A 144,179-nucleotide genomic window follows, 5' to 3' on the forward strand; every position below is an offset into this window, starting at 1 on the left:
CTTCTAAATCCTGACAGTTTTCGTCGTCGTTCCTTCGATTTTTCAAAAATAGCAGACCTACAAGCTCGTAGCGCGCCACTCGGTGGCGCGCTATGAGCTTGTAGATCTGCTATTTTTCAATAGCTAAAGCATAACATAATGCTAACGCCAAAAGGGGTTCCTGCCCAAAATGAGTTAAGACTTGATTCATATACACATGCACACTCATGATTTGCATAGACGTGAACACACACACACAGACACACACACACACACACACACACACACACACACACACACACACACACACACACACACACACAGTCTGAAGGCATTATCCACTTAGGGGAGATGAGCAGCAGGGCTGGAGGGGTCAGTGAATTGTGGGTAACGTAGTTATGATAATGTTTGGCGGGGAGGAGGGTAATGAATATCGGCATTCAGCAACACAAGATGGCCTGGAGGGAGGAACAGGAGGCAGAGAGAGTGGGGGGGGGGGAGACATGAGAAAGAGATAGCTAGGCTCAGGAGAGGCCCTCGAGAAGAAGAAGAGAGCCGGTTTTCTCCCTCCCCGAGGAAATTCATGCTAAACGCACGGCTTGCTAATAAGATGCTCACTTGCCGCGATGTCATTTATCTTCCCCCTCATTTAGGGAAAGCTTTTATAAGCTCTGTTGATGAGGTGAAACGCAAACAGCCGCATTCCCTCCCCCTCAGGCATTGCTGTGGCATCCTAGTGTGTGTGTGTGTGTGTGTACACGCTTATTATATACCTAGAGGGGAAAGATTGATGCATACTTACAGTACAGATGTCTTGTATATTGTATCAAATTGCCCAGGTAAATCTTCTTAACATTACACAGTCCATACAGTCCTAAGGATAATAGTGACTTTAAGCAACGACGGATACGGCTGCAGTCGGCTATACGGCAACCGGAAATGGATCAGTGCTTCGATACATAAACCTGCTCTCCGTCGCAGCCCTTTCTACTATATGGCAGAACCTACACTTCCACGTAGTGTCTACAAACGCCATGTCATAACCATGTTTATTGAAATTATAGCCGTCATACATTTACACCGATTGCTCCATCACCTCTCTTATGCTGTGTAATGTGTTGAATGAAGAAATAACACTAATACCATATGTCATATTGACCATGTTTATTAAAAAGGTTTTAGAATAACACAGATTGCTGCAGGACCTTACTCTTTCCACTGCTGATCATGTCCAGCGCATGTGAGAATTAAGCAAAAATAATAATAATATTAGTGTTTATGTTTGACACATGCTGCATGGCATCACCATGGCAACCAATGTCGCCGGAGGCTGTTTGCTTGGCGATTTTGACAGCTATACGGCGTGGGCGTCACAGCCGCCGTACTTCCGCGTAGCGCTGCCGTCCTGAAAACAGCCGTTGCTTAAAGTCCCTATTGCAATATGAAGACACCATTCATTCTCTCTCCGGTTGCCGCCAGTGTCACGTGTTTGCGCTGCTTTGCCAGCAGCACCTGACAAACGACGTGTGAGAGGGGTGAATGATGAGAGTGTGAAGGGAAAAAAAAGAAATACTAAAACACATGGACGTGTGTGTGTGTGTGTGTGTCCACGGAGCCTGTGAATGAAATATGTGACTCCGAGTGTGTGTGTGTGTGTGTGTGTCCTGGCGCGTGTGAGGTGGTGTGTGGGCGTCGAGAGGGGAGAGCTCATAAAACCCATGATCGCACTGATGAGGTCACGGGGAGAGAAACCCGAGAAAGCCTTTCATTTCCTGTCTCATTCCACCTCCCCCCCCCCCCCCCCCCCCCACACACACACACACACACACACACACACACACTCTCTCTCTCTCTCTCTCTCCCTCGATCCATCTCTTCTCTCATTCAGCCTATCCATCACTCTCTCTTGTTCACTAGTTAATTTCTTTTCCCCCAAACACCAGCAGAGTTTCTCTCCATCTTTTAACCCATCTTTTGGTGTTTTAAACATTTAAAAATGTTATAATTTAGCTATTGAAAAATAGCAGATCTACAAGCTCGTAGCGCGCCACTCGGTGGCGCGCTACGAGCTTGTAGATCTGCTATTTTTGAAAATTCGTAAAAACATGTGGCGCAAATCTTTTAATAAATATTCTTTCAAAGTGAATGTTTTTTTTTTAACTCAGGTCTAAATGGGTTAAGCCCTGATAAACAAGATACAAAATAAAGAATTCTGTCAGTTTTATACAAATAAAGACTACCTTGAAAAGTTCACTTTTCAATAACCTCGGAGAGCAGATCTCTGCAAGGCCAGGTAGCCTATACCCAGGTCTGTGTCGGTCATGGATGCAGCCATCAGGACACGAGGAAGCTGCAGGGGGGGAATAGAGACTCCATGACATCTATGTGTGTTCTTCTTGCCACCCCAGAAAGGGCTTTTGGAGGAGACTAGGGCATTAAGCAACTAGTAAACTAGTAAATCCACTAGTCGACCTTGTTGGTACTAGTTGATAAGAAAAATTTAAAGGTATATTCAGTGATTTCACTAAAAAAACCGTAGGTTTCGTTTTTGGCTGTGGGACCCAGCCTTTCGTCCAATCAGGATAGAGAGTCAAAAACGAAACCTACGTTTTTTGACCCCCAGGGGTTAACTGGGGACAGGGAGGAACTCCTTATATGGCCAGCACACTCTATAGTAGGGAGGATTATCACAACAAAACAAAAAAATAAGTGATATTTGAATTAAGTGAAATCACTGTATATACCTTTATACCATTAAAATGTTTTTATTTTTTATTATTATTTCCCCCCGATGTTGTAGGCCACACGATCAGGTAGATTATAGTTATAGTCACCAATGTACACAGTTTTTAAATGTACAAATATTTATGTAACAAATTTACATAATAGGTAGTTAAACAACTAGTCGACTAGTAAACTAGGCAACTAGTAAAAATGACTAGAAGTGAATGCCCTAATAGAGGCCCCTCAACATGTGATTACAATTTGGGGATGATTGGATGTTGCATTGAAGATATACTGTATGCCGTTTTCGTATAGGAAATACTTGAAGGGCTGCAGCCACAATTTCTATTTAATCTCACCGAAAGGGAATTGAGTAAAAAAAGATTGCCTCGTCACAAATCTAACTGAAACAGAATTTATTTGCATTAGATATTCATATACTTACTTATTGGGTGGGGATCGTATTTAATGTCATTTCAAGTAATGTGGAGTATTAGAGACTGGAATGGCAACCTGCACGGGAGAAAACGTTCAAATTAGGTCTGGCTGTAATTACAGTGATGCCAATAATCATTCATAGTGCAGAATTTACATAAACCACCTTCATATTAAAACCAAGTACAATGGCTGGAACTAAAACAAAAAAACATACTAAAAAAGCAACTTAGAGGTGTGCATAGTTGAGCCGTGCATTTGTTTTGTCAATTTTCACACCCTGTGGTAGACACATTTGTGACATACATATATATATACATATTGTATACATATTGTATACACTAACAACGTCCTAACAATAATTTCACACAATACAAAAAAAAAAGATTACAACTTTAAACCCTAATATAAACAAAGACTATGATCAAACGGTAATAGAAATAGGGAATGAAACAGAAATGCAGAAAACACTAAGCCTTGCTGCTGTTCACTTCCCCTTCATTTACAAAGGGAAAGAACAAACAGAACACTTAATGCGTTGACCACGTAATGACAAGGCCTTGGGTTGAAAGCTCCCTCAGGACCCGTGTTGTATGTCGTCCCCTTGTATCCTCTACGTGTTTATGAACTATATACTGTACCTCTCCTTCCTTTGAGGAAAATAAATCACACCCGTGTGAAGTGAGTGGTGCAACTCTGTGTGGGGGTCATTGGGGGGGGGGGGGGGGGTCCCCGGAAGTTACCACAGGAACGCGGTTAGGGTGCCAGGCCGGTTCCCGGCGAGCCACCCCGCGTCCGAAACCGTCGAAAAATGACAGAGTTAGCGCGTGGGAGTCCCTCTACTGTCATCATATAATATACAGTTGTAATGTGTGTGTGTGTGATGTGTGTGAGAGTACCGAAGTCCTGACGTAACTCGCTCATCCCTTCGATTCCCCTGGTTTGCGGAAGTCATTTCTCTATGGAGAATAACATGGGCTCATCTTAAAATCGTTTCATATAAGTGTGTCTGTATCGTTTGCAACAGTCAGTCACTCGTCTCATATACTGTATGATACAGTCTGTTTCTAGCGAAAATGTAACGAATTCAGTAGCAGTAACATTAGCGTTTTCTCTCAGTCAGTTGATTCTTAATATCCATATGAGTGAAACGGCCGGGGTGACATGTTTATTTCTCAAACACAGTTCTTATATGAGGCGATCTAATAATACTTTTATTTTTTTAAGTAACTACGATTGACACCCATACTATTTGGCTGCCCTCTCCCCACACTGGAAGAACTACACAGAGACCACTGTCATAAAAAAACTCTGAACATTATAAAAGACACTTCCCACCCCGCTCACTCACTGTTTGAACTGTTGCCATCAGGCAGACGGTACAGAGTGATCAAGTCCAAGACCAACAGATTCAGTAACAGCTTCTATCCCACAGCGGTAGTTGCACTCAATGCTGCTAAAAAATGATCTGTTGCTGCGACACTTTTTAGTTTCTATTATCTATTACCTTCTATTACTATTTATTATCTTAAGTACAATAAGGGTTTGTTGTGCGATAACAGCTGAAAATGACATGCTTGTGCATTAGGGCTGCTGGGGTTGTGCAATAAAAAGAAGTCATGTGTTTTTGTTTTATCTTGTACAGTATGTTGTTTTGTGATATGATGCTGGTTGGCACTTTTAATTTCGTTGTACACGTTGCAATGACAAATAAAGATCTATCTATCTATCTATCTATCTATTTATACATTTATCATAAAACAGACAGGATTTTTGGCTCAGTTTGCTTATACAACACTATAACTCTCATTGGAGAAATGTTCACAGACTGCATATACTGTACAAGTGTCCAAAACAATGGTTATATTTTTTGAAAAAGTAAAATAAAACAAATAACACAATAAACGTGCATGTAGACACTGTGGGCCAGCAAAGGGAAGCAACATTTTTGGGCTGCACACAAACATTATATAGTCATCGTCAATGTGTCTGGACCACACAGCTGGAGTCAAATACCTTTTCCCATCACGTCGTGGGAGAGACGTCAGTCTTCTCAGTGGCGACACACTGCTACTCCTCTAGTCGTCATGCCGCTGAAAGGAGAGGATCGGGCGCTGCTCCACCACTCGCAATCCCCACTGTGTGCGCAATCACAGGTTTCGTGGCCCGAGCTCGGCTATAGCTATAGCAAACAGGGAGCTGTGAGCTGATACTGTACAGTAGCTGCGTCGTGCGCCATGTCTCGATGGGACAGTGATGGTATACTGTCATACTTGTCTGTCGATGTACTGTACTGTTGATGGGAGAGATGGATGGATGGTCAGAGAATCCAAGAGCGGACAGCAGGGAGTATAACAAGAGCCCATAGTCTTCCGGGGGCTGACCTGAGATCAGATTCTAAAAATGTCTTCCTGGCAGTTTTCTGAAAAAGCTATATGTTTCTATGTCAGTCGTTCTTCGATTTTTCAAAAATAGCAGACCTACAAGCTCGTAGCGCGCCACTCGGTGGCGCGCTATGAGCTTGTAGATCTGCTATTTTTCAATAGCTAAATTATAACATAATGTTTAAAACACCAAAAGGGGTTCTCGCCCAAAATGGGTTAACACTTCCTCTCCATTTCATCGACCGATATCGTGCCTAAAAATAATGGAATTACAACAACACAGAACAGAACGAGCGAAACATAATATTTGACGGCATTTCAAATAATGACGTTCATATCATTTTGGTATATTCCACCACGTGTCAATTTCCATTGCTTTTTATTTGTTTTACAGACATCATTCTCAAAGTACACCTGAGCTCACCCCCCACCATGACGCTGACACGGAACGGGAGGACGAGAGACGCCCGAGCAACCGACTGCCCGCCCACGGCGGCCCCGCTCAGTTTCACGTCTACTACGGCCCCGTCGCGGCTACCGAGGACCGCTAAGCGTGGCCGATTGCCCGTCACGTCTGCGACCTCACGTTTTAGCGGGCGGGAGGGAGATTTGGTGCACGAGGCACAAGGCAGGAACGATGCTGGGGGGAAGGGGGGGGGGGGAGAGCCGTGTTTGGGCTTTTTTTTATATCAACAAAAGAAAAAGGAAACAAAACTAATACAAAATAAGAAGCAGGGAGGATATGGGGGCAACAAAATATAAGACAAGAATCGACATAACTTGCCGAATCAAAGTCAAAGCCTGCAGTGCCAATGGGGGCATTTTGATTAGGAAACCCAATATCGCTCAGAACACGACGATGGGAGTACACGTTAACCCAGCTGGGCCTGTGGCTGTGTGTGTGTGTGTAGTCTGCTCTCATCAGCACCACGCAAACTGCCACTTCTGGTTACCTCTGACGGAGCATCTCTGTGCGCTTTGTGTGCGTATAGTATATTATTCCCTTCTTCCCCCTCAGGGCATAGAGTGAGAAAACATGCCATACCAGTGATTATAGGTATTCTGTACTGGGTAAAGGTTTAGCAGCAAAAAGGAAGGGGGACCCGGGGGCTTTCTCAGAAACCATATTTCATGTATTTCTAGTATTTATCCCGCAGTCTCATAAACACAAACAAATGAGATAATGCGGAGAGGGAGTCTGGGATTAATTTTGAAGCGGCTGATTGGTGTGCGTGCGTGCGCGCATGCATGCTTAAGAGACACAGAGTATGTCCTGGGATAATTATGTCTGGGACCGCGCCTCAAAACGCCTCTGGCCTTTCCTGGAGTCTAGGAGATACACCCCCCATCCCTCTCTCTCTTTTTTATGCTCAGTGAAATCCTTGAGCGTTGATTCAAGTCAGAGTAGAAACGCACCCTAACACATGTCAATTCCACTGGTGGAAAGTACATTTACACAAGTACTGTACTTTAAGTACAATTTTGAGGGATTTGTACTTGAGTACTTACAATTTCCAATACTTTTACTTCTATACTCCACTATCTCGGATCCAAATATTAGACTTTTACTACATTACATTTATGTGAAAACTTCAGTTACTAGTTACTTTGTAGATTTTGATTATTATTAGAAAACATACATTAAGCTATTGAAAAATAGCAGATCTACAAGCTCTTTTTTTATCGTGCCATGAAATATTGAGCACCACTGATATATATATATAAAACATAGGTATTTCAGAAAACTGTCAGGATTTAATTTCATTTAATTTTGACGTTAGGCCTAAATGGCTTAAAGAATGAACACTAAGGATTTGACTGTGAATGTCTTGCTGCGTTCATTGTGGTGTCGTTTAGCCAGCCATCTTCCTCCCGTTTCTCAACTTTTCCTCTCTGTGACCCTCCATCCTGTCCTCTGAAACCATTCTCTGTCTCACCCTACTTATTATAACATTTCTCCTAAAGTACAGGAAATCCATTTGACGTAATCATCAGCAGGTACATGCAAGAGGAGAGGCTGCAGGAAGGCGGTAGAGAAATATCCTCCAAATTCAAAAAGCATAATGAGGAGAAAACAGATGTCACAGGAACCTTTTATTTTTTGATGTGCGTTATGGTCGAGCACACTTTTTTAAATCTTTAAGAGTTCTACACATTATAGAAACTACAGACTCACTTTATATAAAAAAAGGGTCTACAACAAACAAAACAACAAAAAAACATTTACAAAACAAAAGTGGTCCAAAAAAAACGAACCATTTCAAAAGCAGCATTTTTTTTGTACTTTTTTTCCCCCCCGAACTGCTGAATTCTAAATCCAACATCTGGAGGATTATTTTAAGGCTGGAATTGAATTTCTTACACTCAGCACATATTCCTCATTAGAAGCGACATGAGGTCTGTTCCACCAACAGGAAGGATCACACTATTCCTATAATGCTTCCGTCAACGGGTGGACTCCCATAAAACCATCTGTATGAAAAGCTTCGCCCATGAGCCTGATAAAATCCTCAGCGTTAACTTAATATCCATTTGCAACTCAAGAGTGTACAAACATATACATATGAACAATAACAGTATATGTATTCATCAGGTTCGATTTCTACACTCAGAACTAAACACTTAAACAGTACATACAGTACTTTGTCACACGACGTGTTGTGAGCTATAGTAGATCTGCTATTCCCATGTGTGTAATACTCAAAAAAAGTGATCTTTTCTCTCTGTGAGAAGAACCACGTGTCCCACACACACACACACACCCCACTACCAGTGTTGTTTTTGGCAGCAAATTTCTATTTTAGTTTAGTCATAGTCTTTGGACTGAAACTTCATTTTTTAGTCACATTTTAGTCACCTGGAATGTCTTAGTGTTAGTCTAGTTTTAGTCGACTAAATGTCATAAGATTTTAGTCGACTAAATCTACAGTTGATTTAGTCGACTAAAATGTATTTTGGCGGGTCTTGATGCCGTCTTAATGAGTGTTTTTACACTTGCTGAAAATATTTTATAGCATGCAACCAAGTGTAAAATTACTTATACTGGATCTCTTGTCCACTAGTCACTTCCTAACATTTTAGTCTAGTTTTTATTTGTCGACGAAATTGTCAGTATATTTAGTCTTAGTTTTAGTCATCATAGCTTAGTCTTCATTTAGTTACCATTTCATTTTCGCCAGTGAAAAAAGGTAGTCGACGAAAACAACACTGACACACCACACCACTACCTCATCGCGGGTCGGTTGCTTCTTCTTTATCGGAGCACTCTGATGAGGTCCAGGCCGATGCGGCCCCGCTGGGCGTCCACGTTGAGCACCCGCACTTCCACACGCTCGCCGGGCCCCAGGGCCAGGCTGCGGCGGCGGCTGTCGGCGGGCAGCTTGCCGGCGGTGATGTTGCTCTTGTGGATGAGGCCCGCGCGGCCCACACCGATGTCCACGAAGGCGCCGAAGAGCGTGGCGTTGTCGACGCGGCCCGTCAGCACGGCGCCCACCCTCAGGTCGCTCATGGACACCACGCCGCGCTTGAAGTCCGCCTGCTCAAAGCCTGGGGGCAGAGAGAGAGAGAGAGGGACTAGGCATGTAACGATATATCGTATATCGCGACGATATGTATCGATTTATAAAAATAAATAAAAATCGAGGCTAGTGTGTGATAAGACATGTCAGCTGTAATCATTATTCCATCATATTCACATGATTTTTGGAGAGAAATGAGACAGTAGAGGCCTGGAGAGGGGAGCTGTATATGTGTCTGTGACTGTGCCCAGGTGATGGTCGTTATTGATGCTCATTAATACATCAAGGAAGGCAATTATCTTTGCAATGTAGTTAAATACAAATTGTGAAAAAAAGCTTTGGGGGGGGGAAGATAAATTTGTCTGGAAAATCATTGTGTTGAAAATATCATGAAAATCATCATCGTGAACCTCATATCGTGATACGTATCGTATCGTGAGTTGAGTGTATCGTTACATGCCTAAGAGGGACAAATACACAGAGAGAGAGAGAGAGAGAGTGAGAGGGATAAGAGAGAGATAAGGGAGGAAACGTGAAAGATAGATAAATAAAGTGAGAGAGAGAGACAAAGAGAAAGATGGGGAGAAAAATAACCTAAGAGTATTTGACAGATGAGGAAAAAGTAGGAGCACAAAGAATGGGAATGGAGCGATGGGAAGGCTTCGGTAGAGGAGACAGGGGGAGGGGAGGTGGGAGGGGGGGGAGGCAGCAAAGGAGATGAGACTAAACGAAGGGAGGGAAGGGAAGACAGAAGACATGAGGGCATGAAATGTGTGCCGGCAGCGTGTGGTGGTGGGGAAATGATGGAGGGAGGGAGGAAGAGAAAGAGAGAGGAGAGAGAGAGAGGGGACAGAAAAGGATGATGAACCAGACATCATATTTCTCAGCGGCAACCCGATCCTTTCCACCGCATACTTCCAGCATTCCCTCGCCTTGCCTTTCTCCTCCATGCTCCGCTTTCCGTTCAGGGTGGCTGTTTTTCGAGAGATCCTTTCCTTTCCGTGGCGTTAACACAAACATAGGGAGCTCCAGGAAATAGTCGGGTCCAATTATACTCCCCGTATAGCACTGATTTCACGCGGTAGCCCCGGCCCCCGGCACCCCACCCCCCCCCCCCCCCCCATCTGTTTGCTCAGCTGAGCGTTGGCCCGGGGAGGCCGCACCGCTGTGGGTTGAAACCCAATCGGCCCCAACCCGGGGATGAACCCGGTACGACGCATCGCTTCTTTTCCGAGGAACACAAGTTGGTCAGTCCAGGCCTGCTGGCCGAAACACAAGTGTTGCCCCAGCTTTTTGCATTTTTTCTATACTTCGCATGGCGATCCGCATCGACGGCCACTGGGGCTCAGTACAACCACGGCTGGCAACAATTACACCATTAAGCCACCGCGCGTGTGTGGCCGATCGGATGTCGACGTTGGGAGGAGGAAAAAAAAGGGCATTTTAAACTAAATAGTCGAACTCATCTGCCAAAGGTTTGTTGTAGTCTTGTCTATTTGTAAATTTTGACTTTCTCTGACTTCAGGGCTATAACAGTCTGTTGCAATGGTAACTTTGAAAATAATGTGCTCATCACAAGACCCAGATGGATACAGGAACATGCACAGGTAATTAAACATGGGTCATGTAAACACGTGTGGCAAAAGTGGAAACTTGAAAAAGGGATGAGTCAGTTAAAGGAAACAATTTGTGTTTGTATAAAAGACCCATGAGAGTCTATGAGAAAAGCAGACAAACATGTTGTGTACAGCATGGGTTCCCAAAGTGGGGTCCCGGGGACCCCTATAGGGGTACTTGAGGGAGTCCCAGGGCGTACCTATAGCTCAGTTAGCCCATTTAGACCTGACATCGAAATTACAAAAAACATCTTCTGAAAGAATATATATTCAAAGATTTGTGCCGCATTTTCCCGATTTTTCAAAAATAGCAGACCTACAAGCTCGTATAGATCTGCTATTTTTCAATAGCTAAAGTATAACATAATGCTTCATTAAAACACCAAAAGGGGTTCCCGCCCAGAATGGGTTAGATATAGTTACAGTAGGAACCAAATGGACCCTTATGAGTCTGTAACTCAGAGTGTACAAATGGAACCAAAATGGTTCATTTGGTTCCATTTTTAACACTCTCAGAGTTAAATGAACAGTGGTTTTACACTATAAATTGGGGGTACCAGAGATAGACATGCCATTAAATCGGGGATCGTGTGAAACTGGGAAGGGGGGGGGGGGGGGTCCATGAAATTAATATGTTTTGGAATCACTTATCTTCTCCTTATCGGGGGTCACTGGCATATGTTTTCAAATGGGGGGGGGGGGGTCCGTGGCCTAATAAATGTTGATTTGGGAACCACTGGTGTACAGTATGTGCGTGTACAGTACGTGTGCATGTGTGTGTACTGTACTGCAATACCTGACACACGCTCACAACACATTCAGTTTGGCTATTATTTACGCCGGCGCGCGACCAAGTATAACATTGTGTTGATCTCCCATGTGTTTGACAGTAGAGACAGCCTCTATCTAACCCACCCACAGTCTGCTAGAGCCATTACACACATAGCAGGTCTGAAAGTGCACACACTGCAGGCCTTTGTCGGGGCTTCGTCGGACACTATGGGAGCGTATGATGTTACGCTGCGGGACATGGCCTATTATAATATAGACAAGGAGAAGAGACACTGAGCATTGTAACCGGCTGACCGGCTGAACGGTTACTCGACAACTCTAGCCGACCGACATGGAGGCCAGCTTTCCGTCAGCCACTAGGGACCCGTAAAGAACAGTGGGGGGGGGGTCAAGAGAGAGATCGTCCAACTTGGAAACGGGACGAAAAATACTTAAAAAACTTGCAGCATGTTTATGGAACATTTTTTTTATGTCTGATAGTTTTTCATGTTTTCTTCCAGACATCATTATAAAAACTCGACGATATTGTAAACCCAACATTTTATGTATTTTTTTTCCTTTTCTTCATTTTTCTTCTTTTTGTTTTAAACAAATCAAGCGACGACTTTGTGGTCACTTTACGCTTGGTAAAAAAAAAGAAAAAAGGAAAAGAAAAGAGAAAGAATCACAGGCTAAAATCACAGCATCGCACCAAAACCTTAAGAGGGATGCGATTCAAGTGGCCAAAGCGATGGAAACTCAGCCTCCAGTGATGCTGGGAACAATCAGGCTGGTTTGCCGTTACGTTGAAAACAGGGTGTTTTTGGGGGGGGGGGGGGGGACTCGGAACAACTCTCATACCCTGTCGTATGTCGAAGCCGGGCGGCTGCGTCAGTCCGTCGATGATGAGCTTGAGGGTCTCCGGGCTGGTGTCCAGGGTCCGGGCCAGTTCCTCCACGCCGCTGGCCTTGACCTGGCTCTCCACGCGACGCCGCAGCTCCGCGCTCCCGATGTGCTCCACGCTATCGCCCACCAGAGAGAGGAAACTGCAGACAAAGAGGAGAAGAAGAGAGAGGCCGATGGAAAAGAGAGAAGGGGGGGAAACAAAGGAGGAAACTGTCAAGCAGCAGCAGCGTGTGAGAAAAAGAGAATCTCAGAAAACAGAAAACCTCAAATGTTTATCTGCAGGCGTCTTGTGTGCATGTGCAGGCATATTCATCCGTGTTTGGGGTGTATGTATCTTGCTCTGTGTGTGTGTGTGTGTGTGTGCACGCACGCAGGCGTGTACTGCATATGCCTGACAAAGTGTTAATAAATGAGGTTTTAATAGAGGTCCCAGGTGGACTGCAGCACGTGGGCTAAGTCCCCTGTTGAGTGAGAGACCCTGGGGGCTAACTCAGAGAGAGAGAGAGGGGGGGGGGGGGTGTATACTGTAAGTATAAAACATACAAATGAGGGGAAACAAGAGAGGCAAGAAGGAGGGGAGCTGGGGGAGGAAATAAGGGAACAGAAACAGAGGTGTGTTGAGAAAAAAACATGTAAACCGAGGGGAAAGTGAGGGGGGGGGGGAAGTAAGACGAGAAAGGGAGCAGGGAAGGAAATAAGGGGGCTGGAAAAGTGTGAGAATAATTATGCCCTAAATCTACAGGTTTGGATACTCTGCCCACTGTTCATAAAAAACACGCACTCACATGCACACACGCGCACACACACACGCACACACACTTACTTCACCCCCTAGTAAATCAGGTAGGTCCGCGGGGAGCTGTTAACGCCCTAACACCCTGCCTCGTGAAACTGCCTGAGCCTCGGTGGGACTGGACAGCACGTCACGTCAGTCAGACTGGCCGGACAAGCCTTCCTCAGTCCATTGCATGCATGCTGGCATAGCAATGTCCCGCCTCCCAGGATGTCTAGACACCTATAGTCGAGTTGCACCGTTTAAAATTCACTTTGCAATTATTACACGGAAAGTTATTAACTGAGTATACCAAACTGGCACGAGGGCCAGTGTGAGTGTCGGCACAGTGCTCGTGTCTGTGTTACTTACACGTTAACGTATTGTTGTGTGCTTGTGAACAATACAGTGAGACTAAGTGGAATGTGTGTGCATGTGTGTGACTGTGTATGTGTGTGTGTGTGTGTGTGTGTGTGTGTGTGTGTGTGTGTGTGTGTGTGAGTGAGTGAGAGAGATAGTAGTGTATGGTTGTGTGTGTGTGTGTGTGTGTGTGTCATTTAGGAATCTTTCCACAGCAGCTGATGGATAGGAGTATGTGTTTGTGCGCGCGTGTGTGTGTGTGTGTGTGTGTGTGTGCGCGCGCGTACTCGTATGTGGACCAGCTGGACATCGTCAGTGATGGATGTACGTCGCCGTGGCAGCCTGACGCCAAACGGACACCGCAGCTGTCCCCCGCCCCGTGACGGAAAGGACAGGTGGGCGGGCATGCATGCACATCGCACACGCACGCACACACACACATACACACGGCACGAAGATTGGACTCAAACACACACACACACACACACACACACACACACACACACACACACACACACACACACACACACGGAACTGGAAAGTGCTCAGTTGGCAGCAGGGAGGACAGTGTGGACGTAACAGGACACTGCTTGTGTACAAACTATGTATGAGACAGCTGGGAGTGGACGGGGTCCCTGCCAACTACCTCATTCCTGCTTTCCTCTCTCCTTTATACCTCTGTCTTACTCTCCTAACTCTCTCCCCCCATAACTCTCATGGACAACATGTGAGGGACCATTTTGGAGAAACCCCGGAGGGTCCCCTGGTTGGACCTCACCCTGAGAAGTCTCTCTATCCCTATTTCTCCTTCCTCCTCAGTCAGGAGACAAGAAGCGGGGTGCCTCAGCGACCGTGCGGCGTGTCCCACATACAGCAGGGCAGAGATTCTCAACCTTTAGAATGTCACGGACCCCCAGCTTGATATGCATTAGGTTAGACATAGCAGACAAGTATGAGCTCATATGAGCTTGTAGATCTGCTATTTTTCAATAGCTAAAGCATAGCATAATGCTAACACCAAAAGGGGTTCCCGCCCAAAATGGGTTAAAGACGGGGTGCCATAGCTTTGTAATTGTTCTGTTTTGTATGTGTCTATGGAGTTAACGCTCTAATAGACCCTCCCAGGCGTGGTTATAATATGCAAATAATATATATATATACCACTTTAGTGACACAACAACAATTAGCCCCTCCCCTTATTATCATACAACAACAGTTGTGGGCACGGCTTAAGTTCAGATGGGTGGTGCTAATTAAGGTGTAAACCAGGTATACTTAATGAACTGGTGGGTGTGGCCACATAAAAACACTTTCTTGAAAAACATCTTCCTCCTAATACAATCATAATACCTGATGATCATGTTTTAGGGGCTGAAAAATCATGGCACGCCGTCTTTAAAATTGTATAACATTTGATACCAATCTCTACTGTAAAATCCTCGCAAATTTGCCTCGGCTATAAACCCCAAATACCATGCCATGTGTTTCATGTTTTTTATAACTTGATACATTGTTTATATATATATATATATATATATATATATATATATATATAGTAGGCATACTAAACTAACTATATTCAAAGGAACAGATACGATGGAAATGCTTGTATTCTACAAGGTGTGGCTAGGATGTCTGCATTTCGTTGTGGTTTACACAAAGCTGCTAGGCCGACCACAAAATGGGGCTACGCATAGCGTTTCACAATAGGCACACACACGCCATATTGTGCACGAGGCTTTGTCCCAACATTCCACGGTATACGTTTCAATCTTCATCACAACCTTTCGTTCAGCCACAGAATTCCCATTATTACACTACAGGGGCTTGGAAGAAATCACTTTACATTGTAGGTGAAATGATCTCAATTTCCTCTTCTATTGCTGGGGTGCCACGGGCAGATTCCCTCTATTCACTAAATGCAATAAATGAGTACATTTAAACTTTGGTAGAGGTTTGGGTTGTACTGTGTGCTACAGAACCTTATTTGAATTAGGAATAAGCTCAGGATCCAGAATCTCAAGATCTTTTCTAATGCAAATAGCATAATATCAACAGGAAGTTGACGTTTTCATCATTTTTGAGTGGAACAGCAATGTCCGTGTTCACCTATGTGCCTATGTGTTGGTTAATGAGCACCAGTATGGCTATTAGTACCAGTAGGGGCGCTGTTGTGCCAGAAACAGAGAGAGAGAGAGAGAGTGCTGCACTGTTGCCTGCTAATATGAGAGAGAGAGAGAGAGAGAGAGAGAGAGAGAGAGAGAGGAAGGGGGGGGGGAGTTGAATCACTCAGTTCACACGAGTGTGATTTTTTTAAAGAAGGAAAGAATAAAGAAAGGACTAAAGATATCTTACCAATATTTGTTGTTACATCATGGCAAGTATGCATAACACAGACTTCTACCAAAGTTTGATTTAGTTTTAAAATAAATTAATATTACACAAAATTATCACTTGCACTATAACAACTGTTTTTCTGTTCTTGTCATGACGTCACACATTGTTAGCTATAAAATTACTTCTTGCTGGTAATGACACTATCATACCACAGTCAGACTATAAATTAGGCTTAATCTCTCTCTCCGGATCCTCCCATGCTTACTCATGTTCCAGCAACACCTATAAATTGTAATTTATATACTTTGCGGTACGACAGCTTTGCCCACCGACAGTGATTTATTTTGCCTCGTTATCTGTAGCAACTTGAAAATGCTAAGTTACAAAGTGACATGAACAACAACGTGGGGAGACATGTAAATAGCAGATCTACAAGCACACAACGCTCAAGTTTTGAGCTTGTATACATGTACCCTGAGCTGTAATTTTCACCATTTTGGAAAGTAGGGCAGAAGTGGTTAAGGGAAGACTACAGAAATATGACCCTTTTATCAATTTATTTAAATAAAAAGGTAAAAAAACAGCACCCTCTACTGGTTGTTTCCTTTTGAATTTGCCTCTGGGGGCGCCGCCCAATAGAGTGTGGATAACAGGATGTTGGCCTGTTTGGTCCACCCTCGACCTCAACCCTATGTTTTCATTCCACTAATCCCCAATGTTCACACGTTCTGAATAGCCCCTTTTATTAAAAAACAAACAAACAAACAAGCAAAAAGTATAAAGATGATAACACGGAGAGGTGAGAAAGAGAGGACTGGAGAGGACACAAGGACACAAAGGCCAGAGAGAAATGGGAGACAAAATGTGTTGATTTATGAAGAGGCATACATGCTGTCTCTGTACCTTCTGATCGTGTGGTGGGTGGGTGGCTGCTGGGCTCCGATTTCAGGTGTGTGTGTGTGTGTGTGTGTGTGTGTGTGTGTGTGTGTGTGTGTGTGTGACCCAGCTCATTTTTCCACTGGAGTGTGTTAGTATTTAAGGGGTACCAGGAGTCTGGGGGCCTCTACTGCTGGTGGGCCCACACTCAGCACATAATCACTACCAATACTGTGTGTGTGTGTGTGTGTGTGTGTGTGTGTGTGTGTGTGTGTGTGTGTGTGTCAGCGTGTGTGTGTGTCACAGTGTGTGTGCATGCGTGCGTGTGTTTGCGCGCGCGTGTGTGTGTTCAAGAAAGGGTGTATGCATGTTTTGAGAATGTGAGTGTGTATGCATATTTTAGAAAGTGTGCGTGTGCGTGAGACTGTGTGAGAGAGAGAGAGAGAGAGAGAGAGAGGGTTTGGGTGGGCTATGTTACAGATCGTATCCAGGCATCCAGTAAAAGACACCCCTCTGTCCAATATCATAGAAATATTATCAAAATGATTACAGGTAACACAAATATAAAATGTCCATACTGGAAAATAATGTATAATTCATACTTCGTCTTTGAAATTAGTACACCAAGTTGTAGTGTCCATGAAACAGAAGCAGACAAACTCTGTGAGTGTGTGCATGTGTGTGTGTGCACGTGTTGTGATATAGTTACAGAAATGGATGATGTGTGGTGCTGAGAGCAGTAATGGAGGATCCAGTTGCTCAAATGTGATGAACTTGATATGCTTCACACACACACACACACACACACACACACACACACACACACACACACACACACACACAGAGTGTCAGGGTCAGATGTGCCATTGATTTAAATGTTCCACCACTGTCCTCCCTTCTCCTCCTCTCAGCTGTCCCTTCATTGTAGGAGGGCAGCGATACCGATGCTGGGATCAGGTCGATAGCAGACTAAAATACTCCTACTCAGCATCGGCGAGGCTCGCCGATGCCAAGAACCCCTTTTCCTTTTTCGAGGGGCCTCCAACGCATGGCTTTGTGAAGATCACGGCGGCCGAGTCTATGGGATTTTTAATGTTTGCTTAGAGCACTTATATGGCGTGAATCGTTTTGCAAGCAAAGTCCATGGACTTTGAGGATATTACAATGTTTGTCTATGGAGAACTTGTGATGTAAAACGTTTGCCAGCCAAGTCTGCAGACTTTAATGTTTGTCTGGAGCACTTATGACGTCAACCGTTTGCCAGCCAAGTCTATGGACTTTAATGTTCGTTTAGAACACTTTAGAACCAGCCAAGTCTATGGACTTTAATGTTAGTTTAGAGAACTTTAGAACCAGCCACGTCTATAGACTTTAATGTTAGTTTATAACACTTCAGAACCAGCCAAGTCTATGGACTATAATAGTTGTTTAGAGCACTTATGACATAAATTGTTGCCAAGGTTATGGACTTTAATGTTCCTTTAGGGCCCTAAAGGACGGCGCAAGACGTCATGTGGCCAATATAAATACAGTGGGCGCCCCTCACTTCACACAAGTGTGATTTGTTTTGATCGACTCACCAGAAGTTGTGGAGCTGACGGTTATGTCGGTCTTTCTGTCAGGAACATCCACGACTATGGTCGTTATTATGTTATAATTTAGCTATTGAAAAATAGCAGATCTACGAGCTTGTAGGTCTGCTATGTTTGAACATCTTCTTCCACCATGGAATTTTCTGCAGCATCATGAACCACAGAGGACGGTCTCTGTTGGTGAACCAATGGCATTTCCTTTGGCCCTGCTGCCAACTGTTTCTAATTGCATCTGCCTCCAAAACAGAACGGACCGATAAAACGTAACGTGATAAGCAAGGTCATGTGCAGCGGCTGCTCTACCTCCACCAGCCCACCACATAGTGAACCAGTGATTCTGATGACTCCATCACATAGTGAACCAGTGATTCTGAGGACTCCACCACATAGTGAACCAGTGATTCTGAGGACTCCACCACATAGTGAACCAGTGATTCTGATGACTCCACCACATAGTGAACCATAGTGATTCTGATGACTCCACCACATAGTGAACCAGTGATTCTGATGACTCCACCACATAGTGAACCATAGTGATTCTGATGACTCCACCACATAGTGAACCATAGTGATTCTGATGACTCCACCACATAGTGAACCAGTGATTCTGATGACTCCACCACACAGTGAACCATAGTGATTCTGATGACTCCACCACACAGTGAACCAGTGATTCCGATGACTCCACCACATAGTGAACCATAGTGATTCTGATGACTCCACCACATAGTGAACCATAGTGATTCTGATGACTCCACCACACAGTGAACCAGTGATTCTGATGATTCCACCACATAGTGAACCAGTGATTCTGATGACTCCACCACATAGTGAACCATAGTGATTCTGATGACTCCACCACATAATGAACCAGTGATTCTGATGATTCCACCACACAGTGAACCATAGTGATTCTGATGACTCCACCACATGGTGAACCATAGTGATTCTGATGACTACACCACATAGTGAACCATAGTGATTCTGATGACTCCACCACATAGTGAACCAGTGATTCTGATGACTCCACCACACAGTGAACCATAGTGATTCTGAGGACTCCACCACATAGTGAACCAGTGATTCTGATGACTCCACCACATAGTGAACCAGTGATTCTGATGACTCCACCACATAGTGAACCATAGTGATTCTGATGACTCCACCACATAGTGAACCAGTGATTCTGATGACTCCACCACATAGTGAACCAGTGATTCTGATGACTCCACCACATAGTGAACCATAGTGATTCTGATGACTCCACCACATATTGAACCAGTGATTCTGAGGACTCCACCACACAGTGAACCATAGTGACTCTGATGACTCCACCACATAGTGAACCAGTGATTCCGATGACTCCACCACATGGTGAACCATAGTGATTCTGATGACTCCCATGGCCTCTTTCTTCTCTCTCTGGCACCAACCCTCAGACAACATTTACACTTGTGTGCAGTGGTGGAAAAAGTAAAAAAAAAAAGGTTTTTGTTTACTTGAGTAAAAGCATCAATACTGCAATGTAGAAATACTCTGTTACGGAGTTCAAAACTTACCAGAGAAAAAAGGACAAAGGAATTGGCATCAAAATTTACTTAAAGTACCAAAAGTAAAAAGTACTTATGCAGAAATGTCACATTTAACATTGAAAACATCAGTCCATTAAGCTACATATACCATCCATAAACCATACAGTAAAATAAAATAAAAAATGATAAAATAAAATATAATAGACAATTGCTGGATTGATGATAAATACTGATGTACTGTAAGGGCGAAGAGAACAACGATTGGAATGTTCTTTTAAATCACTATCACCACACAATCACACAGACGCGCGCACACGCATACGCACACACACACACACACACAGTGTGCCAGGTGTGTAATGATGAGTGACGTTTAAGAGGGCCACATTAGAACAGCAGCATTCGGGAGACATGCTGGCCTGTGATAACACACACCAGAGAGAGAGCGCGAGAGAGAGAGAGAGAGAGAGCGCGAGAGAGAGAGAGAGAGAGAGAGAGAGCGAGAGAGAGAGAGAGAGAGAGAGAGAGAGAGAGAGAGAGAGAGAGAGAAGCGAGACAGGGGGGTTCTGCCTGGTTTAGTAGGAAACTGGGCTGAACGGAGAGAAAGGAAAACAAATGTTATGGGGACAGACAGACAGAGAGCTTTGGGTGAAGTACAGAGAGCCAGTTGGAGAGGGAGAGCCCGAGAGAAGATGGAGAGAGAGAGATAGGCACAGACAAAATAAAGGAGGCAGGATGATTATTTATGCTTTTCTGAGAGGCTTTTAAAGGCTCTGACCCTGCATGCCTCGAATGGACTTATTGATGAAAGACTGGAAAGGACTGAATACATGCAGCACACGCGCGTAGCACGCACTCACACATGTCACACGCGCGCGCACACGCACACGCACACACACACACACGCACACTTTAAGAATTGTGAGTGACAGCCAAAAATATGAAACATGACTTCATATAGAATCTATATCCATCTTTCTGCACATACGCGCACACACACACACACACATGAAGAGAGGCCATTAAAGGCGCATCAACATGCTTAAAGCCACTAGTGTCAGATGTGATGTAGACTAAACACACAGTGAGTGACTGCAGCTGCGGGGGAGAGGACTGCACTCGCGCGCACACACACACACACACACACAAATGCACACGTACACACGTGTGCGCATGCGCACACACAGGCACACACACACACAGAGAGTATCGGGCAGATGTTCAATGTGCTTTTGATATCAGCACCAGCAGTGCTAACAATCATTTCTCACACAACCGCGCGCACACACACACACACACACACACACACACACACACACACACACACACACACACACACACACACACACACACACACACACACACACACACACACACACACACACACACACACACACACACACACGCACACACACACACACACACACACACACACACACACACAATCAGTTGTACAACGGCCTACCCTTGTTGCCCAGAGCATGTTGGAGCTAAGATGGAGTTGATTTTGACACAGTCTCATATGGGGCTGGTTAGAGTAGTGTGGGTTCTGATTTGATTTACAAAGACATAGGACGCAAAAAGAGTGGGCACCGGCTGTGCGCATGTGTGTGTGTGTATGTGTGTGCGCGCCTGTGTGCAACCGTGCATGCAAGCACAAACGTGTTGATGTTTATACAATTGTGTGTGACTGCGATGTTATGCCCGAGTGTCTATGTCACTGTGCATGTCCGTGCCAATACCATTGTCCATGTGTGTGTGTGTCCATGTGTGTGTGTGTCCAGTATAAAAAAACCCCCTTCACTTTGACTTTCTGCATATTTTCTTGTAAAACAAAGAAGGAATCCAAAACACATTATTCGGGCCATTTCCTTTCCTTTTTTCTTTTTGTCAACAATCCACGATGTTCCTTGATGTGATCAAAGTGACATGAGAGATTCCCCCAACAGAAAGACTCAACATAACTCCAGAAATCGGATTTAGAAGGAGGAATGCGGCATACACGTTTCAGATGGGAACGGAATGACCGGAGGGGAGAAGACTCGTCTCTTTGTCGGTGGATGGATCTTTGGAATAAAGTGGTTTATACTTAACACACTGTAAAGTTCCCAGTATTCATATATCCATTTGTGACTTTGACAGTGCACAAATCTTAACAAATGGACCCTCACAGGTCCATGTGGTTACATTTGTACTCATGGGGATGATCACACTGAGATGCATCGCTACCAGCACTACCAGTAGCTGCGCTTGGCACTCTTGGTTAAAAGCACTGACGAGCGGTGTGACTTTGTGCCTAGTGCTGAGCAGTTGAGAATATTTGAACTTGCCTTGAAGACATTCAGTCTTTATCCAGCGCCTTTATCCAAGCGCCTTTATCCAAGGCGCTTTACATATAGATTGTGCATTACATTCACCCACACATTCAAACACCGATGGCGACGGAAACCATGCATGTGCACGGTCCAACCAGCACATCAGGAGCAATTAGGTGGTCAGTGGTCGTCTTGCTCAAGGACAATTCGACACTCACTATGGGGGAGCCCGGGTTCGAACTGGCAACCTTGCGGTTACCATCCGGCCACTCTGAGCCGTCATCTTAATTAATTAACGGAGAGACAGCACTTTGTCCGCTACATGTGTCCGTCAAAACTCTGAGACAAATCATATCAAAGCACATTGGGAGGTTGATGTAAACAAACACAACAAAGACCTGTGGTAGAATAACGAGGACTGTATGCAGTGGATGTGGGCCATTCAGAACCCAAAACCAAGAATCAAAACACTTTCATCCTTAAACTTTATTCGGTTTCGGGAAGCCCTGCCCGAGCCAACACAGGTTTGGTGTTGTTTGGAGTATGCTGCAACCTTTACTTGGATTCCATTTCTGTCCCAGTCCCAAAATATGCACACTTTACTATATCTTTGGGAAATAAGTCTCCATTACAAAAAGTATGGAAGTATCAAGTGCAGTAGGTGAAATGGGTCATATCGTTAGATATACATTTTTACCATTGTGTTAATTCTCAGTACGCAGAACAACAGTAAAAGTAGAACTTTTGCGGTGTCCTTTCACACACTCAAGACTGAAATTACTCTCCTCTTTAAGTATGCATGATTTAAATGGGCTTCGTCCTATTGTATCACTTTCGGGATCAAATCTGAAATAATAAGAGACTCGGAGTAGAACCGCTGCTCCTTCGCCTGGAAAGGAGTCAGCTGAGGTGGTTCGGGCATCTGGTTAGGATGCCTCTCGGGCGCCTCCCTAGGGAGGTCCTCGACGCACGTCCCACATGGGAGGAGACCCCCGGGGGCAGACCAAGGCGCAGTTGAAGGAAACACATCGACTCACTGGCCTTGGAACGTCTCGGAATCCCCCCAGGAAGAAGTCACTAATGTTGCTCTGGAGAGGGAAGTACTATGGAGCACTCTGGTGGAGCTGTTGCCCCCCCGCGACCCGACTACGGAAAAGCGGTTGAAGATGGATGGATGGATGGATCTTCCATGCTATCTTTGTAGAAGTGAAAATACATTAAACTAATGAATGGTATGTAAATACGTGTAGTTGTTCTGTGCATCATTGCAGTGCGTGTGCGTGCTTGTGTGCGTGCGTGCGTGCGGTACCTCTGTGCTATGTGGTAGGACTCCGGGTGGATGCAGGTCTGGTCCAAGGGGTTGGGACATGACGGGACGTTGGCGTTGGCCTTTCCTTTGGTCTTCTTAGCGGCTGGTTTCTCTGCCACCACGGCGGCTGCTGCTGCTGGCCCTGACGTCCATGTGCTGCCACTCAGACTGTAGAGAGACACAGCACCACCTCACATTTTAACCCATCCTGACCTGAGATCAGATTCTATAAATGTCTTCTACATCCTGACAGTTTTCTGAAAAAGCTATGTTTCTATGTCAGTCGTTCTTCGATTTTTCAAAAATAGCAGACCAACAAGCTCGTAGCGAGCCACTCGGTGGCGCGCTATGAGCTTGTAGATCTGCTATTTTTCAATAGCTAAAGCATAACAAAATGCTAACACCAAAAGGGGTTCCCTCCCAAAATGGGTTTACCCATTTAGGCCCAACGTCGAAATTTAAAAACATTCTTCAAACTCCTGACGGTTTTCTGAAAAATACCTATTGTTTCTGTATCAGTGGTGCTCAATATTTCATGTCAAGGACCCCAAAAGTTATATGTAATATGCCTCCGACCCCCCCATCTGAAAATATGTTGTTCCAGGGACCTCCCCAGAAGCTTTGAGTTAAAATGTTCACTCTGAAAGAATATATATTCAAAGATTTGAGGCACATTTTCACGATTTTTCTAAAATAGCAGACCTACAAGTTCATAGCGCGGCACTCGGTGCCGCGCTATGAGCTTGTAGATCTGCTATTTTGTCTAGCTAAAGTATAACATGATGGTTTAAAACACCAAAAGGGGTTCCCGGCGCCCAAAATGGATTAACCCTTGGACTACCAGTCCCAATTTCTTTGTTTGGGTAACAAATTGGCATATTTTTAATTCATCGTTTTAACATACAAGAAAGATCTGGTGGATTGAAGAGATGTTTTTTTTTCTTTCATTCATTGCAAATGTATTCTCTCGATTCGCCACCAGATGGCGGGAAAGCACCATTATGCTGATTTTGGCTAAAATAGACGGATCTTCCTAAGTCACTTCCGGTTCAACGATCAACAACAACCTGTAGTATTTTGACCCTAGTCAATAGCTTGGCTGGTCCGGATTGCTAAGCTAATGCTATATTTTTCATAACTAAGTCAAATTAACCTCAAATCAACCCCAAAAGATCGCAAAATATCACATTTTTTACAGCGACGCACATAGAGACGGCGCGCGTGCACGATAGCGCACGATCACGCGGATTTCGGCCGTTTTTTGGTAAATTACATCCAACATTAGTGATATTAGCGAAAAAATATTAATTTTTGCTCTTTTGACCCCGTGATAACTGATATTGATTGTCATTCCGTTTTTTCCGTTAACGGGAGGTTTAGATTTTTCGATTAATTCAGTTTTTTCCGTGAATTGTAGGCCAAGGGTTAACATACCATCTTTATCAAGTATCTAAACGTTCTCATTAGGACATGTTGGCGTCAGCTGTAGCTACGTTGCGCAGGCCGCACAGCTTCATTTATTCTCGATTGCTTTCCGCAAATAACTGATTTTAAGGTCATTTTATTTCTATAGCACATTTCAACAACAACAAGGCAATTCACTGTGCTTTACACAAAACATCAAGCAAAGGAAACACAATTATACAATCCCATTAGGATGCATAAAACAAAAAAGGTAAAAAAAACATAAATACAATTACAGTGCAGGAGAGAAAGAAAAGGCTAAATAAGCTAAATAAACAGAAAGGTCTTTATAGTTAACCCATTTTGGGCGTGAACCCCTTTTCGTGTTTTAAGCATTACGTTATACTTTAGCTATTGAAAAATAGCAGATCTACAAGCTCATAGCGCGCCACGAGCTTGTAGGTCTGCTATTTTTGAAAAATCGAAGAACGACTGACATGGAAACATAGCTTTTTCAGAAAACTGTCAGGATGTAGAAGACATTTTTTTAATCTGATCTCAGGTCAGAATAGGTAAGAAAAAAGAGCAGTTTGTTACAGATACAGTATTGTGGTGCATAAAAACAAAATGCTGCTTCCCCCCAAAAACAGTGAAGCAAGACCGGGTTGAACGGCGTGTGGTCGTTGTACGTACCTGTGTAGCGTCAGAGGGTTGATGCGTATGAAGCCGGCACACTGCTGGTAGCTCTTGGGCCCCATGCCCTTCACCAGCTTGAGCTGCTCCCTGTTGAGGAAGGGTCCGTTCTGTTCCCGCCACTCGGCGATGCTGCGCGCCCGCCCCGCGTTCAGACCCGACACGTGTCTACGAGAAACACCTCAGAATTATTCTACATATAAGTACACAGCACAGGTTATCATACATTCAATACAGATATATAACAAAAAGCATATGATTCATATTTTAGGTTTGTATAGCGTTGATTGATTTGATGTGTTGGTTTTGAACGCAAAAGCAACTTTTGGTTCATGATTGTCACGACAACTTTGCTTCACGTTTGTTCGTGAGCACAAAATGTTGAATGCATGAGCATTTTCTAAAAGACGCCCATTGAGCTACACTACATGTTTCTATTAATGTTGTGTGGGGAAAGGCATAATTCCTAATATTGTTTTAGTATTCGAGAACACTCTCTTGACACGTAATAACGTTTGCGAGACACTGCTGTGAGATAAATGGTGTTGCTGTATAGCTTGTCATAAAAAAGAAAGACTAAAAGTAGAAACAGGGCCTGTAGTTGCTAACATCACAACTGTGACAGGAAGTAAGAAGAGAGGCAGTATAAGAGACCAGGAGGACAGCCCAGAACGTGACCTGCCATTCAATGTGACAACTATTTTTTCTTCTTTTAATGAGCAGGAACACACTTTCACAAGAAACACGCACACGCACACGCACACACACACACCGCACACGCACACACACACCGCACACGCACACGCACACACACGTACACACCACACACACACACACACACACACACACCTAAAATGTTTAGATTAGAGTGTGTGTTTGTCCAGGTCTGGAGCTCAATTAGCTCTGCTCGCACACTTCATGTCCACAGCCCAGAGAGACTCCGGTCACTCTGAAACACACTGCTATGTCAACACTCCGCATAATACTGCAGTCATCAACACGTCTGTGTGTGTGTGTGTGTGTGTGTGTGTGTGTGTGCGTGTGTGCGTGCGCATGCATGGCCGTGTGTGTCTGGAGCCCTTGCAGGCATGGAAAAAGCTCATTTAACCATGCAGCAGACAAGTAAACAGATGACCTGATGGCTACTCTGCTGCCTGATTTCATAAAGGTTGTGCACGCGTGTGTGTGTGCACGTGTGTGTGTGCGTGCGTGCGTGCGCGCGCAAGCGTGAATGTATTGCACTGAACTTGTGCTCCTGTGTGTCTATTCACATGCATGTTTTTACAAAAAAAATACAGGCATGTGTGCTTACGTTTCTTTTTTTGTTGCAGTAGGCCAAAGATTTTTCGAAGTGTGACTGGGAACGTATTTGTGTGTTTGTGTTGCTGTATCAGTGCTGGAATGCTCTGTGTTGGACCCAGAGGGTCCAGTGAGGTAGACTGGGCGTATAGTGTTAGACTAAACAGCGAGCTGGGGTGTGTGTGTGTGTGTGTGTGTGTGTGTGTGTGTGTGTGTGTGCGCACGCACGTGAACGCCAGTCTGTGTGAAAATGACATTTTTGCCATGTTGTGACTGCTGAGGGAAAGTATGTCGGAGGTCTCTGGCCCCTACTCCATCACCACTCCAAGGTAATGTGCCGCCGTGCGCATGTGTGACTGTGAATGTGAATATATGAGAGAGAAAGTGAAATAGAGCAGAACTGTGTGCACTTGCTTGAAGTTGTGTGTGTGTGTGTGTGTGTGTGTGTGTGTGTGCACGCTCGCGCATTTCCTACCTCATCAGAATCTCGGAGCAAATGTTGATGTCCACTCCCACGAAGCTCACGCACTCCTGCACCACCCCATCCAACGCCGCCTTCAGAGCCCCTGACGACACGTCATGCTGCACGCACACACACACGCGCACACGCACACACACACACACACACACACACACACACACACACACACACACACACACACACACACACACGCACACACACACACACACACACACACACACACACACACAGGAAAATGTAAGACTGCTTACAGGATTAGCAGATAAATGACACAGAGTCACTGCATCGGTCTGTCACGCCACGCCAAAAAGCAGATAGCTTCACAGAGACACTGACAGACAAAAAGCTATTCATCGACCATATTCACACCCGTGACCATTTTGCTCTCGCATGCACGTCACAAGCAAAATGTCAGTAAGTGGACGAATGATGAAGTTGTTCGAGACGGGGAATGTTTAGGCCCTGATCTGCGGTTTATTCTTCAAAGCTATATATCTCCACCTTTCTACTATACACGCTTACTCTGTGTTGTCAATAAAAGACCCTCTGAATGAACTCTTCATGCAGTACGTATACATCCCCAGCTAAGAAGGACACAGGAAATCCCAGGACACAGATGTCACTGTAGCAGTAGACGAGCCGACACGCAGAAGATCAGCTCAGACATCCTCAGAACGGGTCAGTGGACGACACACACACAAAGTGGTAACGACATCTGCCTTCTCAACCTTAAGCTCACGTCACTAAGCTTTCCACATGGCGGAAAGCCTGGTTTCCGTTCCGAAGTGACCAGTGGTGTCTTGAATGGCTAATATTACATTCACTGCCATAACCCTGCGCGGTGTTAGGTGTCTCTAAAACATCCCCCCGATTTGTTCTGGAAAGTCTATGCCCCGAAAGCTATTAGTGCAATCCAAAATCTCAAATAATACAAGCCTTATACTTTCTGGTTATTAGCCGCTACCCTCAGAGGCCATGACATTGTCCTTTGTTCTTTTAACTGGCAACTGCGATGTGAGTAATCATCAACAATAAAAGGATATATACACATGGCTCGTATACATCGCACTAGCATACCAGAGCTAGCCAGATCTAGCCTGGTTAATAAACCAGACCGAATCAGCCGTTGGCAAAAAAAAATTGCCTACCGGCGGATTTCGGTCTGGAGAGGCTCAATTGTACGCCCATTTTCTACACACGAAAACGTGTGCGCCCAATAGGGACACGGTATGCAATATGGGCGGGCTTTGGTACAGTGACGTTCAATGCTTGAGACCTTTGACTGACAGTAGCTCTGACCAATTGCGTCAAAGAGAAAATGTTTCCCTGGAAATGAAATCCAAGCTGAGCCTCCCCAGACTAATATCCCGCGGATCCGTACGATATTAGTCTGGTTTATTAACCAGGCTAAGCCAGATCTGGTCGGGGCCTACAGTACATTAAACAAATATAAAATGCCACATCCTAGGTTTTATTTGATTAGACATCTGTGGACGTCTTTAGCATCATAAGTGTTTTACGTTCACATACATTTGAGGTTACAAAGCAAATAAATCATCTGTATCATCGCATCACAGGTGTACAGGTGTAAAAGAGTGGGTGAAAATAGTTTTTGTGCAGTACACCTACAATAGGTATCAAAAGTCTTTCTATGGTTGAGCTGGACATTGATGCCTCAAGCAGCTGGCGATACAGCTACAGTAGATGATGGCTAGTTAAGTGTGTGTGTTTTTGCGTGCGTGCGTCAGTGCATGCAGCCCAGTCTGGCCTGATTTGTCCTGTAACTCGATCAAGTCACTGAACAAACACTGGCATGTAAACGGATAACAACACCGCTGGCTAGCAAACGCACCCTTTCCTCTGTCAGCAATAACAGGACAGGGAGAGAGCTAGAGAGAAAGATGCAGCGCAAGAGAGATACCGATACAGCAGGAGGAGCCAGGGCTTGATTTTACCAGCCACATGGTGCATAGCAGATTGACTTAAATCTAATATACTGTGTGCGTGCGTGCATGCGTCGATGGATGGATAGAGCCAACCCAGAGAATTGTACCTACAGTTCAAGTGGTTATATAAGCCAACATGTGATGGGCCCTGTTACAGCGCCACCATGAGGCCAGTTTGAACAATGTGTGGCAGATGGTTCTTCCTGTTCCCGTTCTGTGCGTCATGCAAACTCAAAGGTTTCACACCAAAAGTGCTCACAGGACTGACACACACACAGACGGACACACCGACGGTCAGAGGTGAAAACATAGTCTCTCTGGCCTTCGGTTGTAGACAATGACAGAGATTGTGTAAGAAGAGAAAGAAAACAGAGGATGGAGAGAAAGAAAGTGATGGAGCATAGGTAATTGAAACCAGTCTTGTGTGACTGTGGCAGAATAGGAGGGTTCTAGTTGCTGGGGTTAGGTGAGCATGACACGCACACACAGACACAGACACAGACACAGACACACACAGTCACACACACACACACACACCAATCTTAAATTCACTTGACCTTGGCTGCATTAACAGCAAGAGACATTGAGTGAAATAGATAAGAGGGAGAGATAAGAGAGATCCTGCCTTTTCCTAATAGCCCCAGATCAGCCTATGAGGTGCACTGCCCCCACTGGCTCCACAGGTGAAGTGCGGCTGTGTGAGTGCGAGTGGGAATATTGCCCACGGCAACGTTGGAGACAGTAAGAATAAACGCTGTAAACAACAGCCAGATCGCATAACTGTGAGACTGAAAGATTTACTATTTCCGGTGTGTGTGTGTGTGTGTGTGTTGGGGTGGGGTGGCAGAGGGAGGGAGGGAGAGAGGAAATCACCTGTAATGTCACACCGGAGAAGAGTGTTTTGTTTTCACACGAGAATAGCGTAGGTGTGTTTGAGTGTGTTTTGTGTTAACCTGCCGTAAAACAAGTTCTCACGTTGCACCTGTAACCTTATAGTAGGACAAAAACATGAGGGTCGTATGAGCTATGCAGGTCGCGCACACACACACACACACACACACACACACACACACACACACACACACACACACACACACACACACACACACACACACACAAGTTTTATCTTTTAAACTGAGACGGAAGTGAAGAGATGATGTTCTCATAATCAGACACCTGCATGAAGGAATGAACCCACAGGCCATCTCATTAATGAGGGGAAACGCTACTACAGTATATTTTAATAAATAATAATCAATAACAGTATTATTATTATTATTATCTATACTATATATCAATAATAATAATAATAATAGTAGTAGTCTTAATATACAATACTGCATAATACTGTATATAAAAAAAAATTAAGACCATCACCCGAGGTTGCAAATACAGGCATCAGTTTCTTTTCATTTAATTTTTTCATTAGTGTGTCATATTTTTGTGTGTGCGTGCGCGCGCGAGAGAGAGAGCGAAGAAAAATCCTTTGTGTTAATTTAACTGTGAAGACAGTACAAATGGAGTCATTGGTTCCATCTGTACAATCTCAATTAAATTAGCACCGAGGATTTGACTGTGTACACTGTAGGTGTGGTGTAACCCTGAGGCTAGGCTTAGTAACATTAGCTATTTGGCCTAATAGGAGGGACGCAACTCACCGTCTCACTGATTTACTACTGGAAACCTCTTGCTGGGTTTCTCGCTCTCACTCTCTCTCACACACACACACACACACACACACACACACATGCGCACATGCACACACACACAGGGAGGTTGAGGCTGCTGCCTCATTAGTTATCCATCAATCAACTTCAGTCCAGGAACTACTTTTCCGAGGTGCCAGGGGAGCTTTTTACTGTCGCGCACGCTGATTTATGACTCGCACCCTCAGAAAGACAGAAAGAAAGAAAGAAAGAAAGAAAGAAAGAAAGAAAGAAAGAAAGAAAGATGGAGAGGGGTAGAGAGGTAGAGAGAAGAAGTGAGGGACTGGAGATCTTTGTCTCCACCAGGCCGAAGGCATGGGGAGAGAGTATGTTTTGAACTCCGTCCGTGTGTGCGTGTGTCCGTCCGTCCGTCCATTACCAGCTAATATCCGGCACCGTTGGCCCGAACCATGCCAAAATATTCCTCAATGGCCTGTTATAGCGCCACCATGAGGCCGATTTAGGCAAAACACATTTCTGTAGATTACTCGTACACATTTTATCCATACATCAAACAATTCGGTATACACTATCTCCATAGTCATGTGATCAACACGGATCTGCATCATTTTCCATCTTCCATCCTGATTGGCTAAGATTGGTTTCCAAAGCTCACATGACTGGTCCATTTCGAACAAAATGCCACAAATAAACAGTGTGCAATTTCCGTGAAATTATACACGCACATTTCTACTAGGCCGAAGACGACATGACACGACATTTTCCAAAATCAGCCTCACGGTGGCACTATAACAGGGCAATTCCTGTTTTACCTATAACTGCATCGATCTGTATACAACTTAAGTATCCGCACTCCCTAGAGGCCATGGAAAAACATTGTCCCTGCATCCCTCCACATCTGCCAGTTATAGCGCCACCATGAAGCCGATTTCTGCAAAACACATTGTTTATGTTAGTCGCACAGATTTCATCCAAATCTCACGCAAGTCGGTACACATGATCTCTGTAGTCATGTGATCAAGACGACTCTGTTGGATTTCTTAGATTCTACACTGATTGGCTAAGATTGCCTTCCAAAGTTTTCAGGAGTGGCCAGTTTTGTACAAAATGCTGCACATGTCCTGCTCGTCCAGAATTCTATCCTCAGAGATGCCATGAGTGATCTGGCTCTGCATTTCCTCAACAAAATGAAGAAAATTGTTGCAAAAAACAAACATGTTTATATTACGCCTAAACATTTTGCCAAACATCACACACACTCAAGTCCTATCCTCCTGGAGGAGACCTGTGCCCAGAAGGGCACTTTTTCTAGTTGTGGTCTATTATTACAATCTTAACACTTGGGATTTTGTAGTGGCAAACAGGGAGGACAAGGAAAAAATAGGTTCAGCAGCGTTCCAGAGCGCAGGGTGTCCTTGGCATTGGAGACCCTGTTAAAAATGTTTCTTTTGTGTGTGTGTGTGTGTGTGTGTGTGTGTCTCACTGTGTTTGCCTTGGAGTGGAACAGAGTTACAGTTACATCAGACAAGGCGGTTCTGCTCTATTAAGCGCGCGCACACACAGTGTGTGTGGAGAGTGTGTGTGTGTGTATGTCATCACATCCAGAGAGCCGGGGCCCTCGTAGTGTTCCACTCACTTTACTGTGGCACTGTGCACAGCAGTGGAGCATGTCTCCCTCTGTCCTCACTCCCTCTTCCCCCAACCCTTCTCTGGCCGTCTCCCTTTGCACCCTTCCGTTCCCCTCCTGTCCATCGTCTGTCTATCAGTCGTCAGTCGTCACCGTCTCTCCCTTTCTCCTCAGACGTGGTTGGTTGGTTAAGCAGGCGGGCAAGAGGGGTTGAGGAGGCCGCCGAGTGGCTGAAAGCTTCTTGGGAGCCAGTGGTGCCGGTGTGGTGTAACAATAGCCACTGTTTCCATCCGAGGGTTTACAAAAAAGGATTAACGAGAAGCTTGAACGGCAACTTAGCCACTTTGTGGCTGAACGATATACTTTGTCTTAAGCCTGTGTCGTGCCCGGAAATAAACGATCTATACGAGCTCACGTGTCGCATGGAAACGTCTGCTATTTTCTTCGGTTTTAATGACACGCCGGAAATAGGGGACGTCAAAATAGGGACGAATGTGGTGTACACGCTGAGAAGTAATGAAAACACTTTTGTCAAATATATAAGGCTTAAATAAAGGTATATTCAGTGATTTCACTTAATTCAAATATCACTTATTTTTTTGTTTTGTTGTGATAATCCTCTCTACTATAGAGTGTGCTGACCATATAAGGAGTTCCTCCCTGTCCCCAGTTAACCCCTGGGGGTCAAAAAACCGTAGGTTTAGTTTTTGGCTCTCTATCCTGATTGGATGAAAGGCTTTGGGTCACAGCCAAAAACGAAGGTTTTTTGAGAAAAATCACTGAATATACCTTTAACAATGGAACGGTTCCTGTCATCTCCATGTCCAAGAGTAGAGACCAGCTGGATCACATTAAATAAGTGACACAGGGGTGAAAAATGGGTTACAAAATCGTGGGATAAAAAAAAATATATATATATAAAACAAAAGTAAGGCCAGTTTGAATGGACAGGTATCAGTCAAAAGGGAGACATCGAAGAGGAAGGACGGGTGGGGAGGGATCAACATCAGGTCAGCTCCATATATGGAGATTCAAGGGTTAGAGGTTTGAGGTCAGACGTGGAGTTGCTGGCCCGGCTCCATATATGCAGATCTAGGTGATGCTCCAGTCTTCTCCATGTATGGCTATCCAGGGTTTGACGAGGTCAGTGTCGTGATCTTCATATATGGAGACAGCCATATATGGAGCGTGTCACGAGGCATGACTGACTGACGGCCATATTATGGTGGCATGACGTGACATGAGGCGTGACGTCTGACGCCATATATGGTGGCGTGACGGACGGACTGACTGACAAGTTTTCATAGTAATCCGCGACCTACAGTAGCAATAATAAACATAATACACTTAAAATTGGAGATGGACTATTATGTGTACACATACGTACACTATGCATGGGTGCATAGAGTTGTTGTGCCAGATGCTACTTCATGCCAGATATGTGAGATGTTACATGGGCCTCAAGAAGAAGCATAAAAACCCGACGCTCCCCATCTCTCCTCACTGTAATCGATCAAAAGGTGTTCAAGCAGTGATAATTGTTAACTGAATAAGTACTGCTGTAGAAAATCTATCACTTACACAGTACACACACGATTATGCACACAACCAAATACCCTTTGACACCATGTGTACAGAAATAGACCCAAAGCCTTTATTACGTACAGACCTTATGACATACCTTCCCTCCGGCTGCGCTAAACACACCCCCTGTGCACTTGCCCCGCCCCCAAAACATAACCTTCCTGAAACCACCAGGGCGACTGGATTCCGAAGTGTGAATGCGGCACGTTTGGATTGGACAGTATGAACTACCACAGCTGGCCAACCAGTATGTGGGAACAAAGTGCTTCTGTCTGCACCTTGAGCACTTAAACTGCTCCTTGACAAGCCACATGTCAATCACAGACCAGAGAGAGAGAGAAAGAGAGAGGGTCATTTCAGTGACAACTAGAAGAATTTCGATGGCCCCCCATTCTTCCATCAAATCCAGAAAACCCCCACGCGCAAAACCATGCATGCGCATGAAAACACAAAGAACTTCCCTCTTTTGTAAGTTGAGATTGGTACTCACTCCTATAAGCCCCCAAATCCAACAAACGAAGCAGGGAAGGGAAAGTGAGAGGTGGCCGTAGGGAAAAGGAGAGAGAGAGGCAGAGTCAACTGCTGAGGTGCTGACTGACATGGAGCCGCAATGGCAGGACAGACCAAGGGCCCCCCCCCCCCGGGGGGGTTGGGAGCGAAGGGCTGTATGAGAGCTGCCACTCACGGCCTGGCAACTGCAACACACTGCTGGAGCCAGAATGGCGGCGAGTACAGAGAGGCAGCCCGGAGGGCAAAAGCAGTGGTAGTAGTATAGCTGTGGTGGTAATATTAGTACGGTCATTAAAAACAAAGACGTCATTAAAAAGATTAAGTGGCATTAAGGCCCCCAAAGGTCTTCCGCTTTTCTCCAGCCCCCTCCAGATGAGAACTTTATTCTCCCAGCTCGTGGGAACAGGAGCTCATTGCGACAGATTTCTGTGACCAGATGTAGTGTTAAGTGGTTAAGGATCTTGTATGTTGGACCCAAGCTAGGTCCCCTACTGGCCGGAGATCCAAACAGCGCTAGAGCCTGATTCCCCTGCGTCTCTCCTGTGGGGTTGGAAGATGACCACTATTGGCCCCATACTGTTAACTCCCCAACGGTGAAAGTGAGCACAACTCGCACGCTTCTCAAGTCAAGTGGATTATATTCACGCAAGCAGTTAGCTTACCAATAATCCTCTTAACAAAATGGAAAAATACAACATACAACAAATAATTAATAATGAGTTATATTACGTTTTAATGTGTAATATTAACACACCACATTGTCAAAAAACAAGTGGGTGCAGAGAGTTAACAAATTGCATTGTATACAGTAAAAGAAGAAAATATCTCTTTAACTGGCTAAAAAGTGTCAGTAAAAAAGACAAAAGGGAGGGGGGGGGTGGGGCTGGGTTATTTGAAGGTCATTCGGTCATTGATTGACAGCTTCCATAAGCTGTGTGAGAACTCTACACATCGCACAGGGAATCACTCTAGGAACGCTTGGTTTGGGAGTGTGTGTGTGTGCTTGCATGAGTATATATGCGGTTGAATCGCAGGAAGTTGAGAAATATCCATTAGCATTTGAAGAGACCTGTTAGCAAAACATAAAGCCTTCCCCTCACTGTCATATCGCTTACAGCTGCTGATTTATGAGTTTTGCGCGCACACACACACTAGAGCCAGAGGTGTCAAGAAACCTAACGCCAATTAAAACCTGCCATTTGCGTTGTCTGTCTTCAACTTCCAATCACACCCCCTGGCACACACAAGCGTGCACGCGCGCGCGCACACACACACACACACACACACACACACACACACACACACACACACACACACACACACACACACACACACACACACACACACACACACACACACACACACACACACACACACACACACACACACACACACACACACACACACACACACACACACACACACACACACACACACACACACACACACACACAATCTGAGGGGCTCTAGAGCGTGAGAAAAACACAGTGGATTCCATAGAGTCACTGAGGGACAGAAATATTTATATGACATGAAAAGCATGAACAAAATTACATGGCTGTTAAAATAGAAGATCTACAACCTTGCAGCTTGTAGGTCTGCTATTTTTTTTTAAATGTGGTGCAAATCTTTGAATATATTGTCTTTCAGAGTGAACGTTTTTAACTCAAATCTTTGCTTCTGGGGAGGTCCCTGGAACAATTATTTTCAGATGGGGGTCGGCGGCTGATTACATATAATTTGTGGGGTCCTTGACATGAAATATTGAGCACCACTGATATAGAAACAAGACTTTTTTTGTCAGGTCGAAATGCGTTAATTATGGGTCATAAAGTAACCTGAATTGTATGTTGTGTATACAAACAGCATGATCCTATAATTGCACAACAGTATAGATCAGGTATACAGTAGCCTTGCATTGGAAGTATAATTGTTCAGCGCAGAGGTGATTAAAACAATAACAGAAACACATTATGCAGAGCTGCTGCCAGATGTAGTAGAAAGCAGGGCATATTTGGCTACTTCCTGCAGGTTGAGCAACAAGCGAGAAAGAGACATGTTTTTTCCCACACTTCAACACCTCTGGTAGGTCTGTGTACCCATCAATCACTGTCACACCTCTGTCCCTCTCTCAATCATTCACTCTGCTCTTCCTGTCATCCCCGTAGGCCACAGAGACATATACGGAGTACATGCTTGCGTGAGTGCACACACACGCACGCACGCGCATGCGCATGCCCATGCAAGCAACACACATACAGGCGAGTGCATGCATAAATGCAAGCATGCACGTCACACACAGAAAACTTTTTAGCTGGAGACCAAAAAAGGATACATTTGATGTCTGATTTATTAAATTGTGTTCATTTTTTTTATTATTGTTTTCTTTCATTTTTTTAAATCTTTTAACCCATTCTGGACCCCTTTTGGTGTTTTAACTAAGCATTATGTTATACTTTAGCTATTGAAAAATAGCAGATCTACAAGCTTGTAGGTCTGCTATTTTTGGAAAATCGTAAAAAAGCGGCACAAATCTTTGAATATATATTCTTTCAGTGCGAACCTTTTTTCTTTTTTCGACGTCGGGCCTAATTGTACTTTCAACACTGTCAATTTTAACAGTGTCCTCATGCACACCTTTCAAGTGTGCTACGTTGCATGGAGGACGGATCGTATAGGCAAAGCCAAAGTGAAACGGGGGAGAAAGAGAGAAAGTAAGAAGAGAGTAGGAAGAGAAAGAGCGGGGGTGGTGTGGGGATGGGGTGGGAGGTGGCGGGGGTAGGCGAAGAGTGACAGTTTCTTTAATATCCGGCTGGCAGGCCATGTTTTCACATGCAGCTGTGTGTGTGTGCGTGTGTGTGTGTGTGTGTGTGTGAGTGTGTGTGTGTGTGTGTAATTGATGTGTGCCTTCCAGTAGCACTTCAAATTCACAGAGTTTGAAACCCAACTCTTGGGAGATTCCCCAAACTGTCAATAGGCCGTGGCGAATAACAATGATGACTGGCAGGTGGATGAGCTGTCACCAGGACACACCCACCTACACGGAGAGCCCGAGCCAACAACAACAGCACAAACACTGCCAAAACAACAAACATGTAGTACAAGAGAGGTACTTATGAGCTATTACACAACAACCTTGATGTTAATGAAAGCGATGATAATGATTATAACGACATTTTTATTTGAATGTAGGCCTATACTGTAGTTTGAGGTGCTGTGCAAGTGTGCAGTAGTACATCGTAAAAATCCTCAGCTCCACTGTACAAAAGGAACCAAATGGACCAATTAGTGGTCCATTGGGTTACATTTGTAAATGCTTAAGACGGAAAAAACTTCACACATGCATTCAATTCTAGGAGCCGCTTTAGAGCTTTACAGCAGCTTGTATTCTCAATCCCAACTACACTGTAGTTAGCAGCACTTTGTTTGAACTCTATTCATGTTGCACTAAATATAGGCCGAGCTGTCAAACACGGGGTTTGTTTGCGTTTACATCTGTCCCCTCAAAAGTTGGACAATCCCAACTCATGCTGCTACGTGATGTCACGAAACAGAAGCATCTCCAGCCATGACAGCTTGAAGCTAAAGTTAAAATGAAACTTAACTACAGCAACAATGTTCTTGTGAAAGTAGAAAGCTCGTCGACAGGCTCTTGTGCACTTCAGAAAAGGAGGTCTACAAAAGGTCAATGCTCTTAGAAGGACAAAGGAAATGAATTATTATTTAGACAGATCATTATTTCCATTCGGCCAAGTGAGAGGTAGATAGTCACCACTAGGACATGCACACAAGCAGCCAGTCTCTGTACAAGCCGGCATCTCCACTGAACACTCCATTCCATTGTGATATGAGTGGATTCGTTCACAAACCACAGACACGGTACCTTATTCATGAAATAGTTTCAAGACGCTGTTATTAGGCTCTATTTTTCTTGTTTACTCAAGTGTAACATATCTGTTGTTTAGCCAAATGCACCAAAGACTCAAGCATTAGGAATCAAGTTAATATTATTTGGAGTTACTCAAAACCCAGAAGAACCCAGAGTACCCAAAATATTAAGTTTAAGCAACTCTGACCACTTCCATAGTTACATCAACACCTAACACTTAACCAACACTTCTAATAAACCCAAGCCACTCCGCTCATGGTTGATACAGTCGAGTGTATTTCTTCAAGGCTGTTCCACCCAGCCTGACACGCCAGTGGGTTTGCAGTGAAAACAGCGGTCCCCAGCCTACAGTTAGGGTCCAATCTGATATTAATGGACCACTCGCTTTTCCAGCTCTCCGCTCATTTCCTCTGCTCTCTCTGAGCTGTCACTCATTCAGTCAGCAGAGAGGGGGAGAGAGAGAGGGGGGGGGGGGGGGGGGGAGAGAGAGAGAGAGAGAGAGAGAGAGAGAGAGGGAGGGAGAGAGAGAGAGAGCACACTGTGCCTATGGTCTTGGGTTACATCTGCCGTCATGCTTCTCAGACCTAATGGCAATAAACGTACAGCTCACTCAGCTAAAGTTCAAGATGCCATGTAACAACACAAAAGGCGTTTGGTGCAAAAACACACACACACACACACACACACACACACACACACACACACACACACACACACAGAGAGCACAGAGTCACAGACACACATACTGGAGCATGTGACACATGGGTAAATATACACAGACACACATACTCCCAGTAGGCTTATGCTGTGGCTGATGCGCTTTCACTCTGTGTGTGTGTGTGTGTGTGTGTGTGTGTGTGTGTGTGTGTGTGCGTGTGTGTGTGTGTGTGTGTGTGTGTGTGTGTGTGTGTGTGTGTGTGTGTGTGTGTGTGTGTGTGTGTGTGTGTGTGTGTGTGTGTGTGTGTGCGTGCGCGGACATGCTTGGGTCAAAGTGACGTTCCATGTCATATCTGTCAGCGCCTGGTGTTTATTTATCTGGTCAGGCGATCGTTTGTTGACCTATAGTCACATGATCTGAGAGTGGGAGTGGCGAGACCAAAGGCCCACCGGAGAGAGCCCGGTCAGAATGTGATGAGAGACACTGGCCTGTGTGTGTGACACACACACACACACACTCACAAGTTTGATGTACTACAGCCATCCCTTCTTTACCTCCCTTTTCTCAACTCCTCCTTGATGCCCTCCATCTCTCCCCCCAATGGACGACTGGTCAACAGCAGCACTGACAACCAACAGTATCTCCCTCATTCTTTCCAACACCTTCTCTCCTTTCCCTTTCTCCTTCCATCATCCCTCCCTCTCATCTCATCGACCCACCTTTTCTCTCTCTCTCTCGCATTTTTCCATGGCCTCTGCTCAAAGCTTGAGCAGAACACGGTTGGATTGGATTAATATCCAGTGTAAATAAAAGTACAAAGCTAATGCTCTCTCTCTCACATACTATTACAAATGTGCAGTTGTGTGCAATAATGTTTGTGGGGTTCACTTATTGCACGAAAGCACACACACACACACACACACACACACACACACACACACACACACACACACACACACACGTCGACACATCCAAATATACGTCATGGCCAGTGTCCATTAATTGAATTAGTTGGAACTGTTAGCATCATCTGTTGATACAGGTCTCTGCCAAGTTAGTCTTCTCTCTCTCTCTCTCTCTCTCTCCACAAGAAATCCAAGTCAAGTCAGAGTTTAAACTGGATAAAGTGCCCCTCGGGGCACAGGTCTCCACCAGGGCAGGTCAGGTTGTGGCCTCCTGGTGGCGCTATAATAATAAGCCAATGGTGAAAAGGGTGCCATTTCTTCTGATGCCTTGGATGGCAATTGGATGATTTGAGGCATTTTGTTCCAAAAATGTGTTTTGCAAAAAATCCACCTGTTGCTGGCGCTATAACAGGCCAATGTGTAAAGGGTGGGATATATTCCTCCGCCTAGTAGGAACATCAGTGAAAGATTTCACGTAAATTGCACGCTGCATTCAATCATTTGAGGCTTTTTGTTAAAAACGGGCCAATCCTTTAAACTTAGAATATGAAATATCGGACAGATCTGTCTTGAAGAGTGATAGTGTGAAACGATTTGCAGGATTTTGGGACAAAATGTGAAGAAGTAATATAAAAAAAATTGTTTTACAAAAGTCGGCCTCCTGGTGGCGCTATAACGGGCCGTTCTGTAAAATGTGCTGCAGAGGTTCATCGTTGGCATCTAGGGAGTGTTTGGCTCGACCGGGTTTACGGTGCCAGAGATTAGCTGTACACAGACGGACATACGGACGGACGGACACACACACACACCTAGATGCCTGGTGGAGACAGTAACCACTTAAACCCTAATTTATACATCATTGTACAGTGGTGTCGAATAGTAACAAATAGCTGGTCAACACCCACAACGTGAGCTTGTACCATTTTCAAAAATGTTTTTGATTTTCTTTGCCTACAGTTAAAGGTATATTCAGTTATTTCACTCAAAAAACCTTAGGTTTCGTTTTTGCCTTGGGACCCAAAGCCTTTCATCCAATCAGGATAGAGAGCCAAAAACGAAACCTAAGGTTTTTTGACCCCCAGGGGTTAACTGGGGACAGGGAGGAACTCCTTATATGGTCAGCACACTCTATAGTAGAGAGGATTATTACAACAAAACCAAAAAATAAGTGATATTTGAATTAAGTGAAATCACTGAATATACCTTTAATGACATGCCAAAAACAGTGGATGAAAGTGGTTGAGGCACCAGCTCTGCATGTTGCCGTTACAGCAACAGCTCTGCAAGTGTCAGTGAATGTGATTGCACACACCTTTGCACACGTCAGGCACTGCAGGCAGGAAGATAGAGAAAGTGAAACAAACGTCTCTGTCCTTCTCTCTCCCCCACATAAACAGATGAGTCTGGTCTACTCAGCCTTTCCGTGCTTTAATTTAACTGAAAGCAGATGTTCCACTGACCAGGGACATGGAGCTTCCACAGAAGCAAGAGATCTTAGGGCTAGAACACACAAACTCACCTGATAAGTTCCAATGCCTAGGCTTTTGGGATCAATCTTCACCAGCTCAGCCATGGGATCTTGAACGCGTCTTCCAATGGACACTGCAAATATAAACATACATATTGAGCTCTGAAATATCAAATAATATAATATAATAATCAAGAAGTTTTATATATAAAATAAATATCGTAATTCACATCTACACCAATTACGTGCCAACTACGACATATCTCGTAGATTAAGCTTTATATCAAATATGAAACGGTTTAGCTGAAAATCTACTTTTAACATTGGCTGCATGGCCCGGTTGCTAGGCAAATTACGATCTTCTTTGGCTGTTCTCTCTGAAAACTATGGCGCATGGTTTTGATCATCCTTCCAATGTTCGGATCCGATTTGTGATTTTTCATCACATCGCAATTAACGTTTCTGGCGAAAAAAAAAAAAAAGGTGAGCTAATGCTAACATATGCCGTTTCTTACAACAGAGGTCTACGAGAGTGGAAACCGGAAAAAGTAGTAATCTCTCTCCGAGGACCCCCTCTAAAACGAGATGACACATCTCAAGGGGCGTATCCTTTAAATAAAAAATCTAAATAATATATCTTCAAATCTTGTTGGCACAAGCTACCTACCATCTGTGGCCACACGGTGGCAGCAATAATTAACTGTCTGTCTGTGTCCCTTTTGTGACCATATATGTGACCAGATTTGACTGAGGGACTGCAATTGGATTCTTTTGAATTTTCATGTCATATGAAAGCAGGGAATCATAGCTTCAAATTTGACACATTGGTTGTTCAGTTTGACCCACCAGTGTTGGAGATGTGGCTTATAGAGTAATGTCTTGCAGAAAACAGCGCGTTGAGAAAACAGGCTTGAAAGGTTCACTTCTGTGGTCTCTAACATTACACCCAGCTACATGTTTGGGCATTTATTTCATATTTACATGTCGATTTCAGCTCCGACACTTATTTCAGACAGGCTCTAGTATGTGAAGAGTGCCTGTGCTATTAACTCATTTTGGATAAAGAGTTTTTCTCCTTTGGTGAAAAGCTGGAGGTTGCACGATGGCAGGCTCTCAGTCAAATATGGTCACACATATGGATATCTTTGTATCTGTCTGCCTGCCTGTATCCCTTTTATGCCGATATGGAGCTCTCTATATCGTTATGTTCTTGTCCCTTTTATGGTCATATATGGAGATCCCTGGTGTTATCAGTATATGGGCCTAACCATATATGGGGGGGATCGGCGGTTGTGGAAAGTCCTTGTGCAGTGGTAAATGTCTGTGGAGAATGAAGAGTGCAAGCTGACTTTGAGAAGTGGGAACTGGGAATTCTACAGGTGTGGGGACTTATAGGCTCATTAGGTCCACTGGCAGACCTAATGCAGAGTACAGTATGTGGGCGGTTCTGGACAACCGTGTATCCGATCGACGCAAGGCCGGGCATAAATACAGTGAAAATAGCTGTGTTACAAGCTCACAACGTGTCACAGCTTGTATATCTGCTATTTTCACTACATAAAAAAAAAAAAATCATTGCACATTAATCGTAATCAAGGCAAAGGTTTGAAATAACCTTGATACTGATTTGAAGTCGTGAGCCCGCCCGCCATCATAAAGTTCATCTTAGGAAAATAAAAATCCATGACAAATTTACCACACAGACGAGTCACGTTGACACAACCAAACAATGGTCCGTGTCTCAGGAGAATCCATTAATTGTCGCTTTCATAAACTCGCCATCAAATTGTAGTTATTGAATATGCAAATCCATGTGACTTATAAATACAGAAAATGCTAATTGTCTGGATATTACGGCTGGCCTGAGGGCAGGCCAATTCTAATTGAGAACAAACCCCTCCTCCCCAGACTCAGCTGCCAGCTCAGCCACAGCATGTACACCTGTCACATAGATGCTGCACAAAATGAGTCTCAACTACTGTTGACGAGAACAATGGCTTCCATTGTAGCCTGCTGACTTCCCAGGAATAGAAAGCCTGCCGTTTCTATTAACTTGGAATTCCTCATCGACATCGATGATATCACTGGTAGGCAGGTTTCTGAACTGTCCACAGCCCTCCCTGAATAGCAAACGTAGAAATGGATAAAGTGGTTACAATGATATAGTCCAGCAGCCGACAGGCTTCTTTTGTTTAAAGTGGGACATTTAGTATATAGCCTTTTTTATTAAAATGTTGTCTATATACATACATTCATGTATCCACTTGCTGTCGGTACTGCGCATTTTTTTTTTAAAGGGGTTTCTCGTGACCCTACCATTAACATCCTATGGCAGGCAAAAATGTCAAACTTCCCTTATGCTTTAAGTAGCATGTGACATGTCAAACTAGGGTTTTGTCATGATCATCACATTTGTGCTGATCTCATCACATTTGTCATGACGTCTATGGCCGTTTTAAGCCCAAGGAGTGTTATTTTTGTGCAAAACTAATTATTGGAATGGATTCAGAATTAGTATAGTTTGACATGTCACACATGCTACTTAAAGCATAAGGAAACTTTCCAACATTTTCACCTGCCATAGGATGTTAACGGTAGAGTCACAAGAAACCCCTTGCCCAATACTGACAGCCGGTCAGCCAGTGGATTAACCCATTCTGAACGGGAACCCATTTTGATGTTAGCATCATGTTATGCTTTAGCTATTGAATAATAGCAGATCTACAAGCTTGTAGGTCTGCTATTTTTGAAGAATCGAAGAACGACTGACATTTTTAAAATCTGATCTCAGGTCAAAATGGGTTAATGAATTTACAGTATGTATACTATATAGACAATATTTTAGGCCAATAAAAAAAGACTATATACCAAATTTCCCACCCGCCCACCACGACTGCCTAATATGATTGTGATGCTGTATTATTTAAAACTCCCCTAGGACCCCAGACCCCACTTTGAGAACCAATGGAATAAGCAGCATAGAGATTTCCAATAGGGAGAATAATTACGTATACCTACTCTAGCATCTTTAAAGTCCGTTTTTCCAAACCGTTCGACGTGGATGGCAGTGACTGATGTTTATTCATGCTGAGATCTATTAAAGTACACACTCACTGCATACCCTTAGTGCAACAAATTGTTACAGACAGGGGGCAATCAGTGCCATCCAACTTAGACTGGCATGGTCCTTTAATGACTAAATCCGCAAGGTCTCGTTGTGCTGTAAAATGGAGCCAAATGTCTTTTCCATGAAATATGCCAGGAACCATGCAGTGACAAGGAGAAAAATGATAAACACACTATACACATGTTCGTTCATGCACAGAAAAATATATGACATCACCACACACACACACACACACACACACACACACACGCCGCTCAAATTGCCTTACAGCACATCAGTGTAAAAAGGCATTTATTTAACCACATAAAGGGCGATTACACACATTTTCAACCTGTCTTCATAAAATTGGTCCTCACTTATGCTGTTGATATTATGGTAAAATTTCTGTTACCACACCATGATGGCTGTGGACAGTTCAGAAACCTGCTTACAAGTGACATCATCGATGGGGATGGATTTCAGGCTAATAGAAACTGCAGGCTTTCGACGCCTGGAAAGTTAGCATGCTATAATAAGAAAGAGATTGTTCTCGTGTTGGAAATAAAAGCCCTGCCTGGCCGATGATGTTACTGGAAGACAGGTTTCAGACAGTGTCCAGAGATGACAGACAGAGTTGAATAAAATTGTCAATTTCTTTTCATGAGCATTCGTGAGGAGCAATTATAATATATATTTTTAATCTTTGCATACTAATGATATCCCCAAAATAGGGATGCCAAGATGATTAACCCATTCTTGGCGGGAACCCCTTTTGGTGTTTTAACTAAGCATTATGTTATACTTTAGCTATTGAAAAATAGCAGATCTACAAGCTCATAGCGCCCCACAGAGTGGCGCGCTACGAGCTTGTAGGTCTGCTATTTTGTAAACATGTAAAAATGCGGCACAAATCTTTTAATATATATTCTTTCAGAGACGTTTTTTTTATTTCGACGTCAGGCCTAAATGGGTGGTTAAAGTGAAATAACAATATCCAACTGACACCATCAGGGGGACTCTGATACCATGCAACTGGCTGTACAGTAAACAGGACTTTACCCCACGTCATCATGGGACTTCAACTATACACAGTATACAAACTATCAAACCTCTAGTAAGGATTTGCTGTATTCGTTATTGGACTTGAATTCACAAGCCCAGAGGGCCCTACCCTAATAATGTAGGATTATGGGATTCAAAACCATATAGATCATATAGGGATTATCTATCTATTCATTCCTTCTATCCATCCATCTAATCCAATGTTTTTTATGTCTTTCCTCGTGTATCACACAATAATTCCCCCTGGGTTTCATGAAACGACTGTTATATACCGTAGTTTGCTGCTACTGTACTGTACTGTACATTCTCCCGCTGCAATGCCATCAACATGCATTTCCTCCAGCTCAGGAGAAGAATAGATTCATCTCATCTCATGTCTAGATGTGTTTGGATACTACATACTCCAACGTTTGACACGGGTCACACAGCATTGCTTGAAAATTAAACATTAATTTCTATGATCAGGGCAGAGGGAGTGTATGTATTGAATCGAGGCTTGTCCTCCTCTCTTTTGGCTGTGGTGGGGAGGCTGCAGCCTGAGATAATATTTAGACAGGGATGGAGTTTCAGCCCTGGCCTTGCTCACTGCACCACCAAAACCCTGCTCTTCTCTTCTCTCCCCTGTCTCTATCACTCCCCGTTTTAACCTTCCTCTTTTCCGTTTACTATCCGGTCTTGCGCACGCCGCCTTTTAGTATGGATCTGATTTGTAAATGGAGCCCTGTGCAATTCCCCAGCAGTTATTGCACTTTTACGAGCCAAATAAAAGTTCTAAGAAGGCAGAGGAGCAGAGAGGTAGAAAATGAGCGGAGCTCTGGGAGACGAGCATATTATAGAGAAGAGCAGAACAATTCTTCTGAACAGAACAGAATAAAATGCAATAATGCATTCATGTATTAAAGGGCAAAGGCCAGGATACAAATGTTTTCCAATCAACCGGTCTGAGAGGACTCCACAGATCATTTATCAGCTTGAATTTTATAGTGTTTCTGTTTCATCACTTCATCACCGGTTTCAAGTGTCCTTATTGAAGCAGCAATAAAAATGTTGACTCAGTCCACGTTGTTCTCTCTCAAGAAACTCAGATAGCACTCTGTGTACTATCAGAGCATTCTGGCGTGTGTCTCAGTTTTATGCTGAAATCTGTTGCAGTAAAAGTATCAAAGTCAAATTAACGAGCTGCATTTAAATTAACAAACTGATTGAAAATCGAGGTCCGGAATTGTCTTGAACCTACATTTGTTAGAAGGCATCGTAACATTTAGAAGCAACAAGAGGGGCATTATTTTTAATATGACAGCCAACCTCCCCATGGTGTATTTATTTAATTTATATTTCATCTCACGATGGTGCCAATCGCTGAAAACAGCAGATCAACAACCTCTCAACTTGTTTAGATCGGCTGTTTTGGTTAAGAAACACATTTTGTACGACAAAGTATAAGTCAGGCGTTTGGCCGTTTATGCTTAAAGTCTGTGTTCCACCTAACATTTAGAAAAGTATATTGTGCCTGCAGCTGTAACTATTTTCCACGTGGCTGTATAGGAGGCAGAGATGTCTCTGTCTGTCTGTCTGTCTGTATGTATTTTGATGTCTGTGTGTGTCCAGATCTAATCTCACAATACACTGGGCCGTCAAATTGTGCTCACACAAATATATATATATTTTATAATGGAAGTCAAAGGGGATCTGATTCACACACACACACACACACACACACACACACACACACACACACACACACACACACACACACACACACACACACACACACACACACACACACACACACACACACACACACACACACACACACACACACACACACACACACACACACACACACACACACACACACACACACACACACACACACACAACTGTAGCCTCCTTGCCTATAATGACCACAGCATCTAAAGCTGCAGTGCACCAAACTCATTTTACGCCTGTCCAGAAATCATGGCTGTGAGCTTTCTCATGGCTTTCATTAGGAGTATGAGGAAAAATATGGTCCTCAGCTCTGGGTGACCACAGGAAACTAGTGAGGGATAATCCACCGTCGTCTGAGTTATGGCTTTTTATAGAGGAAGTCTGCTGGAAACATTAATTCTCCAAAAACTTCTGTTTGATTCTTTTTAACCCATTTTGGGCGGTCACCCCTTTTGGTGTTTTTAAGCATTTATGCTTTAGCTATTGAAAAATAGCAGATATATATTCTTTCAGAGCGAACATTTTTAACTCAAATCTTTGCTTCTGGGAGGTCCCTGGAACTACATATTTTCAGATGGGGGTCGGCGACCAAATGCATATAATTTTTGGGGTCCTTGAAATGAAATATTGAGAACCAGACATAGAAACATGAGGTTCTTCCAGAAAATTGTCATGATTTAGAAGACATTTCAACGTCAGGTCTAATTGGGTTAACACAGTCCCATTTCTTTGGGGATCGTGGCATTTCTGCTGGGTTTAGTTGGTGTGTACAGTGTACTGTGGAGCGAGTCAAGGAGGAAGCAAGCATGAGAGACGGCAGGAGGAAAGGGATACAAAGAAAGGAGTTCAGACAGAGTGACACATTATTTCCATCTCTGAATTTGATTAAATTGTTATCGCCTTTTCTCCCAATTTAGTCATTATTATGCCAATCTCCGATTCCTTGTGTATTCCATTCGTCTTGGCGTCTTGGCCCGGTCTCACTGGTAGATGAGGTCTCGAACCTCAAAGTGACTTTCCTAGTTAAATGCAGTTTACGTATATACATACTGTACTACAGTTAGTCCTATAGGAGAGCACATACAATCTGTGTCCGTGACATGTCTTCTCCGATACATGTGATGTCAATCGCACCGGACAGTGTTTTACGTATTTCTTCTTGATTCTAATGGTCATGTATTCTTCTGCTATTCTAGCACTTTCTCAATGAAATTATTTTAACATGTTCTTATACTATGTTTTTATACTCTGTCTTTATACGTTGTCTACTGTGAAGCACTTTGGTCAATTTCGGTTGTGTAAATGTGCTATATAAATAAAGGTTGATTGATTGATGGATTGATTGATTGATTGATTGACAGTGAGGAGGAGTTTCACTGGGAGGCCATAACACATGTTGAGGTACCTATTCGACCTTGTATAGAAATGCATAGAAATAGTCATCTATAGGATCATAATTAACCAAGAACCTATCATCAGTCTAACAGTAGAATAAACAAAGGAAATCTGTACATTAGAAACTATAAACACTATAGGATGCCAGGTCAATAACTACATGGCATCTGTCTACATAACTTGCTATCTAAATACATAAAATAAGAGTGCCTTTGCATAAGCCTGAAAGGTCGTCATGCTACGCTACGGGCTAAGTCTGAAGAGGTGAGTCTTCAGACCATGGGGGAAGATTGGCGGTGGGCAGGAATGTGTACTCCTGCACCATGCGCCCAAGCACTGTTAGATTATCTTTTTTGTTTTGGGGCACTTCCACCCTCTTTGATCACTTTCCTCTTGGACTCCTCTCTTATTCCTCACACACTTTCACAGAGACAGCGGCCATTATGTTTCCACATAATGTTTTATGTATGACATTATAAAAGTGGATACTAATAAATGAATACATAAATAATTCCTCAGTATATCAAAACGGCTTTCACTCTCGCTTGAGGCAGGAAAGTCTTTTGTCAGTGTAGGAGTCGGTGGCATAAGCAGTGATGGAATAATTAATGATGTAGCAACTATAAACAGTACCTGCTACATTCCTAAATTCAGGCAATAGTTGTTTTGAGTCCTGCTAGCAATCATGGACTCTTTCACTCACTTTCACTCATTCAGTCCATAGACCACTTTGGTCTTGCAGACAATGAGCCCTACTCATTTTGGTGAGTAGGCCCCTTCTGTGTGGTAGATTTCTTCATCAATCTAATCATTTCTTCGTCAATTTTCGGCCAATGTTAGACAAAATAATGTGTATTGTATCGTTTTGTTGATTACTTTTGATTCCATAATCTTAAATCCTTTTCACTTCACTGTAGTTTTGTGGAACACGTCATGTGGGGACCCTCATGAGGGTTTGATAACCCCTGATCTAAGAGGCACATTTCAAGATGAACCCTACTGATTCTGATGGCCAGATCACATGGCCATTCCTCAAGTGGAATACAGTATCACCCTGCAGTATAAAATACATGCCACCATGTAACTCTCACTCTGACACTGATCATTTAGACATTTCTCGGTCATATCGGCCGATGTTGGCCTTAAAATGCAATATCGGTATCGAACCGATATATCAAAATAATATATTGGTTTTAGCCGATATTTTATTGTATAATAATTGTGTTGAAAATACAAAAAGCCTTTTTTGTAAGATGATGAAGGCAGCAGATTAATTATATCAGTGTTTTCTGGGGAGGTTTTGGAAAGGTTCAACAAGTTGGATTATTTTTTAAATACAAATACTACATTCAAGCTGTTTATGTTGGGATATGGGCCAACATTTCAATAACAGTGCATCTCTAGTTTTTGGAATAAAGAGGCGTTGTTCTTTCAACTTCAGTGTTCAGAAGCTTTTTTGCAGAATTGACAAACTAGAATTATTCCGAATGAACAACACATTTTATAGTTGTAATGTCTCTCTGTGATTCCATATTGCCTATCCCCAGAATTATCTTTTTGTAGCCTCATTTTGGCCGGGAACCCCTTTTGTTGTTAGCATTATGTTATGCTTTAGCTATTGACAAATAGCAGATCTACAAGCTCGAGCTTGTAGGTCTGCTATTTTAGAAAAATCAAAGAACGACTGACATAGAAACAGAGCTTTTTCAGAAAACTGTCAGGATGTAGAAGACATTTTTAGAATCTGATCTCAGGTCAGAATGGTAAACTGTCAGAATGTAGAAGACATTTTTAGAATCTGATCTCAGGTCAGAATGAAAACTGTCAGGATGTAGAAGACATTTTTAGAATCTGATCTCAGGTCAGAATGGGGTTAGTAAGACTACTGAGGTTGGCAAGTGTCTGATCTGATCCGTCAGCGTTTGATCCGGTTAGGTGTACAAAGCAGCATAATGGCCTCTAGCCCATTCTGACCTGAGATCAGATTCATACGAGGTTTCCACTGGACACACACTGGTCTGACTAGAGGCTGCTAGCAGGGACTTCTTTTTTTGACCTTTTCCCATGGAAATTAATGCCATTCAGATATTCTTTTTATTGTTTTAACTTTTTGAATAGCTCGCGCAACCGATCAAAATGGGCAAAGTGGGGCGTTTGTTTTGTCTGACCTGCGCTCCTCAGGTTAGGGTCCAGGTCTGGCATCTCCTTCACGGCCTCGGGACTGACGCTGTAGATCGACGCTCCCGCCTCGTTGGTTATGCTGGTGGAGTGGGGGGGGGGGGGGGAGAGATTACATTTTAGTTCTGCCAACTTGAGATGATGAGACATCGTCAGTTTATCTGCCGTCTTGTGTGGCACTATACTCTGTGTGCCAGAGTCGTCTCCATGTATGGGCATGTTACATTTGTGACACCCACCGTCCCATAAAGCCATAAAGCAATTTTAATATAATAGGAGGAGTGCCCACCGGACTGGCACTGAACACAGCAGAAATGTTAGTAAGATTCCATGGGCCCTGTGCTGACAAGGTGCCCTCCAAGATGCCATGTGGGTTATATACAGTATAATTCAATATCAAGTGTGATATGCTGTCATAGAACACAGATTTCTAAGAAGGGGCTCCACTGCTGGTGACTGCGGTTCCCTTCAGCTCCAGGGTGAGAAGTTTCACTCGAAGCATAAAACATGCATGCAGCCACATTTTGGGCACCGTCGCCGAGTGGCCTAATAAAACTAACCCTGACACTATAACATTATAACAGTCTCCTGCAGCCAAGAAACATTACAAAAGTTGTTGTTTTTTCCACACTGTGGTTTACATTGCCGGGCTTGTTTTGGGAAGCATGCCCATTTACATTGCCACGAAAAACTGCCTCTTTTTACATTAAAAGCATTTACAGCTGAACCATGGACAATCTAACAACATCACACTTGTGTGTTATAAAGCACAGGCCAATCGCCCAGCAGAGCCGTCTGTGCATTTATTGCCCATACAATCCGTGTGACGCAACTGCCATCTAGAGGCATGTTGAGTGTACTGCTACATTGCTAATAGTTGTTACCAAGCAATCAGCATGATAAACTGAACAGTGTTGGTACTCATAACCTCAGGGAATTAAAAGAAAAGAAAGAAAAACATAAAGTGTGGGGAACTGAAGAACCAAATACTATGGGATACTAGTGGTACAGGAGAAGGGCAGACTTTCAGCCAACAGTCTGAAACAGTCGACACTCACAGGGTATTTTAACACATTTTGGGAGGGAACGCCTTTTTTGTTAGCTATTGAAAAATAGCTGATCTACAAGCTCATAGCGCGTCACCGAGTGCCCCGCTACAAGCTTGTAGGTCTGCTATTTTTTTAATCGTGAAAATGTTCCGCAAATCTTTGAATATATACTCTTTCAGAGCCAACGTTTTTAACTCAAATCTTTGCTTCTGCATGGGGAACAACACATTTTCAGACGGCGGTCGGCGGCCAAATACAGATAATTCTGGGGGTCCTTGACATGAAAAAGGTTGAGCACCGCACAGAAACATAGGTTTGTATGGGATTTAGAAGACATTTGTAGAATCCTTCCCAGGTCAAAATGGGTTAATTTATGGCAGCAGCAGTCTCTGACAAACGGACGCGTTTCGGCTACTCAGGCCTTTATCAGCGTCTGCCTCGCCTATAGGCAGATGAGACCTACTGCACCCCTACTGTGTTGCAGTACTTAAATATGTCAATCACATTTTCAAATGAATACACCGTAACAGTGCAAACATGCCTCAACAACAATCATATATATAAATAAAAACTCTAATTAAATCACTGTCAGCTTGGAGAGTTGCCTTCCCCCGTTCCCCTCCCAAATATTTAATATCTATAGCATTGTGTTTTATTTCATGAATGTGACCTAATTGGACATGAACGCACATTGGCATGGATACAACTCCTTATGTTAATGTATTCAGTTTTTACAGTATGGGCCGCTTATCCTTCATGGCCGTCCAGACAGGGCCGAGGCACAACAATGCTACTGATATCCCGTGTCAGTGGTCACAAACAGCACCCATCCTGTCACATTAGGCCTATTGTTGTGGCCCACAACATCTCTCAGATGGGTGGACGGGGAGAGAGAGAGAGAGAGAGAGAGAGAGAGAGAGAGAGAGAGAGAGAGAGAGAGAGAGAGAGAGAGAGAGAGAGAGAGAGAGAGAGAGGGAGGAAGGGATGTGAAGGAGACGGCATGCAGGGTGGGGGGTCAATTTCTTCAGGGCTGACAGATCTGGTGAGGGTCACCGCCTGCCTGATTTAACATGACCCCCCCCCCCCCCACAGACACACACACACACACACACACACACACACACAATTTGTGCGATGAAATCTTTGTGACAGTCACGTCCATCGCGCGCACATAAATTAACCCTCGATATACGTAATGTGTCTTGAGACGACGTGTTGCGATTTGGCACTATTATGATGCAATTGAATTGAATTGAAGTGATACAAAATTTCCGACGTGATATAAAATGTGTGGATAAGACGGCGCCATACAGTGTGTCATATTAGTATTATTACTATTATTATGATGACATTGGCATGTTCCGTTTAAACACATGGGGTTTCAACAGTATACCCCCACATATGTGTTTATGAATTAAATTATTTCCTTTACATTGTTGAAAAATACAATGAAAAGGAAAATACGTCGCATATATCAGTAATCAATTATATACAGTATGTATGTAGGCCATTTTATTGACCCATTTGGAGAGTTCCATATAGTCCTATATACACAAACGCACACATATACAATCCCAGGGGCTCAATGGGTGTGTCGTTAACAAGAAGTGGCACAGATCTTCTGACGAGAATTACATTTCAATCAGCTTGTCCCCGTGCACCTGATGGTGGTTACGCCTCTAACGAGCACTGGCAGATGACCTTCACAGAGGTCAACGCTGAACTGGTCATTAATTAACCACCGCATCCTCCCACCCCTCCCACATAACATGTACCATATACATGTGCACAAAGCGCGCGCACACACACACTCGCCTGTGCGCGCAAACTAATAACCGGAAATCTCGACACACATACAGTATAGACAGGCTCACGCACATACATACACTAAAGCAGGGGTTCTCAACACGTGGGTCGCGACCCCTCGGGGGGGGGGGGGGGGGGGTCCCCAGATGATTAAGAAAATATGTTTTTTTGCAAGTGAATGGCTGGAAAATGGAAATTGAGAGTTTACATAGTACACACACAGTGCATGCATAAACTTTCCTTAATGATTATATCTGGTTTTATTATAGGCCTATATGTATAATATATTATATATTTTCTCTAATTATTAAAGGTTATTCTAGCGGTCAATTGGTATCGGGGGTGGAGAGGGGGGGCGGGGGTCGCGAGACATTCAGGCCAAAGCATTTCCGGGGAGGTCCCCAACCAAAAACGCTGAGAACCCCCTGCACTAAAGGACACTGTCGCACGCACGCCCCTCTCACATCTTTGCCCCAGTAGACACCGTGTAGGTTCAGAGGCCACCAGTGGCCACTGCACGTGTCTGAACTAATTAGGCCTGCTGGGTAACAGCACTGTCATGGATACAGCTCAGAGCCTCTCGGATGCTGCAGCGTGGCGACAGCTCGGATCACTGCCGTCCCAGCAGAAGGTTGTCTGTGCCCTTGCTCTCTGGCCTAAGTGGTTGAATGTACACCCCCCGCGATGCCAACGACGAGGCGAGGCACAACATACTCACCGGCGGAGACAACAACACACACAAAGGGCCTGCCTTAAAGCCCCTGTCCCGTCCTGGGGCAAAGTCATGGGCAGGACGCCCCCTGTCTGTCCAGCTACAGTATACCTCTCTGAGAGACACCCTGGAGGGCCCGCCTGACACACACACACACACAGGCCCCTCTCTACCCCTCAAGACCACTGACATTGGAAGAGATGGATACACACTGATACTTCATTATAGCCCACTGACAGACAGTCAGTCAGTCACACACACACACACACGTGCGCGCGTGCACACACATACACACACACTGACACACACACACGGTCAAAATCTTATAATTAAAACAGCTCATCATATCTCCCAGAGAGCAGAAGGGGGTGATATCATCACCACAGTAACTCGATACAGAGGACAGAGAAAATGGCAGGGTGGGGAGAGAGAGACAGAGAGAGAGAGAGAGAGAGAGAGAGAGAGAGATAGAGAGAGAGAGAGAGAGAGAGAGAGAGAGAAAAGAGAGATGAATGAAACCAGGAAAGTTGTTTTGGGATAGGATGGAAGGACTCTTAAATCATCTTTAAAAGAAAACTAAAGACTTTGAAACCAAAAAGCTTAAAAAACATTGGAAATCTGAAATACCTGTATGCATATTGTTCCACCAAGCACGTGTGCTGTACTAAACTTAAGCCAAAGAAAAAGAAGAAACGTATAGGGATAATAAATCAAATTTACTATCCATCTTTCTTAGCTTGAACCTCAAATTAAACACACATTCTCCTTTTGGACATTTCTTGATCATCGCGTCCGTCCATACCCCACACACAAGGCAAGATGTGGCCTAATGCAAGATCTAATTCTGTCCAAAGCCCTCTTTTCTGGTTCCCCTCTTCAGTCACCTTCTCCACTTTCTAAGCAAATATAGAAACATTTTTTTGGAACAGACGTGAATTTTATTCCGTGCACCCCGAGTACGTACGGTAAATTGAATTTTCCCAAAGCTTTGAAGAGACGGTGCTAACTCAAGCCAACCTGAACACATGGCCAACAGGATCTGTGGAGTGGCAGTATAGAGCTGTCTTCAGGTCCGGATCTTCAAGAGACATGAGTTTTCAGAACTGAGCACACCATTTGACCTTTAGAATTTCATTAACATATTGCCGGCGTCATCAAGACTGACTTCTGTTCCGTCTTTAAATATAGATACCGTGCAGCACTACTTTGTGGACTATGTGGATTTCACAGAAAGTTAATTACTTTTTGCATTAACACTGCACCTCATCCGAATGTCTAAAATGGAAAGTCAACGGAAACCAGTTCAAAGACAAAATAAACAGTTTTATATTCTATAAATGCAATCACAAGTTTCAATCACGTTATGAAGATGAAATTCTGCATCTGTGATGGGTGCACATATGTTGCACGTCTGCGGCAGGCGCACACATTATGCATTCCCCCATGTGGATTGGACATTTCCACTAACGACCAGAGCCATTGAAGGGAGAGTTCTGCCAATGAAGGGGCAGAGAACAGCCCAGTCACATGGTTCATGCAACTCGTTTGTCAAGCCCAGGCATAGACTCCAATGCATTCCGTAAACATAGAAGTCTATGTAGAAGAGACGCCATTGGACTGGCCCCATGAAGTAGCTTTACCAGCCCAAAAATGGACATGTCTGACATCAGTGCAAATCAGTACATGCCCACATATGGAGATACCTGTGCCCAGATTATGTCCATATATGTACATCCCTGCCATCAGTACACATCGGAATAGTTTGGCTTCCGTTGTGAATGTGTGTAGGCCTTATGGAGCCTTATGGAGATCCTTATGGAGATCCTTATGGAGATCATTGATAACAGAGAAACAGAGAGGGGGGATGTGAAGAGAGAGAGACAGAGAGACAGAGAGACAGAGACAGAGACAGAGACAGAGACAGAGATAGAGACAGAGATAGAGATAGAGATAGAGAGAGAGAGAGAGAGAGAGAGGAGGGTGGGCCAGGGGAGAGAGAGGGGTAGGAAGAGAAAGAGGTCCGCGGGAAGGAGAGAGAGGGAGATAACCTACAACCTGAGCACTCTTATCAATAACCTGGCCAATGCTGAGTACCACAACCTGAACACTCTGATCAATAACCTGGCCAATGCCGAGCTCATGGCGCGCTACGAGCTTGTAGGTCTGCTATTTTTGAAAAATGGTAAAAATGTGGCGCAAATCTTTGAATATATATTCTTTCAAAGTTAATGTTTTTAACTCGGGTCCAAGTGGGTTAAGTGTTGGTGACTCATAATAACAATGTTAACTTATTGACATTATCTTGAACTTCACTGTGTCGTAGAGAGAGAATTCCAACATAATATCAAACATACATGCACAAACAACCCAGACCCATGTCCCAGCGGCTCAAACAGCTTGGGTCCATTGTTCAGTCAGCTGAAAACGCCTGTCCTCGGGGAAACTAATTGAGGGAGGGAGAGTCCCTTACGAACACAAACGCGTGCACCCACAAACACACGCAGATACACGTCGTGTCTGAAAATGATGACATTTTTCACAGGGAGAGCGTCCAAATGGCAGGTGTCAGAGGCCGTCAGTCTCTAGCGAGGCGCTAGGAGGCAGGCAGGCCTGCACACACACACATACACACACACACACACACACACACACACACACTCAACTGCCAGCGCGAGGCACGTCTGAAAAGAGCAAAGCCTCACAGACACTCACGTCAATCTGGGAAGAGGGCTGGGCAGATGTACACTTGTCTCACACCCACCCACACACACACCCACACACCTTCACATGCAGAAAAGCAGTGGAGTGAGCGCACACACACACATACACACGCGCTCACACACATCACACATGTTGGTCACGTCACACGCCGGGAAGCAGCAGAGAACAGTAGCACCCTGAGGGGAGGATGACAGCGAGGAAGAGAGACGAGGGAGCGACAGAGAGTGACCACCAGTGGGGTGGTGACCCGCCACCTGCCAGTGCCCAAAGGCACATTCATACTCCAGTTTGAGGTGATAGCTTATCACCGCAGTGTAGTTTTTTTTTCACCGCGGTGTAGTTTTTTTTGAGTGCCGTGATTTTTTTTCCACCCTTAAACATGATCATCAGTTCTTATTGTTATATAAGGAGGTATATATATTTTTTTAATGTGTTAAAATGATGGTTTTATGTGGACACACCCACCAGTTCATTAGGTATGCATGAGTTTAACCACCCACCTAATCCAGTCCCTCAGCCTCCTCCTTTAAGACTACCCACTTGTCCTAGTCCCTCCCCCTCCAGCTCTGCCCTTTTGTTTACAAAATGACAAATTGGTGTCTGTAATGTAACAAAAACAATTAGTTTAGTTAGTTAGACAGAAGACTCTCCACTCTTCTATTGCTCTGATCAAACTCAATTTACAACATGAATATGCCATTCCTCAAGTTCTGACTGCATTGAGTTTCAGCAAAAGTTGCGTTGCCAGATTTAAAGAAACAAGTGGCCAGGTCCACGAAAAACAAGTGTGGTGTGGTAATGTGTGAAATGACAGTTTGAAAATCTGTCACACAGTTAGGCACAGAGCAGCAAACTGCGCCGTTCAGTTCACACGTGTGTATGTGTCAGGCAGCTCCGCCCACATAGGTTGTCGTATTTAAATATATATATAATGAGGGTGAGGTCCGTGTGTGCGTGTGCAATAGTAATACGTCACACTATCAGTGTTTATATCATTGGCCGTTTGACTGTCAAGGGTTCAGCCTGCAGGAAGAAACTCTAAATACAAAGTTAAGACACCATTGCACATAAAAACGACTCCAGGGTGTCTAATGAAGTACTGTCACCTCATAAACTCATGAAAAACTGGGAAAAATAACAAAAATTGTGGCACTCCATCTTTAAGGGTTAGAAAACAACAACATTACCCAACAACCGACAAGTCATTTCACTCTGGAGCTAGCACCTCTTTCACTGATTGGTCTAGAAGTTGGGTGGGCTTGGTTTAAGAAAAATTTATACAAAATTGCAAAAGCACCAAACTACTGGCCTGTGGTCCACTTATGCTTTCTATGGCATAGGCAGCTCCCGGCAGGATCCGTCGGGAGAATCTAGACGCAGCTGCGACATGAGACATAATTAATTAGAGCAACAGAGAGAGAGGAGTGTGTGTGTGTGTGTGTGTGTGTGTGTGTGTGTGTGGTGTGTGTGTGTGTGTGTGTGTGTGTGTGTGTGTGTGTGTGTGTGTGTGTGTGTGTGTGTGTGTGTGTGTGTACGTGTCGTGTGTGTGTACGTGTACGTGTCGTCTGTGCATCAATTTAACAAAGGTGCAGACGATCAGAAATCAGAGAGTGATCAACGTTTGCGCTACTCTATGCCGAATTGAAGAGGACTCGGTCCCAGACTTTTTTTCTTTCTCCCCAGAAATAAAAACGTCTACCAAACTACAAGCTCCACAACACATCACGATAGGACACGTTTTTTCCCCTAACTTTACAAGCTAAAAGTTACATTTACTTACTTTTATTGTGGACCTACATAGTACTACATAGCAATGTTGTTGTATCTGATCCTCTGTAATTACGAAAACTGTATGTGACAAAAGCAAGGTAGCTCAAAGTGGTAATTCCGACGGAGCATTAGTCCGACATGCGGGAACCGCTCGAACATGCGCTGCTCCCGTGCTTGCGGCTATGGTTAGGTTAGGGTTTGCGGTAGGTTGTCGTTTGTCGGACCAATGACTATAGTCTGAACTAAGTACTGCCCATCTGCACCCGCTCAAACATGTTAACGTTGGCCTGCGATCCAGCGAGGTTCCTCTGACACCAACTGTATATAGACATCCAGTCTCTCCGGCTGACCGCCACTTTCTCCACCCATCTGTCAAGAGTAATTAAGATAGAGGTTAAACAGAGCCTGGCGTAGGGTACGACCAGATTCCTTGTTTGTCTGACGCAACGTGCAAAAGCAAGTGTTTTAGCTTATTGCAACCACAGGTCGTGCATTTCCCGTCAGTGCGACCGTCCGTTAAGTCACCCCACGCCTCCATTATGGTCACGCATTGTGACATCACGTGACATCATCAGGGATCTTCATATATGGGCATTTATGTTGTTGTGACGTAGACAACATCGCCAGGGGCCCTTCCCCATATATGTGAATGTCAATATATGGCCCTATCATTTCCCGTGGGTTCGTTGGTTTGTTCATCGCCTAGATCTGCATATATAGAGCTGACCTGTTCTGACATTCCATATGTTGATCCTTCCCCACCCGTCCTTCCTGTTCTAACATTCCATAATGTTGATGTAACACGCTCCATATATGGCCAGTACGGAATTCATTCCATATGTTGATCTGACCCCCCATGCCAAAGCGCCAGCGTCTGCTGTCCCTCAGGCGGATGCGTGTACGCTACCTCGTCGTTTAGGGCTTCTCGCCCTCAGGGCGTCTTACTGGTACTATACAGTATACATATGTTATTACAATATGGACATGGATTAGATTTGGGAATGCTGGTGAATTTACGGAGAGGCATTTTCATTCTCCAATGCAGTGGTGTCTGAACCGGATCCTTAGTTACACACACGCGAAGTTCAGAAACCAGTTGAGATGCAATGTTTAATTAGTCCATAATGTCAGTGACAGGGATAACCTTGCCTTGAGCCTCATTGTCCTCCACCGGAATTAAGACACAGCTCACACACAGGCATGTCCATGCCTCTACATCCATCTAGCCATCTATCTGTCCATCAATCCACCCCTCCGATCCTCCCCTGCCTTCGGTGAGACCAGTTCTCCTGCTCCCTGACTGTGTCATCTGTTCATACCACCCTGTCCCCCAGGCCCACGCCTGGACACAGGACATGACACACACACACACACACACACCCATCAGCAAGCCTGTGAATACAATATGATCTCATCCCAAGATTCCCAACCAGGAGCATGTTAACAGGGAGTGAAGTGAGCCCCAGTCAAGGACACTGTGTGTGTGAGTGTGTGGTTTGCTCAGTGAAATGTCCATAACAGCAGTCAACCTGATCTCTGGACGCGCGCGCGCGCACGCACGCACGCACGCACGCACGCACGCACGCACGCACGCACACGCACACACGCACACACGCACACACACACACACACACACACACACACACACACACACACACACACACACACACACACACACACACACACGTCATGGTGGACGACTTTAGTACTTTAGTACAGCTTACTACAGTTGGGGCCAGACAAATGATCAGACAAAAACTGTTACGATCAATGGGCTCGCCGCGAGAGGTTGCGTACGGAGGTCAGACTACTGCGCATGTGAGACGATGCGAAGAATGTGCTGGGAGCAACACCATGCAAGCGAATCGTGATATATAGAACTATGTTTATTGAGCAAGCACAAATCGACACTTAGCCATGGCTAGCGCTGTATAAAACAATGTTTAAAGACGTAGTGCAATGGCCTGGGCCGTGGCTCAGTGGTCCGGGCTCAGTGCCGCGGGTAATACACTGTCTGGATGTCATCTTGAATGAGACAAAAAATTGAGTACTTCTGTAATCAACATCAGCTGATATAAAACTTTTGATATAAAAATACACAAAAATATGGTCTAAAATGTAAAGTGTAAAAACAATTGGTTACTAAAAACACCTGTGATTCGTTGCTGATAAAAATCTATAAATCCTGTCATGGGGTAATTCTGACAATAATTCATACTAGTCACCGACTGCTTATGGTACCTCAAACTTGGCCCTTTCTTAATTTCACAACTCAGATGTGAATATAATCCATTTCTAATGGATGAAGCCTTGGCCTGGAAGAGAGGTCATCAGGTGGTCTCCAACCTTCTTAGAGTGTTTCAACCCTCAACCACTACAATCCCCAGTTGGCGGGGCAGTGGCCAAGTCACTGCCCCTCCCCTCCAGGCTTCCAGCTCTAGAAAAGTCCACGGAGTGGCGCCCCGGTGCAACCAGCACCGGGAGAGAGTGCCACACCCGGCCAACAGGGAAGTGAGCAAACCTGCCGGCCAGGTGCAGCAAAGCAGTGCTGGCCACACCCCAGTGACCGCCGTGCCCAGGGCATCGCCCCGCGGACCCGCCCACTGTCCTTTCTCCCCTGCCAGAACTAACAGGAAGCTCTCTCTGCCTTGTGTGTTCTTGGGGGAGATAGCAGGCACCGAGAGGTATCTAGGACTATGGTTTGCCTCCTGCCTATAGTGTCCTCCTACGTCTCACCAGACTGTTCCGTCTGTGCGGTGTGCATGTGTACGTCCTTGTCCACACTTGGCCTTACTCTGGTGTATTTGAGTCAAGGGAGCCTTCTCTGCGTCTGTGTCACTGTCGTAGTTGTTGTCGTTGGATCTGTCCTATGGAGTCTCTCTTCCTCCCCTCCTCTCTGGAGACTCTGGGGGTATTGCTCATGTGTATACGTTCTGTAGCTTGCTTGGTGCCCTCTTGCAAGTGCTGCAACAGAGGTTGTTAACCCCTTGTTGCCCTGCCAGACTTTCCTGGAGGTCAGCTGTCTCTCCAGCGTCACCGACCTTCCTCGGTTGCCATCCAGACTCTCCTGGAGGTCACTGGTTGCGCAGGGAGTTCAGTTTGTAAATACATCAAAGATGCGAATATAATCCATGTCTAATGGATGAGGCCTTGGCCTGGAAGAGAGGTCATCGGGTGGAAAAGGGTAGTGCTTCTGTGTCATATGTACGTTCAGTAGAAAACAAAAACGAGCACTCTCAGTCTTTATATATCACATTCCGTTTGCCGGGTGCAGGGCGGAGATTCATACATATACGCCAAAAGGCATCTGTGTGCCAGAAGGACTTTGCTTGTTATTATATGTTGTTACACACCAGATGAAGAAAGAAAGAAAGAAGTCCTCACAATGTCTTTTAAACTCTACTATACTTGGGGACATTTGGCCGTCACAAGTAGTAACACACACACACACACACACACACACACACACACACACACACACACACACACACACACACACACACACACACACACACACACACACACACACACACACACACACACACACACACAGTCTGACCAGTGGTCATGGGCACAGTAAGGGCTGTCATATGTGCTTTTGACCAAGCCTCCATGCTCTGCCAGTCAGTGCTAAGGGACACTGACACACAAGGTCAGCGATGCACTGCCAAACTGGCAGCAGTACGCACTGTGTGCCTATGCACGCACACACGCACGCACACACCTATACAGATTTCAAGCCCAATTGAGTGAAAAGGATCATATTTAAGCCACCGTTAATCTCAAACTTGTAAAGTGGCAGCTGTGTTTAGTAGCACTGTTGACATTACTAAGACAAAGGAGTGTGTCAACATTTTAATGACCTTTTTTCATTGACTAGTGTTAAAATATATAATTACCAGTAGCATTTTTTTTGCTTTGTTGCTATAGCCACCACTAGCATCCACGTAAGAGACAACCAATATCCACACCGTCTATATTGACATGGCTCAAAATGAGATGAAATAGGCATGATCGGAGCGTAATAAAACATTATTCAAAACACTGATCGCATCGCTAGCAGGCCTCGTTGGGCCTCCGCGGAGCCGGCGGCTCCATTTAGTGTCAGCCACAACAACAAGTCCGCCTCTTCTTCGCTCATGTTGCAAATTCGTCTGGCACCTGATACCTAAAGCATCTACCGCCCCCTTGTGTTGAAAGAGTTAAAAAACAAAACATGGGTAATCCAGTCTGTACAGTGTGCCGCGGTTTCGGCTTTTACTGCATGTCTTCCCCCCATCTCTCTCCCCATACTGTCTGTCCCTCCATAAAAAAATATAAAATAAAGGCGAAAGCCACAAAAAAAATCATAAAAAACAAACACAAAAAAACATGTCCACATAAATATAATTAGAAAAACACCTTCAATAAAGGACTTAAACAGTGTCAGCGCAGTCAGACATTAAAGGACAACTTTAGTTTTTTTCAACCAAGGTTCATGTTTTAGGTTGTTATTAGAGAAAGTAAAAGATGAGTCTTAATTATTTTTTCATTTGCTGCTTTCTTTCGTTTTAGGGATTTTAGCTATTTTTGACAGGGGGGCGGGGGCATTCGAGCATGGGGCTAAAAATGTATTTTTTTACAACATTTTATGGTGATTTATTTTTGTATTATTTACTATAGTCCTAATAAACCCCAGGAAATTACATCTGGCCACAGAAGATCACATGGCCACATCACGATAGCACATTTCAACATGCATAATGCATCACTTACATGACCAATAAAGTGGAAACCATTTGAACTTATTTTACCCACCACTGCACAAAGGTAATCAAATCATACTGCCATTTTCCCCCACTATACGTGTTGTGTGTATGGGGTCATTGGGGTGCCTACTGCCTATCCCTTCTGGGCTTTTTTGCAAGCTTAAAAAAAGGGCAAAAATGCTGTGTTTGACCCTGTGTACTGTACGTACAGTAAGTGTCTCACAATGAGGTGTAGCTTCTTCTGGAATGCCATCAATACCCTTTTTTCTGAATACACCTGGTGGCCACCCTGCTCTGGTGCTGCAGGTAAACAGAGTGTGAGTGCATATACGCGCACACGCAAAAGGATATCTCCCTGTAGGAGAGGTCACATTCCCTACAAAGCAAGAGGGGTGACTCAGTGAATGAGTCTACTCAAAAGAGGGCTACAGAGACCGCACGCATGCACGCACGCATATGCACACACAGAGTCGGAGTTAAGGAAGTCCCGTAGGCTGCCATGCCTGGTTGTCATTCTAGCTGAGCATTCAGGCAGAAGAGAGGGAGACAGACAAAACGAGAGGAAGGGTGCGTTAGAGGCAGTGATGGGGTAGGACGTGTGTGTGTGTGTGTGTGTGTGTGTGTGTGTGTGTGTGTGTGTGTGTGTGTGTGTGTGTGTGTGTCTGGGTGACATGATGAGGGCTCAGGGGGAGACACAAAGCAGACGGTGCAAATGAGGCCGAAGTCTTTAATGAAGTACAACACTGTCAAATGAGAGAAGAGAAGAGAAGAGAAGAGAAGAGAAGAGAAGAGAAGAGAAGAGAAGAGAAGAGAAGAGAAGAGAAGAGAAGAGAAGAGAAGAGAAGAGAAGAGAAGAGAAGAGAAGAGAAGAGAAGAGAAGAGAAGAGAAGAGAAGAATACAGAACAGAACAGAACAGAACAGAACAGAACAGAACAGAACAGAACAGAACAGAACAGAACAGAACAGAACAGAACAGAACAGAACAGAACAGAACAGAACAGAACAGAACAGAACAGAACAGAACAGAACAGAACAGAACAGAACAGAACAGAGGGGAAGTGTTCTAACGCTGTTCATGATGCTTTCATGTGTGGTCATTTCAGCTAGTTGGAAGGGTGGAAGACAAGGAATCCGTTCGTTTGTTTTCTCCACAATCACATACTTGATCTTACAACCTCCTTAAACTTTCTTTCCACAAGCAGTATGCTTCAGCCTTTACAGCCGTGCATGTACAGTACATACAGTCCATATAGTCATGCACACATACAGTACTGAAACGCGTCCATTGTCCATCAGAGGTAAATAATGCATGTGTGCTTGTGTGCTGGCAGTGGCTATTCCTTAATTCCCATTAAACACGATGCATGCAAACAAATACAATGTAAAGAAATGCACTGTCCGTGACACACTATAATAACAGGTTCAGCTGTAAAAGTGAAGATAAGACAATTTCTTTAACACACCACCCCACATACGACGAGGTGCATTGATGGCAGGTGTAAAGTGGGCCAAGCAGCTGTATACGGCGCTGCAGCAATTAGGTCAATCTATATGACATTAGACACAGAGCGAAGACCCCTGCCTCTGCCTCATTGTCATTATTGCCCTCTCGGCGGTGGTGATGAGGACTTCGTGTCGGTAGTGGGTCAGGGTCAGCCGTGGGTCAGGTCGGCATGGGGAGCCAGACCTCATGGGAGTCATAGTCAGCGTCAAGTCAGAGTCAGAGTCAACAACTCCCCAGGCCATTTGTATACCCATTTTGATCACAGTTTGAAGCTTGGTTATTAAAGTTAGAACATGAAATGCACAATGTTGCTTCAAGACATGATCATCTGACTTTAAAAAGATACATCTATACGTTTAAAAGATATTTTCGTTTGTATTATTTCCTTTTTTTTCAAAGTCTTGAAAACTTAATCAATATAGCACCTTTTAACCCATTTTGGGGCGGGAACCCCTTTTGGTGTTTTAAACATTATGTTATAATTTAGCTATTGAAAAATAGCAGATCTACAAGCTCATAGCTCATAGCTTGTAGGTCTGCTATTTTTGAAAAATCGTATAAGTATGTGGCGCGAATCTTTGAATATATATTCTTTCAAAGTGAATATTTTTAACTCGGGTCTAAATGGGTTAAATTAGAACCAATATAATTTTTTGAGTGGTGCAACCACTCCTACAACCAGTAATGTCCGTAATGTGCGCCTATGTGGCCATGAGCACGAGTATATGACTATAGGGTACCAGTAGGGGGCGCCAGAAACAGAGAGAGGGATAGTGCTGCAATGTTGCCTGCTAATGAGAGAGAGAGAGAGAGAGAGAGAGAGAGAGAGAGAGAGAGAGAGAGAGAGCTGCACCACTCAGTTCACACAGGTGTGATTTTTTTGTGACTAGTAACTGATGGAATACTTACACTAGTCTGGAAAAAAGTATGCTACAAGTGGCTAATGGTTAGCAGCTAGGGAGTTAGGGAATACAGTAAGTAATAAAACAACATGCCAAAAGAAGAAGCCTTTCGTTAACACAGCCCAGATGGCACATATCTAAGCCTGATGTGTAAGAGTGATTCCACATCACAGACTCTTTAGGAGTAAAGGGTGTGAAACCCAGACATCACAGTGAAGGAAATGGGGAAGCTATAAAGAGAGATAATGAGAGCCTACACCCTTAACAAAGATGTGCTCTTTCTGAAGAGTCACACGAGGTGGTTTTATGGACAATCTATGGTTCTATAGATCACTTTAAAAAATAAAGCGGGGCTAAAGAACCTTTGATCAGTTCCATACTTTTTGGAACTGGTCTGCAGTTCGGCAAAGTGAGCACAACACTCAGTGTGTCTGAGAGGACACTGTGAGGAAGGATGGGTAGTGCATGTGGGAGGTAAGATTGGAGGCAAAGAAGATATTAGACTTCCTAACATGGACAACAGGAACTCCAAATTGAAGTCCCCTTAAGTTCTCTAATGGGTAATAATGAGGATAGCCCACAGCTACAGCTACACATAGGACACACTAGCTACACTAGGACAGGAATCTTTTTTTTTCCCCCACTCCAAAGAATTCAACCGTGTGTAGGTTCATGTGTGTGACTATGAGCACCAGTACCAATGAGTACCAAAAGTGGCGCTGTTGTGCCAGAAACAGAGAGAGAGAGAGATAGTTCTGCACTGCTGCCTGCTAATGAGAGAGGGGGGGGGGGGGGGTACGATTCATAGTATGGTACAGGCATGCAATATCCACGCAGCACACACATCAATTATTATACTAGTGTATTGCCACGAGGTAACGGTTTGACCACGAAGCCCTTCGCCAGGACAAACACGCACATACCGTACAGACAATGTGTGAGTCTAAACCCAATGCCGTACAGACGCCCATCAACTTGAGTGACTCCAACATGCTCTTGTAACTATGCAGAACAGCAGCAACCATACGTACAGCTAGAATCAAGAGAATCAAGCACGTTCAAGCTTCCTCTTCCACCCCTATGGAGCTCGCACAGCAGTGATGTAAATAGGTTTTCAATGTAATGAGTAGTGGGATGCAGGGATGGTCTTTTAGATGAGTCCCAGGGACATTTCATGAGTCCCACTTCAACGACGTTAGGAGTCATATTTCTTTTTTGCAAATTGCAGCATTTAACTCATTTTATATGGTTATAATGTGGTTATATTGTGTAAAAAAAACAGAAGAAGAAATGATTATTATACCGGTAACTGAAGCTAGTAAGATAAACTAGTGGTCAGGCCTATGAAAACAAGCACAAATGAAAATAGCAGATCCACAAGCTCGCAGTGACACAAACTACTTTCCGATGGATGTCTGTGGACATTTACATATTAATATGGGGTTCCTTGACGTGAAGAAATGTGGTAACCGAAGGTTTAAACAACATTAGGAAGCGAGCCCAAATAAGCAACTACTGTACACTTTAGAAACAAGCCCAAAAAAACAGAAGCAATGATTTATTTACGGACAAAACAAGCCAAAGGTCGCTTATAATAAGCAGACATGGCAACACTGCCTGAAGGAAGTGAAGCACACACACAAGGAGCCCCAGTACCTTCCCACCGAAAGTCCGAAACATGTCGATAGTGCCTCTGACTTGGCCGAGCAGTGCACTCCTCAGACCAACACAATTGCCCGTGCTCACGGGTGGGAGGCCGACAGGGGAGAACATTCTCTGTCGCTGCACTAGTAACTCCTACGGGTCGACCGGGCCAGTGGAACTGGTCGAGATTTGCAATGATTCTCCACACTTGTTACAACCTTGTGGTGAAAGTGCTCGGACATTCGACGACGCATCGCCACATCAAATACGAGGCCAAACATTCTTACTATAGTCACATTACTAAAAAGCAAAGCCATTAGCCTCGCCACAGGAATGAAAGCCAAGGCATCAAGATGTGGAATTCTGGCACTAGCTTAGGTGCTGGAGTCCGCTTAGAGGGAGCAGGGGGTCTGTCGTCAAAATAATCAAGTGGAAGTTAACTTAATAAACGCTTGAGAGTCCTCGCTTTGACTGCTTCTGTTCTGGGAGTGTTGAAGTGGGGGACCTGGGATATAGCACAAAAGCAGTGACCTCTAAAGCTGCGTTCAGACCTGAATATATCTATATATATATATATATATATATATTCGCCTCGGTTCAGCCGTTCGGCCCGTTCGCACAATTCTCGTCTTTGCATTGACTTTGTATGTAATCGCGCCGCTCTAACCATCCAAGTCTGAACGCATCTTTAGGCTTTGCTGTGTTTGTGTTTGTGTTGTCTGGTGTGATGTGATGTGGTGTAGTGTGGTGTGGTGTAGTGCATGTGTGTGCGACTGTGTGCGTGCCTGCGCATGTGCAGCAGTGGCTCAGGATGTACAGTATAGGGGGGACCATCTTGGAATCCGAAGGTTCCAGGTTTGATCCCCGGCCCTTCCTTGAGCAAGACACTGAACCTCTCACTGCTCCTGAGGAGCAGCTTGGTGGCTTGCATGGTTTCCTCGGCCATCAGTGTGTGAATGTGTACGTGAAATGGTGAATGTGAAATACATTGTAAAACACTACATTTACCATTCATGTGTGTGTGTGTGTTGCTGTGAGCATGTTTGTGCATGTGTTTAAAGTGTTCAAGTGCATGTGAATGGTGACTGCGTGTGTATGTGGTGACTGCATGTGTGAGTTGTGCATGCGGTGAATGTGGTGTTTGTAATAAATCCAGTCACTCAGCAGCTGAAATAGATGTCTGCTGGCTTTGATACAAGTGGATCTGGTAAAATGGAGTGGAGCGACGCTATCAGACTTCAGGGGATCTCACATTTTACACTTACTGTGTGTGTGTGTGCGCACACGCACGCACACACACACACACACACACACACACACACACACACACACACACACACACACACACACACACACACATGCACGCACGCACGCACACACGCACGCACGCACGCACGCCCTCACGCACGCGCACATACGTCAGAATGGATTTGGGCTGTGGTCCCAAACTAAACCTCAAGTCAACAAACACACATGGAAGTGAGTAGATACACAGGGAGAACCTTGTTATTATGGTTTGGACCCAGATTCTGGTCTGTCATTGTCTTGTGCTGCATTGTGTCGTGCTTCTTTGTGTCGTGTTGTGTCGTGTGCTGTTCTTTTATAGATGCAACTCGCTGGAGGGACACATTCCTCTTTGCAGCCATGTCTCTCTCTCTGCTCTCTCCTTCTTTATCACTCGCTCTCTTCACCTTCCTTCTCTTGCTCTTCGTCACCTCTCTCTGTCTCGCTCTCTCTCTCTCCCCTCCTTTACTTATTCTCTCCTCTGTTCTTTAACCGATCTAATAAGGCTGGGCAATTAGCAAAAAAAATCACACCTGTGTAGAATGAGTGGTGCAACTCCGTGTAGGGGGTCCCCAGGGGTTCGGATTCCCAGGAACTTCCAGACCCACAGGAATGAGCCCAGGGTGCCGGCCCGGTTCCTGTGAGCCATCCCGCGTCCGAAACGGTCGAGAAATGACAGAGTTACCGCATGGGGGTCCGCGGGGGTCCCCGCAACATCCAGACCCCCGGGCAGGACCGGTTCCGGCGAGCCGCCCGTGTCCGAAACGGTTGAGAAATGAGAGTTACCGTGTGGGGGTCCTCTACTATACTGTACAGTCACACCCAAAATCATCATATATACAGTTAATGTGTGGGTGTGTGTGTGTGTGTGTGTGTGTGTGTGTCTGGCTGCGCAACAGTGACACTTGGTTGTGAAAAAGAAACCAAAAACTATTTTCGTGCTCGGACAGACCCAGCCAGGGACAGACCCAGCCAGGGACACACAAAGCTCCGTAACAGAGTGGTCGCACCACTCAAAAATGTATCGAAACCGAAGAGGAGCGAGAGAAAACCAGTAGAAACCAGTATGCTGCATAACGGCAATGCCAGCAGTACCTCCGAAGTTTTCAGACAACTCCCTCCCTGCACCCGGGAATCCCAGTGCCATTACCATTTCAGTCACACACAGGCAGTTTGTTTCCTAAATTCCTATTATATAGCACCTTTTTATCGAAAGCATTTTACAATAAGTTTTGTTATATCCAACAGTTCACGCAGACATTCACACACCGACGGCAGAGGAAACCATGGAAGGCACCAACATCAGGACGGAGCAGTTAACCCATTTAGACCTGATGACGATTCTACAAATGTCTTCTAAATCCTGACAGTTTTCTGAAAAACCCCATGTTTCTGTCAGTGGTTCTCAATATTTCATGTAAAGCACCCCCAGAATTATATGTAAATGTCCCGGACCCCAATCTCAAAATACGTAGTTCCAGAGACCTCCCAGAAACAACATTCGCTCTGAAGGAATATATATTCAAAGATTTGCTCCACATTTTCACGATTAAAAAAATAGTTAATAAATAGCTAATAATAAATATCTAGTGCCGCGCTATGAGCTTGTAGATCTGCTATGCATAACATAATGCTTAAAACACCAAAAGGGGTTCCCGCCCAGAATGGGTTGTTAAGCGTTCAGTATCTTGCTCAAAGACACGCAACATAGGGATCAAACAGGGAAGCTTTCTGTCCAAACAGTCGCTCTACCTCCTGAACTGCCGTCTGGTTATACAGTAGGTATGGGAAGTTATTTGTCGCTTCCCTCATGATCCAACCTGATGTCCTCAAGTCTATAATGTATTGATCAGTTGTTGTGGTAAATGGAATAGATAAATGCTGATGAATACGTCTAAATATGATGTTTTGTACATTATCATGTTAAAAATAGAAAACCATCTCTGTAAATAACCAATCGACAAGTGAGCTTGTAGATCTGCTCTCTTTTAAAAAAAATTACATTTAGAAATTTAGAGAGGCTTTAACCCATTCTGGTGTTTTAAAGCATTATGTAATACTTTAGCTATTGAAAAATACAAGCTCATAGTGCGCCACCGAGTGGCGCGCTACGAGCTTGTATAGGTCTGCTATTTTTGAAAAATCTTGAAAATGCGGCACAATTCTTTGAATATATATCCTTTCAGAAGACTTTATTTTATTTTTACGTCAGGCCTAATTGGGTTAAGGTGAATCTGCGCCCGGTGCGTTTTCATTTTTCTCTTACCAGTACGAAACATCCAAGGGCTGGAAGTGGTGTCTGCTGATGAGGTCGGCGAATAGAGACTCCGTCTCGCGGCACGCCGTCCCGTTGCCGATCACCACCTTGCTGCAGCTTTGGGATGGAGAGGATGCAGGGACACATAGGAAGTAGGGCATTAACCCTTGGACTGCCAGTCCCAATTTTTTAGTTTGGGTAACAAATTGGCATATTTTTAATTCATCGTTTTAACATACAAGAAAGATCTGGTGGCTTGAAAAGATGTTTTTTCATTTTTTTTTCATTGAAAGTGTATTCTCTCAAATCGCCACCAGATGGCGGGAAAGCACCATTACGCTGATTTTGGCCAAAATAGACGAATCTTCCTAAGTCACTTCCGGTTCAACGATCAACAACATCCTGTAGTATTTTGACCCTAGTCAATAGCTTGGCTGGTCCGGATTGCTAAGCTAATGCTATATTTTTCATAACTAAGTCAAATTAACCTCAAATCAACCCCAAAAGATCGCAAAATATCACATTTTTTACAGCGACGCACATAGAGACGGCGCACGTGCACGATAGCGCACGATCACGCGGATTTCGGCAGTTTTTTGGTAAATTACATCCAAAAATATTAATATTAGCGAAAAAATATTAATTTCTGCTCTTTTGACCCCCCGATAACTGATATTGATTGTCATTCCGTTTATTCCGTTAACGGGAGGTTTAGATTTTTAGATTAATTCAGTTTTTTCCGTTAATTGTAGGCCAAGGGTTAAGCAACTAGTCCACTTGTTTACTAGTCGATTACTAAATCCACTAGTCAACCTTGTTGGTACTAGTTGACTAGTCGATAAAAAAAACTATTAAAATATATATTTTTGTTTTAGTTTTTTTCTTCGAGGCCTCAAGATCAGGTAGATTATAGTTATAGTCACCAATGTACACCGTTTTTAAATGTACAAATATTTATTTAAAAAATATATGTTTTTTTTTTTTAGGGCCGGGACTAATTGCGATTAATTACGATTAATTAACTACAGAAAAATTTATGCATTAAAAAAAAATACGCATTTTAATCGCACTATTTTTTTCACCGCGGAACGTTGTCACTGGACAGTTTTCAGACGGACCTGCGCACCAAGTGTCCGTGTCCTCTTCAGACAATAACACCACCAGAAACCGCAGACAGTTCACCAGACTGGGGGAAGCCGCTGAGATCACTTTGCTTGTCCCCGTGGATTGGAAATAGGATTTAAAAGGCTATCCGATGGTATCGTGGATTACAGCACAGTTGTGTGCAATTATTCAAAAAGAATTATTACCCCTATTAAGCTTAAACTTATGTATTCACTATTCATTGATTCACTAGTATACCAAAATCCATTTGAAAAAATTGCTTTCTTACTGTTCTCGGGTCAAATAATGATATGCGATTAAAATGCGATTAATCTAGATTAATTAATCGCAAAGTCTCTGATTAATTAGATTTTTTTTTTTAATCGAGTCCCAGCTCTAGTTTTTTTTACATAATAGGTAGTTAAACAACTAGTCGACTATAGTAAACTAGGCAATAGTCAACTAGTAAAAATGACTAGAAGTGAATGCCCTAATAGTAGGAAGACAATGGAAAGTGCCACTGAGTGGGGTTTTCCCCCTTGTGTCTATCAGCTCCTACAGTATATCAATGAAGTAGGGGGTAGGAGGACCCTGATGAGATTGAACAAGCCAACCATGGTATGTCAACTGCACACAGAATTTGCAGTGGTAATTTAACTCCAAAGGTGTCCAATGGAATCTAGGGATTTTATCGTGCACCTCATTTTTCATGCATCACATTTAAAATGGTCAGTACTGTACATACCGGTATACAGCAAATGCATTCAGTACTATGAATAATACACCTTGCCATGAGCTGCAGTACCTGAATTTAAGCATGAGGTGGCGCAGTTTGTCTGCCACACTTTGCTGGCCTGGTCTGTGCATTGAGTCCAAGAAGACTACATCTGTATGAAGAATCTGACCTGAGAGACAAAGACAGACAGGGACGGAACCATTATGGAAATAATGAGAAGAAGGAAGACAATGAGAGAGCAGCGGTAAACAGAGTGACAATGAAAGAGAGAAACTCCTCGGAGCACAGGTCTCCACCAGGTCAGGTTATTGTGGGACAGCAAAGTTTGGAATTCAGTCAATATATACAGTAGACACGTTCAGAGACACCCTGGTCGCAGCGAACGCATTTCCTGTAGGCGGAGACGACATATCTGCGGTGGAAACAGGCAGGTCTTCTACCATATTGAATGGTAGAGTGACTGATGTTAGTCTGCTCAAACGTTACTCTGTTATCTGCTTCGGGATCGGGATGAACCTGTGTAGTTTATGGCTGCTCCAACAGTAGTGGCAACATAAAAAAATAAAATAAACGGAATGTCAAAATATCCACCGCGGTAGAGTAATGTTTGAGACGAAGCAGTGAAAGGTCCTGATGTCAATCTTACCCAATACCCAATACTTCTGTTGTATGAATGAACACAAGGCTGCTGTACTTTAAACCTCATACTTTAAATGCTTAGTATGAGCATATCGAAGTTGAATGTTGCCACTACTGTGGGAGTAGCCATAAACTACACAGGTTCATCCTGATGTTCTGGGCATCTTTGTTGGTGTTAAGCAAGCAGGTAAAAGAGTAACGTTTGAGCAGACTAACATCAGTCACTCTACCATTCAATGTAGTGGAAGACCAGCCTGTTTACACCGCAGATATGTCGTCTCCGGCTACAGGAAATACGTCGGCTGCGACCAGGGGACCCGTCTCTGAACGTGTCTATAGGCGAGTGGAATCTGTAGAAGTGTAGGGGTTTATGTTGAAGAAGTTATTGCACCAACATACAACATTTGTATGCGTGCAAAGTTTCACGACAATCACAGTCGTTCATGATTCGAGGCATTTCGTTCAGAAGAGACCACTCATGCAAACTTTGGAAGCCAATCGTAATCAGGATGGATTATGAAAAATGAGACAAATCAAAGAAATTCCATCAATTAGAGAGAAGTAGTGAAAATAGCTACAATCTCACAACGCAGTGCGAAGCGACGAATTGACAGCTTGTAGATCTGCTATTTGCACTAGTTTGGGTCCCGGGCAAACATCTGATTTCTCTTTTTGGTCATGGGCAAAAACGCCTGGGAACCACTGATCTAAAAGCACAGAGGTCTTAAAGGGGCATTCCACTCATTTTCAACATTTTACTATGTCATTAATATCTATTAAAATCTATTTTTTTAAAGTAGAAATTAATGCGGGTGTTAGAGGGTTAAGCCGATAATCGGGCATTTTTGATGCCCGGGGGGTGCCCGACTCAATCGGGAGCGATTCTCGGGCATAAATTATCGTCTAGTGCGATCTGCTCGGGGCCGCTCACAGCGCGATCGGCCCGATATTTGCTCTGCCCCCGCAACCCCCCTCTCCTCTCCTCCTCAGCTCCCCTCCCCTCTCCCCCTCTCCTCTCCACTCCTTCGGGGCCGAGAATCCTTGGGTGCGCTGCGCCCGAGTTTTAAAAGCGTGTAGTGTGTGCTGCATAAAATAATCGGATAAAATAACCGGGCCCGATTATCCTGTGGTGTGTGGTGCTATCAGATTTCAGATTGAAAAAAAATCGGCTAATGTAAGGCCACCTTTAGAGCTGTGGAAATAATTTTAAAAAACTTTTTTCAGACCTCTAGTTCTAGGAAACACAGAATGGGGAGACTTTTTTTTATTTATTATTTCCACACAACAGCTCTAAGGTATATTAATGACATCGTAAAATGTTGAAAATGAGTGGAATGACCCTTTAACTTAAGAGAGAAAAGAGATTACGAGATAATAACACCCAAACTCCCATTTCACATCTCTCCTGCTTGGACTGTTCCGCCACGCGCGGAAATCACAGCCTGACTACCTGTCATGCCCAGTGATGTGACTGGACCCACGGGGCACCATCATACCTGACAAAGCCTGGTATGGTGTGTGTATGTGGTGTGTGTGTGTGTGTGTGTGTGTGTGTGGGGGGGGGGGGGGGGCAGACAATCAGCTGCCCAGAGGGAGGGACCTACCCCTACACTGTGGGTAACCACACCCACTGAGAGCGAGAACCACACACACACACACACACACACACACACACACACACACACACACAGAGCCCCACCCACTGAGGCTGTCACGTGTCAACTGGCATCCCGTCTCTGCGGCCTTTGGCGTTCCAGGCATGCATGAATGCACACAGCACACATACTGCATTACCTATAAGCTAGGATTTATGGCTAATTACGCGACTAATTAAATGACAGATATTGCGCTGTGTATAGTTAGTAGCCCTAAATGGTGCATTCATATAGCCTTTCTCCTAACCCATTCAGGCCTGACGTCGAAATAAATAATAGGTCTTCTGAAAGAATATATATTCAAAGATTTGTGCCACATTTTCACGATTTCTTTCAAAAATAGCAGACCTATAAGCTTGTAGCTCAAGCTTGTAGATCTGCTATTTTTCAATAGCTAAATAATGCTTAGTTAAAACACCAAAACTGGTTCCCGTCCAGAATGGGCTAAGCGCTTTGCAATGTGAACGGGTGGATGTAACCACCCATTCACACGCACATTCGCACACACACACCGATTGGCAGAGGCAACCATCCAAGGCACCATCATCGGGAGCAGTTCAGCAAACCAAGGAACCTTTGATTACTACGATCCAACTGACATGACAGTATAAAAAACATTTATCATCTAGAAATGCACTCTGTCGAGATGCCAACTTGCGCTTCGCACACAAGTTGGCCATGGATGGCCTAACTTGTGCGCGAGCAGAGCGCGCAAATTATATCTCTCACCACAATCAGGGTTCAATGGGGTTACAATTGGTTACGTCTTCCACATGTGTCGGTGTTGTCCCCTGGAACCACAGTTTTCACACAGACATACATAGTTACGTGACTTACGTCACGAGCGACGCCACCAACATACGGACCAAATCCAATCGGGTTGAGGAGCCACCGGCGTACGCAGCAAGCTGACAACATGCGCTCTGATTGGCCCGAGCGACACCACCAAAAATACACAATCCCTGAATTTGTATTGGCCCGAGCGACTCCACCAAGGACAATACACAACCCCTGATTGGCCAAGCGTGTCACCGACAATTCACAACCCCCACGGATATACGCAGCCGAAAACAGTACTTGCGCGAGCAGAGCGCAAGTACTGTTTTCGGCATCGTATATCTGTGGGGGTTGTGAATACAAGTAACGAGGCAGGCGCACCCTCAGAAGCGGACTTGACTCCTGTGGGGCATGCCCAATCGAGTCGCTAGCCAAGCCGCTGCATGTATGTACTGTATACACGTGCCCGGAGCGATGCAATGTCCGCATCTACCGACCATGCAACACGACACGTCAACCATCTGACAACATCAGTTGTTGCCCAGCTCATCATCATAGTAAAATCACACCCGTGTGAACTGAGTGGTGCAACTACCCCCCCCCCCCCCCCCCCCCCCCCCCCCCCTTCCTCTCTCTCTCTCTCATTAGCAGGCAACAGTGCAGCACTCTCTCTCTCTCTGTTTCTGCACAACAGCGCCCCTACTGGTACTAATAGTCATACTCGTGCTCATTAACCAACACATGGGTACATGGGTGAACACGGACATTGCTGTTCCTTGGAGTGGTTGCACCACTCAAAAACTGGGTGTGAGAATGCATTGACTCCAAGATGGCCACTCTACCTTCTGAAGCAATGATCTAACTAATATGTAAACAATTCCAATAGTGAATTTCACGTAAAATTTTCACAAGAAGTGTCTACCCTCCCTCACTCAAGTGTACGGCCTGGACTATGAATGTGTACACTAAATACATAATAATAGTACATAACATGTACCGTATAGTAAGTCACTTCACAAACAAATAAGGGGGCTTGAATTAGGTAGGGAATGCGAGGAGGCTAAAAAGGTGGGTTTTGAAAGTGGTCTTGAGAGTGGTTTAAAACGTGGCGAGGGTGGGGGGGGGGGGGGGGGGGGGGGGGGGGGGGGAGTGTGTTCCATAGGGAGGGGGAGCCCTGTCTGTCACCCCACTTTTGTTTCTGTGTCTTGGCCCTGGATCGGGTTCTGGTGAGCACACAACTACAAGTGTGCGTGCGTGCGTGCGTGTGAGTCCTCACTAGTGGGGGAGAGGACGGCCAGCTTGCAGCCGTGTCTGAAGCCCGGGTCCACTCCCAGGATAACACAGCCACGCACTGGACACACCAGTAACCTCTGACGGAGATTCCTCACAAACATCGCTATGGACTCCTTCTCTGCTGCTGCCGTCAGCTTAGACCTGGACAGAGAGAGAGTCTAGGATTAATATTTACAGATTGGAGGTGAAATACACATGTGAGTTGTTTGTTATTATCTGGTTAACAGTTTTGGTGTTCATTGTATCGTGTGTGCAAATGCGCGCGCGCGCACGCACGCACGCACGCACACTCGCACACACACCTGTAGCTCCTGGTGAGTAGAGGCAGAATCAGTCTTTTATAAGAGTCCTCCACGGCATTTTCAATCATTTTATTCTGTTCCAATGTGGCGAAGGTCTTTGTTCTCCATCTGCAATAGAAAATAATACAAAAATAGCATATATATTTTTGTATAACTACACAAAACTACCAGTATTGTGATTTATGAAACCACACAGCTGTTATGTCACACTGTCACTATGGCACACGGGGGTCAGCACATTCAGTAGAGTTCATTCCCCAGCATGAAGGTGCATAGAAATAGATTGCACCAATCCAGTGGTTTCTCAACCAGTGGTCCTTGAGGAGGTTCCAGGTGGTCCTCAGCTAAAATATAGAGTTGAAACGGACCCTCATATGTTTAGATCTTCCATTTTTGTTTAATCTCAAGAGTACATTTATTGTTAAACATCTGCATTATTTAATTTAATTAGAATTAGAGAATGTAGAAGATTTTATTATTTTGATCAGCGTTTGCCTGTTATCTCTTCTAATGGTACCAACATCAATACAGCATGGAATTATGGACAAAATATTATCCAACGACAACAAAATATTATAAAGTCTGGTGGCCTTACACTACCCGACTTTCTTTTTTTAATATATTTTTTATCCCACGATTTTGTAACCCATTTTTCACCCCTGTGTCAATCATCTAATGTGATCCTGGGCTCTACACACCCTCCACCAACCTAGTCCCCATATATGGGGACAAGGGGAGAGCAACAGACTCATGCTTCCTTCTACCCGACTTTTTTCAATCTGAAATCTGATAGCACCACACACACACTACAGGATAATTGGGCCTGATTATTTGATCAGATTATTTTATACAGCACACACTACGCGAATGTCATTGAACGGTGATCCGTGGCTCAAATTCAACCTTTGTGATTTTATATGAATCTGTTTTGTACTTCTAATGGACTTACAGATAGTGTGTGTGTGTGTGTGTGTGTGCGTGTGTGTGTGCGTGTGTGTGTGTGTGTGCGTGTGTGTGTGTGTGTGTGTGTGTGTGTGTGTGTCTGACCTGTTGCGGATGCACCAACTGATGAAGTCAGTCCTCACCCTGTCTGGAATGTTCACCTTGACTGTCAGGATCTTTAGACTCTCACCGCGGTTAATAGCTAGGGTCTATACACACACACACACACACACACACACACACACACACACACACAAACACAAATCATTTAGTATACTCATCTGTACTTCGTCACACAATGAATAGCAAAGATAGCTGATCTACTATTTTCCATTCCTTTTTGCATTTGTGAATTTGCTTTAAAAAGGTATGACGTGTATATGCATAACTTTATTTTCTTTAATTTTCTCTGGAGTTGTTAACCCATCTAGACTTTCAAGCACCAAACTGAATGTGTCCATATTTGTATATTATCTTTGTATTTTATTTTTTGGTATGTGTGTATAACTGTGTCCTTTGTTCCACAACGTGCCTGAGCTGAGCTGTCTGTTTTTGTTTGTTTGTTTTGTTTTCCTGTCTTGATTCTGAACAGCACATCTGTGTACATGTGCCTTATTGTTTTGTACTGTATTGTTATGTATTGTATTGTTTATGTATGCTGCAGGTCCGTGTGTCCCAAGACAAATTTCTCCCCTGGGAGAAAAAAATAAAGTAACCTTGAACCTTGTACATTCAAACACTATAATGCACAACTGCATCCACAGACAAACACAGAATCCCATCTCTACACACACTTAAGTAACGTCGCTGAGGCCTATATCCGTGGCCAAGCCTGCTGTTGTGTTGCTCCTGTCCCTCCCCGTAGAAAACTGCTGCTTGCTGTTAAGCAAAACAGTACTAAGTGTCTGACCTTTTCAGTGGGGAACCTTTAGCCGCCACCCACGGAACAGGGTCAAGAAACAAGATGTCAATCTGGAGCCCAAGCGGAAGAACGGAGCTGACAAATGCCACCACCGTGCCACCGCCACCGCGAGGCCTAGCCCCTCCCCACCAGCACGCACATACACATCATGCCACAACCACTAACCACTCATCAACAACCGGCACCGATGTGCTGCTTCTGCTGCAACCATTATGCATGTACAACACACACACACACACACACCCTATGTGCACTCAAATAAAACAAGGCTAATGGCATCGCAGGGGAAAGCATTAAATGCAGCTCAGAATTATCCTGAAAATTAAGATTTCTCTTCTCTTGGCATGTCCCCCGGGTCACCGGGTGGCCCGGATTTGATTGAGAGGAGATTTCTCCTACGATCTTCATCAAAAAGGAAGCTGAAGTCTCTTTTCACCCCGTATACCATTGGGAGGGAGGAAGGAGGAACAGATTTAAGGAGTGCAATTTCATTTGCTGAATGTACTGTATAAGAAGAAGGGCTACAGAAGAAGACAAAGACAGGAATACCAAGTGGTGGAAACAAATAATGAACCATTTTAAGCCATTTTGACCTGAGATCAGATTGTAAAAATGTCTGTTTGAAAATGACACTTTTCTGAAAAAGCTATGTTTCTATGTCAGTCGTTCTTCATTTGTTTTAAAAAACGCCATTGACAATGAAGGAAACATTTTCGTCATCTTGTACCCAACAAATGCCATTAAATAACAAAAAAGAGAACTTAATGTTTGTTTTGACACGGTTTGATTCACAAACAGTGTCACCGAGTGGCGCGCTATGAGCTTGTAGGTCTGCTATTTTTGAAAATTCGTAAAAATGCGGCACAAATCTTTGAATATATATTATTTCAGAGCGAAAGTCAGGCCTAATGTTAATAGAGCTATACCGATTTCCCTCCTCGATGCTGTAAGATGATAAGAGCGCCCCTCACTTCACACGGGTGTGATTTCTTTATTTTTTTTAACCCATATGAGGTCATCTGTAAAACAGAATGTGTCTTTTCTGGAATGTTAAAAAGAAGAGACGCTTCAACTCTCCAAACCGCAGCATGTCTATATTGTGACACTGAAAGTCACACTCAAGGACAGTGAACGAAATATCTTAATTTTGTATTTACAAGGAGTATTACTGTACGCCAAAGGGCACAGGAGACACTTTGATAGAATGTATATGAAGCAAGTTTGTGAACAACCAGGGGAAAATCACATTGGTGGTTGAACACGCCGTTTCATCCACAATGATTTTGTCCCATTTGTCGACCCCATCATTTTCTACAAGCAGAATGACCCACTTCTGTTGCCTCTATATTACGCATTCCTAGGCAGTACAGATGGTCCTTTCTGCTAACATGACTGCAACCCTGTATTTTTCCAATATATTTTGTGCTTTCTTAAATCCCGCTGCAATTTAAACCCTCAATTGGTGGGTTTGCCAAACCTCATCCCTGCTGCAGGGAAAGCTATACCCATTGCCACTCAAAAAATACTCAGCAATGGGTTTGCCTTAACCGACAGTCTGTGTTCATTTGTGGCCGGCCACTGTCCTTCATGGCTGTAGTCAAATAAATGCCAATGTGTCTGTATGTCTCTCAACGTTCTGTCCGCCGCTTGGCCAGTGTTGAGGGACAGAGGATGATTTCAAAGGAAGAGAGACAGACAGAGAGGGAGGGAGGTAGGTAGGTAGAAGTGCGTGTGCATTTAGATGGGCCACAGGGACAGTGACAGGTGGTTTAGCCCTGTCCAAAGCCTGACTAGAGCAGACAAGCCCCTGCCAGCCAGCATCCCGCCATCTGCCCCCAAGTGAGGGCGTGTGGGTCTCTCTCTCTCTCTCTCTCTCTCTCTCTCTCTCTCTCTCTCTCTCTCTCTCTCTCTCTCTCTCTCTCTCTCTCTCTCTCTCTCTCTCTCTCTCTCTCTCTCTCTCTCTCATCTCTCTCTCTCTCTCTCTCTCTCTCTCTCTCTCTCTCTCTCTCTCTCTCTCTCTCTCTCTCTCTCTCTCTCTCTCTCTCTCTCTCTCTCTCTCTCTCTCTCTCTCTCTCTCTCTCTCTCTCTCTCTCTCTCTCTCTCTCTCTCTCTCTCTCTCTCTCTCTCTCTCTCTCGCCCCTTCTTTAAAGCAATCCTGTCATCGACACATCTATATCCATCTGACGGATCAGGCATGCACGTGCAGCCACGGAAGATATAGACAGCAGACACACAAGCTCACAAGTGCTTAAAATTAGCCACATGTGCTTGAATAGAACACTTAAGCAATGCATCATTCTGGTCTGCCTCAATGTGTAATTTGACTTGGACGGAAGTGGTGCACGTCAGAGATGTAACCGCAGCACGTGGATTCAAAGCAACAGCAGCGAATCACTTGCAAACCTAATCTATAGCCAAACTTCAATTAATCTCGCGGAAAATACAGACAAGATGTTTGATGAAGGCATGCCATGAAACATTGATTAAAATCGAATATCGTTATATCAAGACATTTTTTATGTGTCAATGTATTAACATTTGCTATTACTGTTAACAGTTTGACTGCGGAAAACGATTTACCAGACTTTTAATCAACCCCCCTTCACTGCCGAGATTGTTGTATTACCTTTAGAGCATACGCTGAATTATTTGGGCTTTTAATCCGCGAAAATCGAGCGAAAAAAGCTTCCCCCGTTTGTTATGAACGGCCGGACCACCCGCCATCTGGTACACCCGGAAGACGCAGCACAGGACCCTCCTCCATGAGGCGTTGAACCCCATTCGTTTGCATTGGCCTCAATTTCCCAGAAGCCCTAGCAGCCACAGCATGTGACGATTTCCGTTTCCCTCATCAAAACAGATGCACCTACTCTCTTTCTCCGCGGCGAAGACGGATTTTCTTTTTAATTATTACATTACGGCGGATTAAACACATAAAACAAAAGTTGCGTATGTCCGATATGGCAGCGACCTTAACCTGGAGTAATCCATTCAAAGCACGGAAACTGTTAATACAGTTTTTGTATTTGTTTGTATCTAGCAGAATGAATTGCATTGGGCAAACACACCCCCAACCTCGCCACCTCTCCTCTATGCTTCATTGTAACTTATCTCATATCATACTTAACACATATCACTGAGAACCGTGCGCAGACAATGTGCACCAGAGAATTTGGCCTTTTCAACTCGTACGCTGAGAACATTTGTTTTCTTTTTTTCATGAGCACTTACACTTACATTAAAGTAACATTTACAACAAACAGTGAAACAAATTGGAGAGGTTGTGCCATTTCCATCTACTTCCACGACAATTAAACCTCTCAAAAGTTGGCAGCAGACAGTGGCCTCCTATACAGTACATTGTAGAATGGTAAAGTTCTAGACCCAGTATGTGAAGGAACTGTGCAATATTTCTTTATTAGTCAGTCTGTGACCTTTTGAAACACTCAGTCCAGGCTCTGGTGTTGATGACAAGATGTACAGCTGACAAGACATGTTTATGTAAAGCCAAGAAATAGTACGCTCCAAACTTCATCTATTAAATTATGCTCATAGATAAAGACGCACTGATACGAACATATATTTCACCGGTATTTGGCAGCCAAACGCTGTCAGCTGCATATCAGATCGTTTAATTTAGACAGAGTGATGAAATGGTGATCACATTTAGGCTCGGCGTTATTAACAAGAGGAGCCATAAGAAAAATAGAAGATAAATATTAAATGTATTACGCTCTCGATAAAACATTGAGATAATTGAAAAAACATGAGGAATGTAATCTACATTTACTGAGTGTTATTCTTCGGGGGCAGAGTGAGTCCAGGTCAATATTGACTTTCTAAATATCGATGAGAAGCGCTCGCTGCAAGGGATTATGGTCCGCCCACGACAAACCCCTCTCTACGAAAATACTTGTGGCGCTCAGAGAGAGAGATCATTTTATTTCTCTCCCTCTCTCTCTCTCTCTCCCAACTCCCTGTCTCTCCCATTGCTCTTGAAAAACAAACACGCACAACATGGGGGCAGAGATAGCCCAACAGCCGTTATGCAGAAATAATAAACCTGATCTGCTTGTTTTAAAGAAAAGCACCTCGTACTGAGATAACTTAACCCATTTTGGACTGATGGCGATTAAAAAAAAAAGGCTTCTAAATCCTAATAGTTTTCTGAAAACCCCATGTTTCTATGTCAGTGTTGCTCAACCTTTTTACATCTCAAGAACCCCAGAATTATCTCCATTGGGCCACGGATCTCAAAATATGTTGTTCCAGGGACCCCCCCCCCAGAAGCAAATATTTTAGTTAAAAGTGTTCACTCTGAAATATATATTCAAAGATTTGCAACACATTTTCACGACTTTTCAAAGATAGCAGACCTACAAGCTCATAGCGTACCACTCGGTGGCGCGCTATGAGCTTGTAGCTCTGCTATTTTTCAAGAGCTAAAGTATAACGTAATGCTTAAAACACCAAAAGGGGTTCCCGCCCGGAATGGGTTAAAGTCTTATCTCCAAACTTAAGATAGGACTGACTTGGTCAGCTGTCAGTCATACAAATTCTGTATCACTGTGAGAAAGAACATTTAGTAATAGTTAGTTTTCATTCTGCAAAAAATTAAATAAATATAGCATTTTGAAAAGAACAACATTTAATTATGTCTACAAACATGACTCATTTTGTAGACACTGTTCTCACATTAAAGATAATTATAGTGCTGTAAATAAAACATGTAGAATTCAGGCTGCTGCCCACAGCCGTTTGTATGATACATGGGCTACTGTAACTGACTGAGAAAACAACCAGAAATGATATGCATTTGCGTAAATTTGTGGTAAACATTGGGTTATCTGCATTAGTGTATTTATGAAACACAATTGCACACAGTAAAATCCTCTGTAACCTTAACCCATTCTGAACGGGAACCCATTTTGGTGTTAGCATTATGTCATACTTTAGCTATTGAAAAATAGCAGATCTACAAGCTCATAGCGCGCCACCGAGCTAGAATCTGATCTCAGGTCAGAATGGGTTAATCAGACCGGTGTGTGTCCAGTGGAAACCTCGTATGAATCTGATCTCAGGTCAGAATGGGTTAAGTTATAACTAGGGATGCTCCGATCAGGTTTTTCGGGACCGATACCGATCACCGATTGTTGTTCGATACCGATATTGATCTTGTGAAATGTTGCAGATTTTAATATTTCCAAAATGATTATATAGTCAAAACCCACGTCAAAACTGTTCCTGTGTGTGGGGAGGAAGGGGAGAATGTTTAGGCCTGTCACACAAACGCTAAATGATGTTATACTATATGTCCGATTGACATTTATACCACTTAAATCGTGTATACTCCAGATAGGGTAAATGCCGATTACCGATCAGGGTGAATATCGGGCCGATCACCGATCGCTGGCCGATTATCGGAGCATCTCCACTTATAACTCTGAAAAGCCTTGGCTTGCACACAGAGTCCGAGGTGATTATTTATTTATGGCCATTCGGTACTATTTAACGTGTTTTTTTTCTTCGCGTGACAAAATCGGAATCTGTGTGCAAATGGTGTGAGTTTCACTCTTTTCTTTTTGTCCTCCTGAAATGTTACAATCCGAAGTGATATTGCCCTGTTTGTCCCTGTTTAAGTGTGGACTTGATGTCATATGAAAAAGGACTATACAGAGACATTGGAGTTGGAGCCACATGGAGGGGGGATGAGGGAGGGAAGAGGGGTGGAAAGAAAGGGGAAAAAAAGAATCTTGGGAATTGCTCGTGTGTCATATGTGAAAATGCTATCTGTAATGTACTGCTCTTTCCAAATAAAACAAATATTATTAAAAAAAAAAGCAAATGGTGTGAGTTTACAAATGTAACAAAATGGGGGGGGGGGGTGCTCGCAAGATATAAAAAATGTCTTAAAAGTGTAGGTGCTTCTAGGATCAGCGGGAAAGTAGACTTAAAAAGGAAGAGGAGATTTGAGAACTCAAAGAATGTGGAGGAGAGGAAGTGACTGCAAACGTTACTCTATTTTATTCTAACAAAATGGAACCTGATATTTGGCTACAATTTGTACAGTCTCAGAGTTAAATTAAAATGTTAACATAAAAATAGCAGTGATTGTACTCAGGGTTTTCTCCCCCACCTGCTCATCAAAAGGAGTGTTTAATTGATGAAACAGTTCCATTTATCCGGCCTCCGCTCAAGGCTTGCCTTCCAACTGCAGCACCACCGCCACCACTACAACTATACCGCTTGATCACACAAATCACATTAAAGAATCTCCCTCTGAGGAGTCAAACAAGTTGTTCCAGCAGCACACCGACCCTGTATAGCTACAAGGTAAACCTGTACCCTGCTGTCAACTGGCCCTGGGGGGCCTCAAACCAAATGTGATGGAATCATGTCTGCGCCTGACATCTCCACTACATGTCCTACTGCATTTCTGTACATTGCCTGTTCTTCATTTTTATTATTGTCAACTGTTGTTTATGGTGTGCACTGCATTTGATGTTATTTTTTTCTGTAAAGCACTTTGTAACCTCGTTTTGAAAGGTGCTATATAAATAAAGGTTTATTATTATTATGTACATCTCCACTACACACACGCGCACACACACACACACACACGCGCACGCAGCCACGCACACACACCCACACACACACACACACACACACACACACACACAGATAGACAGACATATATAGGATTTCTGAGTCAAATTCACTCGGCTTAAAAATGACTCAAGATTTTTAGGATTTCTACTGTATGTTTTGAAGCAGGGATGTCCCGATCGCGTTTCTTTGCTCCCGAACCGATCATTTGATATCGAGTGTCTGCCGATGCCGATTTTTCCCGATCCGACATTTTATATTTTTATAGAACACTTACTTACTAACTTACTTATTATTATATCACAATCAGGGCTCCAGACTAACTTTTTCACAGGTAGCACTGGTGCCACCTACCTTTTCATTTGGTAGCGCCACCAGAAATTAGGTAGCACCATTTTTTTCTTTGTATAGCGTGGTATTATTACATGATCTTATCATGCCCCCACATAGGGCGCCATTTATTTTTGTAGTGGTTTCCACCATTAAAGGTTTGAATCATAAAACCCCCTACAAAGGTCACTGTGTAAAAAACAGCAACCTACCTGGTTATACTTCAAAACACTGTAGATGGTTTGAACCCAACACAAAGTCACTCAGTCAATAAAGGCAATATTTATATTCCACACACAGAAAGTCAGTTTAAGGTTTTGTTTTGAAAATTAAATGCAGTCCAAACCTTTGGGATTAATAAAGTGACAATTTGTACAATATCCCATTACCATTATCCAAATTAATTCCTTATTATAATATTTTTGTGTGAAATGCCACCGAATTCTTAATCCTTTTCCTTGTCTTCGTGGGCCAAGTTGGCCAACTTGTGAAAGCTGTATACTTTTATTGTGAAGGCAAAAGTTTCTAAACGCTCTCAGAGCCTGCATATCTCTGTGTGCTGAAAATAGCTGATCTACAAGCTCACAACATGTCGCGGACGCGACGCATTGTGAGCTTGTAGATCAGCCATTTTCAGCACACACTTTGTACGACGAAGAATAAATCAGGCATCAGTGCTCTTCACTCACTGGGAGGGAGATTAATGTCTTTTGTTGGCCGATCATCATGTATGGATGTATGGACACAGGCTACCTCCTCGATGCAAACATAACAAGCTTTGGAAGCTATTTTTCGTGGCACATTATATGTTTAATCAAACAAGTTTACCTCCTCACTTATTGTTTGGGTCTGGAGCTTACAGTCTATGGTCGGCTGTCTGTGTAGATCATGACTGATCATCATGCAGTTTAGATATGGGCGCTGCGCTCCAGTGAAATTGTACAGCTGAGAAAGATTAGTTAATTTGTGTCGGATAAACTGCGTTCAGACCTGATTCAGGTACAAACTGGACGAACCGAGGAGAATATATATTCAGGTCACCTGAATATATATTCTCCTCGGTTCGTCCAGTTTGTACCGCGGCAGGTCGCGCTGCGCCTGTTTGTGCAATTATCGTCTTTGCATTGACTTTGCAGGCAGGCAGAGAGAGAGAGAGAGAGAGAGATAGAGATAGAGAGAGAAAGAGAGGGGATTCGATTGAGCCAAAAGAAAGTAATACTTTATTATCGCACTACTAATAGCCGCCCGGCGCCCGTGCCTCAGTGTTGAGACGGAGTAAAAATAAATAAATTAACGGATCATTTTTCTTTCTTTTTTTCGCACATTTCCAAGTATCACCGGTGCGACCTCATTACATTTTAAGTATCACCATAAGAAATTAAGTTGCTGGAGCCCTGATCACAATAGTACAATATCCAGTCTAATATCATAATGTGGATTTAACCCATTCTGGACGGGAACCCGCTTTGGTGTTGGCATTATTTAGCTATTGAAAAATAGCAGATCTACAAGCTCAGAGGCTTGTAGGTCTGCTATTTATGAAAAATCGTGAAAATGTGGCACAAATCTATTGAATATATTCTTTCAGGAAACTGTTTATTTATTTCGACGTTTTGAAAACGTGTTCGGCCACGATTTCCGCTCACGCGATCGGAATCGGGACAGCCCTAGTTTGAAGTGATGTTAGCACTGTTTTCCACACCGTGCTAGGGAAAACTACAATATTTTCAAATAATGTATTTTAAATAAGACTCACTGTCCGACCACTGAATCATCTAAAAAATCATCCAATGAATTATGACTTCTACCTTCCTATGAAGGCAAAAAAAACATTGTTTTATTATTATACGACGTGACATTGCACTGTAAAGTCCTATAACACACTTTTGCCAACCAAAGCAATTCAACATGTGCTTCTTCTCCAAATGCCTGACAATCCCACAAGGCGCTGGCAAACTGACACTTTGTGGCACCAAAGGCCACACAAAGGCTTTTAACATCTGCCGCCGCAGAGCTTTAGATGTTCATTCATTCACCGCCGCTCTAACGCCCTTCCTTACCCCTCCGTCCATATAGCCTTTAACCCATTCTGACCCGAGATCAGATTCATACGAGGTTTCCACTGGACACACACTGGTGTGATGAACCCATTCTGACTCGAGATCAGATTCTAAAAATGTCAGTCGTTCTGTCGATTTTTCAAATCGACCTACAAGCTCGTAGCTTGTATATCTACTATTTTTCAATAGCTAAAGCACGACATGATGCTAACACCAAAACGGGTTTCCCGTTCAGAATGGGTTAACAAACCGTTGGCTAGGGCGCCCTTAACAAAAAATAATGCATTTGAGGGAGCATGGGCGAGCGTATATGCTCACACACACACACGCCTCCTGTCAAAACACATCCCCCACCTGCCACCCCACCACCACCACCACCACCACCCGCTTGGCCTGACAACTCCTTGAGCTCGGGAAAAGGTTTGTTTTAGCCGCAGTCCCGCTATAGCTAAAGCCGGGGCTACAGCGGACGCCGGCGCTCGACTAATGACGCATGACAACGGGCGTGTCATCGAATTAACAGCCTCACAGTACACGCAGTGCAGCAGAAAGGAGGAGAGGAGAGGAAAGAAGGGAGAGAGAGAGAGAGAGAGAGAGATGGACCAAGAGGTACCCTTGCATCACTCATCAGTGTTCTCTCTCTCTTTCTCTCTCTCTCTGAGGGCCCGCCACATTAAGGCCTGGCAGCAGTAGCTGTCAAAGCAGGAGGGCACCTGTCAATCAAAGCCTCCTAATCCAATGGCATGTCGACAGGGGACATGTCACATATGTTAAAAGAGGGAATTGGAGGGTGTGCATGTGTGTCCCCGTGTGTCTGCGGGGCACAGTGGCAGGGCTGTGTGTGTGTGTGTGTGTGTGTGTGTGTGTGTGTGTGTGTGTGTGTGTGTGTGTGTGTGTGTGCGCGCGCAGTGGTGGTGGCAGCAGAGAAGCAGCCAGCTGCTGATGGGGAGCACTGGTGACACATGAACTCTGAGTAAAGCACCAGTCACTGCAGGGGGAGAGGACGAGAGAGAGGGAGAGGGAGAGAGAGAGAGAGAGAGAGAGAGAGAGAGAGAGAGAGAGAGAGAGAGAGAGAGAGAGAGAGAGAGAGAGAGAGAGCGGATAAACGGGACAAGGCTAACTGCAACTGACATGGCTAGCGGTTCAGAAGTGGCATGCAGTAAGGTGTCTGTGTGTAAGAGATGGAGTGAGACAAAGTGTATTACAATATACAGTAATACAAATAAATAAATAAAATGTTTGCAAATTATTGCTTATTTTTGCCCAGTAGGTGACTAGATGCGAGTGCGTCACCAACAGACTTAGACTGCAATGTCTCCAGTGCAATTGCAATGTCCATGGTGCAGTTTCAGCTGGAGACCTGTGTTGCATGCGTTTGCCCCCATTTCTGCCCTTAATGTCCTACCTCACTGCTATGATACTGTATTATAAGCAAAGAAACCCTGAACTGACAAAAAAAAAAGACAGAACATTTTGGATAGGGTAAGAGGCCATTTGGAACCCAATCAACCCACAGAAAAGTCAAAAGAAAACAGTTGTAGAACTTTGGAGGTGTGCAGCTCCGACAGTGTGTGTGTGTGTGTGTGTGTGTGTGCATCCGTCTGTCTGTCTTTCTGAACCAAAAGCAAAGGTCTCTGATAGACGTGGCCGGTGACTATGCTGCCTGGTGTATTTCATTGTTAACCCATTTTGGGCGGGAACCCCATTTGGGGTTTTAAACATTACTAGCCCTTACCCGTTGCGCCCCTTGTGGGTACTGCGCCCTGGGTGCGTTTTCGCATTTTTTATTCACTAATAAATTCATTATTAATCATTAATGTGTCAAATCGAAAAAAGGGCTTTGTGAAGACCTCCATATTATTATGGTAAATTATGTGTGAAAAGTGGGAGTGATTTGGTGCAGGCAGTGTGGAGCTATGACAGTGTTTCTGACACACACACAGACAGACTGACAGACAGACAGACACACACACAGACAGACATTGGCTGAATTATAGTATGATGATGATGATGTTATAATTTAGCTATTTTTTAAAAATCGTGAAAATATTTATTTAGAAGAATCTTTTTAAATGTCGAGGTCAGGCCAAAATGGGTTAAGCACTAGAGGGAGTTTCTGTTTTCAGCATAAATATTAAAGTATAGGTTATAATAAGCACCCTGCTGTCGAAGAACGACTGACATAGAAAGTAGAAACATAGCTTTTTCAGTATATGAACAGGGCTGGGGGCCGCGTTACCTGATGAGGCTGAATGCGCTGGATGTTGCACGTGAAGTCGTGGTACAGGTGGAACTTGTCAAAGTCTTTGGCCGCCGTGTTCTTGTTGTTGTTGTTGCTGTTGTTACGCGGGCCCCCGGCCGGCCCCGCCTGGCCCTGAGCCTGCTTCTGACTCTGCTCCTTCACCGCCGATCGGGACACGGACGACTGGATGGTCACATAACTGTTCTCACACCTGAGAGAGAGAGGGAGAGATGCATGTCACTGTGTGTGTGTGTGTGTGTGTGTGTGTGTGTGTGTGTGTGTATATATAAGATGTTTAGGGTATCAGCCTCAGGTATGGCACGTACGATGTGCCATACCCTTTTGTTGTTGTTTTTTTTTTATAACTATGTGCTAAGTAAATAAACTAAATGTACTGTGCATAAATTACAGAGGGTAATAAGAGGCAGGCTGCAGCGCACAACAGCAATTAATTAATGCAATTTCTATGTGACAAATAATAAAACATAGGTTGATAAGATAAAGAAAAGAGGGGAACGCTTACAGTCTTCGCACATAGGTGAGCGTCTCTGGGTCTTTGGCTATCATGTCGGCCAGAATCTGCTCCACACCTGTAGACACCTCCTCCACGGAGGACAAACCTAACATGCGCACACACACACGCACACGCACACACACACACACACACACACACACACACACACACACACACACACACAAAGTGAAAACTATGCTGTGTGTGGACTGTTACTGCCATCTTCTGGCAATTAAATAAACAGTCAGAAGTCACACAGATGCAACATTTAATTACAATGCCCATGTATGTAGTTACTAGTTTGTACTCGTACTCCCTCACTTGCACTATATATTGCAAGTATCTAGATTAACATGCAGGAATTGGCTTTGATTAAAACTCTTTTACTGCTGATGATGTGTTTCAGCGTGATTTTTCCCGAGGGTGCTATAGCTGCCGTTGACATGTTTCACATGTTTTGTTTTTTTTAGGTTTTTATTGATTCAGAATGGTCTCGCTGATATCCACCGTCTAGCAGCGTCCCTGTCGCTAGGTAACGCTCTGCTCCGCTGTGGTCCGTCAATGAAATGATTCCCCCCCAGTCCACCGCCACTTCAACCGCGACCTTATCCCATTTTGGACTGAGGTCGATTAAAACAAAAAGGCTTTGTCAGTGGTGCTCAACCTTTTTCATGTCAAGGACCCCCAGAATTATCTCTATTGGGTCACGGACCCCCCATCTCAAAATATGATGTTCCAGAGACCCCCCATGTAGCAAATATTTTAGTTAAAAATGTTCGCTCTGAAATATTTATTCAATTATTTGCGCCACATTTTAACGATTTTTCAAAAATAGCAGACCTACAAGCTCGTAGCGCGCCCAGGGGGGCAGTCAGACAGATATTTTGTGAAGCCACTAAGGAAATCGGGACTTCCTGAAAGTTCATATAATGGCCTGTTGTGGCACTGTCATTGGGCCCAAAAAAACCCATAGAAGTCCATGTATTTGGGCCCAACTTCACCTAGACTGTATTACCTTAATAAACATGGTCATGAATACTTTCTGCTTCCAGTCACTAGTTTAAAGTCTAATTTCTCATGTCATAATATTCTTTTTGGAAAATTATGGTCCCATTTATTAAAAAAATTACCATAAAGTTGCGTATGTTCTGAGGGGCGTGGCTACCGTTACAGTTTATGATCGCCACCCCCCGTTCAGTCAAAATAAAAACCAACGAAGAAGAAGGGGGGCAGTCCCGCCTCGTTGTCTGGGCCAGCCAATGGCCAGCTGGGCCCAAACGGAGCCAGCCAATGGCCAGCTGGGCCCAAACGGATCTAGAAAGATGGCGTCTTACAGTTCAAGGACTGGCAGGCTTAATGTTCCGTCCATATCAGACCCGGAGAACGCTTTGTCCATATTTTTTTACAGTCTATGAGAGCGCGCTATGAGCTTGTAGATCTGCTATTTTTCAACAGCTAAATTATAACATACGGTAATGTTGAAATCACCAAAAGGGGTTCCCGCCCAGAATGGGTTAAAAACCCTTTTTTCTCTGAATGGAGGCTCAGGTCGATGTTAGTGGCTCATTACAAAATCATCGCTATACCTCTGGGTTATAATTTACCATTTAGGCATTCGGTTCAGCAAACGTGAACAAAACAAATCACACCCGTGTGAAGTGAGGGGCGCTTTAATCACCGTAAATCATCATCGAGAATGGTGGTCCCTTATTGGCCAAGGATTCCCACCCAGCCGATTAGCTCAGACACATATATGACGTAAATTCTCCATTCATTGTCAATGGCATTTTTAATGTTTGTTCAGACAACACAAATATTAAACACCCATTTTAAATAGGAGCGGCTATCAAATACATAAAAATCACACCTGTGTGAAGTGAGGGGCGCTCTTATCATCGTACATTCATTGTCATTGGGAATTTACTACTTCGTGTAGGACAAAAATGGCCGATTTGCTCGTCCACATATGACGTAAATTCTCCATTCATTGTCAATTGGAATTTAATGTTTGTGTAGGACGAAAATCTACACTATAGCTGAATATAGCACCACTCAAAAATAGTCATCCTGAATTATGCGCAAGCAAAGAACCGTAGTAACAGTAGTAACAATAACATTAAGCCAAAATAAATGTGCCCTCTCGACCGTGGCCATCCGCCCGCAAACATGGGTGCCCCGCTAAGCCTGAGGCACCACGGAATCTTCAAACCCAGGGAGGTAGTGGGCAGGAATGTTACGCCTGGGCCACCCCAAAGCAACCCATCACTGAGGATGTTACTGTGCACGTGTCCCCTGTGTTTGTATACGCTTGCATGTCTTACCTTCAGTGCCCGGTTTAACCCAACCACGCAGGTCCAGTGTGTGTGGTTTGTCCAGCAGCAATAGAGTAGCATCTTCCAAACCCAGCTCCCTGGCCCTGCGTGCCTTACTTAGCTTACTGCCTTTCTTATAGGGAGAGTACTGCGCAGAGAGGAGAGGCAGAGACACACACACACACACACACACACACACACAAACAAGTCACACACTGACAAGACTATTTTTAATGCTCTTGATAAATGTTCCATTCTGTATATGCTCTGATAAATGTCAGCCTTAGGCGACTAGAGAATTAATACAATGTGTTGTTTTAACGGGAACAGGCTTTAGTTTAGACCTACTGTTGGTCTGACTGTCATTAGACCGACAACCTACCTCAAGGCTCAAACTACTAACCGAACCTTAACCGCAAGCACGGGAGCAGCGCATGTGCGACCACATGTCCGACTGTTGTTTCCGCATGGGTTGGGTTTGTCTAATCTGCGTGTGCATCTCATTTTAATAACCGTTAATTAACCAGATAATGATATCAGCTAAATGAATGCAAAACTATTCGTTAGTGACGTCCATAGACATCACAACTCATAATGGCCCTGTGGTGTCCCTTCCAGGCTTCCACAGGACCTCTGTATGACCTTAACTCATTTGCATCAAACAGCAACATAAGTCTATGGCAGCTGCTGCATTGTGAACTTCACAGACACTTTAATGTGCCTTGTGCGCGTGTGCGTCTGTGCGTGCGTGCATGCTTGCGTGCGTGCGTGCGTGCGTGCGTGCATGGTTGTGTGTCCAACCAACCACATGGTCTAGTTCATCAGCGGATCTGCAGCTCTTCAGATTGTGTTCTAGCTCAGACGTGAGAATACCGTCTTTCTTCAGGGTCTGAATCACAGACTGGGTCTTCTTCGCTAGAGCACTACAAACAAACATGCACGCACGCACACACACACACACACACGCACGCACACACACACAGTGTAGACCAGATCAGTAATTGCAACAATACATCAACAGCATGGCATTCAAGTATCAAAATCTAATACTGTTCAGTGTTCACACAGACTTGCCCCCCAGGACTCATAGCTTGACTTCTATCACCATCTAGTGGCCAGCAATACTTACCACTGGTTATGAATGGCCATATTAGGTTTTATACATTCAATCCCACTGTGCTCAGTCTACATGTGTGAGCTCAGCTGTCATTAAGACATTACCGACAAGACAGCAATTTATTGAGACATTTTAATTACATACATTAAGTGTTCCAAATAATGTGTTCAATGTACCTTAAATTGTATTTGTCCGACTAACTTTGTGTGCACTCTGCAGCTGGTTTATGTACTGTAGAATATACAGATTGGATCAAGTCTAGGTATTGGCAGATACTTCACAAAAAAAAACAAAAGGGGAAATAAAAGCCGACTCAGCGCCATTCGAGTTACACACCGATAGGTACAGAATACTTTCCATGCCCCCGACATGTCTGCACTAACCTGACTCCGCCAGATGGTGGCGGAGTCTGCACCGCTCTGCATGCGTGCAGTCCAAGTGAACACAGCCGAGCGCCATCGCTGAAATCGCTGAAGTCAGTACGGCCAATATGGCCATAAATTATTCCAACGTCCTGATAACGGTTGATAACGTGTATTTAATGCAGTGATAAGATATGAATCCGTTGGAGAATGATACCAGTACTAAACTCAGGAAATAAAATATTCCTGATTTTATTTTTGCAGCTCCTTTATTTTTTATCTGGTAATGTGTGACTCTTCTCTCAATCTCTGTACTCGGCACTAAAATGTAGTGTGGAGACATTGTCTGCCAGTAAACTGTGTTTAGTTTAGTTTTTTTCCTCCAGGGATTGTTTGCAATAACGCCACTTCTTTGTCCAATTTTGAAAAAAGATAAGATGCCTACACAGCTGTTCCATAACATTGTGGTCCAGTAATTTGAGACTACTGTTGTGTTGAACCCATTATCCCTTAGTTTTTCACTGAAACGTTTGACAGTTTTACATCTGCAATTCTATTTTTTGGGTTGGGGAAGTTGTGGAAATTGATCTTCAGACTATACAGCGTATTCATGGGGCAGGGGCATGTTTCTCCTCCATTTGACTTTGGAGCCCTACCGTGACTGATGACTGATGGCTAATGTCTGAGTACATTGTTCTGGTTATTAATCATTTTGTAATGGCAAGACAGTAGGCATTGCTCTGAAAAGGTATATAATTCAATGTTCAATTATTACCTGCTGATCCTTTATTACTGATGTCAATATCAGGTACACAAATAATGCATGAAGCAACAGCAAGATTCATGAGATGTTGTGACAGGAGAAGGGTGTCCAATGGGAATGGGATACAACCAACAGACCTTATATTAAGGACTGCTATCATACAATATTGTATTCCTGCAGTATCTGTACCGAGTTGATTCCAGACATAGAACTACTTATGAACAGAGCCAACTGCCTTTGAAAAATACATTTTGAAAACTGCTGCTTTGATTTGTGTACTATTTTAAATACTTGCTCCCATTTGTCCCAAAAAGCTTTGCATCAAGTGCCTGCCAAATCCTAGAAAGATTACTGCTATTTGTTTCTAAAACGTTGTACTGTACCAGTCTACCCTTGCCTACATGTGTAATTGTGTATTACTATAATTCCTAACAACATTTTTGTGGTTTTATAAGCTAGTTTTTGCAATGTGATATAGCTCCGTTTACAAATGCAAGAGAGAGACCGAGATATGTAAATATCCATCAATCCATCTTCAACCACTTTCCACGTTCCAAGGCCAGTGAGTCGATGTGTTTCCTCGGACTGCCCCTTGGCCTGCCCCGGGGTCTCCTCCCAGTGGGACGTGCGTCGAGGACCTCCCTAGGGAGACGCCCGAGAGGCATCCTAACCAGATGCCCGAACCACCTAAGCTGGCTCCTTTCCAGGCGAAGGAGCAGCGGTTCTACTCCGAGTCTCTCTCGTGTGACTGAACTTCTCACCCTATCTCTAAGGGAGATGCCAGCCACCCGTCGAAGAAAACTCATTTCGGCCGCTTGTATTCGCAACCTTATTCTTTCGGTCATGACCCACACTTCATGACCATAGGTGAGAGTAGGAACGAAGATTGCTCGGTAGACGGAGAGCTTTGCCTTCTGGCTCAACTCTTTTTTCGTCACAACGTCATATGTATGCGAAACATACATTTGCAATCAACTGTCTAGCCATACTGTAAACACTGCCTCAGAATGCAGGGAGCCCTACCACAACTCGTCCAGCACCAGCTGGATATCCCGGACAGCATCCGCATCCATGTGGTTGATCATTTCTTTGCGGTAACGCACCATGAACGGCACAGTGTTCTCCTCCTTCAACAGCTTCACGATGTTCACACAAACCCAGCGTTGCACACACGTTAGAGTGGAAAGGACCTGGAGGAGGAAGGCGCACAAACACAGATACATGCCATGAAGTGAATGCAAAAGTACCGTAATTTCCGGACTATAAGCCGCGGCTTTTTACCCATGATTTGAACCCTGCGGCTTATACAACGGTGCGGCTAATCTATGGATTTTTACAGCTAACGCAGAGCCATCTCAGGCTCTGAGCTAACGTAGCTGCGGCTTATAGTCCGGTGCGGCTTATAGTCCGGTGCGGCTTGTATATGGGATTTTCCCTAAATTTGGCTGGTGCAGCTTATATTCAGGTGCAGCTTATAGTCCGGAAATTACGGTATATGCTTTCAAATATTGCTATCGCAAATCGTTGTCAATTATCAGTTATGGACTACGTTACCATTACCAAGACATTGATCATCTTCTCTCTCGACAAAGGCCTTCAATGAATTTTAAAACAAATTATATTAACCCACTAACATCTTCAAGTGCATCCATGGTTGTACTTTTCTCATTTACAGTACAGATGCTTGTCATCATCTAACACTCCCCATAGTTCACTAATATTGGTCTGACTTCTGGCTGTCAGGCTCAATAGATTCCCAGTGGATGCTTGCAGACTAAGGTCGCATTCATACCAGAGAGCTTTGCTGCGATTAAAACGAATCCTGCTGCGCATTGTCAGAAAGTGCGCTTCGTTTGGCAGGTGTGAAGGCTCATTCGAATCCTAATGCGCAGCAAATAACCGCATTTTACTCCGCCCAAAAACGTGGGTTTCGCTTCGCTTCGAATCGCACTTGACTACGATTCGGTGCAGGTGTGAATGCAATCCGCAGTAAATAAAGGAAATGAAGCAAACATAATGTGCTGAACACAGTTGGAGACGGTTAAGGCATATTTTACGCAGCGCAAAGATGTCCCGTTACTGTGGATAGACGTGGTCGAATAAGGAGACTGAAGCCCTGATCGAAATGAGGACGTGTACATTAATCAATTGCTTAAGAAAACACATAAAAACACTGCAGTGTATTATAGCCTACATAATATTCTGTCTGTCTGTCTGTGCGTGCCGTAAACATGGAGTGCTGTCACTGTGTGGGACTGGGGAGTTATATCAGTGCGCTCATGCAGCGCTGTGCCTCCATGCCCAAAAGAACAGTGTGTGGCGGCTGCGTGCGTAGAGAGAGAGAGAGGGGGGGGGGGGGTCCCAGACGGCACGACACATGCACGTTATGAGTGTAATTTTATCACCATAGATTTCACTGTGTAGGCTATAGTTTATGAATGGAACACATTGATAAAGGTCCCCTCTGCTGCGTTTCCAATTGCTGCGAATGACAGTGTGAAGGCAAACCCCAGCCAATTAAAAATGCAATAATCCCAATTCCCCGCCCATACGGATCTGAGTCTACCGAAGTATTAGGTGAGAATGTGACCTAAGTTTTGTCTGGCTGTGAAAGGCTACCTTGACAATGAGTATCTCAATAAGTTAAACTAATGGAGGTTTGGTTTATACAGGTTCTCATGCAACACACCAACTGCTGTATGTGTCCTCTTAAAAACTAGGCGCCTAGTAATTCATGTTTAATGAGACCTGTACACGCAGAGAAGTCTCTCTTGAGCAGACCTGTCAGTGATCCAGGCGACAACATTAGCATTTATGAATTGTGGGCTTAATTAATGGTACTATTATTTTTACTACTGCAATTATTATTTTTTATGTTTTGTATTATATGTTTTGACATTGGACACAATACAATGTGAAATACAGTACCTCTATGAGGTCCCAGTTCATGTTGAGTTCATTTTTTAGGACTGCTGCAGTGGAAGATGGCAGTGCAGAAGATTGCCCCTGGGGGGTGCCGGAGCACTTCTGTTTTTTAGGGGAGGGCATGTCAAATGTGAAGTCCTCCTCCTCGGATGGCTCCTCTTTCTTCGTGGCCTTCAGCGCCAATCCGGACGAGCTCTCACCTGCACGGGCACCTTGCCGGGGTGCCTCTGACAGCGTGAATGACACCCTCTATGAGACAGAGAGAACAACACAGAGTCAGAAAGAAAGTAGAGGGGTTTTTGAATTGATGATGAGAGGAAGAAATACAGACAGATATGCAAACAGAGAGACAAGAGGTGGACCAGAGAGCACGGATGTGTCATCTGTATTGCCACGAGGCGGCCTACACCTGCAGTAGACGTTAGGGTTCATGAAAAATTCAATGCAAACCATTTAACTTCAAAATATGAATCTGAACATTCTGCGGATGTTGCTCACTCTTCGCTGCTGCCACAAAGTCTGTTTTGAGTTTGACCCCATTGATGGCACGCACATTGACCACACCTGCCTGGAATGGTGCACTGGTAACGCACATTAGCTACATTGAGTGAGATAAATGCTGGATCGATGTGCAGCTGGTGCATACTGAACCAGCAGTCTGGGTTGGCAAGGTCGGCATTAACATTTTATCAAAGGAACAGATCAGGAGGTTACAAATGCAATGCAAATGAGATGCAGCATCCAGTTATGAGACCTTCACCCCCTAAATTACACTTTTGTATAATTTACTCACCTCCTGATGATGGCTTGAATACAACAATATTAATTTGTGTCACATTCCTTTATCTTGAATGAAGAAAGCAAAACTTTATAAAACATTATTAAACTCTCACTGTGTAAAACCACGTGTCCTGCATCCTGTCATTAGGCTTGGTACTGTTCTTCCAAAAACATCACATTCAAGTTGAAACAAATGTGTTCCACTGTTCCATTGTAAACGGACTAAATACACGAGCGAGGAGGACCTCAGTTCACACGCATTCAACGTTCATGCATGAGATGATTTGGTATTAAAACAATAAAGTTTCAGTGAAAAGGTAATTATTATGTAAAAACTGAGGACACAAACTAGCCTGACGCGAATTTTCATTTCGTACACATTTCCGGTGTGTGGCTAGCGATTCAGGGGCTGGAGCCAGGCTAGACACGGCCTAGATACATGACACTGAGGTTTTTGACACAAACCTGTGTCAGCACTTGCCGGGTTCAAATCCAGATTAGAACAGGAAAGTTACATTAGGAAAAGGATTTCACAAAACATTCCATAAGTGACATAACAGCAACACAGAAAGTGTGATTTATCATATTCATCACTATGACAGTACATCATTTAGAACAGTTACTGTTATGAACCGGCGACTGAAGTATACAAGTGGTAAAAACGCTGTCAGTCTTACCTCTTCCTTCATTCTATTACTGTGCTGCTCCTCTCCCGCTATGTCTCCTTCTGGGGGGGCGCCTGTCTGTCTCCCTCCCTCATCGTCCTCCTCTCCTTGGACCTCTTCATCAGTCTTCTTCCTCTTTTTCCCAGTGACGGTGGCAGCTCCGGGCTCCTTGGGGACCTCAGTGACGGTGGCAGCTCCGGGCTCCTTGGGGACCTTGGTGGCACGTGGTTTACGCGGTGCTCTGGGCTTGGGTTCTTTAGGCACTGCAGGTTTGCGCGGAGCTCTGGGCTTGGGTTCTTTAGGCACTGCAGGTTTGCGCGGAGCTCTGGCCTTGGGTTCTTTAGGCACTGCAGGTTTGCGAGGAGCTCTGGGCTTCGGTTCCTTGGGTGGTTTGGGCACTTTGGGTTCCTTGGGTTTAGCGGGTCTTTTAACCTTGGCCTCTGGTGGTCTCCATTCCTCAATTTCCTCCTCTTCACCACTCCCGATCTGGGAGAAGGACCTGTTGATTGAACAGAATATTTAGCCCTGTATGTGCCACACAGAGGACATTCCAATGAAAATATCTAAAATGTATACTCTGACAAATCAGGAGTGGTCTATATTAATTCTATTAATATAGTCTATTATTTTGAATAGGACATAAAAGGACAGAAAAGAACAGAAAAGTCACCCACAGGTCTGTTTCCTCCTCCTCTGTTTCCTCCTCTGTATACTCAACTACTTTGGTTCTTGGTCTTCTGTTCATCTGTTGGGACAAAATAAAAGGTGAATTAAGTACCCCAATGGAAAGAAACCATAGGCTAGGCTTACCATACGTCCTCTTTTGCCCGGACAAGTCCTCTTTTGGGGGGCTGTCCGGGCAGTCCGGGGGGGTTTTATAAATTCCTTCAAATGTCCGGGGTTTTACACGTATCGCCTGTATATGGGCACGTTCGGAAATACCGCACCGGAGCACACTCGCCCATTAGTTATAATTGCATTGCACAGTGCGCTCAGTGCGTTATTTCCGAACGAGCCCTGTGTATCGCTACGCTCACAGACCATTCAGACCAATGTGTATTAGAATGCACGTTCAATGGTTCGTAGTGGAAAAACACTGTGAGAGGTGGACTTCCAGCCCGAACCCCGGAATGTGTATTATTCATAACTCTAGTCTGCATGTGCTGCGCGCTGACAGCACTTGTCCCGACCGCAGGCTGCAGATAGACTGTTGCGCTCTCCGTGAGGAAAGCTTGAAATGCCAAAGAACTATCTCATCATCATTGACATGCAGAAAAAGTATAGGCTACTGTTTTCTTAGCTTTGTGACTGACCAATGAGAAGCAGATTGTATTGTCTGCAAAGGAACTATGTGTCTGTCACAAATAAAAGTTATGTCCTGCAAGCCCATGTCATGTCAACAACACAGACAAGGCAGCTGTGCGCGAGGTGAGTCCTGCAAATTAAATTGACCCAATATTATTTTGTACAACCTAGCAAAGCATAAGATAATGGTTTGGAGAATAGGCTGGTCTCTCTTTTTACAAGAGATAAGCCATTGCATACAGGTTCTTAAACTTTTTAATTTCAAGGACCCCCATAATTCTGAGAGTAAAACCAAATGGACCCATAAGAGTCCCATTTTATTCCATTTGTACAGTATCGGAGTTAAAAGTTATAAAAGGGTCCATTTGGTTCCATTTGTACTAGTACACTCTCAGAGTTACATACCTGTAAGGGTCAATTTGGGTCCATGTGTTACACTCTCAGAGTTACAGACCTATAATGGGTCCATTTGGAACCCCCTCAAGGAACCTTTGAGAGCCACTGCTATAAATAAATACATAACTAATATAGAGCATATTTGATCAAATTTAGGAGCCAAACTTTTTTGACAAATGAATTTAATTCAAACAGAACCGCGCACGCACGACACATGCACATGCACGACATGCATGTGCACGCGCACATGCACGCGCGCATGTGTCCTCTTTTTGGTCATTCAGAATATGGTATGCCTACCATAGGCTTTCTTGGGTTTCAATCCTCTTAGCAGACCAATAAATCAATCCAGAAACAAAACGTTAATTATGCACCACATACTGTAAATAGTACAACTCAGCGGCGCCGACTATGTGGGTGCGTCAGTGCTTGAGCAGCCATGAAGAAAATAGGAACCTTCTTTCCCCCATGAATGTCGTTTTATCACAGTAGTGATAAACTGTATAAAAGTATATAAAGAGTATAAAAGTTGCAGTACAGTAGCCTTTCTTTCTCACTTGTCTACAAGTGTCTACAACCCAACGAAATAAAATAAAACCTGGCGGGGGTGCACCCATGACAGTTAAAACAAGTATTCGCCTCTGGTACAACTACTACAGTAGTGTTGTTAGTAGTAGCCGTTATGCCATAGAATGGCTGTGATATTACATAGGCCTACATTACAAAAGTTGTAGGTCTGCATTCAGTTCCAATGTTTCTCGTAAAGGATGTAACCTTGTACCTTGTACTGTAGATGATTTAAATAAACATAAAAACATTAGACAGGTGGAAATGGTTTGGTCAAAAGTCAATGACAAAGTGAAAGAGTATTAAATAAATATACTAGCTCGTCTAGCTGAGGTTCTGTCATTAGCTTTTCTTTCGAATGGGCGCTTCGTTTTAGCTAACTAGCTAGCCTAAGTGTGAGTTAATTTAATATCTGCTTCGGTATTGTAATAGCAGCGCATTTGTACCTTTTGTGTCGCGCTGAAGCAATCTAATTTGTTAACGTTTACTTATTAAGTGTTCTTCATCACCCTGCTGGCTCACAAGATGCTGGCTCCATACACAACCTCGGTACCCAGGCTGGCAGGCTTTTATTTTCCTTCGCATTCAAAAAGAAAATCACAACACACAAGTTTCTCCGGCTCTACTTCCTGCAACACTGGCTTCAACCAATCACCGCGCCGCTTCGTTTTAAAGGAGCATTTCACTCATCATCAGCTTCAACAGCCTGGTGATGCGAGGTTAATCCAGTATCGGTCTTCCTCAGTCACCAGGCACGTGCAGATGGGGGGGTGGCTAGGAAGCTTGGGAACCTGCCCTTTTGCAGAAAGTGCCCATAAAAAAAAAAAAAAAGGTTTTATTTTTTTCCCCTTTTTTTGGCCTCATAAGGGCATGTGGGGTGGATGTGATGTGGGTGTCCAATACGAGCTTATGTGGGGGCCAATAAGGGCTTGTGGGGGGGCAATAAGGGCTTGTGTGGGGGGTCAATAAGGGCTTGTGGGGGACCAATAAGGGCTTGTGTGGGGAGCAAATAAGGGCTTATGTGGGGGGTCAATAAGGGCTTGTGGGGGACCAATAAGGGCTTGTGTGGGGAGCAAATAAGGGCTTATGTGGGGGGGGGGGGGGGCAATACGATCTTATGTGGGGGTCAATAAGGGCTTGTGGGGGGGCCAATAAGGGCTTGTGGGGGGGGGGGGGGGAATAAGGGCTTGTGTGGGGGGCAAATAAGGACTTATGTGGGGGGCCAATAAGTGCTTGTGTGGGGGCCAATAAGGGCTTGTGTGGGGGGCCAATTAGGGCTTGTGTGGGGGGACAATAAGGGCTTGTGTGGGGAGCAAATAAGGGCTTATGTGGGGGGGGGGGGGGGGGCAATACGATCTTATGTGGGGGGCCAATAAGGGCTTGTGTGGGGGGCAAATAAGGGCTTGTGTGGGGGGGCAATAAGATCTTATGTGGGGGCAAATAAGGGCTTGTGTGGGGGGAATTAAGTGCCATTGGCCCTTCAAGACGAACATTTGACAAGTAATGATAATTCCACTATCATAATGAATTATCTTTTAATCTGCCATCAGTCAGTTTTAGTTTCAGACTAATGAGAACATATTGCTTATTTTACTGTCCAATAGAGCACCGAAGTCTGACGTCACTTTCAGTAGAGGGCGTCAGTCCCCAGGTTCATGTATTTGTTTAGTTGCATTGAAATCACCATAGGAGGAGTTTTAGATTGATTCATATAAGAACTGTGTTTGAAAAATAAACATGTCATCCCGGCCGCTTCACTCACATGGATATGAAGAATCAACTGACTGAGAGAAAACGCTAATGTTACTGCTGCTGAATTAGTTAGATTTTCGCTAGAAGCAGACTGTATCATATATGAGTGACTGACTGTTGCAAACGATACAGAGACACCTCCCTGACAATAACGCCGAGACAGCTTGTTTATTTTTGGACCACAACGCTTATAGTAGACGATATTAAGATCACCCCATGTTATTCTCCATAGAGAAACTACTTCCGTGAACCAGGGGAATCGTCGGGATGAGCGAGTTACGTCAGGACTTCGGTGCTCTATGACATGAAATGGCACAAGGGACGGACTCCACAAAAAGACCACCCCCAAAAATCGGCGCACGCTCCGCACGCCCACACATGTGCCCTTTTCTGGAGTTTGAGCCCCTGCACCCTCAGTGCTCTCTGCACGGCCCTGCACCCGTGTATATCCATATTTGGGGTTTCTACATTAGTCTGATGTCAGCGCTGGATATCAATGTTGCGGCTGTTTGATGAATATTGAACAAGGTGGACCCTCTTGTAAACAAGTATAATGCTTTATTGGGTCGTCCACTCACAGTTAACAGTCTTTGTATTGAGTTGTGCTTGAATTGTACTGTAATTCTGCAAACTGTTAATAGATATTTCAATCAATCAATCCGCTGTTGTCTCCATACATGGGGCTATCCACTCTTTTCCTGGGCTGTGTGTGCTCCAGTTCCTGTCGTTTTGATCCAATGAAAGCCAATGAAACTGGTCAGATGACCAATGATATCCAATGAAATCAACAGGAACTGGAGCACACACAGCCCAGGAAAAGTGTGGTGAATAGGATCAGTTAAACCATAGACTGTAGAAAACCCTGTGATCGAATATGCATTTGTCAAAGGAAACAAATTTGTCCAACTACTGTAATAGCGTAATAATTATTATGATTTGATTATATTAGCACTATATTATATTGGTAATGTTGCTCCCAGCTAACGCATATGTTGCAGGATCTTGGATCCTATGAAAGACTGGGTCAGTATTTGAAGCTTCAAAGTTCTTTAGTTGGTTTATTCTGAAATATCTCATGTAACAATAAATGTCCATTTGTAGTATTCAAGGTCAGAGCATTCTTCTGGTAGTCTCATGTCATTTGTTAGTTGCAACCATTGCAACCCACCACTCCACTAGGTCCAGATGTTGACAGCCCCTAATTTGTAAATTTATTTAGTTTTGATAAAAGTACAGTAGAGGTTTTTATGTAATTATGTTATAGGTGTTACTGGTGTTGGTACAGTCAGCCTGGCTGCTATCAATACCACAATCGAAACCTCTAAGATGTTAAAGGGTATCATCACTGCATGTCAGGCAGTCAGGACAGTTAGAAAATCAGAAACTATTCCTAAAAAACCCAAATTGTTTTCAGTAGCGTGTTATGTTTTGGTGCCATCTACTGGCTGAGAGCAGATAAGGATTTGCCTAAATGTTCCATTTGTACACTCAAGAGTTACATCCTCAGGAACCCGGATTCCACTTTGAGAACCACTGATCTTCTAAAACAGCATCTAAATATGACATCATGCCATCTTTTGTCCTGTCAGTTGTCTGCTGATTAGATAAACTTGGTATCCCAGCCTGGAAATGCCCTTTCCTTTTACTAAAGAGCTGAAGAGAGGTCTCCCCATTACTGAACTAACATGTGCTGACAGATCAATTAGTTTGCAACACCTGCCAGAGATGACTGGATTCATTTATATTCCTGCTCCACTACATGCTTCAGAGGAAAATATTGTACTACAATTGACGGTTACTTTGCAGATTGAGATTACTCATTAAGATTGATTTGATCACAAGCTCACAATGTGTCACTTACCTTAATTATTTAAGTCACTCTGGAAAAGAGTGACTGCAAAAATCATATTTCCGTAATGAGACCTTTGCTAGCTTTCTGCTTACATTGTCTGAGCAGTGTGAGCACCTAGCAATTATCTCTGGTTGTCTACCCCAATTCAAAAACTTTACACTAGCTTTGACCTCTGAGCAAAATGCCTTTAAACGAATGAGCAGAAACGTAGTAATAAAAAGTAAGATACAAATATTTGTATTATTTGCCCTTCAATCTCAGACGTATGCAAGTCTATGGTTTTAGATTACTTATACTTCAGACATTAAGCCATATTTAGAGAGTGCAAGAACTGCTGAAACACCTGGTCAAACATTAAAAGGCTGCAAATACAATAACAAACACTATTTTAATGGGAATATAAAACAATGATTATTTACACACACACACACACACACACACACACACACACACACATCACGTGATCTCTGCTCTGCAGCATACCATGCTACCATAAAATGCCTTTTTAAAAATGTACTTTACTAAATGTACTACCATGCACTCTCTCTCTCTGAGCATGTACAAATGCTCAGAGAGATTGAGACAAATTGGAGTTGTGCGTGCTTAGTTGATTTACATTAGTAGTTATTTTCACAAGTGATGAGGGGACTGGGCAAAACATTATATGTTCATATTTAAACTATGGTTGAAGACATTGATCATTCATTGCAGGCAAAAATGAAAACATATGAGCACACAGGAAACCTACCTTCTCTCCAGGGAAAATGATTCTGTTCTTGCCAAGCATGGCCCTGAATTTATGCGTGAAGTACTCCTTGAAACAGCCCCTAATAACATAAAATAACATTATTATAAAAAAGGGTGATGTTTAATAATACAAAGATTTCATAGAATATGGCTCCTTCATTGTGGTATCTTGTTAAATTTGTTAATATATTATTTGCCATATAGCTTGAACAATCTATGTGTCTGCATGTGTGTTTCGACAGGGCCGAATGGAAGCCCAGTCCTTCATGCCCAGTGATGGCACCTTTTCTGCAAAGTTTCTTATTGCATCCTGGACACAGGTTGGTTTCATCGGAGACGGTGCTGATTTTCTGTTGCTTTAGGTACACTATAGTGCTCTCCAGTTCGGTTTAGATGCAGAATCTATAGTAGCATAGCAAAACATGTGTTTTGAAGAAAACGTGGCGAAAACTCTAGTAAGGCTCAAAATGATTAGATTCGAAAAATAGATCAACAACTATAGGAAAGTAATGTATTAAAAAAAAGTAATGTACAGTAATGCATGTAAAAGATGAAATACTTTTAATGTGAAAGGAGAATAGCAGGGCTAGTTACTAGAAAATAACAAAATAAAATCACACTTGTGTGCAGTGAGGGGTGCTTTTACCATCATATACATCATAATATTCCGTGCTCAGCGAATCAAATCATCACATTCATCACACACAAAAAAAACAGTTTGAGGTCAAATGGTCTGATGGTGGCCGAGTTATGCCCGGGACATACAAACACACAGTTCATTCATTTCGTATATTATTTATTATATAATAAATAATAAATAATAAAAAACAAAAAATCTTTCAGATTTATTGGCAACAACATACTCCTGAGCAACACCCACCTCCATGGTGAATTTCCTCCAGTTGTCAGAAATGTAACGTATACAGTAAATGCACTGAACACCCACCATACACCTCACTATATTAATTTAAAATACAGAATATAGTACCCTTCCAACCTACAGAGAAGCCTCCTAAACTCACATCTTTGAGGGGCGCTATATCCCCTCCAACGTCTGGCATTTGAAATTACGTCTAATAATGACTAGTCATGACTCTAATTACTAATTACTTTGTTTACAGCAGTAAACGTCCTGTGGGTCAATAGAGGCGAGGCTCCCCTCACTTTACACAAGTGTGATTTATTTTAACTGCCAAACTTCTTTCCACATAATTACATTGTTTGTTTTTTACCATTTCATTTTAAACTGTTTGTTTGAGTACCCATTTTACCCGTCTGTCTGTCTGTGTCCCTTTTATGCTCATATATGGAGAACTCTGTATCTTTGTATGCGTTTGTCCCTTTAATGCCCATACCTATGGAGATATCTGTATCTGTCTGTCCATGTCCCCTTTATGCCCAATATACATATCGGTCAGGTCGGTGTTCTGTACAACCATCTTCCATACCAAGTGATAATGTGGTGGTAGTGGTGGTGGATGGTAGAAAGTGTTGCAGAGAGAGGGATGCAGTGGGGGCTCAAGGCTGGGTTCCTTATTCATAGATGTATCTGCCCACGCCACGTGTTCACCACTTGGGGCCCAAACATATGAGCGTAGCACGGCTTGTGGCAGTACGGCTGGCCATCATGCGCTGCATGGCTGCCTGGAGCCAGAGTCTTCCTGCACTTTTCACAGTGCAGACAGGGCCGATGCCAGTCCTTGCCCAGTGACGTCACCTTCTCAGCAAAATATACCTTCTTGTTGCATCTGGGACAAAGGTTGGTTTCACCAAGGAAAGTGAAAGTGGTGCTGCTCCCAGCTTTTTCAGGTCCCTTACGTACATAGGCTCTCTTCTCCTCAGACCTGGGTGCTGAGTTTACAGCAGCAGGGTTGTTCACAGGGGTATCATCCATTTGGGAGCCTGCACCTTCATCTCTTTCTGGTTCCTCAGGCACACAAGCTTTCTTGTCCGCCACCTTGGGTGCTGAGTAGTCCACAGCAGCAGGGTTGTTGTTCCCAGGACTATCATATATATAGGAGCCTGCCCCTCCAATGTTCACACCTCTTGGCCCAAAGAGGGCAGCATAGCATGGTATGTCGCAGAACGGCTTGCCATCATGCTCTGCGTGGCTGCCAGCAGTCAGGGTCTTGCGGCACCTTTCGCAGCTCAGACAGGGCCGGTGCCAGTCCTTGCCCAGTGATGTCACCTTCTCAGCAAAGAATACGTTCTTGTTGCATCTGGGACACAGGTTGCCAGATTTTGCTGGTGCCTTAGGTACTCTCTTCTCAGCCTTCATGGGTGCTATGTCCACAGCCGCAGGATTGCTGGTGTTCATCGGAGTATAAGAACTTGCCAATGCCCCTCCAATGTTCACACCACTTGGCCCAAAGAGGGCAGCATAGCATGGCATGTGGCAGTAGGGCCTTCTATCATGCTCAGCATGACCACCTGCCGTCAGAAGCTTGTTGCAACGGTCACACTTCAGGCACAACTTGTGCCAAGCCTTCCCCAATGATGACACCTCCTCAGCCCAAAACACGGTTTTCTCACAATTGGAACACTTTTTGGCCATGTTGTAAATGCTTTGGTCAAATAAAACCAAGTGAACTTTCGCTTATACTATTGCACAAGCTTCCACCAGGCTATCAGTGAATATGAGATTATGTGAAGGAAGTCAACCATGTCATGTATTTATACATTGGGTTGACATCATCAGTGACAGATGACATCATCAGTGATGTCACTGGGGTAGAGCAAGTATGGGGGCAGAGACATAGAGTAAGACAGAGTTACGACATTGAGGAGGCAGAAAACAGCCCTATGTATACACGTGGTTCATCGTCACTGTAAAGCCTATTAGTAGGGGGTATTATCGTCATAACATGGTTAAAATCGTTACGCGGTGGAATAAAGCACCACATTTGGTACACACACTCACATTAAAGGGAAAAATCCAAAATGGCCACCAGAAATGACCTATTATTCCTAAAAGTGATATAATTCTGAAATGTTGACTGATTGTGCAAAGTAAAACCTTTTCATTTATAGTAATTAGGCTAATATTAAAGGATTTGGCAAAAATAACCCAAATATTTCTTAAACTACTTTAAATGCCAAAAGTTGACTTAAAAACCACTCTGAATGAGATGACCTTCCACATAAATCCCTTTCTGAGTGATATATTGTCAATGCCAAAAATACATGATTGTTTTAAAAAACTTTTAAAAGACCCTATGAATGATTAACAATAGATAATTATATTGTAAAGATCTTCACATGACCAGAGATCAAGCCTTCTATTGGGGCACAACTTAACTTTTTTTAAATCATTGCAATCAGCAATCTATGTACTTAACGAAATGATGAACAATATAGCCAGAATGTGGTAGCAGACAGGTTCTGCATCCTTGGAGTGTGGGAGCCCCCCAAGCAACAGTTTCTCGCGCTGGAAAAGTATACAATGTTGCAACCTTGTGCGGGAAAGTCACACCCCCTCACACACTGTTAGGGGTCAGGCGAGGACACTGAGTGGAAGGGGGTGTGGCTTCTTCTTAAAAAGATTTTCTCAAAAAAGAAAAGAAAGAAAAACAATTTAATAATAATAAGATTTTCTCTGCTTCTCATTTTCTGTTCATTTGTCATTACACTTACTTGGAGTAAAGACCTAACTTGAGCAGCAGTAGCCTACTATCTTTAGTTAACAAAAACAGCCTTTTTAAAGGCTTCCAAAACAATACATTGCATTTCATTTATGTCAATTATCAGACACATATTTTAATTTAATTTAATTTGATTTTACTTTTCTTTTCTATAATTTTATTTAGGGTCAGTTTAGTTCCAGTTTAATAGGGTAAGAAAACATGGACTGGAGTGTGTGTGTTATTTGTTCAGAGGGAAGTGCATGGGAACATGAGGTGTCCAGCAGATTCTCTGCAAAAAAACAACAATTTCCTTAAGTTAGTTGAAGAATTTAGGGAATTGGATGGGATGCCTGTAAAGCTTAATTGATTTCAAAGGTTGTGGTAGAGTTCAAGCTTTTGAAGAAAATAAAGCCAAATGGCACAAGTCATGCCATCTGCAATTTTCCTTCTCAAAATTGGAGAAACTGCGTCAGCGTAAAAAAAAGAGAAAACAAGAATCTGTTGATGAAGACTTGCGGCGTTCCAAGCGTCAATCCATGTGATTGATGAGTGCCTGTTTTGCTCTCTAAAGACAGGTAAACTTCATATTGTGAAAAGATGGAGTTTGACGACAGTTTGCGAACCATATGTCCACTAAAATGCAGGACACAGATCTGTTAGCAAAACTTTCAGGGGGGGATTAAATATAAAAACAAGTACAGGAGTGTCCAAAGGTCTGAGAAAATCACTGATTCAATTGAAACTGAACAATGTGCTGAAGCAGGTCTATGCTGAATTGGTGTCATACATAGAAAGCAATCTGGAAGAGGGGACACAAATGTTCAAACTAACAGAACTACATTGTTTCTATGAAAGTCGGCTATAAGTCACCTTGGTATAAACAAAACAATCAACAAAACCAGACTTAAATCACAGATTTTGGGACATTTTCATGGATGTCAAGACCAACGTTGCATCATTAATCGTTTTTTTATGATGGAATGAAGGCCATGCTGAAAGAATGCACAAAGGATAACTATGATAAAGAGGCTCTTGCAATGACAAAATTAGTCAAATCAATTCGCAATGATATATTTGACTATACCGGGTTCAAATTTGATGGTCACTTCCCACAGAACTGTCAGAACGATTCCATCCCACCAAGCTTGAAGGTGCTGGTTTCCATGCTACTTAATGGCCCTAATGTCTCTATTCAAGATAGTGATATTTCTCAGGCATGCCTTATTATTTCACAGCGGATCCTTTTCAATATGAAGAAAATATCTCCTAATGCAGCAGGCCCATCAAGGTCTTCCCAAATTCACGAGCCACTCTTCCTCTTTATATTGGTCTTAAAGTTCATACTGAAACGAGAAGCAAGAGCACTGTCGATGATCTCAATGCATTAGGAATCAGTGTTAACTACAGACGTGTCCTTGAGGTTGAAAATCAACTTGGATCTGCTATCTGTAGAAATTACATGGCACAGGACCTGGTCTGCCCAGCTATCCTAAGGAAAGGTATTTTCACTGTTGGGGCACTTGATAACATAGACTATAATCGACCACAGCTCAGGGATCATTCCTTGGTACTGGAATAAATGTGTTCTAATTTCCAACCTTTTCAAATGCAGGTGTTTGTGGAGAACACATTACCATTGAACCAAATATGACATTATGCAATTTTCACAGAGAATACGACTCTGTTTTTTTTTACATTTTCTCCCACAACTCCTTTCCCAGTCATCCCCACCCACCCACCATCTTTCCCCACGAGGCCAGACATACAAACAACATATAAACACAGGTATAAAACCAATAGGTTGAGTACAAAACAATAAACACAACATACAGTATATACACAGGTATAAAACCAATAGGTATAGACAAGATACTAAGATACAAAGAAAGGGATCATATGGTTATGATTAATTAACTTCAATGGGGGGTAAAAAATAAGGGTAATAATAATAATACGTAAATAAAATAAAACAAAGTAATATTTAAAAAAACCAAAAAAAAAACAAGAAAAAAATAAAAAATAAGAAAAACCTGGAGCTGGTAGTTTTAAGCTTTTTGGCCATCTCATTCCACCTTAGGCTACAGCTGCCGAGTGTAGAAATGAGTTTTTCCCCATACAGCTGCTGAAGTTTACAGGTATAAGGTCTGTGGTACTATGTCTTGTGAAATGATTGTGAACGTTACTAACCTTAGAAAAATTGTTATGAAGGTATCAAGTATTTATGTTTTTTCTACCGCAGGTCGCAGTCAGTCTTTCCGTCCGTCACCCCACGTCCCCATATGGTCATGCCTCGTGACATCATGTGACATCATCAGGGATGGAGATCCCTGACGTCATCAATATTAAGCCCATATGGGAATGCCCATATAAGGGAATGCATATATGGAGATCCCTGATATAATCAATATATATATATGGGAATGCCCATATATGGAGATCCCTGATGTCATCAATATTGGCCAGCAACTCTATCTGACCTCAAACCCTTAGATCTTCATATATGGAGCTGACCTGTTCTGATATTCTATATGTTGATTCTTCCCCATCCATCCTTCCTCTTCGATGGAACCTTGTGGTTCCCATCCAGCTGCTCTACCGACCTACACCACCCTATACCCCTGAGCCACTGTCACCTGATGCTCCAAGGTGATTTGTTATATAGCCTGAACATGTATTTAATCGTTTGATTGTTTGTTTGTAATCCAGGCCACAAGGCCGGTCCACTGGCATCAGATGGACTCACAGTACTGCATGGCCTGTCCAGCTCCATGTGGAGCAACTTGCAAGTAGATGACAGCATCCACACCAATGTTTGCCTGACAAGCAAACTGCATTATGGGTCAAGTGAGTCACTCACCAGAGGATTCAGGTGCTGTCTCACAAGTATCTTCATGCAACCTTAAGACTCATTTATTTTCTCTGGCTTTTAATCCATACAATGTTTGTTTTGTTTTTTAGCTGTCTTTGTTTTCATCTTTCATGCTTATATGTGCTTCCTCATATTGTGTTTCTTTGCTTGTATATTGTATTTCTTGCTTGTTCTGCTTTGCCTCTGATCTGTACAGCTCTTTGGTCAATCTTGGTTGTTTTAAATGTGCTTTATAAATAACGTTTGTGGATAAAGTGTGCAGTGCCACAAGAATGTGACAGGGCTTTCAGGTTAAACTGCAAATAGTTCAAAACAGGCAGTTAAAGTCTTACTTCATTCATAATCTAATGCTGTGTGTGTGTGTGTGTGTGTGTGTGTGTGTGTGTGTGTGTGTGTGTGTGTGTGTGTGTGTGTGTGTGTGTGTGTGTGTGTGTGTGTGTGTGTGTGTGTGTGTGTGTGTGTGACGCGGCTTGGCCTGTTGTAGCGCCACCATGAGGCTGATTTGAAAACTGTCAAGTGGCATTTCTTCCAAAGCCTAGTGGGAATATGCATGCACAGTTTCACCACAATCGGACACTGCGTTGAGTAGTTGTGGCAATTTGTACAAAACGGGTACAAAGCGGGCTACTCCTGAAAGGTTTAGAAGCCAATCGTAGCCAATGAGGGTGGATTATGAGAAATCAAACAAACCTGTCTTGATCACATGACTATGAAGAACATGTGTACCGATTTGCGTGAAATTTGGATAAATCTTAAGGAGTAACATTAGAAAATGTGTTTTACATTATGTCGGCCCCCTGGTGGCGCTATAAAGAGCAGATGTGAAAAATTCCAGGCAAAGGTTTTTCTTTGGCCTCTAGGGAGTTGGCATACAAAGTTATCCACAGATCCGTGCAGTTAGAGGTAAAAACACTTTTCGGCCAGTTATAGCGTGTGGCATTTCTTCCTCGGCCTAGTGGGAACATGCGTGCACAATTTCACGGAAATCACACCATGTCATTTTGTTTGAAACTGAGCCCTCCTGCGAACTTTGGAAGCCAATCTTAGCCAATCAGGATGGAGTCTGAGAAATTTGAAAGACCCATTTGTTGAAGAGAGACTGTGTACCAATTTGCGTGATGTTTGGACAAAACAACTGTCCATAAACTTGTTTTGCACAAAGCGTCCTCCTGGTGGCGCTATAAGAGGCCGTTCTGGAAATTTTGGGGCAGAGGTTCATCGTTGGCATCCAGGGACGGACGGACGGATGGACGGAGCGTAAAACATACTCTCTCCCCATGCCTTCGGCCTGGTGGAGACAACAAACAGCACAGTCACTGAGTCACTCTATATGAGGAGAAACAAACAGCACAGTCACTGGGTCACTCTAGATGAAGAGATACAAACAGCAGTCACTGGTCACTCTAACAAACAGCACAGTCACTGGGTCACTATATGAAGAGAAACAGACATCACAGTCATTGGGTCATTCTAGAGGAAGAGAAACAAACAGGACAGTCACTGGGTCATTCTAGAAGACAACTAGAACTGCACTCTGTCGAGTGCATACTTGTTTGTTGCACTAGTAGGCCATAAATGACCTACTAGTGCGCAAGCAGAGCGGATGGACGGACAAACATACGGACGGACGGACGGAGCGTAAAACATACTCTCTCCCCATGCCTTCGGCCTGGTGGAGACAACAAACAGCACAGTCACTGAGTCACTCTATATGAGGAGAAACAAACAGCACAGTCACTGGGTCACTCTAGATGAAGAGATACAAACAGCAGTCACTGGTCACTCTAACAAACAGCACAGTCACTGGGTCACTATATGAAGAGAAACAGACATCACAGTCATTGGGTCATTCTAGAAGACAACTAGAACTGCACTCTGTCAAGTGCATACTTGTTTGTTGCACTAGTAGGCCATAAATGACCTACTAGTGCGCAAGCAGAGCGCGCAAGTGCTTTCGACCGCTACAAACTGTAAAATCTCAGTTTCTCTGTGAAGGAACGTTTGAAATGTTGAATTATTAGTTTTAACTATAAACACTAAAACATATCGTCATTACGTCACCATCGAAAACCAATTACACTCTGGCATTGGGTCCTTTAATCCACATCTTTATTACGTCATCATTGAGAGCTAGTTATACATATACTATGTATATGTATATGTAATTTGTAAGTTGATTAGCGGTATACTGTGGTTACTTTGCGCCATATGCACAGTCCCAGCCGCCCCGCTAATTTTGATGCGTATGCACCGTCCCAGCAAATGACGTAATGACTAACTGTGGCTGATACGGCAGTGGTGCCAGATTACATACATGTATACATAGGAGCATTACCTTTAATCCTCCCGACACTAAAACATATCGTCATTACGTCACCACCATCGAAAACCATTGATTTTATAAATATACACAGGGCTGCACATAAGTGGTGCGCCAGTGCGCATGCGTCGTCAATCAAGCGCCTGTAAGCACTTCTGCGTACCAACAGCTGGGGCCGCCTAGAATGATAATTATGGCCAGAATACCCACTAGTAAATTCTGTGGCGAGAGCATTTCCCACCGACTGCCACTCAAAGTGGCTACTGGCCAATCACAGCACGTCTTGCGAGACTGCACTGGCCATTGTGACCAATCACAGCGCGTCCTTACTCAAACGAGGGAGGATTCCAAATCCATGCATGCTGCTTAGTGCTTGCTACTGGGAGGAGGACAGGAGTTTACTAGTACGGAGAAAAAGTTACCTGACACATTATACTTACAGTATTACAGCCAAACTCTCGTCAAAATGTCCAAGAAGCAAGCGCCATTAAGTAACTATTTTGGTGTTCCAGCACCACCACCTCCAAAGAGACGCCAAACGGAACCACCACCTGAACCGCACAGAAAACGTGTGTTTGCGGAAAAGTGGTTGGATGTCCGCTGTCTCCAAACTAATGCTGAGCGCAGCGAGATCATCCGAGATGTGGTGCAAAATATGTCGTGAGCATCCCAATCTGGCCGATAAGAACTGCACCTTTTATACAGGGACAGAGAATTTCAGTCACCCAGCTTTTATCGTAACGTCAGGTAGTGTACATTATTTATTTTGCACCGAGGAGCCATGTGTGTCTGACTGTCTGACTCTGTGTTGACTGTGTACATCGCCTCAGCTAAAAACAAAAGGGAAGCCTGACGTATGCTTCGCCGTACAACGTGTCGTATGTTAAACAAATGGCTGATCTGCAAGCTCACAATTAATTATTCTTTATCGAGAGTTTTTCGGGACGTAAAGGAGTTTTGCATTGAAAATGCACCTATCGTGCGCAACTATGGGCAGCATGAGGCACCACCCTGCATAAATGTCGGCGCAAGATTCCGTGCACCGGCAGGCGGCAACACTAATAGCCAGAACATGACGACAAACTACTACTGCAGAGAGAAACCCGCAAAATTGTTTACAGAATGCTGCTTGCTGCTCAATATATGTCACTGGCGCATCACTTCTACTATACTAGTCTACGGTTCCGTAATGAGCAGTGGAGTGGAAAAAGTGAGCGTTTTTTGAGGAAGAGGAAATGTCCAGGGGGAGAAAAAGAACACGAGGGAGACTGACACGGGCGCTGCTTCAAATCACGACACAAACAAAAGGTAAAATATTCCAGAGTTGTTAATAATATAGTCCGTTGTAAGTTAATGTGCTGCTTGCCAGACGATGTCACACTCACACACCCCCACGGCCCCACCAGTATACCTGTCGTTTTTGCCCCATAGGAACCTTCCCTTCCCCGGGCGCAGAAGGTTGTCTTCGCCTCGGGCATCTCGCATCGCCTCTAGTTTACGTCATCCAAATTATGACGTGAGACCGTCATCTCTCTGATACCGGTAAGACGCCCTGAGGTCACGTGCACGCATCCATCCGCCTGGGTGACGGCAGACTGCTGGGCGAGCGCTGGTGCTTTGGCATGGGGGGGTCAGATCAACATATTATGGAATGAATTCTGTACTGGCCATATATATAGGGAGCGTGTCTTGAGTGTACAGGGTTTGACGAGGTCTGGCTGGCCATATATGGAGCGTGTCTTGAGTGTTTGACGAGGTCAGAGATCTACATAAGCAGATCCCGGCCAGGCTATATAAGGAGGAGTGTTGAGTGCCGAGAAGCACTCTCAAAGACTTACAAGTACAGTTGTACCTTGAGACGCTCGCCCTGTCCGTTACGACTGACGTCAGTTCTGATCCTCGAACGGACCCAACGGCAAAAAGGAGTCGACAGTCACTCACCGAACGTATCAGCGGTGGGCGGCAGCAGCAGGGCTTAACGACCGTAACGCCATGGAGGGTTCCGACAACGACGGCGGCGGCGGCGGCGACAACAACGACGACGACGTGATCGACTTCCAGGCTCTGGAGAGAGAGCTGTGCTGGGCGGCGGAGGCCGAGCGGCGGCGCGCCCGCGAGAACGACGCCAAGCTCCGCGCCGTGTCGCAGCGCACGGCGACCTTCGAGGAGTTCCGTGACATCGTCCTGGCGAGTCACCTGACGCCGCTGTCCAAGGACGACAAGAGGGGTGTGGCCCGCACGGCGCCCTGGAACCCTCTGGTGTCCACGAGACACCGAGGAGGGGAAGACGGGTCGGATCCACGCGACGTTAGCGACACTCACAAACTATAGCGGCCTCGGCAGCGACAACCGTGGCAGACGCAGCAGGTCTGACCAAATCCATCTAATAGAAGAGTTGCGACATTGAGGGGGGGGGGGCAGAAACCGAGCGCTCGAGCGCTGTTCATGCAGCCTGAACTGAGACAAGCTGGAGTTTTTAACGAGGGCGGCGCAAATAAGAGCCATTTTAAGCATGTGTGCAACATGACAACCGTTTTAAAGTATTGTACAGTAACAACTAAAGTCTCTTTAATGTTTATGTTGTACTATTTCTACAAAACAATCTAAAATAAAGGGATTTAAGATCATTAAAGCTGGGCTGTTTGTTGCCTGAGTCCAATGCATTTCTGCCTACTTCCGGTCCAGGACTTGTCCCCAGTTGGTTGTACCGATGCTCAATAGAAGTCTATGTAGGAGAGCCTCCATTGGACTGAAGCCCCATGAAGTGAACGCAGTTTGCGTAACTCTGTCTATATCTAAGGCTCTGGTCTTGCGTGGCCAGGCAACTATTCCACGATCTCCAAATGGTAAATGGTGCATTTATGTAGCGCCTTTATCCAAGGCGCTTTACAGAGATTGTGCATTACATTCACCCATTCACACACACATTCATACACCGATGGCAGCGGAAACCATGCAAGGCACCAACTAGCACATCGGGAGCAATTAGGGTTTCAGTGTCTTGCTCAAGGACACTTCGACAGTAACTCTGGGGGAGCCCGGGTTCGAACTGGCAACCTTACGGTTACCATCCAGGCACTCTACCCCTGAGCCACCGCCGCCCCGAATGCATATATAGAGTCTGGAACTACACCTCCCGAAATACAGAGTACAAGGAAGCTCGCATTTCCGATCAAGAAAAAATATTTTCTTTTTTATTTCCTTTCCTGCTAAGAAACAAGCTTATATTATGCTTGGATGTTTTCTATTTTTATTATGATAAAACGGCCCAGGGGGAGTATAAACTGAAGAGGGAACCTTGACTAAAAGGTGACCCTTTACGCACACGCTGAGAGCCGAAGGGACAATATTGTATTTAGGGACGCAGCAGCAGGTTAAGACATCACGAATCCAACGTTTCGGCGGTTAAGTCTTCACCAGGGGATACAGAGCACATAGTCCTTCACACAGGGACGTGCAGAGTGTTAAAGGGGCAGGGGCTGAAATCCTGTGAGAGGGCACTTTTGAAAATAGCAGATCTACAAGCTCTCAATGCGTCGCAGCACGACGCGTTGAGAGCTTGTAGATCAGCTCTTTCTGGGGCGCAACCCGGCACTCTTTAGCTAGTGGAGATAGGAGGAGGAGCTATAGCGCCCCTCAAGAATGTGAAAATATCAGAAAGAATCACACCTGTGTGAAGTGCATTGTTAGTTACGTAGTGTACTGTGCTCTGTATCGTACTGTACTGTACTGTGCTAAATGTATTAGTTTTTGAAAAATGACAGAGTTAGTGTGCATTTGTGGGTCCCCAGGGGGTCCCCAAAACCCCCCAGAACCTAGGAACACACCCAGGGGTCCCGGCCCGGTTCATGCGAGCCTTCCCACATCTGAAACGGTTGAGGAATGACCGTGTTACAGCTTTCCGTGCTTGCATTTCTTTCACCTTGCAGTAAATGCTGCGTTCATGGACTGGAGAGGGCAGTTTTTGAGATGCGCTATGCCCAGCTTTCCGGGTTTGTGTGCTTGTGTGATTGGCTGATCACGGCATAGCGATGATTTGATTGGCTGAGCAAAGTATACATACTGAGGGTAAAAGTGAGGGCAGAAAGGTGAAGACGCCAAACGTGATTGGCCGGAATGAACATTTGTGATGATTTGATTGGCTGAGCATGGAATGTGATGCATGATGATAAGAGCGCCCCTCACTTCACACGAGTGTGATTCCTATATTCAGCTATAGTGGAGATGTTTGTCCTAACACAAACATTGGCATTGAATGGACAGTGGCGTGCACAGACATTTAGAGGGGCAGGTGCTCAAGTGAAAAAAAAGGGCACGCATTTTGGGGCGGGAACCCATTTTGGTGCTTTTAGCTATTGAAAAATAGCAGATCTACAAGCTCATAGCGCGCCACCGAGTGGCGCGCTACGAGCTTGTAGGTCTGCTATTTTTCTTTAATCAAAGAACCACTGACATAGAAACATAGCTTTAGATTGTGGGGGCCTAAATAATATAGTAGAAGCGTTTTTTATCAAGATTTGATCAATGTCACCACATGGTCCACACACTACAAATTAAAAATAAATATATATATATATATATTTTTAAGAGCACATTGCCAAAAGGGCTCTAGCACCCCCTAGTGTCTATCTGTGCACGCCACTGTGAATGGATAATTTACATCATATGTGGACAAGCAAATCGTCTATTTTGTTCTAACACAAAGCAATAGATGTTTCTCCATCAAATAAATCATGGCATATAACATTATAATGGACTGTATTCCTTGTGAATGCATTACATGTTATGTTGCATTCTAAATTGGACACTTTGTACAACATTTGGGATCCTCCTTGGGAGCCAAATAGGACCTCGGCTCTCCAAGCAAGGTCACACTTAAATGACACTCGACACGTCGCTACAATTACGGTCTAATCAAGCCGTTTCTCTGCCCAATCAGCACGCCTTACCTAAGACATCCTCGAGTCAATTATTATTTCCATAGCCTAGTAGGCACACAGGCACTCTTAACAGCTAATGATGTCACGCTGTGAGTTAAAGGGGTTGTGTGTGTGTGTGTGTGCGTGTGTGTGTGTGTGTGTGTGTGTGTGTGTGTGTGTGTGTGTGTGTGTGTGTGTGTGCGTGCGGAGCGGACACGATCAGCTCGCCCTTCTTAACCCATTCTGACCTGAGATCAGATTCATGCGAGGTTTCCGCCGGACACACACTGGTCTGATGAACCCATTCTGACCTGAGATCAGATTCTAAAAATGTCAGTCGCTCTTCGATTTTTCAAAAATAGCAGATCTACAAGCTCGTATCGCGCCACCGAGTGGCGCGATATGAGCTTGTAGATCTGCTATTTTTAATAGCTAAAGCATAACATGATGCTGACACCAAAATGGGTGCCCGGTCAGAATGGGTTAAAAACAGTCTGCCACAGCAGGGTCACTTTGGAGTCGACGGAACGAATGCAACGAGTTCTTCCACGCCATTCTGCGCAAAGAAGCTGAACGACGTCAACTTCCTATCCCAGCGATGGAGACGTTCCGCCATTTTCTCTAGGACTAAGTGGTCCTCGGACGAGCCCTCCATGGTCGCTTCCAGTCTTCCTGGTCAGTTCTCCATACATCTGGCGAGTTCTTCCAGTCTTCCTGGTCAGTTCTCCATACATCTGGCGAGTTCTTCCAGTCTTCCTGGTCAGTTCTCCATACATCTGGCGAGTTCTTCCAGTCTTCCCTGTTGGTTCTCCATACATCTGGCGAGTTCTTCCAGTCTTCCTGGTCAGTTCTCCATACATCTGGCGAGTTCTTCCAGTCTTCCTGGTCAGTTCTCCATACATCTGGCGAGTTCTTCCAGTCTTCCTGGTCAGTTCTCCATACATCTGGCGAGTTCCTCCAGTCTTCCTGGTCAGTTCTCCATACATCTGGCGAGTTCTTCCAGTCTTCTTTCCTGTTGGTTCTCCATAATACATCTGGCCGGCTTGTCGGTGCTTTTAACGAAACTCGCGTACGAGGTTAGAAAAACAACGAGCTGGAGGAGGGCCGAGAGAGAGAGAGAGAGAGAGAGAGAGAGAGAGAGAGAGAGAGAGAGAGAGAGAGAGAGAGAGAGAGAGAGAGTGGAGAGAGAGTAGAGAGAGAGAGAGAGAGTGGAGAGAGAGAGAGAGAGAGAGAGAGAGAGAGAGAGAGAGAGAGAAAGACAGACATCATGGATCCGTCGTGTGCATCTTGGAACGGAACTGCTGTGGCGGCGCACAGCGGCGAGGCGGACGATACGCACACGGCGACGATGTTCCTGGCGTTCAACGTGACGGTCCTCAGTCTGACCTTGATCCTGGGTCTGCCCGGGGACCTGCTGGTGCTCTGGGTGCTCTACAGGTAGGGTCGACCAGATGTGGTCTGAGACAGTCCCTCATTTTTACAAGACTTCTCAGGTGTCCCACAAATTGAGACCCCGTCTGTCCCACATTGTGGCCGACAGGCATTGGTGTTCAAATTCAGACCCTGTCCCACATTGTGACTGACAGGCATCAGTGTTCAAATTGAGACCCCGTCTGTCCCACATTGTGACTGACAGACATCAGTGTTCACATTGAGACCCTGTCTGTCCCACATTGTGACTGACAGGCATCAGTGTTCAAATTGAGACCCTGTCCCACATTGTGACCGACAGGCGTCAGTGTTCAAATTGAGACCCTGTCCCACATTGTGACTGACAGGCATCGGTGTTGAAATTTGACCCTGTCCCACATTGTGACTGACAGGCATCAGTGTTCAAATTGAGACCATGTCCCACATTGTGACTGACAGGCATCAGTGTTCAAATTGAGACCCTGTCCCACATTGTGACTGACAGGCATCAGTGTTCAAATTGAGACCCTGTCTGTCCCACATTGTGACTGACAGGCATCAGTGTTCAAATTGAGACCCTGTCCCACATTGTGACTGACAGGCATCAGTGTTCAAATTGAGACCCTGTCCCACATTGTGACTGACAGGCGTCAGTGTTCAAATTGAGACCCTGCCCCACATTTTGAATGACAGGCGTCAGTGTTCAAATTGAGACCCTGTCCCACATTGTGACTGACAGGCGTCAGTGTTCAAATTGAGACCCTGTCCCACATTGTGACTGACAGGCGTCAGTGTTCAAATTGAGACCCTGTCCCACATTGTGGCCGACAAACATCAGTGTTTAAATCGAGACCCTGTCCCACATTGTGACCGACAGGCATCAGTGTTCAAATTGAGACCCTGTCTGTCCCACATTGTGACCGACAGGCATCAGTGTTCAAATTGAGACCCTGTCCCACATTGTGACCGACATGCATCAGTGTTCAAATTGAGACCCTGTCCCACATTGTGACTGACAGGCATCAGTGTTCAAATTGAGACCCTGTCTGTCCCACATTGTGACCGACAGGCATCAGTGTTCAAATTGAGACCCTGTCTGTCCCACATTGTGACTGACAGGCATCAGTGTTCAAATTGAGACCCTGTCCCACATTGTGACTGACAGGCGTCAGTGTTCAAATTGAGACCCTGTCCCACATTGTGACTGACAGGCGTCAGTGTTCAAATTGAGACCCTGTCCCACATTGTGACCGACATGCATCAGTGTTCAAATTGAGACCCTGTCCCACATTGTGACTGACAGGCATCAGTGTTCAAATTGAGACCCTGTCTGTCCCACATTGTGACCGACAGGCATCAGTGTTCAAATTGAGACCCTGTCTGTCCCACATTGTGACCGACAGGCATCGGTGTTCAAATTGAGACCCTGTCCCACATTGTGACCGACAGGCATCAGTGTTCAAATTGAGACCCTGTCTGTCCCACATTGTGACCGACAGGCATCAGTGTTCAAATTGAGACCCTGTCTGTCCCACATTGTGACTGACAGGCATCAGTGTTCAAATTGAGACCCTGTCCCACATTGTGACTGACAGGCGTCAGTGTTCAAATTGAGACCCTGTCCCACATTGTGACTGACAGGCATCAGTGTTCAAATTGAGACCCTGTCCCACATTGTGACTGACAGGCGTCAGTGTTCAAATTGAGACCCTGTCCCACATTGTGACCGACATGCATCAGTGTTCAAATTGAGACCCTGTCCCACATTGTGACTGACAGGCATCAGTGTTCAAATTGAGACCCTGTCTGTCCCACATTGTGACCGACAGGCATCAGTGTTCAAATTGAGACCCTGTCTGTCCCACATTGTGACCGACAGGCATCGGTGTTCAAATTGAGACCCTGTCCCACATTGTGACCGACAGGCATCAGTGTTCAAATTGAGACCCTGTCCCACATTGTGACCGACAGGCATCAGTGTTCAAATTGAGACCCTGTGTGTCCCACATTGTGACCGACAGGCATCAGTGTTCAAATTGAGACCCTGTCTGTCCCACATTGTGACCGACAGGCATCAGTGTTCAAATTGAGACCCTGTCCCACATTATGACTGACAGGAATCAGTGTTCAAATTGAGACCCTGTCCCACATTGTGACTGACAGGCATTGCTGTCAAATTGAGACCCTGTCCCACATTGTGACCGACAGGCATCGGTGTTCAAATTGAGACCCTGTCCCACATTGTGACCGACAAGCATCGGTGTTCAAATTGAGACCCTGTCCCACATTGTGACCGACAGGCATCAGTGTTCAAATTGAAACCCTGTCCCACATTGTGACCGACAAGCATCAGTGTTCAAATTGAGACCCCGTCCCACATTGTGACTGACAGGCATCGGTGTTCAAATTGAGACCCTGTCTGTCCCACATTGTGACTGACGGGCATCAGTGTTCAAATTGAGACCCTGTCCCACATTGTGGCCGACAGGCATTAGTTTTCAAATTGAGACCCTGTCCCACATTGTGGCCGACAGGAATCAGTGTTCAAATTGAGACCCTGTCCCACATTGTGACTGACAGGCATCAGTGTTCACATTGAGACCCTGTCTGTCCCACATTGTGACCGACAGGCATCAGTGTTCAAATGGAGACCCTGTCCCACATTGTGACTGACAGGCATCAGTGTTCAAATTGAGACCCTGTCCCACATTGTGACTGACAGGCAGAGCCATCTAATAGATGAGTTACGACATTGAGGGGCCAGAAACCGAGCACTCGAACGCTGTTCATGCAGCCTGAACTGAGACAAGCTGGAGTTGGAAATACATTGTTTTCAACGAGGGCGGCGCAAATGAGTTATTTTAAGAAGGTGTGCAACTGTTTTACATTAGTGTACAGTTACAGTAACAACTAATCTCTTCAATGTTTATGTTGTACTATTACTACAAAACAATCTAATAAAATAAAGGGATTTAAAAGATCATTGAAGCCGGGCTGTTTCCCTGTGAGTCCACTGCATTTCTGCCTACTTCCGGTCCAGGACTTGTCCCAGTTGGTTGTCCCCTATTCTCAATAGAAGTCTATGTTGGAGAGGACTTCATTGGACTGAAGCCCCATGAAGTGAACGCAGTTTGCGTAACTCTGTCTATATCTAAGGCTCTGGATCTGGTCACCGGTTCAACGACAGGTCTCCTCCAGGTCTCCAAGAGGGGCGCGACAACGCAAGCGGTAAAAAAAAAAGCGTATCCAGGTGTGGTGAGTCGTGGGGGGGGTATGTGTACGAAACGAGCATGCGCGCGACAAATTCACGGGACCGCGCTCACGTAAATACGCTTGCGCTGTCGCACCGCGACTGCTCCACAGTGCCCCGCACAAAAAAAACTGTTTTTAACTAAAATCTTTGCTTCTGGGGGGGTCGGCGGCCAATTACATATATTTTTAGGGGTGAACTTTTGAACATTCAGTGGATCTTCTGTGGCCTGGAGTTTTCTCTGACGTTTGGAAGCCTTTTGAGCTGCAATGAAAACAGTGAAAACAGTGACATCTGCTGGCAAATCCCATTGACATATATGGGATTTGCAGCCTGCAGGCTGTGACATCGCAAACAGCAGGACAATCGGAGCACTTGTTTGAGCCAGGAAACCCCAGAACACCGAAAAACTAATGATTGTTAAAAGTTCAGGTTTTTGTGGGTGCAATTGAGCTCAGAAAACCTTTAAAAAAGTAAGTTCCAAAACCTTTTTTTTTTTTCACAATCCCGTTAACAATGATTTTCAGAATGGATCAATGGAGCGTTTACTGTCTTACAGGACCAGGAGCGTGCGGACGTCCAACATAGCGCTGCTGGTCAACCTAGCGGCCGGTGATCTGTTGAAGTGCTCTCTGGACACGCCCCTGATGCTGTTCTCCCTGCTGCGCTACGGAGGAAAGGACCGCTACCGGGACCACCAGGTAGGGATGGAGCTCCTAACACCCCATAAAATCCCATGACAAGCTTATTGAGTACCCGGTATCAATAAGCTTTGGGGCTTATCGAGTACCCGGTATGATTGTATCAATAAGCTTTGTGGCTTATGGAGTACCCGATATCAATAAGCTTTGGGCTTATCCAGTACCCGGTATCAATAAGCTTTGGGCTTATCCAGTACCCGGTATCAATAAGATGTGGGCTTATCGAGTACCCGGTATCAATAAGCTTTGGGGCTTACCGAGTACCCGGTATCAATAAGCTATGGGCTTAGAGTACCCGGTATCAATAAGCTTTGGGCTTATCGAGTACCGGTATCAATAAGCTTTGGGGCTTATCGAGTACCCGGTATCAATAAGCTTTGGGGCTTACCGAGTACCCGGTATCAATAAGCTATGGGCTTAGAGTACCCGGTATCAATAAGCTTTGGGCTTATCCAGTACCCGGTATCAATAAGCTATGGGCTTAGAGTACCCGATATCAATAAGCTTTGGGCTTATCCAGTACCCGATATCAATAAGCTTTGGGCTTATCCAGTACCCGATATCAATAAGCTTTGGGCTTATCCAGTACCCGGTATCGATAAGCTTTGGGCTTATCCAGTACCCGATATCAATAAGCTTTGGGCTTATCCAGTACCCGATATCAATAAGCTTTGGGCTTATCCAGTACCCGGTATCGATAAGCTTTGGGGCTTACCGTGTACCCGGTATCAATAAGCTGTGGGCTTATCGAGTACAGTATCAATAAGCTGTGGGCTTATCGAGTACCCGGTATCAATTAGCTTTGGGCTTATGGAGTACCCGATATCAATAAGCTTTGGGCTTATCGAGTACCCGGTATCAATAAGCTGTGGGCTTATCGAGTACCCGGTATCAATAAGCTTTGGAGCTTACCGAGTACCCGGTATCAATAAGCTTTGGGGCTTACCGAGTACTCGGTATCAATAAGCTTTGGGCTTATCGAGTACCCGGTATCAATAAGCTTTGGGGCTTACCGAGTACCCGGTATCAATAAGCTCTGGGCTTATCGAGTACCCGGTATCAATAAGCTTTGGGGCTTACCGAGTACCCGGTATCAATAAGCTTTGGGCTTATCCAGTACCCAGTATCAATAAGCTTTGGGCGTATCCAGTACCCAGTATCAATAAGCTTTGGGCTTATCCAGTACCCGGTATCAATAAGATTTGGACTTATCGAGCCTGTTATGGAGCATAGCGGTCCATGATGTCATGTTCAAACAATCATGGCAAGAGGCGATCAATAAATAAATGTAATCCTCCACGCTGGCACAAATATGTCGGTCTAAAAGTGTATTGATACCTGCCAACCAGCGCTGTCCGGGGAAACAAAATTATGTTTTAAAGTGACAGTACACGTATTAACCAGTTAACACTGCCTTTAATATTATGTTATTGGTAAAAAGGTATTTAGTACTGTATTTGAAGGCCCTATTAAAAGATGCTGGTTCTGTTCAGAATTTATTGTCTCCCGTCTTTCCACAACATAATATAAAATGCTCGATAAGCCTGATGATCGATAAGGCACTCGTCATCAATACAAATTAACGAGCTCCATCCCTACTACCACCAGGGCTCCTCAGTGGCGCCCCCTGAGGCGCTGTGCGCCCTGCAGCAGCTGGTCTACGCGCTGTGCAGCGTGGTACAGCTGCTCATGCTGGTGGCAATCAGCGTGGAGCGTTTCCACGCCATCGCCCATCCCTTCCGGAGCGAGCGGCGGAAGGTGAGCATCTTGATGGATTTGGATTGATTTTGATTGCAGTGTTGTTTTTCGGCAGCACATTTTGATTTTTAGTTTTAGTTTTAGATCTGCTATTTTCAGCATGAAACCAAATGTAAAATGACTTATAGCCTACTGGATCTCTTGTCCACTAGGTCCCTACCTAAGATTTTAGTCTAGTTTGTATTTGTTGACGTAATTGTCAACATATTTTGCAGTATTGATAGCGGGCATTCCACTCATTTTCATTATTTATATTAAATGTCATTAATATACCTTAGAGGTGTTGTGTGCAAATAATAAAAAGTCCCCCCATTCTGTGTTTCCTAGAACTGGAGGTCTGAAAAAATGCATTAACATGGTGAATCACATCTTGATGGTCATCATCAAGATGTGATTCACCATGTTAATGAGTGGTATTCCCCTTTAATCAGACCAGTGTGTGTCCGGCGGAAACCTCGTATGAATCTGATCTCAGGTCAGAATGGGTTAAGTAAACCATGTGAGTACCTTTCCCCCCATGCTCCTCCTACTAGGTGAGGGTCCGTCGGTGGATCCTGTCCGTGTGGCCGTGCGGGCTAATCCTCGCCGTCGTCTCGCTGACGACTCTCTCCAAGCGGGCCGTCGTCTTCACGCCATGTCGTCGCCGCGGCGGCGGCGGCGTCTGGGGGGCGGGGCCTAATAAGCTTCACAGCGGCGGCGCCGCCGCCGGTCATTCTGCGACGTCGTCGTCGGAGCCGCCGTCGGGAGCGTGGTCGTACATGCTGGTGGCGCTCTGGGGCTGCTCGCTCACCGCCATCGTCCTGCACTACCTGAGGATCTTCAGCATCGTGAGGCGGCGCGGCAGGACGGCCTTCGATAGCGTCGTCCGGCTGAGGCCCACGGCCGCGGCGACGGGACGTGTGTGGAGCTGGCTCAGTCTCGCGGCTCCAGGACCGCCAGCTCCAGGACCGCGGACGGCTTCAGGACAGCGGACGGCTTCAGGGCCGCGGACGGCTTCAGGACCGCGGACGGCTTCAGGACAGCGGACAGCTTCAGGACAGCGGACAGCTTCAGGACCGCGGACGGCTTCAGGACAGCGGACAGCTTCAGGACCGCGGACAGCTTCAGGACCGCGGACAGCTTCAGGACAGCGGACAGCTTCAGGGCTGCGGACAGCTTCAGGACAGCGGACAGCTTCAGGACCGCGGACGGCTTCAGGACAGCGGACGGCTTCAGGACCGCGGACAGCTTCAGGACAGCGGACAGCTTCAGGACAGCGGACAGCTTCAGGGCTGCGGACAGCTTCAGGACAGCGGACAGCTGCACGGTTCACCCATAGACTGTAAAAAATATGGACAAAGCGTTCCCCGGGTCTAACATGAACGTAAAATGAAGCCTGTAATGATATGCTAATTCCTGATGTAAGTCGCCATCTTTTGGTACCAGCTGGCCATTGGCTGGCTCCGTTTTGTACCAGCTGGTCATTGGCTGCCCAGACAACGAGGCGGGACTTCCCCCCTTCTTCTCTGTTGGTTTTTATTTTGACTCGAGTGGGAGGAGAAGACTCTTGAGTGGGAGGGGAATCCCGATCATAGACTGTAACGGTAGCTACGCCCCTCAGAACATACGCGACTTTATGGTCATTTTTTTAATTAATGGGACCATAATTTTCCAAAAAGAATATTATGACATTAGAAATGAGACTTTAAACTAGTGACTGGAAGAAGAAAGTATTCATGACCATGTTTATTAAGGTAATACAGTCTAGGTGAAGTTGGGCCAAAATACATGGGCCTCTATGGAGCTATGGGGCTTTTTGGGTCCAGTCCAGCGCCACAACAGGCCATTATATGAACTACCGATTTCAAATGAGGCTTCACGAAATATCTGGCTGACTGCCCCCCTGGGTTCACCACAGTCTTCAGGTCAGTCTTCACTTCAGGACCACGGACAGCTCCAGCACCGCGGACAGCTCCCGTTGCAGTGCACCACAGTCATCACGGTGGCAGAGGCCGCTCCGCCTCCCGGCAGCTGTGTAAAGTAACTATGCACATTTTGTCATTTATACTTAAAGTACTGCGCCTTTTGTATGAGTACAGTTTTGATGCATTTGTACTTTAATTGAGCATTCACAATTAATTAGCCCTTGGCTAAAGCCCAGAAGCCACGGTCGAATGCCAATCTAAAATAGTTTAGCAACTGTTGCTAAGGACGGCGAGCTTTGGCCACCTCATAGCTGTCGGTGTTATGTTTGCATGGCTGTGTTGTTGAACACATACACAGCTTAAAGACAAAAGGAAACGATCCATATGAGGCATGCAAAATGAGGAGCAAAGCCTTTATTAAATCAAAAAGGCAACTGCCAACATATTTCGACCTAACTGGTCTTGTTATGAGTGCTCTTTTGACAAAAGTTGGTAAAACATTTGAGTTTAATTTTGTTGTCTTCCAGTGACAACAGATCCTCCCCCCCGCCGCCCCACCACCGCGCCCGGAGATCGTGGGCGCGGTGTGCTTGCTGACGCCCCACGCCAGGGAGCACAGTACTTAAGTAAAAGTACTTAGTTACTTTCCACCACTGAAGACCACACAGGGGAACTGATCGCAACTGGCCTGATCGAGGGACTTGCTTGATGGCTGGGGACTGAAAGATGAGAACATGACCTGCGTGACCACAGACAGTGGTTCCAACATGGTTAAAGCGTTGGATCGTCACGCTTTTCGTCACGCTTTTCGTCACGCTTTTCGTCACGCTTTTTCGTCACGCTTTTTGGTCTCGCTTTTTCGTCTCGCTTTTTCATCACGCCTCGCTTTTTCGTCTCGCTTTTCCGTCTCGCTTTTTCGTCTCGCTTTTCATCACGCTTTTTCATCACGCTTTTTCATCACGCTTTTTCATCACGCTTTTCATCACGCTTTTCATCACGCTTTTTCATCACGCTTTTCATCACGCTTTTTCTTCATCACGCTTTTTCATCACGTTTTTCATCACGCTTTTTCATCACGTTTTTTCATCACGTTTTTCATCACGCTTTTTCATCACGCTTTTCATCACGCTTTTTCATCACGCTTTTTCATCACGCTTTTCATCACGCTTTTTCATCACGCTTTTCATCACGTTTTTCATCACGCTTTTTCATCACGCTTTTCTTGAACTCTTGAACTTGGATGGAAATGACGGATGACGATGGTGAGCAGCGAGCTCTCGATCGTGTCTGTGTGCTACCTGAACGGAAGCACAGATGAATGATGGGAAGGAGAGGAGTGCTTTTAAAGGGGCGCGGACAAGGTAACGTTGATCTGATTGGAGCTGACGAGTGATGGATCATTTCATCTCTGAGTTGAACTTACGTTAGAAACTAACATTTAAAATCGTTACGCGGTGGAAAAAACATTAAAGGCTTTTTTTAGGGAAAAATCCAAAATGGCCACCAGAAATGACCTATTATTCCTAAAAGTGATATAATTCTGAAATGTTGACTGATTGTTCAAAGTAAAACCTTTACATTTATAGTAATTAGGCTAATATTAAAGGATTTGGCAAAAATAACCCAAATATTTCTTAAACTACTTTAAATGCCAAAAGTTGACTTAAAAACCACTCTGAATGAGATGACCTTCCACATAATCCCTTTCTGAGTAATATATTGTCAATGCCAAAAATACATGATTGTTTTAAAAAACTTTAAAAAGACCCTATGAATGATTAACAATAGATAATTATATTGTAAAGATCTTCACATGACCAGAGATCAAGCCTTCTATTGGGGCACAACTCTTTTTTTTTTAAATCATTGCAATCAGCAATCTATGTACTTAACGAAATGATGAACAATATAGCCAGAATGTGGTAGCAGACAGGTTCTGCATCCTTGGAGTGTGGGAGCCCCCCAAGCAACAGTTTCTCGCGCTGGAAAAGTATACAATGTTGCAACCTTGTGCGGGAAAGTCACACCCCCTCACACACTGTTAGGAGGTCAGGCGAGGACACTGAGTGGAAGGGGGTGTGTATTTTCTCAAAAAAGAAAAGAAAGAAAAGCAATTTAATAATAATAAGATTTTCTCTGCTTCTCATTTTCTGTTCATTTGTCATTACACTTACACTTGGAGTAAAGACCTAACTTGAGCAGCAGTAGCCTATCTTTAGTTAACAAAAACAGCCTTTTTAAAGGCTTCCAAAACAATACATTGCATTTCATTTCTGTCAATTATCAGACACATATTTTAAGTTTAATAGGGTAAGAAAACATGGACTGGAGTGTGTGTGTGTGTTATTTGTTCAGAGGGAAGTGCATGGGGACATGAGGTGTCCAGCAGATTCTCTTAAAAAAAAAAAAAAAATCCTTAAGTTAGTTGAAGAATTTACGGAATTGGATGGGATGCCTGTAAATGTTGATTTCAAGGTTGTGGTACAGTTCAAGCTTTTGAAGAAAATAAAGCCAAATGGCACAAGTCATGCCACCTGCAATTTTCCTAATCAGAATTGGAGAAACTGCGTCAGTGTAAAAAAAAAAGAGAAAACAAGAATCTGTTGATGAAGACTTGCGTTCCAAGCGTCAATCCATGTGATTGATGAGTGCCTGTTTTGCGACAGTTTGAGTTTGACGACAGTTTGCGAACCATATGGCCACTAAAATGCAGGACACAGATCTGTTAGCAAAACTTTCAGGGGGGGGTTAAATATAAAAACAAGTACAGGAGTGTCCAAAGGTCTGAGAAAATCACTGATTAAATTGAAACTGAACAATGTGCTGAAGCATTGGTCTTTGCTGAATTGGTGTCATATATAGAAAGCAATCTGGAAGAGGGGACACAAATGTTCAAACTAACAGAACTACATTGTTTCTATGAAAGTCTGCTAAGTCACCTTGGTATAAACAAAACAATCAACAAAACCAGACTTAAATCACAGATTTTGGGTCATTTTCATGGATGTCAAGACCAACGTTGTGGAACAGCATCATTAATCGTTTTTAATGATGGAATGAAGGCCAAGGAAAGAATGCACAAAGGATAACTATGATAAAGAGGCTCTTGCAATGATATATATATTCTGAGTGATACAGTATATTGTCAATGCCAAAAAACTTTTAAAAGACCCTATGAATGATTAACAATAGATAATATGGCCCAGGCCGTAGCGTAACGGTCTGGGCACCGGACTGGTGATCCAGTCGCGGTGTGCCGCGGGTTCGACTCCCGGACCCGACACGGCCTTTACCGCATGTCATCCCCCCATCTCTCTCCCGTTTCCTGTCAGCCTACTTTCTATCTATCCCTTAAAAAACCAATAAAGGCGTAAGCCGCAAAAAAATATCTTTAAAAAAAACAAAAAAAAAAAAACAATAGATAATATATTGTAAAGATCTTCACATGACCAGAGATCAAGCCTTCTATTGGGGCACAACTCCTTGGCGTTTTAATGCCCAAAAATGGATATAGAAGCCTACAGTTGGATGTACTATTGGGAACGTATTAAAATTTTGTATCATTTTAAATAAGACTCTTTACTGGACCTATACTGACTCCCCAGACACCAACACCACCCAGCCAGCATTCTCTGCGGGTAGTGTGGATCACCACTTTTCTTTTTTTTAATCATTGCAAGCTATGTACTTAACCAAATGATGAACAATAGCCAGAATGTGGTAGCAGACAGGTTCTCGTCCTTGGAGTATGGGAGCACCCCAACCAACAGTTTCTCGCGCTGGAAAGTATACAATGTTGCAACCTTGTGCGGGAAAGTCACACCCCCTCACACACCGTTAGGGGGTGAGGTGAAGACACTGAGTGGAAGGGGGTGTGTCTTCTTCTTAAAAAGATTTTCTCAAAAAAAGAAAAGAAAGAAAAACAATTTAATAATAAGATTTTCTCTGCTTCTCATTTTCTGTTCATTTGTCATTACACTTACTTGGAGTAAAGACCTAACTTGAGAAGGAGTAGCCTACTATCTTTAGTTAACAAAAACAGCCTTTTTAAAGGCTTCCAAAACAATACATTGCATTTCATTTGTCAATTATCAGACACATATTTTATTTTAATTTGATTTTACTTTTCTTTTCTTTCATTTTATTTAGGGTCAGTTTAGTTCCAGTTTAACAGGGTAAGAAAACATGGACTGGAGTCAGTGTGTGTGTTATTTCATTTGTTCAGAGGGAAGTGCATGTCCAGCAGATTCTCTGCAAAAAAAAACAATTTCCTTAAGTTAGTTGAAGAATTTAGGGAATTGGATGGGATGCCTGTAAATGTTGATTTCAAAGGTTGTGGTACAGTTCAAGCTTTTGAAGAAAATAAAGCCAAATGGCACAAGTCATGCCACCTGCAATTTTCCTTCTCAAAATTGGAGAAACTGCGTCAGCGAAAAAAAAAAAGAGAAAACAAGAATCTGTTGATAAAGACTTGCGGCGTTCCAAGCGTCAATCCATGTGATTGATGAGTGCCTGTTTTGCTCTCTAAAGACAGGTAAACTTCATATTGTGAAAAGATGGAGTTTGACGACAGTTTGCGAACCATATGGCCACTAAGGTCACATTCATACCAGAGCTTTGCTGCGATTAAAACGAATCCTGCTGCGCAGTCAGAAAGTGCGCTTCGTTTGGCAGGTGTGAAGGCTCATTCGAATCCTAATGCGCAGCAAATAACCGCATTTTACTCCGCCCAAAAACGTGGGTTTCGCTTCGCTTCGAATCGCACTTGACTACGATTCGGTGCAGGTGTGAATGCAATCCGCAGTAAATAAAGGAAATGAAGCAAACATAATGTGGCGGGTGAGGAGCTGAACACAGTTGGAGACGGAGAAGGCATATTTTACGCAGCGCAAAGATGTCCCGTTACTGTGGATAGACGTGGTCGAATAAGGAGACTGAAGCCCTGATCGAAATGAGGACGTGTACGTTAATCAATTGCTTAAGAAAACACATAAAAACACTGTAGTGTATTATAGCCTACATCATATTCTCTCTGTCTGTCTGTCTGTCTGTGCGTGCCGTAAACATGGAGTGCTGTCACTGTGTGGGACTGGGGAGTTATATCAGTGCGTTCATGCAGCGCTGTGCTGCATGCCCAAAAGAACAGTGTGTGGCGGCTGCGTGCGTAGAGAGAGAGAGGGGGGGGGGGGGGGTCCCAGACGGCACGACACATGCACGTTATGAGTGTAATTCTATCACCATAGATTTCACTGTGTAGGCTAGTTTATGAATGGAACACATTGATAAAGGTCCCCCCTGCTGCGTTTCCAATTGCTGCGAATGACAGTGTGAAGGCAAACCCCAGCCAATTAAATATGCAAGAATCCCAATTCCCCGCCCATACGGATCTGAGTCTACCGAAGTATTAGGTGAGAATGTGACCTAAAATGCAGGACACACAGATCTGTTAGCAAAACTTTCAGGGGGGGATTAAATATAAAAACAAGTACAGGAGTGTCCAAAGGTACATTTCAGTGTAGTGAGGGGATATGACTGAATGAATGAATTGTCCGATTATGCAACCAATTAATCGTAAAATAAATAGTTAATAGTTGCATCCCCATGCTCTCTTACAGGTTAGGCAGCAGGAGCAGTGGAGCACAGAGGGGTCCAGTCCAGCTGTCAAGAGGTTGGGGAGCCATGCACTTGCGGATGTCGTTTTGCATTCCAGGCCAGCAATATCGGCGGATCATTGAGTCATGGGTCTTCTCCACACCGCCGTGACCACCAATATCACTGGCATGGAACCTAAAGAGGTTAGAGGCCTCAGCAGCCGATGACACCACCTGCATAGGTAAATAGCATAGAGATTAGATTGACAGATACTGAAAGGACCACCTCACCACTTTTCAACCCATCTTCATATGATTTAGGTATATATTATAGCCTAATTGCATTCATCCTCACTATATGAATACAGGTTTAAAAGTGGTAAAGTGGTCCTTTAAGATTCCTCTTTTGATCAATTCAATTGTTTGAGCACTAAAAGTAAGTAAGTAACCATGAAACACATTTACCTTTGCATAATGTGGCTCCTCGTTCTTGCGGCGCTGGCAGAGGTAATGAAGGACTCCATCTAGTACAGATGAATGAGAAATGTAAAGCAGAGATTTCCAAGATACTTTTAGATATTTGATCATGATACCGATATGGCATTTTTATGGCCAATTACGATTATGCAACCAATTAATCGTAAAAATAAAATAAAAATAGTCAATAGTTGCATCCCTCTTACAGGTTAGGCAGCAGGAGCACAGAGGGGTCCAGTGCAGCTGAGTTTTCAGCAGCAACAGTCTGCAACGCCTGGAGCTCACTGGAGCCAAAGAGCCCCTTAGTCTTGTCCTTTGGCTGTTTTCTTTTGGTATCCTCTCTGTAGTGGATGAGTGGTGACAGGAGGCTGGGTTCTTTTAGACACGCGTGCCAGGAGTCTTGCTCCTGCAGCCATCAAAATGTGCAATGGACGTCTGTGAAAGAGAGCCGATACAATGCTTTAATTTGTTATCCAGGCTCCTCCTGCAACATTTTTTATATCCAGAATTTCCACCTGATCGTAAAGCCTTTTACAGCCGCGATGGCCTACACCGGAGTATTTTGGGAAATGAAATAAATCAAATGAGTAGGCTGAGTAGGCCTACACATTATTTTTACCAAAATAAATTATAATACACTTTAGTGCAAAAAACGGTTTTAGCTGAACACCAAACAAAGTTTAAATTACAGTTTCATTAATCAATTCTGCATTGAACAAACAAACTATACTTCCCTCATGTTAGCCACCTAGCAGCTAATGCATCGAACACTGTCACTCACCAGGGTTTGCAAATGAAAACAGCACATCAGTGCTGCTTTAGATGACTCAAAGTTGCTCCTCACAACAAGCTTGTCATTAATACTGTGTTTTGTTCTACACAACTGACATTATTATTCTATATTTTCTTAAACAGAAGTTTAGCTTTTCACTCCTTGATTAGGACTCGTTTCACCTGCTGTCCCTGCACACAGGCAACAGGCTCAATTGACACTCGTTCAGACAGGTTTGAGCAATGTCTCTCATCTAATTAGGATTAACAGATCTGAGGGGGTTTTCTGTGTACATTTCAGTGTAGTGAGGGGATATGACTGAATGAATTAATTGTCCGATTATGCAACCAATTAATCATAAAATAAAATAAATAGTTAATAGTTGCATCCCTATGTGGCTCTTACAGGTTAGGCAGCAGGAGCAGTGGAGCACAGAGGGTACTCGGGTCCAGTCCAGCTGTCAAGAGGTTGGCCATGCACTTTCTGAGTTTTCGGCATCAACAGTCTGCAACGCCTGGAGCCAAAGAGCCCCTTAGTCGTGTCCTTTGGCTGTTTTCTTTTGGTATCCATTCTATATTGGAACAGTCGTGACAGGAGGCTGGGTTCTTTTAGACACGCGTGCCAGGAGTCCCTGGTCATGCTTGCTCCTGCGGCCATCAAAATGTGCAATGGACGTCTGTGAAAGAGAGCCGATACAATGCTTTAATTTATTGTTATCCAGGCTCCTCCTGCAACATTTGTTATATCCAGAATTTCCACCTGATCGTAAAGCCTTTTACAGCCGCGATGGCCTACAGCCGAGTATTTTGGGAAATGAAATAAATCACTTTCAAGCCTGACTGTTGGTACGAAGTCCACACCCACAACACCAGAGGGAGTGCAACAAACCATGTACAACCCAGATTCGGCACAAACAAGGGACTAAATTCTTTTCGCTCCTATCCCACCAAAATGTGGAACGCCCTACCAACAGTCATTAAGACATGTGAATCCCTTGACTCCTTCAAAACCGCTCTCAAAGGGCACCTACGGATGGCTGCAATTCGAAACTGGCCTCTGTAAAATCTGAATCCCCCCCACCCCCCCACCCCATTTTCCCTCACTGTATATTGTATCTTTTCCCTTTTTTGCTTCCCATATGATGAATTTAGCTACATAGAAATGTCTATTTGTATGTCTCTAAATGTTTGTATGTCTTTAAATGTTTTGATGAATTGAACAATGTGGACCCTGTTGTAAACAAGTGTAATGCTTAATTGGGTCGTCCACTCACAGTTGACAGTCTTTGTATTGAGTTTGTGCTTAAAATGTACTGTAAATTCTACAAACTGTTAATAAATATTTCAATCAATCAATCAAAAATACGCTCGTCCGACCGAAACATGGCCATCTGGCAGTTTTGTTCCACCACCGGTTTCTGTACTGCATCTGCCCCCTTGCGGTCAGACGGCCATATTGCACCTACTTTAAACACAGTTTCATCTATTCATACAGCTTCTGTCCCACAACATATTCCTGTACTAATTCCTAGAGTTCATTCACACTGTTTAAAGCGTGCTATATCCACCTCAAATCTAGCTACAGCCCCCCTGCAAGCAAATACCCCCAGTAATCACAGACAGCAATCTGTTTCTGACAAAACACCTATTTTAAAGATGGCATTAATCAATGCTAGGTCTGTGTCTAATAAGACAGTTTTACTACGGGACTTCTTCTCCTCTCATAATTTAGACTTTCTTTTTCTAACTGAGACATGCATGTCATGCTAATGATAATGTGGTTATGTGTCCCACTAATTGTAAATGTATCAGTGACCCCAGGCCTTCTGGCAAAGGTGGTGGGTTAGCTGCTGTGTTTAAACAACAATTTAGTTGCAGTTCTGTGGCTGTTGGCACTTTCAACACCTTTGAGGTGCATATGTTTAGGATTGGAATATCAAATCCTTTTTATTCCATTTTGATTTATCATGTACCGGGCCCAAACAATGGCTTTTTAACTGAATTTTTATCTTCCCTGGTTGTTATTATAGTCAATTATTAATTTCGGGACATTTCAACATTCAGACAAACGACTTAGTCGGTTGCTTTAATATTTTATGTTCGACTGCCATTGATTTGGTAGCCCCTGTTAAACTCAAATATATTCCTTCGCATAACCCATCCCCATGGATGAATGAAAATATATACCCGGACTGAAGAGAGACTGTCGAAGGGCCGAGCGGAAGTGGAAAGGTAATAAACTCGAGGTTCATTATATAAAAATTAAAGAACTGCTTTTAAATTATAATCAGTCAGTAAAATTGGCAAGAAATGCTTATTTCTCCGACATTATAAATAAGAACAGAAATAATCCCAGAGTTCTGTTCTCTACAGTCGTCCGATTGGTCAACCCTGCTCCTACTCCTGTCCCTGTTTTCTCGAACGACGACTGTGAGATGTTTTTATCATTCTTTTTAAATAAGATCACGAACATAAGAAACTCAATCTTGCCTATTACAGTTCCCACAGTTGTCTATTTTAAAAGAGTGACTAAATTCCATCAAGGAATGGATGGCACAGATTCTTTTTACAACCAAACCCGGATAAGACAGAAATCCTGATCATAGGTCCCGAGTCCATCCAGGCTGAAATACAGCAGTCTATGGCTATTACGGCCAACTACGCAAAGACATCAAAGAACTTAGGGGTTATTTTTGATCACCAACTTACCTTCGAACCACATGTGAAAAAGGTCGTCCAAACTTGTTTCTTTCAATTGAGAAACATCTAAAAAATCAAGTCTTTATTAACACCACAGGATCTCGAAAAGCTTATCCATGCTTTTATTTCAACCCGTTTGGATTATTGTAATTCATTGTTAACCACCCTGAGTCGTGCCTCAATACACCGTCTCCAGCTTGTGCAGAATGCCGCTGCTAGACTATTAACAAATACACACCGAAGGTCACATATTACACCTGTGCTCGCTGCCTTACACTGCATGGCTACCAATAGACTCCAGAATAGTTTTTAAAATTGTATTAATTACTTATAAATCCCTCTTTGGGCTGGGTCCATTCTATTTAACAGAGTTACTCCACCCCAAGGTATACACACGACAATTTAGGTCTTCAGATAAAGGCCTTCTTATCATCCCTGCTACCAAGATGAGAACAAAAGGTGATCGAGCCTTCTCATCACCTACACTCTGGAACGAGTTACCTCTCAACTTAAAAAATGCAGAGTCAGTCGACACTTTTAAAAAGCTGTTAAAAACACACTTTTATCGGAAATATTTTGGTCTACTATAGCGATTATCTCAATTTATTTGTTGAGTCTTGTTCTGTCTGTAGGCCTATTTATATATTTTCATGTATTGTTTGCTGTTGCTTTGTTTCTTATTGTTATTGCTGTTTTGCTGTTGACTGTGTTTTCTTGTTTTATTTTATTATTTTACTTTGTACAGCACCTTGTAACGGTTGTTTTGAAAGGCGCTCTATAAATAAAATGACCTTACCTTACCTTACCTACTTCGTAGATCAGTGGTGTTGAACTCAATTTGGGGTGTGGGCTATATTGGTCAAATTTAAGGTCAAATGATGTGGGCCACAACCAGTTGCGGACAGGCGTGAATAATGAATAAGACTATAGCTACATTAATTATTAACAAACAATGCAATAAGGAGCCCCAATAAATATTTGAAAGTAGAACAATTCAATTTGAAGTGAAGACTACCTGTCTAAGCAAACGTTTACATCTGCTAATATGCAAAAAGTGTTGAGCTGAAACATGAATAAAATGTAACCACATGCATTATAAAGAAAGCTTGGACCTTGGATTTAAAGCTCTTTGGCTTTAGTAATGTTTTCAGACAGTGATGAGGTGTCCTATTTGGATGAAAATACATTGGACTACAAGATATTGTTGCAACTATAAGGTTTACAGAAAAAAGGCAGTCTAAGATACCACCTCATTATTTCCATATTTCAACTTTTTATGTTTTTTTTACATAAATTAAAAAAAAAAGTTACTACAATTATTTAGTAACTTTTGCTACTAGTTACTTTTCAGATGTATGTTATCAATACAAAAGCCATATTTTATACTAGTATGATACATTTTGAATAATTATAGTACTTTTGATGTCATAATAGTGTGGGCAACCAGACTATAGTAGCCTATACTTGTAACACTTTATTCTTCTTCTAGAGTAACTTATTTTGACGCACTTACTTGTCCCACAGTTTTGACTGTACGCACCATATGTCAAATCAACCGGCTTCATCGGGTTTGCTTGTATTTTGCTAAGAGAAATATAGTTTAATTGATTTTTAAACTATATTTTAATAATAATAATATATATATATATATAATTTTAATTAATGTATTTGTGCATTCAATTTCCCCATTGACATGAATAATAATCATATATCAATCAATTTACCACTTAAGCCAGAAGCCCTATGTCATTCTTCATCACACAACAGTATTGTGCAGAAATAGTGAAAATAGCAGATCTACAAGCTCACAATGTGTGGCAATGTGGCACGTGAGCTTGAAGATATTGTATAGGCTATCTTGAAAGCTTTTGGAAAAACTTGTGTTTCACCAATAATGAGATGCCTAAAACAGGCATTGATACTAAATCGATAATTTTATTAAATTAACAATTATTTGTTTTTTGAGGGGCGCTAACCCCTCCTTTGCCCAGCTTTGACAAAAGTGTAAACACAAACATTGAAGACACAAGTATGTAAAGCACATAACATTGAAGACAAAAGTGAGGACGCAACATGTGATCGGCCTGAATGAGATCATGTTTGATGTAAGAGCCCCCTCACTTCACACGGTGTGATTTTCTTTATTAATAATTAACTTGTTCAATTTATAGACAATTATAGACAATTATAATAATGGAAGTCAATAGGTCTTTGATTGTACAAATTTGGGATAGGGTTATTATGGCATCATTGATAGGCTACTGAGCTCATAATTGTTTTTACTAAAATTAGAATGGCCGTCTCACAAGCCAACCCGTAGCCTTCATGTATGGGCAGGAACCGCTATCTCCTGTTTCTGTAGCGTGAGCTGCCTTGATGTAGTAGGAAGTATCCAGCCATGACGTATACACACAAGTACACATCCTGACTGACGTCACATGTTGTCATCAGTGGCCTATATACAACATATCCCTTGCCATAATTGCTCGATCATCAAGCCACCGTCCTCGACAGTGATCTTACTGATGAGCGCCGTTCCTGTCTGGTCATTTTGTCAGGGTTAGGCTTCCACTACCTGTGTGAGAGTCTGATTTGGATCCTCTCAACTCCCTCTGTGGCTTATTAACTGTCATTTATCAAAGCATTTTAATTAAATTGGGGCTTTCATTAAAATATTTTAATTAGATTGGGTGGAGGACAATTTGTCACGTATACTGAAGACTGTCAAACCTGACCCCACTACATCGTGATTGACATGGCAGCCAATGGCGCAAAGGGCAAATCCAGAGATGCTGCAGCCAGAAGGAGGAGACAGAAAGACAAGGAGGAGCGCTTGTCTCTGGTTTTGTATAGGAGGCCGTTCGTCACACTACACTATTTCCTCCTAGAGACCGTCACCAACCTAAAGGAGTGGATGTCAAAAGTGAGGCAAAGACGTGGCACGGCGTTGTTGTTCTTGGGGGTGTGTTCCGTCGTGTCCGTCGCCTTCCACACCGCCTATTACACGGAAGGAGCTCACCAGACACATGTCCATTACCTGGCAAAGAGGTTTCACTGGAGCGTCTATTGGTTAATCCTTGGCATCATGTCGTCGTGCGGCCTTGGCACTGGCGTGCACACCTTCCTGCTCTATCTGTGTCCTCACATAATAAGCGTGACCCTGGCGGCTTATGAGTGTGGCTCCACAGACTTCCCCGAGCCTCCATACCCAGAACATGTCATCTGTCCCCAGGTCGTAGGGACGGAGAGCATCTCGGTTTGGTCCATCATGTCCAAGGTGCGTCTGGAGGCCTGCATGTGGGGCATTGGCACCGCCATCGGGGAGCTGCCTCCGTACTTCATGGCCAGGGCGGCTCGCCTCTCAGGAACCGATCCAGAGGACGAGGACTATGAGGAGTTTGAGGACATGCTCGAACAGGATTCCGCCCGGGGCTGTGTCCCCAGAGCGAAGCTGTGGGTCAAAGATATGGTGCAGAGACTGGGGTTCTTTGGGATCCTGGCTTTTGCGTCAATCCCCAACCCTTTCTTTGACCTGGCCGGGATGACCTGTGGTCATTACATGGTCCCCTTCTGGACCTTCTTTGGAGCCACGCTGATTGGCAAAGTCTGTGTCAAGATGCACATACAGAAGCTTTTTGTCATCATGGTCTTCAGTACGCACATAGTGGAGCAGCTTCTGTCACTCATAGGGTCCGTGCCCGGGATGGGACCATCCCTCCAGAAGCCCCTCCGGCAGTACCTGGAGGCACAGAGGAAGAAGCTGCGTAATGAGGGAGGCACAGAGGCCCTGAACGGGAACTGGCTTCAGTGGGTGTTTGGGTGGGTGCTGCTGGCCACCATTGTCCTCATCGTGTGCTCCATCATTAACTCCATGGCCCAGACCTATGCCAAGCGACTTCAACAGCAGAAGCAGTTGAAGGAGAAGAAGAAAAACAAAACTAAAACCAAGTGATGACATGGTATAAGATGCTATAAGCGGTCTATCACAGCCACTGCCAGTGGTTCTCAAAGAGGGTCGTTGGGCGCGTGGGATTCATTGCTTAAGCTCTTTTATATAATATGACTATGTGGACCATCGGTGCTATTATGAACGTAACATAATGGAACCACTTTAAACTAGATTTTCAGGCTGCACAGACACCTGAGGTTTAGTTTTATATAGCCTATACACACTCACACAATGTGTTGTGATGTGATGAGCTTTCAGATCGGCTATTTAAAAAATAAATAAATAAAAAGACACATCTTAACAAATCTTCTCTTACCCCTAAAAGATACTCAAATGCAAATACTGCATCCAAATACTTTCAATTTAGGGGTCCTTAATTGACATGAATTGTTTAAGAAGCACCAACCAACTAACTTGACTGTTCTTGTCCCTGCTGAGAAGCCAGCCATCAGCTAACCAGGCCTAGTCAACCTCCTCCGTTCAACCTCGAAACCACACTATTTTGTTGTTGGCCGGGTTATACATGCACATTATATTTCTATTCAAATGAAATGATAAAACTGGAGATATATTTTTTAAAAATAGAGAAAAGATATAATGATTTCTATTCGAATGATAGAACTGAACTAAACTTGAAAAAAAGAAAAGAAAGATATAATTATTAATTATTTCTATTTGAATGATAGAATAGAATAGAACTTGGAAAAAACTAAATAAATATATAATTTCTAGTGTATCAGTATACTGATTATTACTGATTTCGATTTTAGGTATAGCCTATTGGCTATATATGTGGAGGAGGGGGAAAATATGCAATTAGAAATTATATTTAAATTAAAATGACATCCTATCTCTATTACGAATAT

The 144,179-nt window shown here is 44.0% G+C and overlaps 2 protein-coding genes and 1 pseudogene across 4 annotated transcripts; 1 reads left to right on the forward strand and 2 right to left on the reverse strand.

Moving 5' to 3' along the window:
• Positions 1-8,742: 8,742 nt before the first annotated feature.
• Positions 8,743-103,300, reverse strand: srbd1 (S1 RNA binding domain 1). Of its 2 annotated transcripts, XM_083775678.1 has the most exons (22): positions 103,167-103,300; positions 101,127-101,197; positions 100,666-100,951; positions 100,465-100,629; positions 99,011-99,256; positions 97,106-97,272; positions 94,646-94,763; positions 93,850-93,988; positions 91,538-91,634; positions 91,012-91,225; positions 78,960-79,063; positions 77,913-78,020; positions 77,594-77,751; positions 73,316-73,415; positions 71,416-71,523; positions 50,999-51,090; positions 41,609-41,691; positions 27,298-27,404; positions 25,524-25,691; positions 23,427-23,594; positions 12,289-12,473; positions 8,743-9,068 (listed from the first exon to the last, which is right to left on the reverse strand). In XM_083775678.1, the coding sequence occupies exons 2-22, from the start codon at positions 101,195-101,197 to the stop codon at positions 8,776-8,778; spliced, it is 3,177 nt and encodes a 1,058-aa protein (XP_083631804.1). In that variant the 5' UTR covers positions 103,167-103,300; the 3' UTR covers positions 8,743-8,775. The 2 variants fall into 2 exon arrangements, with proteins under 2 accessions (XP_083631804.1, XP_083631803.1); XM_083775677.1 differs by having other exon boundaries at positions 100,465-100,951.
• A 5,304-nt stretch (positions 103,301-108,604) lies between these two features.
• LOC310866205 (cysteine-rich protein 2-like) lies at positions 108,605-109,625 on the reverse strand (annotated as a pseudogene). The gene is made up of 2 exons: positions 109,029-109,625; positions 108,605-108,922 (listed from the first exon to the last, which is right to left on the reverse strand). The product of its transcript is annotated as a cysteine-rich protein 2-like (transcript).
• A 32,494-nt stretch (positions 109,626-142,119) lies between these two features.
• On the forward strand, positions 142,120-143,316 carry LOC310865810 (vacuole membrane protein 1-like; the record flags this gene model as incomplete). Its single annotated transcript, XM_083775019.1, has 1 exon — positions 142,120-143,316. The coding sequence occupies one exon, from the start codon at positions 142,120-142,122 to the stop codon at positions 143,314-143,316; it is 1,197 nt and encodes a 398-aa protein (XP_083631145.1).
• Between the last annotated feature and the right edge of the window lie 863 nt (positions 143,317-144,179).

This window comes from Protomyctophum parallelum, assembly GCF_964188405.1.
Source record: "Protomyctophum parallelum genome assembly, chromosome: 10".
NCBI lineage: Eukaryota > Metazoa > Chordata > Actinopteri > Myctophiformes > Myctophidae > Protomyctophum > Protomyctophum parallelum.

Coding starts and splice junctions, on each gene's coding strand:
- srbd1 (XM_083775677.1), bottom strand. CDS start 101,197: ATGAACAGAAGACCAAGAACCAAAGTAGTTGAGTATACAGAGGAGGAA. Junction 91,635..93,849: donor GGTTAAACCGGGCACTGAAG/GTAAGACATGCA, acceptor TGCGCATGTTAG/GTTTGTCCTCCGTGGAGGAG. Junction 91,226..91,537: donor CTCACCTATGTGCGAAGACT/GTAAGCGTTCCC, acceptor TCTCTCTCTCAG/GTGTGAGAACAGTTATGTGA.